The sequence below is a fragment of the Scatophagus argus genome, chromosome 15 (assembly GCF_020382885.2).
Source record: "Scatophagus argus isolate fScaArg1 chromosome 15, fScaArg1.pri, whole genome shotgun sequence".
NCBI classification, from domain to species: Eukaryota; Metazoa; Chordata; class Actinopteri; family Scatophagidae; genus Scatophagus; species Scatophagus argus.
The window spans coordinates 20,945,378-21,087,678 of NC_058507.1; the positions used below are offsets into that span (position 1 = coordinate 20,945,378).

The following is a 142,301-nucleotide window of genomic DNA, read 5'->3' on the forward strand; positions in this document are numbered from 1 at the left end:
CAATCACATTCAAGTGTAGCACGACTCCAGCCAAATCACGTGACTCTTTGTAAATCTGTGTATTTTTACCCACATAAAATCTGATGTAGTTTGATAATAAGTGTAACTCTTTCTTTTTTACCCCCATGATTTCATTTCTGGAGTGAAGCCCAGCCGCCTGATTGCTGCTTGCAGCTATCATTTCTTAAACTCCTGTGGTTCTTTGTGATTGCAAAACTTCCCTGCAGAATAGAATTAACGGCAGCTTTCTGTATAAACAACTCATCCTTACCAAAACTTGTATCATAAAAATGTACTTTGGTGTTTTCTTCTGCACTTTTTCTTGGCATGTGATACTGAATTAGTTCAGTACACTCATTATTTATAGTTATTGCTTTTTAAAAGTTTGGTTTTCCTTCTGCATCACGAGTATTGGGCCTTCTGGTGTGTTACTGCAGTATTCTCTTTGGAGCATGATTCATATCCTCACCTACGTTTTCTACAAGCCATTTGTGTGTGCATACTGTAAATGAACACAGTCTGTTTTGGACTCCTCCTGCACCAGTGATCAAAGAGGATGCTGACAGTATCTGACGTGCCAATAAAACTCATCTGACCTCCACGCTCCACCTGCAGCCTCCCACCGCTCCCACAGATCAATTTCTACAGCAAGTCAGACCTTTGAGACTCCCGATCCACATGATCAGGATCAGTCAAGTGAGGAGTTTCCTGGAAATGAACGGAGGCTTGTTTTCAGTCTTTTCTAAAATCATCTTTTTCATGTTAATAAGAATAAATCTCTGAAGGCCTTACATGCCTCCATCACACACAGCATCAAGTCATTAATTGGAGGCATTGCTCATTTTTTATGGGGATTTTAGAATTGAATTTTATTAATATGATCAAAAATTAAGTCAGTTAATCAATTATTACTATTCTTCAGTTTTATTTTTCTGTATTTTCCATTCATTAATATATATTCATCATAATGCCCTGGCCTTGAAGCAATGCGATTAACCCCAAATCCGTAAAACCCGTTGGAAATAATGAAACTAGAACCAACAGGGGGCTGAGGGTCAGAGTACATGACCAAAATCCACCATGCAGGGCACTGGGCTTTGAAGCCAATCTGACATAGTCACCAAACCAAATCATTACAACCTCCCTGATGCACACAGGCCCAAAAAAAACAAACAAAAACTTTTCCCCTTTGTGAAAGAGGTGGCTGTTAAACAGTGAATAAAATATTTGGTGCTTCACAAACCCTGTGAAATTATTCATTTCACTTCAGAATTTGATGCATTCATTCAAGTTAGCAAAAGGCTAAAGTGAAAGTCAGCTGCTCGGCCAATGGAAGAGGAGCATGAAGGCTCGAGGTCTCGCAGTCCGGAAACTATTTGGAAGATTTAGGCAGGTATATGTAATATATCTTGGGGGGACAATATTCCCAATATTCAGATATTATCAAAATGTCTCCCCAAACATACTGATCTACAAGATAGAAATAAAGAAAACTGCTATGCTATGAGAGCCAACCACACACCTTCATCCTGATAATCAGAAGCAAATAAGATAAGACTCTACTCTATTGATTCCGCAGTGGGGAAATTCACTTGTCGTGGCAGCTCACAAGAACAGAAGAAGAGTGCAAAAAGCAAGACGTGTGCAAAAACAGTTACAAAAAAATATAGAGGTAAAATTGCAATCCCATATTTTTCTTTGTCAAATAAAACATCAAATGTGGCTTAATAAGAATCACAATCAGAATACTTTATTGATCCCAGAGGGAAACTGGGATAATCAACACACCCTAATGACCCCCAGTGAGACAATGTGATATAAATTACATGTGATGTATGTGGTGTTATGTTGCATACCTAATTTAATCATATAGTTAACAATGGTAAGCAGTCACATTTTGGTTAGGTTAAGGCACAGAAAATGGTTGGGTGGATTTAGGATCCCATTAGGACAATTTTTTAGTATATTGTGCAACATGTTCAGTGTTTGTTTTTGAAATAATCCAAAACTTTTTTTTTGTAGTCCAATTGGTTAAGTTAGCAGTTCCAAATGTTGTCATGTAAGTTGTACATGCAAATTTACCTGACCTCATTTCAAAGTATCTGAATCATTACTTTTTCATACATTTAAATTAGAGAATCAAAAAGCAACATATCATCAGAGGAAATAAAAATACAGAAGAGGCTGGCCTGCTCTCATCCTGCTGCCTGTTTAATCAGGCGTCACTGCATCGTAATAAAGTAATTACTCAGTATTTAGATATGTCATATTTAATCAGCAGCATGAATTTTAGAGGTGCTGAAATGCAAATACAGCACTGTTTACCATGTCAGACTGCTGCTGTGAGCCACACTGAACTCATGAACCTGATTCAAGCAGGCAGCGTAACAGTGGACAAGTTGCTGATTGAATCCAGCAAGGTGTGTATCCACTGAAAATATGCTCGGAGGTCAAGAGGTCATACAGTCCCAGTGTCCTCATAACACTCAAGACACAAATGGAACAGTTTGGATTTTTCTTTCTTTCTTTCTTGACAATAGGAATGGCATCCTTTCATTTTATCTCTGACATGCAATAGTGCTAACCAGTTTCCATTACGGGCATAACTGAATAGATAAAATGAATCCATGATGCTACACTGATACCATGTGGCGGCTATAATTGCAATAGATGTGTGAAATAATTGGAACAGTAAACGGAAACTCCTGATGATGTGTGCACTGATTTTTTTCAACACATACAGTATTACTGTAATTTGAAGGGTGGGAGGTGATCTCTCAGGTGATGGCCTATAAAGTACATGTCCCTGTCAAATCCTTTGGAGAGAAACTGTGACTGGCTGATATGTTAATAGCTAGGGTGGAATCACCACTGCAGCACTTTCTACTTTCTAACTAACTCAAATGTTCCATATTACTCCATAGTTCCCCTTTATTATCTCTCTTAATACCTTCATTTTATATAATATTGTGGCAGTCAAATCATGTGGAAAAAATAGAGAGCTCCTGTAAATTATGGTCCACAACTACTAAAATGATGATGCTCAAACTCCTGGCCGTCACAGACAACACCCCCACCCCCCTTACGGGGAACTCTGCGTGCTGTGGGCAGCTCTTTGAGTGACAGGCTGCTCCACCCGCAAATCTTTAGCTCCTGATGCTGTCAGGCCCTTCAGTCAGCGGTAACAGCCTGAAACAACAGCTGGACTATCACGTAGTCACATTATTCAGCTGTTCAGCTTCTTGCTTCACTAATCTTCCTGCAGACACAATACACTTTCCCACCACTTGATTCCATCCCCTCAAGGGAAATTTTTGAATTTTAATTATTTATTGAAATTTCCTCATTTTGTCAGTTACACGTGATTAGAGTTTCTGCAGCGTTTAGTGCTTTGTATTACTCAGTTGTCTCACTGAAAACACTGCACATAGTATTTCAGTTTACAAATGAATTATGATGAATCTGTTTCTGTTTTATTATAAATTTCTTTTGGTTGCATGGGATCAATCAAGGTTGTCTTGCCTTGTAGTGGAACTGTTGTGAGAATTGACAAGTGTGAGTGTAATGCCTCTCTTTCTGACTCAACTCAACTATTGACCGTATTGTAGATGTTGCTGATGATCGACTGCCCTTCAGAACGAATTCTTCTGAATGATGAATCTGGGCAGAATATTAACCGTACTCAAAGACAGCTGTGGCTATCGGCATGGACTGCTGCTAAAAAGATGCTGATGGTTAAGTGGCAACCACTTCACACACTTTGTATCCATCAGTGGAATTACTCTTTAATAGAGATTTTATCTGTGGATCTCTGTGTCTGTCTTTGAATTGGACATCCACCCATCCATTCTATACCTCTTATGGTTGCAGGCGGGAGGGGGGGGTAGGTGGATGCCGTGATAGGCTGCTGGAGCATATCCCAGCATTGTTGCCTCACAGCAAGAGGGTTCCAGGTTCGCATGTTCTCCCCTGTGGGATAGGCTGCTGGAGCCAGGACTATGGGGGAAGCCGGAGTACCCGCAGTGCACAGGGAGAACATGCAAACTCCACATAGAAGGGCCCAGACCCGGACTGGAACCCGGAAGTGTCACTGGTGCAGCGACAGTGCGAATCACCACCCTGAATGTACATGTAGTGGATGTGTTGTATAGCAGAATTTCTAAAAAGATTATTGGGGAAGGTGCAATCACAATCACAACGACAAAATAATTTAAAAAGTAAAAAAGAAAAAAAAAAGATAATTTTATTATGATCTGTTTTATTTATTTATCTGTTAGTCAACACCATGGTATACATATATGTTATTGACAAACAGACTGTTTTTGTGGCACAATGTTTGGCTTAAGATTTCTATCACAATGCATTTCATGAGTACAGTTATTGGTTTCAAATGCTAGTAATGAGTGCCCCACTGTGGAAACACATGGAACTGCATCACAACATAGAAGACAAAGGTTGTTTCCAACACCAGGTGACCTCAGCAATGAAGTGATTTCTGTCAGAAAAGATATTTTCTCTTTCACCTTAAAATATGTATTTCACAAAAGATAAGCATGAAAGGAGGGATTCTTGGCAAACTTTTTTTTTATTTATTGTCATTAGAGTTAAAACAGTACATGTGCAAAAAACACTAACTAGAAGTAACAACTGTAACAGCTTGATAAACCGAAGGAGTGGCATTAGATCAAAGAAAACCATGGAGGGAATGTTGTGTCCAAACACTAAAAATGCAATCAAATCATGCTACTATAACACCTGAAAGGCTGCGAAGGAGATGACTATACAATTAATTAAGTTGTTGCATTAGAGAGGAACTTTGGTGGTTAGACAGTGGGAGAAAAGCTTGTCATCAAGCTGCACTTTGAACTTTGCCTGATACCAGTTAATTATTCACTCTACATGGACAGAAGTGTCGAAGTGGTACAAGAACCCGCTGCAGTGGGTCTCTGGACACCAGACAACAATCTCTCTCAAGGCATTCACTGGAAGAGGTCAAAAGTCATTATCCAGGAGTCAGTGGATGACCAGCTATATGTGACTGTAATTGGGTCACATGATGACAACTAAAGAAAAAAACTCACTTCACTGATGAAGGCCTTGAGAAACAGTTAAAACCTCTGAAAAAAGGCTAATAACTTTGGGGTTGAGGTTATTTTAACTGGCATTAATTAAAACTTCGACTTTAGTGTCCTGCAGTGCGCTGTGGGTGCGCACGGTGAAGGAGAAGGACTGACCAAGTCCACATTTCACATCTCTAAGACACATGAATGCTAAAAGCATACAAAAGCCAAAGCAAAGCAAAGTCAAAGGCCACTTTTGATCACATTCATTTGTGTTAAGTAAGTTCCATGATTGCTCAGTGGTGCAGTACTTGCTTCCTCTGGCCATGTGATGACACATTAAGGGAAAACATGAACATGTGCAGGGTATTCAAAATAAAATATTTAAAAAAAATCAACTGGAACTATCCTTTAAATGCCAAGTGCTAAACAAACAGTCTCAGAGAGATAATCTCCACTGCTGATGAGAGCAGCCACTTCATGATTACATCTATAATTCATCATACCTGATCATTTAGCACTTATTAATATCTGACCTATCCGACATTTTCCAAAGACAGTTTTAGTCAATGAATACATGCACAGGTGAGGACAATCACTCAGACATTCGGGTATAAAACAGTAGCAGAAGTAACAAGGCTATCCACTCAGATCCATGGCTCTCTGACCATCTTGACACTGTCAGCTCTCCTCCCGGGTGATCTTGGTTTCACTGGTCCTTCATGCTGAGCACTGGGTCCACCAGTTTATTATGAACATGCATTAAACCTGCAGCAAAAACCAAATAAAAGCATACAGTTAAGCAGAAAATTCCTGAAATGTCTACAGCACTACTCTTTGCAGTGTCGTGTCAGCTCTGATACGACACTAATAGATATGTCATAAAAATATAGCTTTGCAGCCATAAATGCTTTAACAAATTACCAACATTGCGACATGACACTGTTCTTCAGGGTATACCTTAATTGTTAAGTCTATACTTTGATGCTGTTAAAAGTGTATTGCAATACAATGAGAAGTAAAACTCATTTTTTGTGCACCCCATTTGTATCAACAAACAGATACCACTCCAGATTATTCTTCACTTAGGAGAATAAGGATGCTGCTGGTGTAGTTGGTACCTTTGAAGTATTTGACAGTTTTGACTCGTAGCTCGAGGGTGGCATCTTCATCACAAACAAAGATGGTGCGCGGGTGCTGCTGGAAGGCTGAAACAGTCCACATGTGGTTCACTCCCTCCTCTATGGCTTTATACAAAGCAAAGGCTTTGTGTGCTCCTGTGATCAGAATCATCACCTGAGCACAGGACAAAAGTGTTACACTGCACTACTTGCTGTGGATCCAAGAAAGTAGGAACAGAGTTGGGTGGCATATTTGAATCAAATATATGATCTCACTGAAACTGTCAGTTTTAAGATATGTTCAAATAGTAAATATATAGCACAGTATATCTTAACCTGGTTAAATAACATCATGTTTTTTCATTCTGACCTCCTTGGCGTCCATGACAGTTCCTACACCCACAGTCAGAGCCATGGTGGGAACCTTGGAGAGGTCATTGCCAAAAAAACGTGCATTGGCCACAATGGTGTCCTTAGCCAGGGTTTTCACTCTGGTCCTGGAAACAAGGCTAGAACCTGGCTCATTGAACGCTATGTGACCATCAGGGCCAATACCTACAGTGAGACAATGAGAAGGAACCAGACAGAAACTGAGGCAAAGCTATAGTGGATCTATATATAGATATAGATATATTAGGGCTGGGCTTTATTATCGATTTAACGCATTGATTGGTTGGCGCTGACAATTGTTTTGTCGCGCATTAATGCAGTTTTTTTTATTCTAATAACTATTTTTAAAAGTCTGTTGCTCACTAGCTAGCTAACTGTCACTCACTAAAAAAACTGTGTTGATGCACAATAGAGTGATCGTCGGCGTTCATTGATGCGTTAATGTGATGATAATGTGTTAACCTGCCCAGCCCTAACATATATACACACATACATATATGTAAGCACGGCCTGGGAGTTTGAGGGTTCTGCACAGTATCTTAGTTGTTCCTAGGACTGTGCTCTTCTGGACAGAGACCACCAATGTTATACTGTTTTACCTGGAATCTGCTTGCGCCACTCTGGTATAATCGATTGATCTGTCTGTAATCCTACAAAATCCCTGACTCGGTGCAAGTGTACCTGGAAGAACTGATGCTGATTTGAAGGCAAAGGGTGGTCACACCAAATATTGATTTGATTTTAGCTTTCTCTTCTGTTGATTCACGTAGCTTTTTGTTTAAAAGCATTCTTCGTTAACAGCATTCTTTTTTCACGCCTGCTTAAAACCTTTGCACAGTACTGTGCAAAGAAAATTTAAAAATCATGTGCCTGACCTCCTACAAATAACTCAATCCCTCCGGCCTCTGCGATCTTCTGCTCGTAAGCCTGACACTCCGCCTCCAAGTCGTCTGCGTTTCCTTCCAGGATGTGAGCATTGGCTGGTTCAATGTCGATGTGCTTGAAGAAGTTGTTCCACATGTAGGAGTGATAGCTCTCTGGATGTCCACGGGGTAGACCTGGAGAGAAAGAGATGCATTTGTTTTTATCTAAAAGCTGCCCAGAGTGAAGACAGGTGACTTGTTTTTTTGCACTCAAGAGACCATAACCTAATTTTTTGAACACATGTGACACAACATAAATCTAAATAAATAAAACCTTTATGGTTAGCAATGAAACAAAACTCAACAGAAGTACATGTAGCAGGCTGAAATAAGAGTAATGACTTTATATTATCGCTGAAGCGTGTAGTGCACAACATTAACGTTGAATGGAATAAGTCTAAAACGGAGAGAAAGGTTTTAGAAAAGGCTCCACGTTGTATTAGTGAGCCTATAACTCACCTACGTATTCATCCATATTGAATGTTTTCACATATTTGAATGAAATATCTCCATTTCTGTAATATTCAATTAACTTCTGGTAACAGCCATAAGGAGTACTCCCTGAAAGAAAAGAGACACGTTAATATACATCCCGCTTCATACAGGTCAATTTGCAGAAATGCTTTGACCACCAACGCTAGCAGCATATTATTGTTATTTGTGTGAAAGGTGCTCACCTGTAGGCAAACCCAGGGTAAAGTATCTTTCAGCGGACGGACTGAACTGGATGATTCTGTTGCGGATGTATTTTGCTGCCCACTCACTGGCCAGGTCATAGTCGTCCAGAATTACTAGCCTCATTGTATTGGCTTACTAGATAAATAAAGAGAATGTAATAATCATACAGCTAGCTTGAACAACTACCAGAACAGTACAGTGGTAGTATTAGAAAACACCAATCTCTATTCAAACACTTTCAACCGAATGATCATCAAAGTGGTTAAAGTCGGAGAGCGTAATTTCTTTTATTTAAAGTATCTGCCCAAATCTAGCTATGCCTCAATATGAGCTGGCTATTATCCATTATTGCGGTCCAGAACAGTCAACACCATACATAAAGCGGACGCTGAGAACTGTTTTGATTTCTTTAGATGAGTTTGGCCAGACGGCGGCTAAAGTTAGCAAACGAGGCAGCTAGAACACGAGCACATTCTTCCAAGTTCAGTCGAATTAATGTCTATTGTCGAAATGTCAGTTGCTGTCGCTGAGCTAATCTGAAACTTCTGAAATTAGCTGTTCACGTGAAATTCAAAGTAACATTACGTGTTTTTTTTTACCTGCTAAAACAGGCTTTTTGTCAGACGAGGAACCAGGTGTTCAGAAACGGCTGTTTTGTCACATGATGCGTCAACTACCGGTCACGTGACGTCAACGCGGAACAAGGAAGTGCTCGTGGGCCACAGTCGGGGAAAACTGTAACTTCACGAGGAATTTGCCTTGGTGTTTTTGGATGCTTCAGAGAAAATGGGAAAATAAAAAGAACAAGTACTGCAAAACTTAAGCAATATGAATATAAAATAGTGAAAATTCTAAGAAGGTACTTTCCATTAAGAAACTTTTTTGTATCTTTGTTGGGACAGTGATGATGTTAACGTAGCAGACATGACGCTGGGGTCGATGTAAGGACACAGTGAGGCATTTAACCGGCATGCCATATGTCCACTGATATGGATCTATGTGTCTGGAATAAAATTAAACTGAAAATCAATACACCTGTTTGCCAAGTTCACTGGTTGTGTTGTTGGTGCGTGGGTCTGCACTACGTTTGGCACACTGTTAATGCAAGGAGCATTTATAAACTCGATCTTAATTTATGGGTGATGAATTCTTCTGCTTTCATTTACATTCAAATCATTATTTACCCATAGTAACTAACTTTTAGAAGAAGAAAGCCACTACTGACTGATCTGATTCAGTCTGCAAGAGAACTACAACTTAAAGAATGGAGTAAAGTGTCAGACCTGTTCACACAGACTCAGTGCTGTGATGGCAGCCAAAGGTGTATCTACTAAATACTGACTTGACAGGGGTGAATATTTATGCAATCACTTAACATTAGATGTTTTTAATCAATTGACATTACTTTGTAGAAATGTTTTCACTTTGACATTAAAAGGTTTTTTGTAAATGCTTTTGTCAAAAAAAGCCAAACTGACCATAATTCCATTTATAAAAGCAATAGATGGGGAAAACATCCACTGGGGGGATGCAAAAAAATCTAGTTTAGACTCATCTAAATCTATCAGTCTAGAAAGCTCTGAATTAAAATCTTTCTCCAAAAGAGACAAAAACATACACATAACAAGCAAGATAGTTGTGTTTAAAATTTAATCTTGTAACATGCTCCTTAAGAGGGAAAATGTACAATACAATTTTCTATGAATTCCGTTGGCTTCTATCTGCGATGTGGAGTGAAGTGTTGGAGAGGTAGAAGAAAACTGTAAAACTGGTTTCACATTCTTCACCAAGGAAGAACATGGTGACGATGGTCCCGGGATGTCACTGAAGACAGGAGGCTGGACAAACCAGGTATGATGAGACTGTTAAAATGTCCACTTTATTGTTTCTTCTTGTAGTCCTCCAAGTGGGCCAGGACCCATCCAGATGGTCCCAGGATGGCCAGGGACAACATGCCAAGTCCAATGACAGTTTCCTGGACATGAGACAGAGAGGACATCACAGTTCTGTATTCATTTTTCATTTGAACCGTGCTGACAGTGGCACGATTTCATGCAGCCTTGTATGAAGGTTGTCTTCCATTTCTCGAGAGGAAAATGCTCCACTCTGTAACACCACTGTTCACTATTCTTTCACTGTGCAGATTAAGTCTCAGTATCAGCAAACATCCAATATTCAAAAGAACTATGACTGGAATCAGGGCCAAAAATGTGACCAGGATATCCATACAGGAAGGGTAACAATGACAGATGACACCATGGGTTTGTTTTAAATACTTACACAGTTCATATTACTCCTCTCTTCAACAATTCTCTACTTTAACCATAAAGTTCATGCCTTACTTTTGTTCTTTGAAAAGACTGTGGTGATACCATCTGTTAAAATGTTCAATATTATCAAGATCCAAAGCAAAGTGAGCAACTACTCCAGTTGAAACTAAGCTCCAAAGCTTAGTACGTCAGCATTTGAACTTACATTACTTTTTCAGACACTTTATCATCCAGCTGCCTACTTAATACCGTCTACATCCTAGCCCTCTCTGATTTACAGTATGGACTGAATGGAATGAATGTTTTGGGGCAACAGAATGTAAAAATAACATAAAATATACTGAAGCACATAGAGCTCGGTGTCTCTGTTAATGCATAGACGCAACACCAGAGGTTTCTACTTCCATGGTAAGAAAAATAAAATCAACATTCCCTATAAGGCAGCTTCACGACTGTATAGAAAACAAAGTGTTTCGTATTTATGTTTGAAGAAGGCCACGGGGAGACCAGCGTCAACCAGGGCCGGTACTGAGTACGTTAACACAATAAGGATTAACCGGGAACAGACTAACTCACTCCTGTGCAACTGTAAACGGAGCCATCATTTCATGGTTTCATGGACGCATACGTAAGTCACAGGGACAACAGATATCATGGCTAACGTTAACGTTCCGTGTGTTAGCTTTGGCCTAACTCCGTGAGAAGTGGCGCTGTTATTATGAACATACTATGCGGATACATAACCTACTCTACCGGATATCCAACGATTTTCATTCAAGTTATGTATGTTATTTGGACAAGTTTGCTTGTTTGACAAAACACACCCATTTAAAAACTGGCTGCTGGTTTTGACCTCATCAGCCAAGGACAGCAAATGGCTGCTAGCAGTGAGCATGAGCCCAAGGTGGTTTAGCGATAACAGCAGACTTACAACTGCGCCAATATTTTCCTTAGCCGGTCGAGAGTAGAGATTAGCCCTCTGGGTGACGATGGGTCCACGCAGGGCAGGAGCAGCACGGCTCACGATGGTCCTCAGCAGCGGCATGTTTATCTACAACAGTAGAGGTGTACCTTGTCGACTGGAGTTTCTTCGAATGCCGTGAAGAGGAAGTGGATCAATGCGAATGTCATTTCTCTTCTTCTCCTCACCGTAGACCATTCGTGAGTCGCACAGCGCCACCTACTGGATGTAGATGGACATGGCGGTTTGATGTTTTCTCCCTCAGGGATGATAAGGCATTTACATAGTGCATTTTGAAGTACTTCTGTTTCACTCATGTGTATCCATTTCACGCTACTTTTATACTCCAACTGACAGCTGTATTTACCGATCTACTGGTTAGACTACTATTTTTTGAGTTTTAAAGTTTTTTACATTAAAAAAACATGCTAATCATGTCAAACATCCATTCCACTTTTTTGTCACTTTTATTGACATTAATCAGTTGTTAACAGCCACCAAAGAGACATTTCCACTAAATTTCTTACATAGTTTATTTAAAAAAAATACTGACACTCAATAATACCCCCAAAGGTAAAATAATCCACTACTTCACATTTACTTATTTCCCATTAATGATCACAACCAACAACATTCATCTTGTTACTCTTTGTGGCCCAACAGACTGGAAACTACTGGATTTGCACAGAGGGTTGTTGTCAGGGAATGGATACAAAAAGCAAAATCAAAGTCACTGAACATCGCCTGGAGTTAAATTCAAAGCCTGCCTTCAAACAAAGCCTCATGGTTGGGTAAAAACACAGAGTAACCTTAAGACCCTTTTCATTACATTTATATTCATTTGTCTGATTTTCACACCTTGCACCTGGATCCTGGAGTCCAGGATCCCTCTAACACCTTGATTGTACCTACAGTACGTGCAGCCTGTAAAGTGGTCAGTCTTTAGCCTGACATTCAGACACGAACTCAAGTTTAGTTTTGCACCGTCAAATCTTATTGGCCAAAGCCCAGTCTACAGGCAACTCCATGTGAGCGCTAATCCTCTCTTGTGCAGCCTTGCAGCCTGTGTAACATGCAGACTGCCACCTGCTAATTGGGCACAAGGGACCAGTGGTATGTATTAATCCCCTTCACCACATCCCTCCATTCATCCCCCTCTTCTCCACAACAATACCCTACAGATTTTAGTTAGACAAAGTTATTTGCACTCTCTACATCTCTTACTCTGATTTTTATGATCTCAGTTTTTCCTTAGTGCTTAGCTAGTGAGGAGACTGTTTACTTCATTTAGGTGTAATATTTGTCTTTTTTTTGAATACCTAATAACATGGGGATTGATATTAGAGTCAATATTTCAGATGATGTTGAACCTTATGGAGGAAAAAGCGCCTTCACCCAACTGGAGCATAACATTGTGGCTGGATATCTTATTACTGCAGGTAAGGATTAGAAGACCACGTACTGGATTAAAAATACACGAACAGATTTCATTCTGACAATGTGGATGCTGTGCTGTTTCAGTGTGATTTATCTGCTTTATGTTCAACTTGTATCTAAATAATGTAGCTCTCAGAAGTCAAATGCAAATCAGAAGTGCTTGCATTCAGTCATTGTTTAAAACACTCAACACACATTAGAGTTCAGTTTAAAATCATCAGTAGTGAGCTGGGAGGAACACGGGAAACAGTTTTCATCAAAAAATAGCCCCCATATGCCATAGTACAGAAATGTTTTTAAATGAATTTACTGAAACCTTGATGCATTTCCCAGCCAAAATGTTCTACTGCCTGTCTTTCCCAGGCATGCCATCTTGTCAACCACTTCTCTCAAAAACTACAAAGATACATTCCTATTTAGTGTAAGTTATTAAAAGAGGACAAGATAAAACATGATAAAGTGCCCTCTTGGATGTCCTTCCAGTAGAGAAAACATGGTGAAGAGCTCTCTGGGGTGTCCTTTCAGTGGACAAAAACTCAATGTAGTACACTATTGGGTGAAAATTTGCGGGCCTCCACATGCCTCTAAATTGTTAAATAGTTAATAATCCTGTACTGTATACTTGAAGCATGAAACTGCCTGTTGCTATGAGTGGGTATCGTAGGAAAACAAATAAAATATACTGGCTGTTAACTTATGCAGATTCTGTGTCATTGTGCAACTTTGGGTTTTATTTATTGTGTCGAAAAAATATTGTGTTGATAACATAATCCAGAAGGCATTATGTATCTTTCAAAAGTATTTGGTGTTGCAAGTATGTAAATGTAATTTACTCTCAGACACACACACACACACAAAATGTTGGCCTAGCCCTATTGTTGCATTGTAAATCTGTACACAGTGTGTATGTCCAAGTCCTGTCTTATTGTAGCTGTTGAGCACAGAAGTTTTGAAAAAATTGCTTAATGTAAGTTCTGTATTCAGCAAAAATCCTGCTCATTTTCAACATGTATTCGTCAAAAATTGGTTTTTCGTCCAGGTCACATGTTCTCATAGCAACTAACAGTACATTATAGCTGAGATGTCCGTGTCCACCCCAGTAAACGTGGATCAATGGTTTATTATTTGAGTGCTCACAGTATTAAAAAACATTTAATAAATGTTTTTATTCTATTGAAACTCATTTAAAGCAAAGTAAAGCTCCCTCCAGTAATGGAGTTACTGACTCTGAGGATTTGCTGTTTACTCGGATGATCAGGTGGGCGATTAGATCATTAGGTGTTTTCAAAACAGAGTAAACCTGGTAGCATGACATATAGGTAGCATATAAAATAAATAGGTGGACTTACACTATTCAAGGACATTAATGGTTAAAGAAAACGAGTCCATTTTTATCCTTTGAAAAGCTGTTCTGATAGCATTACGTAACATATCCAGTGTCACGCTCGTGCATGTGGGGTAAGAGGTAAGGCCAAAACGTAGACGCTACAGACAGAGCTACAACAGTTCAATGAACTTATTCTCACAATACTAAAAGAGAAAAAGGCTTACAGGATGGTGAGGGAAGGGTCAAATCCAAACAAGGCAGTCCAGTAAGACAAAGTGGGTATAAACACACAAGATAGCAACACAAGATGACAACGAGTGACGATGGGAACACACACTCTAACCACACAAAAGAGGGGAGGATAATGAGAGACAGGTGAGACCAATCACAGCAGGGCCTGCAGTCAAACGTATGAAAACACAGACACAGTTAAAGTTATGCTGACAAAAGACTAAAGTATACTTTTAAAATAAAACAGGAAACAAACTACAAGCAAACCCATGACATCCAGTTGTTGGCTGATGAGATTGGTTGATATGAGATCAGGTTTAATGTTTAATTGCTGCTGCTTAGGATCTGATGACTAACAGCTAATGTCTTTAAAACTGTTCCTGAATCCATAATTGTGCAGTTCTCTTATGGCAACGTTTTGCGCTCTCAGTCAGTCTACAGGACTGGACCGAAACTTTTTTGCACCATGAGCAAAAACAATGAAGTCTTCTTCATATTTTGGATTTAACGGACATGTTTACTTGAGGCGTGTTGTCAGATTTTTCCTTTCGATTTCCATCAGTCTTGTACTGATGACAGCATTTTGAATTTCTTTTGAAAACAAATAGATGACTTTTATATCCTCAGAAAGGCAAAATTATTATGATTTGCAAACATTTTTCAAAAAAGTTAAACAGAATTTGGCGTGTTTTAGAGCTATCAGAAGAAGCGCGTAGAGTAAATGTGGGGTTAGATGCTGCAGGTTTCACTTCTACATCCGTATAATTACACCATTTCATGTCTTCTCTTTCCAGGTGTCGTCAGTTTAGCAAGCAACATTGTGGTGCTGCTGATGTTCGTGAAGTTTAAGGAGCTCCGCACTGCCACCAACTTCATCATAATCAACCTGGCAGTTACTGACATTGGAGTGGCTGGTATCGGTTACCCCCTGTCAGCTGCCTCAGATATCCACGGCAGCTGGAAATTTGGCTACGTTGGCTGTCAGGTGGGTGGAATGTAACCCGCCTTCGTATGTTACATTATGTCGCCGATTGAACGACCAACATATACATCAAAAACACATGTAAAGCGTAACAGTTGAGTAGATGTGTGTGTCATTTCTTTTCCCTTTTTGACATTAAAAACAAAAGTGTTCAAGGTCCTTTCCCATAAGGTCTCATCGCTCACTGCACAGTTCTTTAGTAATGGGGGTGTGAAGGTACAGAAAGAAGATGTGGTTCATGAAAGTTTCCTGGCAGACCTCACACTAGTGAAGCTTGTTTCTGCATTACATGCGTCGATCTCCATACAGTGTAATATATCCGCACCTGAGGGTTACCCCCACAGTTGTGACAGTTTGAATAAATGAACCTTAAATAACCGTCACAGTCCTGCTAGGTACTGTGTGCGGCCTGTTGCAGACTGTAGACCCCTACATGAACTGTTTCAGCAGCAAAGACTGTCATGGCGTTTTTAGTTATTTCATTTCTGACATTAAAATGAAAGAGAGATGGAGAGAGAATTGACTTTGGACTTTGAACCACAGTGATGTATCAGTCTGTAAACCTAAGATGTTAGCTTTAGCTCCTTCCTTTACTTATATCAAAATGTGGAAGTGTGGAAACTATTCACTGCGATTACTACTGTTTAGTCATCATCTATTTTAATTCTGTTACTACTCTGTACAGCTACTACCATTATTACTGTTACTAATACTACTATCATAATCACCTTAGTACCTCCTGTATACTTCATTATCATTATCTACAGTTCCAATATTTCTAGTATTATTACTGCTGCTATGCATCTCTGTTTGTGTGCTCCTTCTCTCACACCCCACCCCCCTCTCCTTCTCTCTCTCTCTCTCTTTCTCTCTCTCTCTCTCTCTCTCAACCCAACCGGTCAAGGCAGATGGCCGCCCATCTTGAGCCGGGGTCTGCTCTGAGGTTTCTGCCTTCTAAAAGGCAGTTTTTCCTCGCCACTATCGCCAAGTGCTTGCTCAAAGGGGGAATGTTGGACTCTCTGTATTACAATTTAATTAAAGAGTTTGGTCTAGACCTGCTCTAATTGGAAAGTGCCATGAGATAACTTTTGTTGTGAATTGGTGCTATATAAATAAACTGAACTGAGATTATTCATAAGACCCGGTCAGAAGCTACGCCAGGCTTGTTGTTCTCCACGTCGTTGTGTTTCTCTAAAACCTCTGAGAATGTTACACAAAGGAACCTGACTTATCCTGAGCAGGCCATGAGACTAAACCTGTGAGCTGGCTGACGCACGCCAACTTGCTACACTTGCTGAATCTCATGGCAGATTATGTGTTTTTCCCTCAGTCCTTGTTATTGTGCTGTGATACTGAGCCACGTGATGCTAATCTACAGTGAGAAGCGGAGTCAAATGTTTTAACTTTGGAGCAAAGGTTCATAGGATCTACTCTGTACATTTGTCAAAAAAATTAACACATGCCCCTTTGTGTGTTCTGATGGATGTGTTAACGTCATGCACTATATAGACAAAAGTATTCAGACACCTGACAGACACATTTCTTTATGGGGCTGTCTTACAGGAGTTGGGCTGGGTCCCTTACTTCCAGTGAAGGGAAATCTTGATGTTTCAGCATACCAAGACATTTTGCAAAATGCTATGCTTCCAACTTTGTGGCAACAGCTAGGGGAAGACCCTTTTCTATTACAGCCATGACATGCCAAGACATGGTTGGATGAGTCTGGTGTGGAAGAACTTGAAGGTGTCTGCATTCAGTCAGTCAATCTACTGCCCTCCACTGGATCAGGATGTAAAATGTCAGCTTTTTTTTTTTTTTTTTTAAATTCATTGAAAAGTGAACATAGACGTACAATAGATTAGTTACAAGCCTGTTTATTAGTCAGTTATCTAATACTGATTGAAAGCCGAGACTACAGTCAGGGCTCCTATCACAGAGCAACCTAACCTGTGTGCTGCAGTGCAACCTTTTCCGACTGATCTACACTTTGATTTGAGTTTTTATGCGGTCGTACAATATGTTTGTCATACTAGTTAAAATCAGAGATGAAAAATGTAGAATCAGTTACGTAAACATAATTAGCACCTATTTGGACAATTGATTCATTTTGACAGTTACTTTTCAAGCAGAAAGGGTAAATATCCACTGGTTCTGTCTTCTCCAATGTGAGGACTTCCTACTTTCCACAAATCATTTCTGTGTTTTTACTTGTGCTTTGGTAAAACAACATGCCACTTAATTTTCAGTTTTTGAGATTCAAACCGTTTTTCCTTTTTTTTTTTTTTTTTTTGACGATATGATTACTCGATTAACCAGTAATGAAAATAATCATTATTTACACCACTTATTAAAATTCCTGAAAAACAGCACCTTCAAACATGTACGTAGATCAAATCACTACAGCACTGTAACTGCAGTTAAGAATAATCTTGGGTGGGGAGGCCTGGTTTACTTCTCGTTTGCTGTCCTGGCCAAACAGTGGCATACAGACACAACTGATTTTTTATGGGTTGGGTGGAACAAATGTCCAACTTTTGTTGAGCAGAAGTGAATGGATTATTTTATGTGTGAAAATTTCCAACTAGTTTGAACCAAAAAAGCTCGAGGCAACATCAAAGCCTGTTGTCATTAAAAGGAGCATTATCTTGATCTGTCTGTTGGAAAAGTTTACATTTCTGTGTTGCTGTCTCCAGATCTATGCAGCTCTCAACATCTTCTTTGGCATGGCCAGTATCGGCCTGCTGACTGTGGTGGCCATCGACCGCTACCTCTCCATCTGCAGACCAGATATAGGTATCTACTTACGGCTGTTTTGCTCCCCAGGCAATGGCTTAATTTCCAATGTAGAATTAAATAGCCAATATACAGTCAGTTGTTATCAAGTGCAGCAGTTCTGCCATAAATCTTCATGATGATTATGATGTTTGGTTTATTTAGAGAGGCGTCTCTTCAGTTTTATGATCATTAAATTACCAGAATCTTTTGACTGTCCCATTAAAACTGTGAGGGAAGGTAACTGACCCAGTCACACCAAGCCTCATCTCTGCAGTATTTACACCTTGACATCAGTCAGAACAGCGTCCCATCCTAAGTGGCTGTGGATCGGGTTTGCATGCATAACTGTGTACGATCAAATGTAGGTATTTGAAAAAGCGGTGCAACTCCTGCTCCTTGAACCGCTAAGATGAGAATATTTTAACTTAATGCGAGCGTAAAAACACAACATGCTGCACAAGAGAGCAGCACCACACCCATGGGAAAGCTGACAACACATTACAGAACTGTTATGTCACTTCTAGCCCGCTGACCATGACAATTTGTTTTTCTATTTTTTTTTTTAAACTTTTATTAAATCCATCAAACACCATCTCTACTGTTGAGATTGCCATGAAAGATTCATAATGAATGGACATGTCTTCTCTCTCCAGGCCAGAAAATGACAATGCGATCATACAACCTTCTTATTCTGGCAGCATGGTTGAATGCTGTGTTCTGGTCTTCAATGCCTATAGTGGGCTGGGCTGGCTATGCCCCTGACCCCACTGGAGCCACATGCACCATCAACTGGAGACAGAATGATGCGTGAGTTATCAGAAGTCTGCAGATGGTATTACATATTTTACAGTAACTGTAACATTTCGTTTAAAAACTACCAAGACAATGCTACCATCACAACTTTTTACTAGAGCCAGACAAAATGCTAAAAGAAACACTGTGTCCACTGCACAGTCAATTCTTCAGACCTGTCAAAATGTACAGAATCACATTCACATTAGGTCATAAAGACAAATTTAAATGATTCTTAGCAAAAATAGTTTTTAATACTTTGTGAACAACATGTCAACAGGAGATTTTTGTCAACAGGGCTGAATTCCCCTTGCAAACATACAGCTGACTGTATGGACTAATTATGAATTAAAGTTGATGAATAGTAAATGGTAGTATTTTTAGTACAGTATAATTATTTAATTAAAAATTATAATTATCCCGACTATAATAATAAATATTAATAATAATGAACACATGTAGTGAATCAATATGTATAATGTGCAGGATTGTACAGCATACATTCATGAATGTATAAAGTATATTGTGTAGTTAATTGGTTGGGTTTGATTCTTTGTTTAAAGGCTAGCCAGACATATGATCAAACATAATTCATTTCATCGGTGTGTGAGCACAAACTATAACTAACTCTGCTTTTCCTCCTCAGCTCCTTCATCTCTTACACCATGGCCGTGATTGCTGTGAACTTTGTGGTGCCCCTGTCTGTCATGTTTTACTGCTACTACAATGTGTCAGTCACTGTGAGGAGATACAAAGCCAGCAACTGCTTGGACAGCATCAACATCGACTGGTCAGATCAGATGGATGTCACCAAGGTGAAAACTGAGCCACAATGAGACCCTTCCTTCCTCTGCTCTCCTGTCACTGAGTTAGTGTTCCGGTTACACTGGCATGCGGCTTTGGTGTGGGCTGCCAGTTTTAGGGTTAGATACAGTCATCTATCGTCTTCACTGGCCGTCAGTCAATCAATCACTGAGTTTTTACTGCATTTTGCTGCTTAACAATGTGTTATTTGTGAAAAGCATTCACTGTGTAACCACAGCAGGGATGTGAAATGCGATCAAGGTCTCACCGTATCTGAAATTCAATATTGATGCAACCGATGTCGGACTGTCGTGTTACAGTTGCATTTTTCTTTTGACCGCGCAGAACTCATCTGTATTCTGTTTTAATTAATACGGCCAACACAGAATGAAATAACTGATCGTATAATACATAAGTGAATGCCTGCTAATTTCAGACCACTAGGGGTCTACAGATTCCACACTATCAAGTACCTTTGCTGTGGGTTTACTTGAGCAGGGAAAGCATAACAGGGGAATGACTGAGTCCCTTTTCTACAAGGCTTTCAGCAGTGTTAGCATGCCATGTCATTTTCTTCACAAAGGTATTTCACCAGAAAGACGGTCTTGTCTTAAAACTGGGCGAAAAGATACAAATATTTTTGCAGCTGTTGGTACATAATTAGAGAAAACCAAGAAAAAGAACTGTTTTCTCTTCACTCAAAAGGCAGAAAACCTACAACAGCCAGATTGCAGGACATCATCAAAAGGCTCTGGCTGATGAGCATTGCTTAATTTATGAAACAGGAAGAAGTAAGGTGGCTGACACATATACAGTACACTAAAATATGTTTCTGAAAACATTTGAGGCAAGAAACAGCCAATGAACATCAGCACTGTTTTATTTTATAGTTTGATCTGAGATATCTCAGAGTCCATTTTCACAAGACAGGAAACAACATGGCGGTGCCTCCTGTTGACAAGTTTTCTTTGTTGGAGATTTCTAGAAACATTTTAGGTGAGAAATAGGAAGCGATTTAGCAGAATCTAGGTTCATATGTGATCAACACTGCCTTGTCTCACAGTTTGATTTGAGGTTGGTGCGAAGCCCCAAACAACACTGTAATGACACAAAACTGGTTGAAAACTGGCGATGTTTCCCTTTAATAGAAGCTACATCACATCTCTGTTGCTGTATTTGTGACTGGTAGATGTCCATAGTGATGATCGTCATGTTCCTCGTGGCCTGGTCTCCGTACTCCATGGTGTGTCTCTGGGCATCGTTTGGTGACCCGAAGACTATCCCCGCTCCCATGGCTATCATTGCGCCACTCTTTGCCAAGTCCTCCACCTTTTACAACCCCTGCATTTATGTCATCGCAAACAAAAAGTGGGTATTTTCTTTTCATTACAGATAACACATAATATATTAATAGTTAATGTGAGTCCGATATGTGCTAGTTTTTAATGTGCTGGTGAGATGTCGTTATGGAGGGTAGAGAGGGGCATGTGTGCAAACACTAAATAACATGTAAATTATCTTCTCCTGCAGGTTCAGAAGAGCCATCATAGGGATGATTCGATGTCAAACCAGGCAGCGAATCACCATCAATACCCAGGTTCCCATGACAACCTCCCAACAACCTCTGACCCAGTGAGGTGAAGTCGCATCGGTATCATGTATTACTATACCATGGCATTAAATCTATGTATAGAAGATTGCTTGGATGAAACGTGAATCATTATCAGTGTTTTTCTTTCTAACCTACCGCACTGTGGTGTTTACTGTGTAAATTCCACTGGCTAACTTGTGTTCCAGTTACTCCAAAATCAAACTGACAAAGGCAGTCTTTCTGTGTATGGATCGCTTTGGAAAAAGCCAAAAAAAAAAAAAAAAGAAAGAAAAGAAAAGAAAAAAAAAGAAAAGGAAAGTTCATCATTCTTTGTTCCTGCATGTTTTATGCTGATACAGCCAACTCTTCCATCTGATACAAATTTAGTGACAATGATGTAGCTTGTGTCACTATGACAAGTAAGCTTATTGGGCAGGTAAAACTTTAAAATGTAACCTTATTTTTCGGCATATTTTTAAACTCAGCCAAGTTGTTGGTGGATGAGTGTAGCTGAATCTATTTTGCAAAAGAGAAAGTTTTCTTCTGTTTTTCACCTTTGCACACTTTAATGCAGTGAAACAAGAAAACCTAAAAATAATTGAAGAATAGATTAATTCCATTCAATTTTCAATTCAATTTTATTTACATAGCTATCTATATAGATTACAATTGATAGATAAATAAAATATGACACAAATACAAATGACCAGATTGTGCAGACAGAAAGCCCCCTCTTGTTGTCTACCTTTGGAGATGCACTTGCGCTTCTCACCGTATTTACAGTGTAAATGTGTGCATGTAAATGTACTCACATAACTGAATGCGATCCTTTTCATACAGATAACATAAATGCGCATTCTCGATGTACAGTAGCAACGGAAACAATTGTTTTCTTCTATAGTGAAAGCTGGCTGGGTGTGTCACAGGGATACCATTAATGCTCCACCCTTCATGATAGCATAAGCAATAGCCATGAGGCATCTAGTGTTCTTGCAAGGGAGGTATAGCTCAGTAGATGTATGAACAGATGTCAAAACAGGACCTGCAAACTGCTTAGCTAAGGTTAAGGCAAATTTACATTAAATGATATCTTGTGAGTAACATTTACATTTTGATCTGAGGGTCAAAAGGAAAAGGAGTAGCTACACAGTGATCTAAATTAGCTAATTCTTTGAGGAGTAATCAGTGCTAAATGAATTGACTCAGTCAAAACTCAAAGTGGTGGTGGAAAGAGCATTGGGATCCTTTACTCACATAAAATGTTGTAATTCCACCATGTAGAAATACAATTTTTTTGAGTAAAAGTTTTATCAGCAAATTGACTTCTCCACATTACTGAATGACTGCTGTTAGCGTCTTAATATTATGTAATATTATTTGGTTATTGTTGTTGATGTATTAACATATAATGTACGAGCAGCATTTTAATATTTTGGAGTTTTAATTGCTTTGTTGGGTAGTTTAATCTACAACAATGAGTTATTTTTCCTAAACATATGCTTTGTATGCAACATCTTGGTCTACAGACAGTAGCTGTCAGACACTTAGAGTGACAGTCGGAAAATGTTTCCATATGAAATCTAATGAAGTTAAGTCACACATAGTGAAAGTACTCAAGTGAAGTCCTGATGTATTTAAGTGCTTTAGTAAATGTAATTAGCAGCATTCCAGCACTGGGTGAAAATGTTATTGATTCTGTCATGTTACTGAATTATTAATATTATGTTTTATATGCAAAATATTCATTTTCAAACTAACTACTAACTACAGTAGTGAAGTAAAATACCCCAAGCTGTACTTAATTACAGTACTTGAGTAGATGTTAGGTTCAACCACTGCTGACACGATGCTGAGATAAGTTAATGGTGTACGTTTTAGTAAAAATCTCTACGTTTCCAGCACCCTTACGCTTCTGTTATTGCTTACAGATGAAATTAAAAATATGTTGTGCTGTGTAAGCACCATGCATTTTTGTTTGTCTGAGGGCACTTAAGGACTCAAGGTGAGATGGAGGAGAATGCATCATCACACACTAGAACAGATGGGAAAACATGACAGACCTGACAAACCTGCTGTTTAAAGACTTTAATTCAATTAAATACAATACCAACATTTGTCACTTGTTGAAAACCAAATTATTCAGATGTCTTTTATAAGTTAACATTACATTAAAAAAAAAAAAACATATTGAAAAAAATGTTATAAAAATGCTTAACATACAATGAGGAGAGTCAGTACAAGATAAATGGACAGCTGATGCCTTCAGAGAGAGATAGATTAGTGACTGTTTTGTGGAAGCTACATTTAATAGACAGAAACTCTACTTATTCATAACCCATGCCTAATAGTCTTATTGTGCACATTATTAATATTGGACAGCAGTTTGTACATTATTCTTAAAGGCCCAAAGCAAACTCTTCTAAACGGATTTTAACTGGATGCAGATGTTTGACTACTACAATTTGGAGAATGAAACTTTCCCTTAGGAGATCATGTTATGAGCGCATTTTGTGACTGTGAAGTACTTCTAAGTAAGAACGTGGGTATTTCTTTTGATTTTCCTGTTTTCCAATGTTGATTCACATCACAGCCCCCTGCTTTGGCCCTTCAAAACAAAAAAAAAAGAACAGAAACTCAACTGGGCCACACCCTGTATGTGCTGAATGTGAAAACGCCATAGGGGTCTGGAGATCCTCTAGTTGTTTACAGGTACAGTGTGTCCGTATCCCTGCAGTGTTTTAGGCAACGTTGTTCTCCAGCCACCGACTGATCTCGTTTTCATTCCTCCTGATCCATTCAATGTTGTTCCTCACCGTCTCCAGCGCCTGCTGCCGGGGCATCTCCCCAGCACCAGCATCTGGTGTCTGACTGAAGAAATGCTCCATCTGCAAGACCAGCATGGAGAAATGTATTACAACATCTCATTATAGGGGATAGTGTCGTACTGGGAAAGAAATTCAGCCCAAATTCAGACTTATTCACTGGGATCAGCCAGGTGGGGAGGCTCACCTTACTGAATTGTTTTTTCTGTCCAATGTGGCTTGACTGTAAACTAATTACAGTGAAACAGCTGACAATTTTGATAGCATTTTGCGGCTGTTACGCAAACTTTTACTGGGACCCAAGAGGTATAGAAAACAGGTCATCATAGCCCCACTTTCTGTATTACTTTATGTTTTAAAGGTTCATTATTACAGGGTAACTCAGCTAACTTTATGTAAATGATTTACTTTAAAATACCCTCTGCTCCTGGCAGTTTTTGGAATGGACTGCAGCCAGTGTCACCTTTCAGGCCTACTGGGAATATTTATTACTCACAAAAATGATATTTTGGTTAAGAATGTATTTAAGAAAGAATAATGAACTCCGCATGGAACTGCAAAGACAAATTTACAGCTACCCACTCTTCAGTCTAGCAAAAGGAACATAGAAAACGTGCCTAAAATCAAAAGTGTAAAAATAAAAGAGCTAAAAAGAAGTTGGCTGACCTTCCACAGCTGGAGCTCTGTGTTGTAGGTCGTGGAGATCTGGGTCAGCAGGCGACCAAGGTTCCTGTCATTGATGGTGTACCTGTTAGGAAATAAAATTCATTATCATGAGCAGCAAAATACAACAAATGTTGTGCTGTGATGTTGTGATCGTTCCCTCATTCAGCGTTTGCCTGCCTTGTGAGTACATTGAAAGTTGGTTTGCTTCTATAGAACACTTCAGAGCTGAGATACTTTGGAGACCATCATCAAAAAGATGAAGTACACACGTACCACAAATCACAAATATGCATTCCCAAGGTCGAGAATGAATCTCTATGCAAACCTCTATTGTGTGTGAGGTATCAGTTTCATCTACAAGTGGCTATTAATGTTTCTATGCAGAGTACTGCTACAACAGATTTGTCTTATTTTTGTTATGTCAGACTACAATAGGTTAAATAATAATGTCCTTGGTATGGTTCGAGCTGACATAATGGTTGCATTTAATTTAGAAGCTTTGGCGTCGTTACATATGGTATGCTGTAAGTATTTCACAATAAAAGCTCTAAATGTTACAAAATAAAAGCTTCAAAAAGGTGGGGGTTCTGTGCACCGAAAGGTTAAAGGGCTTTAAATTTCAAACAGACAAAGAAAGTGTGAGTTTGAGTTTGTGTAAGCAGCGTATTACGGTAACTTAAATATGGCAAACAAAAGCAGATGTTCTACAATATGATCAACTATACAGTAATTACCAAATGCAGGGAGTTCAGCAGAAATAAAGGCCTGCCTCTTGTGCAAACCTGCTTCATATAAAAGCTTGGTATCTTCTGAAGTTGAGGTTAGTAAAGGACTACTCTTTGAGGAAATACGGTCATGCACCTTTAAAATGAAGTTTATTTTGGAGTGTACTTGCACACTTGATAAATGTCTCAGCCTGTTAGTGTCAGCTGTGGTTGTTGCCACCTCTGTTCGTCACGTTTAAATCCTGTTGCACTTACCTGCTGACAAGGTAGTCCCAGTTGAGTGTGGTCCAGTCCCAGGCCATGCTCTGCCCCAGTGGGTTGTAGGACACGTATCGCACCAGAGTGAACAGATCCTGACTCCTCACCACATTCTCATCTTTTGCAGCCTCCAGGAGACTGTTGGACAGATTTTTTAAAAATTATTATTATTATGTTATATCCAGTCATTTAGCTAACTAAAACAAACAGTGGTGCTTCTAAATAGAGGAGTGTCCTACCCCCTTCTATTGTAATGTTATGTTGTATGATAATGTGTTCCGAACTACAACTTCACTGCATATATGAGGTACAATTGTAACATACTGAAATATATAAAAATATGCTTTTGCAAAGTCAAGAATGAATGTCAAATACCAAAAATCATTTCTCTCTGTTATATTGAATTGTTTTTCTCATCTCAGTCTTGGTAAGACAGCACACAACTGTGTTTTTCAGATTCTCCATACATATCAGAGTCTGGAAGAGTTTGCTAAGCAGCAGGTTAGGAATGTCTGCAGAAAAAAGCAGGACTCTATCATCAGTCATGATTACTTTGTCAGAGTGTGACAGACATTATGCCATACAGTTTTAGGAAATAATACACCATAATATCATGGCTCCTCCATCACCTGACTGTCCGAGCGTATACTCACCTGTCCTTACTTTCCTCATCAGTCCTCCAGATGTTTAACCAACCCATTTTCAGCCACTTGTCACTTCCTAGATACTTTCTGTTTCAAAGTTTTTGTTACCTTCATGTTATCTGGAGCCATAACTAAGCAAAAGTTAGACATGACAAAAACTCGTCCTCTTAACTGTGCTGAGTTGCCTTGTTTACGAGCCCTCTGTCTGATCATTTTATACAATGGTTCTCACTTCTGAGATCTCCACAGATAGTTTTCTTTTAATTTACTGACTTATCATCCAGGATTTCTTGATGTGCATTATAGTACAAAATGCTGCTTTAAAATGAAGTCAACCCCAAAACAAAATGTCCATTCACTATTGGCTCACACACACACTGTTGCAGTACACCAGAAAGGAATACTCCATTTTCCAGACACAGGTCTAAACAAATATGTGTCTTATCAAGCGATGTGATGTCTTTTGTTGGTCAAGCATTCTGAAAAGCTGATATGTTTTAATTACTTGTAGAGGAGTGCCACGTTCTCCACAGATGCCAGTCCATACAGCAGCTTGTCCTTCTCTTGAGCCAAAGTTGTATCTTTGTACCTCTGGAACATTATGTCCCACTTCTCTTTGGTGCCAGAGTTCTTCATGCCGTATCGATAGACCAGCAGTCTCAGGTTCACAGCTACACTGCTGCAGGTAAATAAAAACAAATCAAGAAATCTTAATGTCAGGTTACTAGAGATAAAAATCATCGTTCTAAAACAGTTTAGTTAGGAGCTAAAAGAAAAAATTTGTTGCTATTTGAACTATCACTGGTAAATGTTAGATTTGGATGTCAGAATCAATTCTTCTGTGTAGTGAGCTGGTTACACATGTTTGATAAAAATACGTTATAATTATGCTTCAGGTCTATTATTCAGAGTACTGTAATGTCTGAGTGTAAGGACAACTGATCACAAATAATCCGGTGAATTGATCATACCTGAGACTGCCATCAATCCACTGGTCAAAAATTTGAGATGCTTGATTCAGAGCCTCCTGATTTCCCATCTGACAAGCGAGGCTGAGCGCAGTCTCCCTCAGTAACCTGACAAACACATCCAACAGTCAACATCAGCACTGACAAAATCCAGTTATTCATGTATGGTTAGCATGTAAGAAAGAGCACTTGTTTAACAGCAATATTATTGTCACTGTATTGTCAGATTAACTGACCATAAAAAGATCTCAGGTGTTTCTTTAAATATGAAACCCTAATAGAAATAAGTCTTGCAAGTACAATTATACACTGTTCCTGCTGTACCTCTCCGTCTGTGTCCCTACATCATTCCATCCAAGTTTCCTTGCTATTGAATCAACATGGCCACGAAACAGTTGCTAAAGAAAAGGAACAGAAACATGTTAACACCTGAGCTATACAGAACCTTACTGACCCACTTGGTCTCTTTCTAGGAACAAGACACGGTTTCTATTATCACACTGTATAATAATACACAATATGTATCACTGATTATATTTGCCATTATAGACTTCCTTCAGGTTGATTTACATTGAGTGCAAAAATGATATTTGTACAGATTTTCTCTGAGGTAGTTTATATCACAGATAAACATGCCGAGCTAAGGTGGAGTTTGCAATTTGATGGAAGGATTAGCAGGTCCCTCACCTGAAACTTTGGGTAGAGTGCAGCATTGCCTGAAAGCATGTCCCTAACATAGGCGATAGAAGAAGACACACGGCTCCAGACTATGTAGTCGGTCTCATTTGTCAGGTACATGGTGAGGTTGAAGGCATTACCATAATCTATGATATCAGCCCTGAACAGTGAAATAAAACATAAATACAATTTAATTGAACGACCGGTGACATTAATGTTCATGACATCAATGTTTTGGGAAGAAATCTTACCTTGCAAAAGCAAAAACGTCATCAATGTAGCTTGTTCGATCAGCTGCATCGAACTCCTGTTTAAGAAAGGCGACTGAGTCAAATATAAGATTAACATAAGAGTAAGACCGTCATTCACCATGCGTGCTTCCATACGTCTGTGACATAATGTTTGCTGATGTGAAGCTGGGCTTAGTGACTCTTGCTGGAGTCTTCCATTTAAAAATTTCATTCTTTCTTTTTTTATTGTTTTTATTGTATTATTTTTTCCCCCTAACTTCCAAGTACAACAGAATGCAGCACAATCAGTCCAGTAGTAAACATATACAGTATTCACTTCTGCTAATAGTGTTCCCGATTGTCTAGTAAAAATCTGCCTGGATTTTTAACCTTTGCTTCAAGCTGCTTGATTCGGCTTTCCTGAAACCCTGCCTGTTTCCCGTTTTGACGATTCTCCATGCGTCCCTTTTCTGGTTAGGTCTGGCTTCTCTGACTCATCTGTTGGTTTTGACCTGCCAGATACAAAACTTTGACAGCTCAGGTGCGGCCCTTCTAAGCTGACTATCACTCTCTTTAAGCCGACTTCAGATAATATTAAACAAGACAACAGATAAGTAAAGTGAATATTATTAACAGCAGTCAAATGCATGTACTAGAAAAGCTGCTAAAACAAAAGAGACTTTTACCGAATGATTCTGTTGAAGCTGTTGACTAATGTCGTCCCACATAGAGTTTTCATGGTTGACTCTGTAGAATCCAAGGTGATCGTTGTTAACCTTCAGCAGCCCATCCACAGAGAGTGAGTAGTTACTGATGACATACTCTGAAAATCAATGCACAATGTCCCTGTGTTTATTTAATGTGGGAATGAAGCAAGCAAAAATTGACATGTTTTTCATCAATCAGTATCCGCTGTGAACAAGAGACCATCTGAGTTTGCTAATTTTGAAAAGTCCACATTTTTTATTCATGCAAACAATTTTATTACTATTTTCTTTCCAATTAATCTGTTAGGGGTCATCTACCGTATTTTCTCCTCCTCATAGCAAGTAAACATTTGGCATTTGATATTGACTGGCTTGAAAGCATAGTGCTGATATATGTTTTTGATTATTTTAAATGTTTTGAAGATGATTACAGAACAATTAGAAAACTACCTATGCTGTTCTTGTCAAACATATCCAGCATATTCTTGTCACTTTTCACAGAGTGCCATTTGACTGGAATCGTCCACTTGTACCTGTAACAAATCCAGATTCATTGTAATTCACTTCCATACAAACACACACACACACACACGTGACTGAGCTTTTTTATGTTCTTGGTATCACAAACCCAAAAGGTGAAGGAGGCTGGCTGGCATCAGCTTTAGGATCCAGGAGGAAGCGCCTTTGGTTCAGCTTGGCACTTGTCTCTGACACAGACAGGTCCAGCACAGGATAACCCATCTGTTTGGTCCATGTATCCATTACCTCTGCAACTGGCAACCCACTCGCCTGGACACAGAGAGGATGGCTAGTGTTCAGAGAAATTCACAGACAATGTTTAAAATGACATTTCTGCATTTTGATGAATATATAGCCTAGCTTAGCATAAAGAGTGGACACTGAAGAAACTTCTCAGCAGTGTAAAAATATAACAACACCTCTGAAGTTCACCAGTTAACACACTTTGTCATTCTTAGCTTTATTCACTACACAAACTGAGATGTAAAAATGGCCATATCTGAAGCCCAGGCTATAGCTGGAGACACTGCAGAGAAGAACTGAATGCATGGATGATGTATGAATGTACTGTTCTGTTTTTCAAGAGATAATTCCAGCTCATAACTTCTCTTAAAACCATGAAGTGTCATTTTCATGTTTCTGGTTGTGTTAGGATTGAACCAGCAGAATACCACATGTTGATCACTGAACTTAAAATGTATTTTTAAACTTTGGACAGAGCCAGGTAAGCAGTTTTACCTCTGCTTCCAGTATTTATGCTACGCTTATCTAACCACATTCCAACTGCAGCTCCGTACTTAACTCACGTGACATAAAATATCCATCTTCCCACCTCTGAAAGCAAATAAGCCTAATTTCCAAAAAATTAAACTTTCAGAATTGCATGTCAACCTGTCCTTGTGCACAGACTGCAGATAAAACTGTTAAAGTTCAAACATACATCGGCAAGCGATGCCCAGAAGTTGGCTGTTTTGGCGTTCTTGAAGTAGTAGTCTTTCAAATATTTCTGGTAAAAGAAGAAAAGGAAAAGAAAAAACAGTCTTTCATGAACGAGTTGCAGGAACCTTTAAAATCCTAATTAATATTATTTTAAAGAGTTAGATCCATTGGTAAATATCACATCATGAAGCTGCAATGGTCTCTGACTTACACGACAGCCATCTCTGAACACGTCTTTACCCATCCAGTCCTCCAGCATCCGAAGAATGGATGCTCCCTGGATAAATTCAGATAAGTTTCAATACAAATAGTATATTGGTGCATGATAAATTGTATCTATCTTACCGATTTTTTTTTTTTTTTTTTTTTTGATTGTTAAAACTTTTACTAAGTGAGGTTTTCCAATAGTTGTACCTTGCTGTATGAGATGGTATCAAAAACAGATGTAATCTCTGCTGGAGTCGACACATTGACAATGATTGGGTGAGAAGAGAGGAGGGCATCATCCACCATGACTGGAAGCACATCACTGATGATCATGATGTCTCGCTGTACACCACAGTAGAACAAAACATCAATTTCCGGGCACTGAACTTCTCAAAATGACTAGTGTCAAAGGGACAAATAGTTTGGTTCATCTTTCTTGAGCCTTTAAATTAGAACTCACCATGCCCCAGTTTGGTTCAGCTTTTTCCACACCAACGTATTCAAAGAAACTGGCAAAGCCCTCATTAAGCCAGAGGTCATCCCACCAATCCATAGTCACAATGTTCCCAAACCACTGGAAAAACATAATGGATGTGAGTTCTGAGGATCCAAACAAAGGAAATTACATACAGACTACATTATACACAGTTGTAGGCCCCTTTCGATTCCCCTTTGTCATGACTGTTTGCAAAGAAAATCAGGCCTTTATTTGACTCAGGCATCCTGTGTATCAGAGACCCTCATTTTTTATTTCATTTCATTTCTCCTGTTTTCCCCTGTGTGAGGGGGAACACGTGTATGTAAAACATACGTGCAGTAAAAGCCTTAAAAGGCGCAATCTATTCATTTTTTGAAAGAAAAAAAAGCAAAAAACAAAAACAAAACTGATTCTTGGAGAAGGCTTTTTGAAACATACACAGGAAACACTGAGTATTGTTAATGGAAACTTCACCGTATTCAAACATCAGAGGCATGATTGGACTTAATAGTGAATGAAAACAGTGTTTGTGCTAGAAAAGAGAAAGTAAGGTATGACATTATTGATTTATATGTTCATTATGCGATATATTAGAGAACAGTTTGCATTGTGAGCGGGACCAGCCTTTAGATGCTGGTGCAGCTATTTTTTGTGATGCTGCCTTTATGTGAATATGAAATTTTGTTTAAACAATTACAGCGATAACAATATTACAAGATTTAGACACACCCCCCTTCAATAGGATTCTTTCAATTTATATTGCATTCTATCAAACATGTCATCTTTTTTTTTTTAATATACTGGTGTGAAGAGATGTATTCATTTTATTAGACTGATTTGAAAAAAATCACACTTTCACAAACCCAATAAGACAAACCATGAGCCAATGGGACCTTAGTGAGAACTGAAACTGTTTACTCATTATGGTAACCCACCATGGCATATGAGTATATTGATTGATTTCTGAAGTCAGACCTGGAAGGGGAGCTGGCTAGGGATTGTTTGCTAGCTTGACCAAAATAATTGCATGTCACCAGGATGGGACATCACCAACAGGGACAGGCACTGGGCGAGTGGTTTGATAGCAGGGCTGTAGGTAAGGAAGGGAACCTAGGTGTGTAAACTCCTGGCGTTGCAGACTGGTACAAGCGATGTGGAACATCATTTCTTTGGCAGGGAGTGAAAGGGAGTTGGCGTGGGAGGTGGATCGGCGCCAACTAGATAAAGACTGGCTCATGTCTACTCATAGCAAAGCTTCTGAAACCAAACACTCTGAGCAGGGCTAGACTCTCTCCTTCTTTGCTGCCCAGGGTGACCTCTACCATCCAGTCCTCATGCCATTGTCAACATTGCTGTGTTGCTCTATGTGACTGCAAATAGCTGAAGGGAAGGTCCTGGCTGTTGTGTGCTTATGCATCAAGCTATAGCTCAGAGTATCTTTTCTTCTTGGAGTCTCTAGGCAGGATCTTGAAAAGAATTTTGTTTCAAAGATCAAAGGTGTTTTAACTGGATGTTGAACTCTAACAAGGTTGTCCCACGTCTCAGATCTTGTTTATATTCACAGACAGGATATTAAGGCACAGGCACAGTTGGGGTAAGGAGAATGTCCAATTTGAGAACTTCAGAATTGTGTCTCTGCTTTTTGCAAACAAACAAATTTGTAAATGACATGGCTTCATCAGTCTGTAATCTTCAGCACACACTTGGGAGGTTTGCAGCTGTGCGTGAAGTTCCAAATCCAAGTCCATGCTCTCTCAGGACTGAGGGTGAGTTCCTGCCCCAAGCAAAGGAGTTTCGGTATCTTGTTTATGAATGGAGTGTTAGATGGATAGGTGGATTAGTGAAAAGAAGAAGAAAGAAAGAAGAAAGTGACATATTTTGTCTTTGGAGGGAACTCACTCCAACGAAATTTGTGCTCTGCATTTAACCCACCCAAGTGACGTGCACACACACACACAGCAAACCCGGGGCAGTGGGCGACCGCGTGCAGCGCCCGGGGAGCAGTGGGGGTTAGGTACCTTGCTCAAGGGTACCTCAGCCATGGACACCGGGACGGGGAATCGAACCAGCAATCCAACAGTTACTGTGCAAATCAGCAGTAATGCTGGTCTTGTTTCAGATAGTTGCGGTAAAGAAGGAGCAGAGCCAGAAGGTGTTCCAATCTTTACCCATGGTCTGGGTTACCCATGGACTGAAAGAATGACGCTGTGCATGTAAGTGGGGGAAATTAGTTTCCTCCATAAGGTGGCTTGCCTCAGTCTTATGGTAAGAGAAAAGTTGAGGACCATAGATATCCATAGTAAGGTCAGCATTGAGCTGCTGTGCTTTTGAATCAAAAGGATCCAACTGAGGCAATTTGGGCATCATGGCATCTCCCTTTGGAGGTTTTCTGGACAGGTCCGACTTAGATGAGATGCTGTGGTACACCCAGAACTTACCAGATGGATTATACATATTATCTAGCGTCGGGATCCCCCAGGAGGAACTGGAAGACATTGCTGGGGAATGGGATATCTGGAATGCCTTGCTTACTCTGCTGCCACTTTGACCCACCCCCAGATAAGCTGAGAAAAATGGATGAATGGATGATCCCTCGGTCTTGTAACTTTGAATAGTTCATAAAACTTAATTGACTGCCTCAAGGCCTCTTATCTACCATAATTAGATAGCTGACATTGTGGCAAGCAATGTTCCTGGACTGTGCATCATAAAATGCTTGAACAATAGCATAAAAATGATTTTATGAATGCATCATTTGATTACGTAAATGTATCTGATTACATTCATGAATCCGAACTTGGATGACATTTCATTTTCAGTAACAATGTGTGGACGAGGTTCAGTAGTTAATGAATACACAGTATAATTCAGTAATTTATGCACTCACATGCTAGGGCAGTCACTCACCTTAGTATGTCTGCATAGAGTATTTCACTCTCACTCAATAGTTCAAGGTTAGCTCAGTTCAGTACATGTAAAAAAATGGCCTCATAAAAGCTTTCCGCCTATTCCTACATCATCAAATTTGAAATGACCAACCACTGATCTATCATACCTGTAACTTTTCATGGTTCATAAAACTTGCCTCAAGGCCTCTTATCTCCCATTGTAGTAAAATAGCTGATATCTTGGAAAGAAACTTGTATCATAAAAAGCTTGAGAAAGTGCACATAAAGATGTTTAAACATTCTGAACCCTGAACTTTTGGAGGCATTTCATTTACAATAACAGTTCCTTCCATCTGTGTGGGGAATCAACATAAATAGCTTTGTTAAAACACTCTTAGCTGAGGACAATATTCAATTAAATTGCTCATTACAGTTAGCAGTCACTCGCCCTGGTGGTGTTCTTTCATCATTATTCTTTGCCAGTGATGAAAGCAGTGGAACACAGACTTCATGGACAGTCTCTGAGTACAGTTAACTGTACAGCAAGCCATAATATTTGCACAAAAAATTCTTCAGCTCTCAACATCACAAACACAGCCGAGAGTTTGGTGACTCAGACAAGCTGAGGAGGCAACTAGCAGATAGCCAGCAGCTAGCACTCAGAACAGTCACAACCTTAATTATGCATTATTACTTAATATTATTATACCCCCTCACAAAACCACTCACCCGCCCACACACACACACACACACATTTTCATTTATCAGCCCCAAAGCATCCAATTTCCAGATATATTCAACTCAAAAGTGAAAAAAAGACTTTAACTGTAACTGATAAGTAGATAGTGATACCTGGTGAACCAGCTCATGGGCGATGACACTGGCCACTCGCTGCTTATTGTAGGAGGACGACTCGTTCTCATCATACAACAGGTTGGTCTCCCGGTAGGTGATGAGTCCCCAGTTCTCCATGGCACCAGTACCAAAGTCAGGGATGGCTATCTGATCTGGATCAAAACCACATGGACTTTAGTTCATTCACCATTTAGCTTTTTTTTTTTTTTTTTTTTTTTTTTTACTTCCAACCTCTGCAAGTCTTAAATAAAATAAATAAACAGTGTTGTGCAAACCATATCAACATCAACATTGTAGCTGATTCTATTTCACAGTGTAATGAAATGAAATCTATTCACTTGTCATAGCAGTTCTGAGGTGGTGGTCTGACCACCTCTGACTGTTTTGACTGTAGCAGCTAGTGGCAACAGTGTGAAAGTCCTGTGGGTGTGGGTACTTTTCTTTTTGGTGGGACCAGTGATCAAGTAGAATCACAAAACAAAATAAGTTTACATTAGAACATGCTCCTAAGAGAACAAAACTGTTAGATGTGTCACTCTTATTTGGAAAACAGTGTGATGCCAAAAGTACATTTCTCGCTTAATCATCAAAATCAAAATTGAAATTGAAATTGAAAAACTTTGGTTGCCATGCAAGTTACTTTTCTGCTGTGGAGTGATAAGAGGTCGCTAGGATTATGTAAGAGTTTGTCTAAACATACCAAGTTTTGAGATGGAGTAGTCCATGTTGAAATATTCCTCAAAGTAGTCAAAGATGATCTTGGTTGTGTTGGCTGCATATTGTGCAGTTTCTAACTGACTTGGCTGGGCATAGATTCTCAACTGTATAGGCACAGGAAGACAAGACAGACAAGTGTGTCTATATTGGTATATGTCTGACAATATTAGTCTAATAGTATATGTTAATTCAAAGTTTGTCATCAACTTGATTTGCAAATGATGGCATTGATAGTGGCACATAATGGTAAACTTACAGGAACTCCTCGGGCGGAAATTCTTTCCACATAATCAAACCGGTGCACTGCAAAACATACCAAATAGGTACTCATTGGAACTGACTTCTTGAAGAAGGTCTTCACTTTATTGCCCTGCAGTTGCTGGGTGCTCTGGGGAGGCAGAAGAAAAGAATAATGGGTTAATGTCATTCAGACTATGGAACTGGGTGGATTCCCTGGCCCCAAAACAGAGGCACAAGATTGATTTCTCTGCTGTTAGTATTCAGAGTGTTCACTCCAAGCCTAGCTTCCTCTGTCTTTGTGTTTTATTTACCCCCTCAACCATGGAAAATTTCATTAAACAACCAATACAACAGCAATTGTGAACAGTTTCATTTGCAAAGTAGTAATGCAAGTAATACAACAAATTTATAGTAATTATCAGCAGTTAGGTTAGGGATTGGACAATCACCGCTGAGGGAAGAGGACGGACTACAATCTGATACTGGCTCACTGAGACTTAAATAAACAGAATCATAATTAATTATATGGTAGCTACCCTTCTGTGCTTTTCCTGCTGTGGCGAGTCAGAATGAGGATAAGCTTCCACTGGCCTGACAAGTACACGGTACCTTACCACCAGCTTTTTTGCAATGGGAAATAAGTTGTTAATTATATCAGTTGTGAGATTTGGCATAGTTAGAAGAATTTTCCATACCTTTCCTTATGTTTCAACTTTGGCAAAGTTAAGCTTGTCCCTACCTTGACTCTTTTTGAAAGGATTATCAAAATGTCCAATCTTTAGAGTAATTTTACATACTGAGTACTAAATGGACACTTTTTGATATTTTCTTGGCTTTGGAATGCTTTTTTTTTTTTTTACTTGAAACTAAGCTTTTAAATACATGGATGCTACAGGTATTTAAAATCTTAATTTCAAGTGTTGCTTGTGTTGACTTACCTCTAATGGCATGTTGGACAGAGCTCCATACAAAGCATCATGAGTGATGGAGATGTTGTAGGTGGCCTTCTTGTTGGGTTCATCAAAGCAGGGAAAGGACTTGCGAGCATCTGTTGGCTCATGATCAGTTGCAGCAATTTTTCTGATGATGAAATGGAGGAGATCATTGAATGAAGTGTTAAAATTGCTTCACATCTTTTGTCTATAGTTTTTAACTACAACAATTGATTGAAATGTACTCTACAACAAAGTAGAGTGGTTTCAGATGTAAAGGTTTTATCTTAGACTCTGAGCAGAGTATTACTCAAGTATTTTTTTTTTTAAATAGAATTTTGTAGTTTGACAAAACAATACCAGTTCTAGGCCCAGCCATAACTTTTAATGGAGCTTTCCACCATATTGCATAGTCTTTGGCAGTTGACGGAGTTTGGTTATGGAAATTGATCATTTAGGAGCTTATGATTTTATCCATAGCGCACCCATAGAATCTCCATGACGACTGAGCAAAGTCCATCTGCGGATGAACCATGTCACTGAGTTTATTCTCCAGCTAAGGGATGCACTTTGAGCTGGTATTGACATCTGACTGAGGGTAAATATCCTATGATAAAATAACATTAGTGCCACACGCTTATCAGTAATGGCATCATTTACTTCATCCTTACCTATACTATTATTTATACTATTATACCTATACTATAATTTTTATTTATTTATTAATAATTTAGTTTAGCCACACATGAGGATATTTTAAGTGTCTTTCCACTGAAAACATCCAACACTTCTGTTTAAACAATTAATGAATACTTGTTAAAATGTAACATAGTTGTAATCATGTATAAAAATTACACACATTAACAAATCTGTTTGTATACAACTTTTATTAAGTGTTTAAACTTATGTACAGTTTCCAAGTTGTTTTCAATTATTATTATTATTATTCGGTTATTCGGTTTCTATTGAATTAACCATTACATTAAATTAAATACATTAAAATGTATCAAAACGGCTTACTATTATGAACTTTATTAATTTTTTAAACAAGTGAGTCAAAAAAATTGTTACCAGCATTTCTGGTAGTTCTTTGTTAATTCCCCTTTCTTTTCTTTGTTTCATCGGCAAACCAGAGTGTTATTTTTATGTTATTTATGACAAAAATAAATCAAAGAACTTACTTGGTCTCCTCTTTCTCAGTGTAAATGACCCTGTAGAATCCCACCACAGAGCCATTGAGCCAGCCCTGGAAGTCCAAGCTGAGTACGTACACCTCTCCTGGACCAGTGACAGGTAGCTCCTCTGTGGCCTCCACTACTACATATTGGTGCAGTTTATATTCAAAACAACTCTTCACTGCTACCTCTTTCTGGCCCTCCGGGCCGTTCAGCATCTTCAGCCTGGGCAGGGCACTGACAAATGTCTCCCTAATGTGAAGCCACAGGTAGCGGGTAGGTTTGCTGACTTCCACATGGACATCCACAGTTCCAGTATAAGTGTCGTCATCCAGGTTCGGTTCCAGGTGCAGGTCATAGTGGACCGGTTTCACATAGCTGGGCAGACGGAAATTCTTCCAGTCCCCACTGGAGTCAGTGGAAGGTGTGCAGGGCCCCCTGTCAGAAGGAGGGGGTTGAGTAGGCTCTGCTGTGGGGGGAAGGGTGGGGTCGGTGGTGGTGGTGGTGGTGGTGGTGGTGGTGGTGTCTGACCTAGAGAGACCCACCCCAAGGCCCACTGCCACAGAGCAAACTACCACCACCACACAGATGATGACTACGTGCTTACTGCGGATGCAGTAACGCTTCTCTTGTTTCTCCAAATCCATGCTTTCAACCATTACCTCCTAACCTGAAAAGCTCCCTGAACTAAAATACGACTTTCTGCAGGCTTTGGCTCCTACAGTGTTGAGATTAGTTGTGTGAGCTAATCCAAAGCTTGCCTCTGTGGTGCTGAGGGGTGGAGAGAAGAAAGGAGAAGTGAGGACAGGAAATCAGACACAGAAGACAATCTCACACATTGAGTGAGAGATTTATTCTGTTGTCAGTACTGTTAAAACACCTCCTCCTGTTAAACATCTACAATCTGCCTGTAAATCAACAGCTAAAGTTCAACGTGTATATGTGTTGTGTTACAAAAATGCTGGTATATGCATATAAAAATAGAACATGAGTTCAATGTCCACAAATAACTTTAATGATAGGTGAGGAACCACTGTGTGTGTGTGTAGTGGTGGTGGTGGGGGTGTTGGGTGCATATTCCTGTAGTTGTGAGGACAAAAATGTGTTTACACCACACTGTGGCGGCCAGCCCTACTTTTGGGGAGAAAATGCAAGTCTCCAGAACATAAATCATTAAATATTCTGGTGAGAACTTATTTAAAGTTTAGGTTGAGGTCAGGGTTAGATTAAAGTAAGGCTCTGGATAAGGCCAGTGTTGTGTGTTGTTATGGTTAAGTGGTTGTTAAACCTTTAGAAAGTTAATGTAAGTCTGTGTAGTGTCCCCAAAAGTGATGGAAACACAACTGTGTGTGTGTGTGTGTGTGTGTGTGTTTAGTTTGAATCCCTATCAGAGTGATTCCAGTTTCAAGTGAGCTGGATACAGTGAAATCCATCCTGTTTACAGTGGACATACAGAGGGAATGATCTATTGCTTGGACATAACTGTGCCTGCTCTGGTATTTGCTCTTTCTGATTACATAATAGTGATTGCAACAGAGTAACTTGGGAGCAGAAAAGCAAACTGTTGTTTGTGATGTATTGGGCCCCAGTAGTAGGATTAACTATGTTGAAATGTTATCTTTTTCTTTTAGTTTCAGTAGTTGTGGGAAATGTAATACAGAACTATATTATTTTCAGCAGTTAAAAAAGTCATTAAAAACACATTACTGACAGTGTTATGGTTACATTACAAAGTAGTAATCAACATCAATTTCAACATCAGGGAAGACAAAATACTCACATTTCACTTGTTTATGTGGTTCACATTAAGAAAGATAAACCCTTAAAGTCCTTCTTCTTAGTTGAAAATATGGCAGTTCAGTTTGGCAATAGAAAAAAGTGCATAGGTAGTACACAGGTGGGAGTTGGATTCTTTTGTTTGGGAACCAGCCACCTTTCTTATCAAATTATTCTCGACAGGGACCAATTACAAATTAAAAATATACTACTTCTTTCTGAAGAAAACACTCGTTCTGGTACACTATTAATACCAGATGATCGAAATATGACTTAGATAGCAAAATAGCATTTTAAGATCAAGTTATCATTAAGTCCATTTTGGAAAAGAATAATTTTCTGAATGGTTATGGTCCCACTGTGTTACATGCTGAATCCATGTCAGAATGTAAGCTATAGGATTACATGTGTTACACTATGTCCTCACTGCACGCATTGGCAACAAAGCCAGTTTGATGTCCTATATCACAATATAAAATGTGTTTTCACTTTAAAGAGTACAAACATAGAAAGATAAGCTATTTTAGCAACCTCAAGAGTCACCAACATTTTCTTGAATAATTATGTTTACAGTCCGATCTCCAGTGCGCAGGTGAAAGGTACATGTTTATTACATGACATAAAAGAATTCAAATTGTAATTTTTCAGTGTGGACAGCAAGAATGTAAGGGACAGCCCTTATATTCTAAGCATATTCCTCTTGCTGGGTGGACCAAGACCACATGGCAAGTAACCACTTAATCCTGCTGTCATTCCCAGCGATGATACCTACATTGTGACTGTCTGTCTTACATTTTATGAAATCCTTTCACCCATTTATTCATCCATTTTGCACTTCTTGTTCCAGGCTTGGTCATGATGACAACAGGCTAATGAAGGCAGTTCAGCTGTCCTTCTATCCACCAATGCCTGCCAAACCCCTTCAGTGTTATCTAAATTGTCAAGAGTCAAGAGTCAAGAGGTTTTTATTGTCATTTCAGCTGTTTACAGTAGTAGACAGTGTTCCTCCGGGGACCAGCTGCTACATTATAAATTAAATACACCATAGTGCACAGGACTAGACATGGTGCACAAAAACTGTGCAGACTATACACACTGCACAGAAACTATACAAGATTGAACAAAGACTAGGATACAAACAAGTAGCAGTAACGACCAGGACATGATCCTGTTATGGAATGTTTCAAACAGTCGTAAAGTGCAGGTAGGGACAGTATTATACACAGTGTAAACGGTATAAAGTGCAGGTAGAACAGTTGCTGTAAACATCACGAGGTAAGGTGACAATGTCCATGCTTTGTCGTGTAGTGAACTCAGTCCAGCCTCTGAGAACTCAGGAGTCTTATGGCTTGGAGGAAGAAGCTATTGCACAGTGTGGTTGTAAGAGCCCGATTGCTTCGGTATCTTTTCCCAGGTGGAAGAAGAGTGAATAGTTTGTGTGATGGGTGTGCATGGTCGTCCGCAGTGCTGAGGGATTTGAGGATGCAGTGTGTGGTGCAGATGTCCTTGATGGGGGGGGGGGGACACCCCTATGAGCTTTTCAGCTGTTCTCACTACCTGCGGCAGGTCCTTGTGATCCATTGCGGTGCAGTTACCATACCAGGCAGTGATGCAGCTACACAGGATGCTCTCAAGGGTCCCCCAGTAGAATGTGGTGGGGATGGAGGGAGGAAGATGGGCTTTCCTCAGCTTCCTCAGGAAGTGGAGCCACTGCTGGGCTTTCTTAATAGTAGAGCCAGTATTGAGGGACCAGGTGAGGTCATCTGCCGAGTGAACACAGAGGAACTTGGTGCTCTTGATGACCTCCACAGTGGAGCCAACAATGCTCAGCTGAGAGTGATCCCCCTGTGCTCTTCTGAAGTCCACAACCAACTCTTTGGTCTTACTGACGCTCAGGGATAAGTTGTTGACTTTGCACCAGTCCCTTACATGTTGGACCTCCTCGCTGTTCTTGCTGATGAGACCCACCACTGTTGTGTCATCAGCAAACTTAAAGATGTGTTTCGTGCTGTGTATTGCCTCACAATCATGAGTCAGCAGTGTGAACAGCAGAGGGCTGAGCACACATCCTTGTGGAGCTCCTGGTGGTGGTGCTGGAGATGTTGCTGCCGATCCAGACTATCTGAGGTCTCTCCGTTAAAAAGTCCCAGATCCAGTTGCAGAAGGAGGTGTTCAAGCCAAGCAGGCTCAGCTTTTCAACCAGGTGCTTATGGATGATGGTGTTGAATTCTGAACTGAAGTCTATAAACAGCATTTGAACAAAAGTGTCTTTGTTGTCCAGATGAGTCAGAGCCAGGTGGAGTGGTAGTCCGTTGAGCGGTTTGCGATGGTATAGAGTCGAGAGTGGGTGGTATCTGGTCCTTGCTGTGTATCACTAGCCTCTTGAAGCACTTCATGATGGTGGGCGTGAGTGCGACGGGTCGGTAGTCATTGAGGTAGGACAATGGTGACTTCTTAGGCACGGAAATGATGGTGGTTTCCTTGAAGCATGTAGGAATGATGGCACAGCCCAGGGAGAAGTTGAAGATGTCTGTGAGAACATCCACTAGCTGGTCTGCGCATCCTCTGAGCACTCTCCCAGGAAAGTTGTCTGGCCCAGCAGCCTTCCGTTTATTAATTCTGTGTTCTCTTATCTGTGGGTTGTACCTGGATGGCCTCAACCTGAAACCATTTCAACGAATTCTTTTCATCCTACGGGAGCTTTATGTCTGAGTTCATCACCCTGTCTGTAAGGGTACCAAAGAGTACCAAAATCCTTGAATTCCTTCACACAGAAAATTAGCAATATAATGTTTAAAAGTCAAATGGGATGGTTACAGTGTTTTTTCATGGTGACCAAACTTGCATCACAGCATGGACAGTGTGTTTTTACTTTCTAATGTGTTGTACTGCAGTGAGTTTGTGTAAAAGAAAATGATATGTGAAACATTTTGTTTTTATTTAAATGCCTCCCAATATAGTTTTGAGATTAGTTTTTGCAGGGTTATATGTGTTTCACACTAATAGTTACTTGTTAGATGTTAGTGTTTGGAGGAGTTTGATTTTCATCTTGACATACTGAATACAATGTAAAGCCACATATGTGGGTCTTTGGATGCTGCCAGTGGTGTTGGTGATATGGAAGACGTTCATCCTTAGGAGCACTTAAATATCTCTAAATCACAGGCAGTTATAGACTCTTTTTAGCAGTGTTTGTCACGATTGGGTTAGCGTCGCTGACGCAGAAATTAGCTGAACCCCGATGCAGAGTCAAAAGGAGCGGGCAGGCGAGGTGGTCCAAAAACAATTGTCTTTAATTACACTTAGCAAAACACAAAAACACACTTACTGTGGCAAAATCATGGCATGGCATGGCATGGCATGGCATGGCATGGCATGGCATGGCATGGCATGGCATGGCATGGCAAAAAAGATCCTGACATGACGTGGGGGATAAACACAGACGCTCTGACAACAGTGACTGGGAAGACAAGGACTAAATAGACAAGACAACGAGACACAGGTGACACACATCAGGAGGGAGAAAGTAATCAGGAAAACTAAAAGCAAAGTTACATGAAAACAGGACACACAGGGGAAGTGACGCTTTTCAAAATAAAACAGGACATGACAAAAAACCTTTAACATAATACATGGAAGCACAAGACAACATGGAACATGACACATGGACAGAAATCAAAAGACAAAGCATAACCAAAAAACACCAGGCATGACAGTGTTCAAGCAAACCAAGCTTTCATTTCAACGATTAATGTTATTAAATAATGTTATTTACCTAATTTAAATGCACTCTTTTTATTTCAGCTCAGTCTTTATTAGGTTTTGCTGTCATTTGTGATATATTTCTCTCCTTGCCACTGTGGGCTTAGAGTAAGCCCTCCACACAGTGAGTGGGGCATAGAAACAGCTGAAGGTAAGTCACTTGAGTTAACAGCTTGTTATGTTATGTCTTCTGACTTTTTATATGGTTTTCTTTTTGGTTTTTTTGTTTGTTTGTTTGTTTTTTTAAAAAAAGCTTGGGAGGCGAGTGCAGAACCACATGAGAAAATGGACAGGTATAGTCAAGACCACATAGACCAAGACCACATGCCAAATCCACTATTGTTTCATCCACCTTCATGACAGTGGACCTCTCGCATTTCACATTACCAACAAGTGTACTGATTTACTGCCATCAAATGTGGAGACTCCCCCTTTTTTTTATTGCATTTTAACATAGTTCTTGCACCTTAGAAGACTGTCAGTACCTGCCTCCATTGTCTTCATCTCACCCTGCCTGCCTCCTGCCTATTCCCCAGAGTAACAAAAAAAAAAAAACAGAAAAATTCATTTCAACCCTTGTTTCTGTGTTTGTTTGTTGGGTCCAGAAAAATAAATAAAAAAAACAAATGTAACGGGATGGAGAGAAAGAGGACAAATTGACAAGTGGAAGCCAAGTGTCCTTGAAAGTGTGATCCTAGAATCACTCCTGCTTTTCCATTACATTTTTAGCCCCAGTAATTCTACAGTTAGATTTTAGCCTAAAAGTTTAAAGTTTTTATATTATTGTTTATTTATGTTATTGGTTCTGTCCACCACGTGACCATTGCAGCCACTGCAAGGTGATACCAGGGCTTTAAATATTCTTTTGTTTTGTTTCTACAGAAGCAAAATGGTCAAAGGAGTTCATGCAGACCAGTTTATGCAACCAGCCAGACCATTGTGTCCTTATTGTGTTTGCAAGCTTCATAAAGATAAGACTCGTAAATTTTATGGCTTCTAATCCTGGATCTGTACTAAGAATCTGCATGAGGTAAAATAAAAAAAAAGGGGGGACATAAAATCCAGTGAATTGGATATAATGTGTAACCTGACAGTGATGATCTGGGCAGCACACCAGCTGATGACAGGTTGAATGGAATGGGAACAAATGCAAATGGGAACTTTTGCATGGTGGAAGTTTGTCCGGGGACACATAAACATAAATGATGTCACTTTCTTTTAATTATAGTATTTGCATTTAATGAGGCAACAAGCCTCGACATAGGGAAGAATTTTTTATTTCTTTGATTTTACCACATTTGCTTGCATTGATAAAATGCTGCCAACAGAAGAAAAAGCCTTAAGGTGGGGACAGTGCCACAGTGAGTTAACATACACTATCCACTGATGCCACCTACTGGTTGTGTTACATTTAGATATAAACTAATATTTTAATATCTCATACACTTCTTCACAATCTGAATTTGGACAGAGGAAGAAATTGAACTGATATGCCAATCTGCATTTTTCCATATTACAAGTTATGATCAATTTGCTGGTCAGTTTTATATGGTCCAGTCAAACCATCAGTCCTTGTTCTAATTGTTTCACGCATCCACAAGCAGTCAAGCAGATGGACCACAGGATGGAATGTAATGGTTATTGGCTCTGTACAAGGCCCATCCTGTCATAAATTGTGTCAGAATTGGGCTCATCACCAGCTGGCATTTAAAATTTCTGATCTTCCTCTGTGACTCTAGCAGGGCTATTTCCTGACCCAGGAGTCTTGAAACAGGAAGGCTAGAAAAATTTTATTCAGTTTTCTGTGGGGGAACTGAAAATCTGATAACTGTAGAATAAATGTGGAAAAATCAAAACGAAAACAATAAATGTGTGTAAACATGTGGTGACCTTATCCTGTAGAATGGATCTGGCCCACAGGCTGGTAATTTGAGAGATCCGCTATAAACCCAAACTTCAGAAAATGATATCTCACTTCACAGAAGATACATTCAATATATGTTACATAAGTTACACATTTTATTATTGACAGACAAGTTCTGACAGGACAGCTCATGAACAAATTGTATTTTGCAGTGCAGAAAGGCCCATAAAAAGGCTGGAACACTATAACTAGAAGTTCACAAACAATGAGGTTTTATATGCAGTTCCATCCCCTTGTTGAAATAGACCAAGTAACTGACCCTGACCAACTTCAGTGTTTCTCATACAAGTGTTTCTGACAACAGAGATTTTTCAGGGGGCTCACGAGTAGACTTGATGGATGCTTGAGTCTTTCTCTTTGCATCTGGCAAGTTCAATTTGCTCCTTTTGTCTACAGGGAACATTTTGAACACCAGATCAGGGGTGGTCTGGGTCTTGCTGATGTAAGGTGGTGTGATGCTTATCTGATTCTCCTTCACTGAAGGAGTGTTGGCAGTAGTCATAGTCTGGTTTGATTTCCTGTATTTTGATGATGATTTGGGCGAAGTCTTTTGGGACTTCTTCTTTGGAAGACGGGATAATCTTGTTACTCCCACAACCTTCAGTTTAATTGGGGCTTCAGCTATTCCTGCCATATTCCGTGCCTGGCAGCGATATTCACCAGCATCTTTGTATGATAACCCGTTCAGGCTGATTATCGACCAGCGAACCCCCACCCGAGGAGATTCCTGCATAACTGAAACATAAAATGGTACACAGTTTAAGCTCTCTGCATGCTATACCCATGTTGTCCCTTGAAGTACTAGATCTGATAATCGATTTAATGTGATTTTGATTAGACATATCTGTGGAGGTTCTCAGTCATCCAGGTCATATTTACTCAAAAGAGTTAAAGCAAGGCATCTGGACTTGTGAAGATAGGCTTGAAGACGTGTCGCTGCTCATCCAAGCAGCTTCATCAGTTCTGATGAAGTTCATGAAGACATTCTTGAAAATTTTTCACAACAATAGGATGGCATCTGGGTCTGGACCTAGAGTGCTGTTCACCTTTAGGGGGAACTTAGAGTATTACATGGGCAGACTCAACTAAAACACCCAAGGTGATCACAATTTAAGGTCAAAACAAAAAAAAAAAATCAGTTTTATTTCATGCATTACTAACATTTAGCTCTCAAGAACTGACATCTGGCTGTTCTGCGTCCTTCCCAAATTGTATTGTGTATGTCAGACCCATATGAATATTTCATTCAGAGACACTTAGTTCAAAGGACCTAAAACTGTGTATCACATGGTTTTCTAATTAAATCTGTTGGTAAAACCTTGAGGGAGCTCTCATAGAATCTAAGCAGCAACAAGAATTCTTCTAGAGAAATATTTCCCTGTTTACACAATATGGTACACAAACAGAGATAGCTGTGATCACACATGAACCTCTCAGAACTAAGAAAATCAACAATCTGCAAGCTTTACTTCTGTTTTCTGGCAAAAAAAAAACTGCCAGCTGACCTGGTTTATGATACAGGATTGATTAGGTAATATTTTGATGGTCACTGTCTCCCAGTGGCTGCAGGATAAATGCGTAGAACTGAATCATGTGAGAACAATTTCAGTGTGCTTGTAATCAAAGAAAATAGCGTGATAGAATATGGAGTCACCTGAACATGGAGTCAAGTGTGTGACACTGTGACGAATGAGTGGAGTGACAGCAGAAAGCTAGCAAAGCTATCTGGGATTCACGTAAGGCTTGCACGGTTTCTTGTTTACTGCCAAGTCAGGCATTCAGGTATGTTCCATCCAGTTAGTAGTTAAAGCCATAAGGCTGAGTAATATAATTAAATCCCATAGACATGAAATAAAATATTTCACCTCTGCTGTGACAGGAGTATCAGATTTGTGTTTGGAAAAAACATAGTACCACTTACAACTCTCCAAATTCCTGGGTAGCTGGTCAGAGTTCTCCAGGATGTCTTTCTTGCAACAATCTGTACAGAAAACCAAATTAAATCATGACATGACTGATGCTCAGATGTTAGTAGTATCATTTCATCATAAGAGAGTAACCTTATATTGCTTACCAGCGTATGTTGAGGTTTTGATCCAGGTAAGGGTTGGGGTGGGATAGCCAGTGGCATCACAGCGGAGGATTACATTGCTGCCCAATGGAGAGATGACTCTGGTGGCTGCAGGCTGGACTGAAGGCCTCATACAGCGGGACAGCTCAACCTGGGTCAATAGGATCCCTGACTGACCTAGAGACCTGCTGCATATCAGCAGCTGGTCCATGAGAACTACAGGACTTCCCAGTGACATGGACAATGACATCACCATGGAGATCTGGCAGTCACACAACCAGGGGTTGTCATGCAAACCTGGATATCAAGGACAATATGACTTGTTTATATAATTTTGATGTCGATGTGTCATAAATAAGGTGGGGAAAAGGTGGAAAAAACAGCTCAGCTGGGCTGTTTGGTTATTTTTTAAATATTTGTGTAATTGTGATGTTGACTTTCTACAAGGGATATCTGTGTCTAAAAAAAACTTCATCATTTAATAATTTGTAAATGTCAGTTTATCAGTGAAATGTATTGACTATACTGCAGATTGTTGTCTCTGTTAGTGAGAAATAGGCTAACAGCTGTCTTTTATGAGTGGACCCAGTGTGAGTTGAATGTGCATTGGTAGATCTTCATATGTTCTTGACTCTTGTCTGAAATGACAGAAGACCATCTGCTGTGCCTGGTTTGACATAGGGTACATTGGTGTTTGCTCTCTCTTGTACTGTAAAACATTCTAAAATTATTAAATATTGTCCTAGATATTCAAGTTAATACAAAAAACATGAACATACGAGTATGATTTCATTACATGGATTGTGTTTCTCAATGCTTACAATTCTGACTTCCAGTAAGCATACATTAAGTATTAATGTGAATAGTTCATGTAAGGTAACTTCCACCACAATGTGCTTGCATGTGTGTTGTGAGATGTCTTATACAGCACCTTTTGAGGCAAATGAGACATTTTCTCCAGAGAATGGTAAAACACAACACAATCTGATGGCGTCCATTCATCAGTGCTTTTCAGAATGGCACTGAAATGGACTCCCCTTATCAAAGAGTTGTATTTAAGTGTTCTATTTGATAAAATATGTGATATAATGTCACAAATATTACAGTAAGTTTCAAGATTCAACAAACTGCTAAGCTTTCACTCTATAAGCAACTCTTAAACATGGGAGGTCACTTGGCCTTACTCCAGTAAAACCCAATGTGTCTGAAAGATACTTACACATTGGAAGCCTTTATGCCTTTGCTGATTTAAATTAAGCATAGTTGCTTTAGCCAAAATAGAATATAGTCTATTTTGCTCCACAACATACTGTACCCAAAATTCTCCTTTGAACTGGTCCTCCCTGTTGTCCTGGGAGAGGAAACCATAGGTCCAGCAGCTCAGCAGGTAATATAGTCAGCCTGAGAGGAGAGGAGAGAAGTTATTGCTAAGTTAAAAACATATCAGTTGAAGTGCTACTGATAGCTCTGTAGCTCGCTACATAAGTTAACTGGTTCTGCGGTATCTGGACACACCTGTTGCTAGACAGGTCAAGGTAGGTGATGTTGGGGAGAAACAGAGAAGCGTGGGCAGGGAGACTAGACAGACGATTGTTGTTAAGACTCAGAGTCTGGAGGCGGGGCATGTCCCTGAGCCCTTCCCAGGGAAAGGATGTCAGGAGGTTCCCATCTAGACGCAACTCTCGCAGGGCCTTCAGGTTAACAAAGCTGCTGGGGTGGATGGATATGATGGAATTGTAGGTGAGCCACAAAAAACGCAGCTCTGAGAGGTTGTAGAAGGCTGCACGAGGCACCCTGGAGAGCAAGGTCTTCTCGAGACGCAGTTTGACTGTGTCAGCTGGGACATTAATGGGAACGACTGAGATTCCAGGATCACTGCACTGCACCAACCTGCCATATTAAACACAAACTTGTAAGTGTTGAAATTTGAATGGTTAAACACAAACATTTATGTTCTGAAAGTAGTCATTTACTCAAACTGAACATGTTCTAGATTTATATACTGAAGATTCTGACACCATCCATCCATTTTCTTCCTCTTGTCTTGGCTCAGGCTGTGGTGCAAGCAGACTGAGCAGGGTATTCCAGATGTCTCTCTTCCTTGCAACATTTTCAGTCACTTATGGGGGATCCCAAGGCATTCCAGCTACCCTATGTTGGAAACTCACTTGTATCTCCCAGTTCTTTCAGTGACTCCCCAGCATTCATGATCACTGGTGAAGACTGGAAGGGACATACGATCAGTTGAGCTTTTTCCATCACTCCCATGCCCACTCCCACTCATTTGCTCAGACTCAGTGTCCCCAACCTCCCTTGGGATGTCAAGCACCAGACATTCCTATTTCACTCTCACTATGGGTTTGTCAGGTCTATCAAGCAGCCTCCCCTAATATCTGATGTAAGTCACCACCAGGTGGTGATCAGTTGATATCTCTGCTTCTCTCTTCACCTGAGTGCCCAAGACATATAGCCACAGTACTGATACAAGGCACCCAACCCCAAGGCCCGTGGTGGTTCCACATGGCAGTGGCTACATGTTGTTTTTTCGGGCCATGTCCAGCCAAGTTCCATTGAAGACTTTATCACCAGATGATCACTGGCAAACTCCACTCCCAGGCCAGCTCCAGGAGTGGGTTCCAGTTTCAATTTATAACTAATTCTATGAAGAAGCTTCTATGAAGAGTTTTCATTGTAAACAAACACAGACCTGCCCCCATTTGTACTTGCCCTCCTTACTGAAATGATGCTTGGTATATATATATATATATATATCTTCATTTATAAAATGTATTAATTTAATACAGTTAATCACTGAAAAACAAAGAAAAAAAACAATATTTCTATGTAAATGTGTCAACTACATAACAATTAGTTGATTTGTTGCATTAGCACTACTGCACTTGTTCTAGTAGATCTCCAATAATATGATTAATCTCAAAATATGACATTTAAAAGTTTAGGTTCACTTAAAGTTTAAGCTCGCTTGCACACAAAAACACAGAGATGAGAATGAAATCGGTCTCACTCAACCTGAGCTCTGCTAGTCCGCTGTTCCCACTGGTGCAGGCACACAAAGCTGGACAGGAGCGGACCACCAGCAGAGAGGACTGAAAGATCTGAACGAGGACCAGCAGATACATCCTTCATTACACAAACCATGTACTCACAGAAGCCCTTTGTATCTCCATGCTCCCAGTATTCTCCAGTCTGAGGTTGTGTCCACAGAGCAGAGTGAAACTGAATCCCAGATTAGCTGGGATTACACTTCTTGCAAGTGCCATGTAATCCCATGCCTTACTGTCAGAATAACAAATCACAACATCAGGGCCAGCTCAAGCCATTTTGGGCCTTGAGAACAATTATAGACTCCACCACCCCGCCCTGTGGAGAATTTCCTATCGAGCATTATAACAGTAGCCATCAGTGCATTTATTTAGTCTTACAATCTGAAAGCTGGTCTGAACTGAACTTCTTCTAACTAATTAGTGGAAATCTTAACTGACATTTCCTTCCAAGGAGGGCAGTCGTTATTCGTAATGTTTAAGTATTTTTGGTCAGATATAAATTCAGCATAATATGTCTCATAGCTCAATTATCAGGGAGTGACCAAACAATAGCTGCAGCCCTGCCCAGAGGCTGCAAAAAGTTAACTGTAAAGGATACATGGATTGTGTCTTTCAAATTCAGGAAAAGAAGGCTAAATTTCACCACATTTGGAGGATTCTTTGGAAAGGGACGCACCTTTTTGGCTCAGTATGACGTTGTTAACTTGCCAGAGTGGCCAGAGGAGGTAAATGAAGAGTGATGCTAGTCGCAGGGTGGGGTTTAGCAGCATGACCACCAACAGCCCAACACCTTACAGCCTTCACCACCACAAAGCAGACTCTTTCGACAAGTTCACATAAAAACACTGATGTTTTTTTAATTTGTCAGGCTTGTACAATTTAGGTTACCATGCTACCATGCTGAGGCACTTGGTGATGGAGCAGCAGCAACACCTTCTGGCCTGAATGAAATATCCTGTGCCTTCTCTTGCTGCTATGCCAGGTCTTCTGTTTGACTTGCACAGCCCCTGTGTGTTCTGTGCTAGAACCATAATCTGCGCCAGACTCAAGTTTCACCACAATGGTGATTCCATTCTTTCGCTTTGGAATTGGCCAGTGACCCACTCATGTGGCGATGTGATAGAGAGGCTTGAAGGTGTGAAGATCCTGTGGAACCTCACAGTGTGCAAAAAGCAGGTATGGCAGTCATTGGTCCCAGATACAAAACATGGCTACCCCTTAGGTGAAGTTAGCAGACATGTTTCACATGATGGGAATTAATGGCATCATGTTCTAAATTCCAAGAGAGTTTTGCAGCCATAACAGCTTCCACTCTTCTGAATAGATCTTCCACAAGATTTTAGAGTGTTTCTGGGATTGTTTACCCATTCATTCAGTAAAGCATTTGTGAGGTCAGTCACTGATGCTGGATGAAAAAGCCTTGCTCACCATCTCTGTTCCAGTTCATTTCAAAGGTGTTTAATGGGGTTGAGATCAGAGCTATGTCTGGGCCAGTCAAGTTCTTCCACACTAAACTTGTCCAACCATGTCTTTATGGAACAAATAGTGTCATGATGCTCAGTGTCATCAAAATCAATGAGCCTGTGGGGAACCAGAATGCTTCAAATATAGATGTGCCTGCGAAAATGCTACAGAATCTAAAATGAGGATGTTTCACACGCGTGTTCAACCCAGCAGCACAGAAGATTGATACAATCAGCAGTTTCAGGGTGGACACCCAAAATTAGTGTCACCAATTCTATATCTGATTAAATGTGAAATATGGTCGCAATCCGCCTTTCTGTTCCTGGTATTTTAAATTACACACAAAACATTATGATGTTACAGTGAAGTTGACCTCACACTGCAGTTTTCTAGAGTCAACAATCATCTGTTTTGTTTTGACGACACTGAGCACCTAATTATTTTCTATACACCGGTCCACCAGTCCAAATACAGGCAGACAGCAGGTTCTCTGAAAGTTACAGACACCACCTACTTTTAGTGGGTCACAAGTGATGATGATGTAAGGGATTATTTGTTGTATGAGCCTGTATGAGTGATTGTTTTTCAGGTAAATCATGGTAAATGATAGCATACATTTAGGAGGAACAGAAATAAGATTTTTTTTTTCTGCCAATCTGCAGCTGCACGCCAGCTCCACACTCCAGTCCAGTAGGTGGCAATAATGCACATATAAACTGGTTTGCCAACCGCCTTTACAACGAGAGGAAGAAGAACAATAACAAGAAGAAGAAGGCGGAGGACTTTCGTGGCTCAGTGATTGATCACGGCTGTTGGGCTCTCGTGAATGGGAACGTGCGGACACAGGAACAGTCTGTCGGTCACTTTACATATGTTTTGATTCCCGAAAGTTACTGTAAAATGTCGGCTTCAACACCGCCTGTGGGTGGCCATTATGTTTTTCGTCCACGTGAATTTGAAGAGTTGTCGTCGGAAAACCAGAGGCGATGGCATATTCCTCAGCCTGTCCACGGAGCAAGGCAGACCCCACTACAGCACCAGCAACACCGGGTAAAGCAAAAGTACATTATTACGAGGTCGCTGTAGCCTTTTATTAGCGCTCGGGCTAACCTTGACGCCCTTATTGGGCACACTCATGGACTGTAACTCACAGTGGTTTCACTGTGTCAGCTTGTCACTGTCTGTTTACTGCGACCTAAGTTGTAACAGTTTTCAGCTGACAGTTCACAACCCCCAGCAACACCAGCGCACGACCCAAACCTCACACAAATATCTGCTATTCGAATGTTACTTTCCAAAGTAAGCGATATATACTTAGTATATGAACGATTAACAAGGTCATATTTAAGTCGGGATATATGTGAGCCTTATAAATAGGTGCATGCATGGTTAGTAGTAAAAGTGAAGAGCTACCAGGTGTAATACCTATAGTATAATACAGTAGCATATACATGATGAGATGCTGTTCATCTCTTAAACCTCTCAAGCCATGCATTACTTTGTGTTTGTTTGTGCGTGGAGCTACATGTTGTGTGTCGGTGGACTTTTGGTGGCACCTTCTCTTCCTACGAGAGAACATTGGACATGGTTAGGCCTCATCAGTTTAACAGTGGGAAGGTAACCTATCCAATAACACTGTGTTACCATATTTCATCCTGGAAATCTGTAGCCTATCAATAAAGGCAAAACGCAATATGTCTTTTTGTACTTTTATTTGTGCTTTTTAAGTCGGCCTGAAGCATACAGAGATCAGTGTCTGTCTCTTATACACCAAAAAGAAGACGTAAGGGTGGTTGGGTTTGTCACCCAGCTGAGAACTGTCCCATGAGAACTGTCACATGGGACAGTTCTTTTTTGTAAGTGTGGCCTGCTGATACTTATTTTTACCATTTTTCTTTCTAAGATCTGTAATTGACAGCATATACAAACAAAACTCAAATTTTCTTCAATGCAAAATTGTTCTTCCATAATAAAAGAAATTATTAAACTCTTTAATAGTAAACTATTAAACTCCTCTCAAAATAAAGTCCTGTGGAATTGGAAGGAAATAACATCCATCCATCCATTTTCTATACCGCTTATCCGTCAGAGTCGCGGGGGAGCTGGAGCCTATCCCAGCTGACTACAGGCGAGAGGCGGGGTTCACCCTGGACTGGTCGCCAGTCAATCGCAGGGCCAACACACAAAGATGAACAACCACACACTCTCACACTCACACCTAGGGGCAATTTAGAGTAGCCAATTAACCTAATGTGCATGTTTTTGGTATTGTGGGAGGAAGCCGGAGTACCCGGAGAAAACCCACGCAGGCACAGGGAGAACATGCAAACTCCACATAGAAGGGCCCAGATCAGGATTCGAACCTGGAACCCTCTTGCTATGAGGCGACAGTGCTAACCACTGCACCACCGTGCTGCCGAAATCCAAATAATTAAATGAATTAACTGAAAATGAGCTAGTTACTTATATAGTCAGTTACTTAGATCATTTTACAGTATGTTCATAAATTCACCAGGGCTGAGGTCGTTGTGGAGAACTATGGAGAACAGCTGATCATTTACGGCCATGAATTCCATCATTTTCCTCATAATTGCTTTGGTCTTTTCACTGTTCATACCAAGGAAAGACAGGAGAGGCTGCTGGCTTGTGTCTGGCACTGAGCTCTGGCTAGCTTTAGCTTTAGCTTTAGCAGCTTTTCCTTTGCTAGCTTCTTCAAACTGGGCATGTTCAGCTGGGTGATGGTGTTTTAAGTGTCTCATTAGGTTTGTTGTTTTTGTGGCAGTCCCCCCACACGGTTTACATTGGCCGAATCAAAATGTGTGTAATCAAACGGTACAAAAAAACTCACATGCAAAAATGTATAATATTAATAAATCAAAGTTCTTTTTTAGGTAGGAAAGATTGTGAGAAACAGTAACTGTCTCTGAAAAGAGGCCTGTTCAAGGTTAGTGTGTGCCTTTTTAAGATGGTTTTCGGGAAATGATGGAGTATGAATGAAGCTAACAAATATGCCTGTTACATTGTGGAGAAAATAAATTACAAAAGAAAAAAAAAACAGTTGATGCTGTGACACAGGAAAAGTGATGGGAACAGAAATGTGTTGGGAGAAAGAAAAGAAACAATATCTGTAGGGTAACCTAAGTATGAGTGTCTCTTATATCAAATTAGATGCTGTCTGGAGGCCATTGCGGTTTTTTGCTCCAGCAATAAAACCTAATCTACGCTGAACTCTTACAAAAGTTCATCAAATCTTATTTGTTGAATTGCAGTGTAGAAGATATGTGGAAGAAGATCTAAACTGTCTGGCCCACCCTTCCATAACATGCATTCTTCTTCACTCACAGTCAAGAACTTCCACGCTGAAAACATGTTGTAAAAAAGTAAAAACATGGTTTGTTATTTGGGTCATACCTACAGTGCAGCCTACTTCCCGCACCCCACGCTGCCTTTTCCTCCAGTGTTACTTTCAGTAGTTCCTGTAAATGAGCTGTGGGTGTTTCAGATGAATTATGCATAGAAACTTACTGAGTTGGGTGTGGCTAATACGACATATGGAGCTGACCCATACATTGCAAAGATATCACACAGTGCGGTTCATTTAATAAAACAACTGATGCTCTCTGATGATCTCCCGTCTGTCCAACCCGTCTCCGAACCATCTTTCCTCATACTTTAAATCTGTCCTCAATGAAACATGTAATGCAGAGTAACTAGTCTGTCATAAGTCTGTGTGTGAGTTGTGTGTGTGCTTCATGCACTATTTATAGGTCCTGCTGCTGTTTCAGGAAGTCTCCATTCATATGCATAAAGCAGCGTGTCAAGGCTGTATTTAACCATTAGCTCGATGCGATCTTTTAATCTGGAAATCTCAGTACCTTCCACTGTGGAGGTCAAGATTTTGCCTCATCTGCAAATCAGATCTCCTTCAAGCAGATTAATAGGCCAGCATAATGACAACAAAAACAAGCGTTTAAAGCTACCCCCAACTTCGTCAACACATGGTAATAGACCTGTGCACTTTTCAATCAGTGGTGTACCTGATGCATCTATTGTTTTTTCAAATTTGCCACTAGTTTTAGATCTTTGCCCAAATTCCATGCCAAGTCAAGTAAAAATGTGACGTTTTTATCCAAGATCATCAGAGACAGCGTAGTTTTCAATGCTTCATGATATAATTTATAAGTAATTTATTTATAAGAGTATGAAAAGTTAAATGTGAACGTGTCTTTTATCAATTAAATGTAATTTTATTAATTAAATGTAAACATTTGTCTGAACCTCATACATATTCCTCATACTTTAAATCTGTCCCTAATGAAATGTGCTATGCGGAGTAACATGCATTACAGGGTGAAAAAAACTCTTTTTGAGCCAGATAGTTCAGCTCTTCTTCCATAGTGACACACACAAAGTCTGTCTGTCGGAGTTAGTGCTTTCAAATGTTGGTCGATCTGATTCTGGTGTTTGGATGTGGTCCATCCCTTTTCCTGACTTGGCTGCCAGTCAGTCTGACACTTGCTTTTTACATCTTTCTCGGGACAGTCCTTGGCACCACACATAAAGCAACCATCACTGCAGCCTCTGCTTCTGCTTCCTCTTCCGTCTCTGGTCCTGCCTCTGCCTTGTCCTCTGCCTTTGCCTTGAGCAGCTTGTCCTTCAAAGGCTTGTGTCTGTTCCATCTGCAGGCAAGTATTCGTCTTATCCTCTCTCCTCCTCTTCCTGTTGATCACTTTCTCAGCATATACTGCTTGTGTCAGCGTGCCCATATCAGAGCCAACACAGTCATGCTCTTGGACTTCTGGTTTCAGTCAGCAAGGAAGGAATCTCACAGATTGGTTCCCCAGCCTAGTAGTTTGCAAGGAACCGTGGCGGGTCCAGTAGTTGGTACGTTGGAGGCTGAGGATTTTGATCAAGTGGTCCAGATGGGTGTGGGAGGACTGGGTATGTTGTGGATGTTGATGATGATATCCCCCTGTGGCTCTTCTTTGTCCCTGCCTTACACTTTCTTTCCCTGTGGTTCGCTTCTTGAAGCCAATTGGAATAAGTTTTCCACATCCTGACTTCCTTTTTCCTTCTGCTACAACTTTTCTTTTAACATCTGTAATTGCCTTGTACTGAAATTTCCTTTCGATGGAAATCCACGTTCAGTAATCCACACCTACACCTTTGTGGTCCATAACATGAATTGGACTTTCTGGTAATATTTTCTATACACTTATTTCGACCTGGTCAGATTCCAAAGGTTAACTGGCATCTACCTGCACTAATAATAATGATAATACTGTGGACAAGGATAGAAGTGGTGTGTTTGGTGAGGGAGGGGCGGAAATAATTTATGTTGCGTAGATGGAAATATGCAGATGGGGTTATGTTATTGATGTGAGATTGAAATGATAATGAGCTATTGAGGATGACACCCAGCCTCTTAAATGTGGGGGGGACTGAGGAGCTGTCAGTTGTGAGGGAAAAAGTGTCAACTTTGGATAATTTACATTTAGTTCCAATGAGGAGAATTTCTGTTTTATCACTGTTTAATTAGAGGAAGTTTGAGGTGAACCAGCAGTAATTTCAGATAAGCAGTTGGCAAGGGATGATGGTGGGAGTGTGGAATTTAGTTTGCTGGAAAGGTACAGCTGGGTGTCGTCTGCAAAGTGGAAATGGAAGTTGAATTTGCAAAAGATATTGCCAAGGGGAAGGAGGTAGGTGATGAAGAGAAGTGACAGGGGAGGAACGGGATCTGAAGGAGTTGGACGAACTTAGTGCGGCCTGAGAAATATGAATGAAACCAGTCTAGGGGGGCGTGAGTGATGCCAATGGAAGATAACCCCTAGAGGAGAATGGTGTGAGAAACTGTATCAAAGGCTGCACTCAAATCAAAATCAAGAAGGATGAGGATGGTGAGCAAACTGGAATCAGCTGCTATGGGGACATCGTTTGTGATTTTCAGTAGAGCAGTTTCTGTACTATGGCGGGGGCGGAAACCGGACTGAAATTGTTCGTAGAGGCTGTTTTGAGTTAAATGGGAGTGGAGTTGGGTGGAGACTATTTTTTCAAGTATTTTGGAGATAAAAGGTAAGTTGGAGATGGGGCGGAGGTAATTGTAGTTGTTGGGATCTGAACCAGGTTTTTTCAGAATTGGAGTGACAGCTGCAGTTTTGAAGAGTGTGGGAACGATTCCAGTAGTGACTGAGGAGTGGATGATGGCAGATATGAGTGGGAGCAGAAAGGAGAGGCAGGACTTGACCAGAGCTGTGGGAAGGGGATTGAGCTGACAAGTGGAGGGCTTGGATTTCAGAAGCACGATGTGGGAAACTGGAGAATGGCCGACAGTGCGGGAGAAACTCAGAGGGGAAGAAAGACAGAGAATTTGAACTGAGGTGCTGTTGTGAAAACAGTGTCTATACTAGTGGGTTACAGGGGCCTTTCCTTGACTGCGTACAGTGGTCATCGTTCAGTTCAGCGCCAATCCAGTCAACAACACCAAGCTAGTTGTGGAAATCTGTAGAAAATCTGCTTCTCAATAAAGGCAAAACACAAGCTGCCTTTCTGTAGTTTTATTAAAGTGCTCTCAAGTGGGCCCAATGCATACAAAGATCACTGGTCTCCATAACAAAAGAGCAAAGATGCTTGCTCTGTCACAGAAAAGAGGATGCAAAGTGGGTGGTGGTGGTGGGGTCAGCTGCAGGTTTCCATCTAGATGCAGAGTTTAGCAGAATTAAATCAGCTAGTAACATCTATTGTCTGGTGTCTTCAACACATAGCAAGTATAGGACCGCAATAAAACAGTTTAAAATACATTTTTTCCATTACATTATACATTCCTTTCCAGACCTACAGCAGTGGAGCTTTAGCTACTATTTGGAGGTCATTATACCTTCAGAGTAATCCCAGTCTGGGCTGCGTGTTCAGTGAGGAAGTAAAGCATTATACAGTGAATAGGACTGTAGGCTGCCATGAGATCACTTCTAATTATATGATCCACAGAAGGGGATCACAGCTCAAAGGTAGGCATATAAATAATGACGAAACAACATGTCTGCCCAGAAGATAAAGTGACAAACCATACAAGCTGGTTAATAAAATGTACAGTTGGCTTTATAAGGCAATAAGTAATTATTAACAGTTCAGTATACTGTCCCTGACTGCTGGCTGGAAATTTGACTAAATCATCTAACTAAACATTACCACTTTCTATGTGTAGGCCTACTTATAAATTATCTTAACAAATCTTGCAGTAAGGGCTGGAGCAATTACTACAGTCTACACTCCACATACTTGGGGAACAACTTGGATAAGAGATGAAAATAATGAAAATAATCCTTAGTTGCAGCCTGTACTTACATCAAGAGCAGGCAACTCTCAGGCAGCAGACTCGCATGTCCCATTAAAATGTCTGCCAGCTTTTACAAGGAGGAGACAGAACATTAAAATTAGAATTTGAATTAGAAATTAGGAATTAAGGATGTGTGATAAAAAATGTATGTGTGGCGAAAAACATAAATCAGGTCTAAAAGGCCTAATAGGTTCACAACAACGCTAAAGGGAGTATGATTAATGAGGAACACAAGGGCAGGTCAAGGCAGATGGCTGCCCAACTAGAGGGTTCTGCTCCGAGGTTTCTGCCTTCTAAAAGGCAGTTTTTCCTTGCCATCATCGCCAAGTGCTTGCTCAAGGGGGAATGTTGGGCTCTCTGTATTACAATTTAATTGAAGAGTTTGGTCTAGACCTGCTCTAATTGGAAAGTGTCATGAGATAACTTTTGTTGTGAATTGGAGCTGTCACTAGGTGTTTATGTGTATGTGTAACCTGTCTCGAACTTTGTCTCCACAGTTTGATGGCAGCCGGAACCGACTTCGACCTCCCAGTGATCCCAGGACCAGATGGCCCCATGTGGATGACCCCACCACCAGAGAGCCTCAGCTGGACGACTGTGAGAGGATGGGGACTCTGTTTGGGATGCTCAACAAGTGTCTGCGGGGGTTGGGCTTCAGCCAGATGTACTTAGGGGACAAGATCGTGGAGCCAGTCGTGATTGTCTTCTTCTGGCTGCTGCTCTGGTTCCTAGGTTTCCAAGCTCTGGGACTGGTGGGAACTCTGTGCATCATCATCATTTTTATTCAGAAGTAATGAGAGCTGACAACCAGAGTGGAGTCAGCAGTTTTCTTTGGTTAATGCTTACACATGCAGGACTCGTGGATGTTTGGATTGGACTCTGCAGTGGGTCTGTGCTTTTAGGTGGTGGGGGAACTGTGGAGAGGGCTGTATGACTGCGTAGTGATGGTGGCTTAGCAGGTTTCTAGAAACAGTATGAAGCTTGTTCAGTCAGTGTAAATCCATTTTTCAGGAGTATGTGAAGCGGAGCCTCTGTAAGAGGGGTGCAGCTGTCCTGCTGCCTCTGGTTTTGTAATCATGACTTAATAGTATTAATCGGTGAAGAAGGAGACATTGTGATGAAATGGCTTCTTTCTTTTTTAGTCATGGGCAGAATTAAGGCCAGGATTCCCAGCACCCATGAAACATGACTGCACACATCTGCATCCAGTGTTCCACTTAGAAAAAGATCATAACATACAGAATATTAATGTGATGTGCAGGGGCAGCAGTAATAGGACTCCAATAAAAAAAAAAAAATCCTAAGAAAGCGTCTCAATGTTAGTACATGTTATGTGAAACAGTGCTGTCAGAAGTTTATTTTGTGATCAAAATTAGCAATGCACAATATATTGACAGCTGATAAATGAGACATGTAGAAAAATAATTGTTGTTATTGCTCCAACAATGGAATTTCAGCTGGTAATTGCATCCAGTGATTGAGAGACTTTATGCTATGTGTGAAGAGGGATGCCATCTGTAAAACCTGGCTCGCCTTTCTAAAATTACCTCCTCTGTTCTCTGTGTTGGTGCCTGTGCTTGGTTGATTGCCTAACGCCCACTATCAGATAACACAGGTAATTATCACATGTTTTTATCAGCCCAGGAATTGCACACCGATGCACCTCAAATACAGGCTGTGATGTCAGGAATGTCAAGTATGCAATCATAAATTGGGATAAAACTCCCATTTAATTTTGGGAAATAAAGAACGACACGGTTTTGACGAGTTCTAGCTTGTCAATACTGATAGAATATGATTATCATAATATCTCACTAGAAACTACTGTTTTTGTCTGTGTAACATTTCAGTTATGCATTTGTCTTAACCTGTCTGTCCTAACTGTCTTAAACTCCCTCCTAAACCATCATGTCATCATACTCAAAATCCTTTTAAGGTTTATCTTCTGAAAGCCTTCACAAACTCAGCTGTTGTTAGTTATTACATAAGGAATATGTTCACAGTCACAGAAATCCAAAGCCTAACACTGACAACTTAAGTATTGTACTTGTTGTGTTAGCTGCCTATTTTCATTGGTGTGAACGTGTAGTTTTCCTCAAGCTGTTAGTCCGTGTTGACCAAAGCCACCAACCTTTTTCAGTGTAACCAACTTGTAACCAAGTGTACAAGTTCCCTAAAGATAATTAATCACAACAAATGTACCTTAAGAAATATTTGCATATCTAACAGTATGGGAGTATCCAAAGATTAGGCTGTTGTTTGCTCTGACTTTGAGTTGTTCTTTTAGTCTCAGGCTGAACATATTTTACCTTTCTGTTATTATTACATTTTGCTGATGGGTTATTCAGGTGTGCAGGTGTCCAGGTTAACTGACCTCACACTGCTGTAGAGTAACAGAGCTGTAGTCGTACCACTGAATTTGAAGTTTACTACTGAGTATAAAAGGTTTCCAGTGGAAACGTCACCAGTGATGGAGATGCACAGTATGTTCACCAATGACTTACTGTAGCAATGCTTCATTTATCCTTGATTTTTAAGAAAGTAGAATCAGTTGTTCTGAACATAAATTATTGTTTATAAAGTGTTTGCACTGAAAGCTTTATGCATACCTACAAAAGAAATATTGGATCAAAATGTATTGGAATGTCTATGATTAAAAATGAGCATTCCTAAAAATGTTCTTTGGCTGTCATTGACTTTCACGGCAGTGTCTGCAGAAAATATGTGATGATGATGTGTGATGATGTCTGTGCTTTGTCATTTATAGTCCATGCACTGTTGCCAACATTTAAGACCATACTGCTGACTATGAGGTTGACAAAAGTCACAAATGCTTCACATTCCAAACCATTCTGTGTAATGTTTCAGATTTGTCGGTTTTCCCATTTTTTAGGTAACCAATGGTGTCTGTGCTTTTCCATTGTAAAATTAAATTTATTTATATATTTAGACATTTTTTTACTTGTACAGCACCAACGCCATCTATTGCCACTTTCTACATCGACCAGGTCTAAAATATACTTTAGTATACAGAGACTCAACATTCCCCCGTCATCAAGCACTTCATAACAGTAGAGAGGAAAAGCTGCCTTTTAGTAGGCAAAAACCTTGGAGCAGACCCCTTTGATAGACGGCAATAAAAATATAGAAATGTGATTAATTATAATAGTAGCAGTTGGCATCCAGCAGGACCACAGCAGGAGACGAGAAAGCATAAAGAGTTTTGGGGGCGTAGTAAATAAAATGCAGCAATGGGACATGAATGTACACAGAAGCTCAGTGTATTGTGGGAGCTAGCTGAGGCCAGCTCTAAGTTTTAAGTCTGCTTAAACTAATTAATTAAGTGCATACTAAATGTCTTTTCCAAAATAAAAACTCTACATTTTAGAGTGGCCTTTTATTGTGGCCAACCCAAAGCACACCTGTGCAATGATCAAGTCGTTTGATCAGCAGTCAGTTGGATGGATTAACTTTTGCAGTGCTCACTAACATGAATTTGAACACATGTGTGTGGAAAATGTGCAAGAAATTAGAAAAAGTCTTAAACTTAAGTATGAAAAATGGGAGCAAAAAAGTTGCATTTATGTTTTTGTTGAGTGTAGTACAATTCATCCTGAGGAATGTCTGAAACAAATTTCATAACAATCCATCAAAGCCCAAACAAAAAAACGCCAGTACCATTCTTACAACCATGTAGCTAGAAGGCCTAAAACCAGCTGCACAAGTTCACCCAGCCATCATCTTCCAAGCCCAATCATCAGTGGTGAAACATCACCATAATCACATGGCAATTTCAGATTGGATATTTAGTATAACTGTGCTGACAGTCTAATTATACATAGAACACCCTCGAATGTTAACAGGGGTGTCAAAAAAAATAAAATACAAATAATAAAGACATGAGACGCAGCACTTCTGACATATTTATCACATCACTTTAAAATACCTTTTAGTGTCTTGTGCAGACAGAGAGGTCAATGACCTACAGCACAGTAGTCTGATGTTGTTGTTTTCCCCTTTCCGTAACATATTCCAAGAGATCATGTGGCAAGTAAAAGTTCTTTATTTCTTCAGTTTATATCGACAGAATAATCAGAAGTATAAAGAAAATAAGGAAGAGGAGGAGGTGGGTGGGAAACTGTTTAGAAAGCGCGCTCAGAATGAAAATCTCACTGACTGACAGCATATTAAATGTCTTACAACAGACCGAACATGACAAACGACATTTAGAATGATCTCAGAAAACGTTAGGTCCGCGCTGTAGCGAATTATTTCACGACGGATTGGATTTAAACAAGCAAAAGCATCCATTAGTTTTGAGCGGCGGGTTTACAGACACGTTCATGCTTTCACTCAGCTGCTTCTGGAAACAGGCTCCGGGCGTGGTCGTTTGTGCTCTGTGTATTGTGTTGGACAGAGCTGGGCGAGGTTAACATGAGTCAGTGAATGTCTCCTGTTCACAGGGACATTAGCACGCTCTTTGCCTCAGGAAGCGCACAACACACGACGTTAAAGAGACTCATAAATACTTGATGCGTGAGCTCATGCCGACATGGTTCACCACACACAGTCAATAACACATAGGGAACATGTAGTGTTAAAGAGCGACACTGAACTTTACAAACAGCATAGTGACGCAGATGTTTGTTGCTTGGGCTTGTGTGCATGGAGCAAAGCCTACTGAACATGTAAACACTATTTACAATAATATTACATACATTATATACATTAGCAGCTTCAACTCAACAAGTGCACAGGCCATTTCAAGGACTACGGCTTGATTCAGGACAAAGGACAGAACAGCACGAGCGCCAACGTAACAGACTGGTCGTCTCAGCGTATTTCATCTTTAGATTCAACTGAGTCCTATAAACTACGCAGCAGTATTTTACAGATTTCCTCTCATCTATAACCCAAGTGTGTGTGACTCTCACTTATTTTATTTTAGCGGGGAAAGAATCTTTCATAAATGTCACCGAAACATCCACAAAGTTTTAACAGCTGCTACAGTTCTGAAAGCATTTTCCGGAATCCCCGATTCCTCCGAACCATCCGGATGAGAAATGGATTCTGTCTGCTGCAACATGAAAAGGTTGAGTCCATTTCCCATCCATTGCATCACTGGGTGTTAAAATAATAATAAAAAAAAAAAACTAGTGTGACACCGACACAGGCAAACAGACAGATGATGATAAAAGTATTCAAATTAGTGTTATGTACGAATCAAGCGAGATCAGCTCACTTCCAGCTCCGATCTTGATTTTGGTCAGGAAACAGAGCAACCCACCGTCAGGTTAAAACTTGTTTTATCATTTAGCAAACTGAATATTTTTCTCATGCAGTTTAGCAGGATTGTGAAATACTTTCAGGACTGGATTTTTCAAATGTTACCCGGGACTTCTCTTTCAGAAAAATGGACGGCCAGCTGTTTGACTCCACTGTGACGGTAACATATGAGCGGCACAGACCAGGCCTCTGTGAATCTCCCATGCCAAGAGAGTCGCGATTTGATCATGAAGTTGTTTCCCAAAGCAACAAAAATATTCCCAGACACACTGAACACTTTGTGATGTCATCACTATGGCCGTGTCTGAAACTGAACCCCCATTCAAACACAGCACATCATTCCCCAACACACTGCTGAAAATGTACCGCCGGCTCACTGCCGGAACATGATGAGGTTGTGACCACGACATGTTGGATTAGTGTGAAAATGAGCTCAGTGTCCACTGCCGCCCTCAGATAAGATACGGCTGGGCTCAGTGAACTTGGCTGTGGCGATGTAGAACAGCGCGGGCCCGGGAACCAAGGCCAGCAGAGGCAGGTCCTGTTCCAGCTTGTCCAGTCGGGAGATAGAGATGATGCCGTACGCGTGGAGCAGCCAGTGGCTGAACAGGACGACTAGACGCTTCTTCTTGGCGACCAAATTCTTAAAAGACTGTGGTGGTGGAGGGTGAGCAAACACACAGAGAAAACGGGTTAGAATTAGAGATACTGAGATCAGCTTTACTTAAACATATGGAAGAGTGATTGGAAAAAACAAAGTGAATGCTGTGTAAAAAACTGAACGCAATTATTTGCAAACAAACTGTTTCCTAACAACTGGATTTTGGAAAAACTAAACCCTTCCTTTGGAACTGACTGACTGAATATACGCTTAAATTATTAAAGCTCCTTTTGGCTGCTCTGTGGGTTGGACTTTTATTTAGTTCTGGGGGAGCACAGTTTTTCTGTATCTAAAAATCTAAGCCATCATGGAATGGAAAGGGAAAATGGTTTGAGATTTGTGAGCAAGAACGTAATGCAGTGAAATATTAGTTAATGGAATAAAAAGAGGTAAAATTTAAAAGGCCTTTTTTATGAATGAAAATCTGTATTTATTTATTTATTTGTTTTATTGTGCATAAATGAACGTGTTAAATATTATTAAACACTGAAATGGTCTATAATTACACCCACAGAACACCCTGGACCTCACATAGCTCACTTCAACATTAAGTTCAAGAGTTTCTTTATGACTTTTAACAGAAGAACTTCACTCACTTAACGTAAAATACTGCCAGAAATTGAAGGGCATTAGAAAAATACAGGGGGTAGCATATCACCGCTACGTGCTGCTCACTGTATTGTTTGCTGTATTTACTTATGGCTGTGACTGACTATCCACTGTTAGCTCAGTTAGCTGTGGCGCTAGTGGCCTTATTGCTGACTGTATTGGACTGTGTGTTTTAACAAGACAAGGTCTTCTTAGTTCGACAAAAGGCTGAAACTTGAATTCAGAGGGTGTACGGTTGTAAGTTTCTGCTTCGTAAGAACATCTCCTTTCTTGACAGTCTGCGAGTTTGTTTTGTTTACTTATCAGACTAAACGCTAAGAGAGCGTGTGAACCTTAGCTCATATACATCTCCCAGCTGAAGCTATGGGTGGGCTAACTTCAACAGACATTTCTGAAGAACTCGTTACCACGTTATACGAATCCCACTTTTCAATGTAAAAATGACTTATGTTTTGTTAACCTGCCACACACACACACACACACATGCTGCACTGTGTGTTGTTACCTGTATCTCAGAAGCAGACATGTAAACAGCCAGCGTGACCAGAGACAGGACCAGTATGATGTATGGAAACGCATAGTCTGAAACAGAGTGACTGAGACTCAGAGCTGCACAGGTCAATCTACATCATTCAAAATTGATATTTACACTGTAATTTGTTCATAAAAACAGCAAAACTCCCGATGGAATGAGGACACAACTCTGGTATTAGTTGGATGTGAAGTGAGCAGCAGAGGCTCATTACTCACAGAGCAGCCCTCCTCCTACAGCCTGCAGCACAGTGAGGATGGGGAAGAAGTACAGAGCAGCATAGATGCTCTTGAAGCGATCAGATTTGCCCAGGCCGCATGCTATCTTCTTCACCAACAGAGGCCGCAGCAGCATCATCAGCACCAAGCAGAACGCATAGTAGATTAACACGATGGTGTAGCTGAAAAAGGAAGAAGGACAAAAGAATTCAGCGAAAGGTAAGGAGCGATAACACACACACACAGCAAATCACAATAAACTGGAGAGTTCCCCCACCCCATGTTGTCATTCCTTACAGTGGGTAGACGGCCTCTTGGGTGCAGTGTAATGTGTTCACGTAGTCTGGACTGGGGTTGTACAGCATGGTGTACCAGTCTGACAGCATCTGGACTCGACAGGAATGGAGACTGAGCAGCCCCACCGGTTCTGTGACCAGCAAAGTGACCACTGCTGACACACTGCACTCCAACATGGCTGTGATGTGCTGCAGCAGAGCACTGGAACTGAACACACAACACCAGATCAAACAACAGAAACTCAAGAGCCGCTTTTACTCATCCTGGATGCCCCATTCTAATTCATAATTAACTTAAACTTAAACATCTTTGTGTTGTAAGTGCAGAAGATCACTGTATGGTGGCACAGGGTGAAAATAGTGTTTTAACACTTTATGAGTGGCTGTGTGTTTCTCCCGTAAATTTCTGTGTCTCTTTAATTTCTTTGATTTTATTTATGCTACATTTAACAAGAAAAAAAATGGTGAAAATAGACAGGGAGAAATACCCTTCATTCTAGGGGAGAAGAAAGGATGTGCAGTGTTGGCTGCTAAGTGTGCAGATAGACATTAACATCACCACCATCTCCTTTCATTATATCTTTGTGTGTGTACATATATGTATTCTGCATATAGACATAAATGTCCAGTGCCATTTTGGAAACTCGGTTCTATGGACACAGAATAAGATATGTTATTTTCTTTCATTTTTGTATGTTTATTATCTAATGTAATGATTATTTACAATTAACGTGGTAATGGTTATTTTTTGTATTTAATAATGTTAAGAGAGAGAGAGAGAGGGACTGTGTGTGTGTGTGGACCCACCTCTTCTTTCCGGAGTACCACTCGATGAAGAACCAGTGCAGCACCAGTGGCAGCATGGCCATGAAGCCCAGATAGAGCCAGTCATAGAGCTCAGGGGACTCCGTGCAGCGTTCACACACCTTCTGGAGGTTGGTCCGCTCTCCACGAGGACAGACCTGGCAGGACAGACAAAAATGGCCGTGACAAAAAAACAGCCTGCAAAAACACACTCTCAAGCCTAACAGCAATGCTTAATTCTTTTTCCTAATTTTTTTTTTTTCCTTAAACTAAAACCAACATGTCTATCCATTACAATTGAATTTCACTCCAAGAATAATCATTAAAAATTCTTAAGTTCTTCAACTTGTATTCTGAGGTGTCATTTTTGGCCATAGTGGTGCTAGTGGAACACACACTATGTAATTTTGGTGACCCATGGGGTATCCTCATCCCATCCCCGCTTTGAGAAAGGACAAACTTAGACAAACATAGTGATGGAGCATTAAGGCTGGGTATCATCTTAAATATTGTGTTGGCTATACAATACCAGACCTTCACAAAACTCCATTTTTTCCCATTTAACAAAGTAAGTAAAACGTCACAGTTCTTTAACAATGTCTTTAACAATAAAGCCACTACTGTAAACCACAACTTGGCCTAAACACAGAAACTATTTTAAAACTTAGGATTCAGATCATGATATATATGGTCAAAGATAAATACCAAGAATCTGACCAAGTCTTTTTGGAAACGTGGTTCTAGTTCAGTTTCACTTCCACTTCCACCATTCAGATACATAAATAGAATCAAACTTGAATGGCTGTCTGAGCCTCTTTACACACTCAATAGCTACTTAAACTGGTACACATAATGCATAAGCACTGTCAGAAATGTGATTATGTGTTTAATGTTGAAGTCATTGTGGGCAATGGTGTACTAGAAGAAGAAGAATCAGCTTTATTGACAGTATATATATTTTTACATACACACACTGAATTCATCTTCTGCTTTTGATCCTTAGTTGAACACACACATGCAACACCCGGCAAATTACATGCAGTGAAACACACACAGGAGCAGTGGGCAGCATCAAGCGCCTGGGGAGCATATTGGGGGGTTAAGTGCCTTGCTCAAGGGCACATCAGCCAGCTAATGGAGGGGGGAGAGCATTTTCACATTAATCACTCAACCACACTCAAATTTTCCCTGTCTGTCCGGTGAGGGAATCGAACCGGTGACCCTCCGATCACAAGCCGCTTCTCCAACCGGCACTACATTAAAAGGTGTTTCTAATATTTTGTCTTTCCCATTTTCATACGTGAGAGGGGGTGTGGGGTGTCTCCCTAACGGCACAGATGACAGCATGCGCCCCTCAGTCTCACACCGACCCAGCAGCAGTTAGACACAAATGCTATTTAACGTTAATACTCACACCACAATCTCCCTCCACTGATCCGTTGACCATCACCCTGCCACAGTACAGGCCTGGACACGTTGAACTCATGGCCACCGCTGCAAGGACATGCAAACACCGTATACAGCAGTCAATACTGGTCATTTTTTAATTTAATTTAATTTTTATTTTCTTTATCAATCCCAAGCTGGGAAATTACTTCTCTGCATTTAACCCATCACTGATTAAAACGCACACACATGCAACATGCAGTGAAACACACAGGAGCAGTGGGCTGCAACTATCAGGCGCCCGGGGAGCAAATTGGGGGTTAAGTGCCTTGCTCAAGAGCACATCAGCCGGCTAATGAAGGGGGGGAGCCTTATTAATCACTCCACCACACCCAAATTCTTCCTGCACGATCGACTTCTGATAGGTAACTTTAAGGTTTTAAGCTTAAGCACTCTAGGTAAATAGTAACGTAAGAGGCATTTAGGTGCTAAATACCGTAATATGTAGCTAGCTACAATGTGATGTGCGGTATTTTTCAAGCTTATCTCCATCTTTCCCAATCAAGCAAATACGCCGAATATCTAACGAATTTGGATTTCCAGTTGCCTCCTTAATAGCTTCCTGTGAAGAAGAACAGCGTCGTAGCTCGACACCAAGTTTAAGACAAGCCAGAAGAAAACAGGCGCACAATATCACTCTAAATACAGGTTATTTAAACTGCCATAAATACTTATATAGCTGTCAACAGGCAACACACTGGGATGTTGTCAGCTAATTTTACTTCACAGCTAAGCTAAAACCACAATATTATGCGCGATGCGGCGGCAAAGCTGTCTTAACAAACTGACCATCACCAGAAGAAAAGTGAGAATGTAACGCCACTTACCCATTTTGGGCCAAACACCGATTAAAAACAAGCTTTTCTCGCCTCAGTGTTTCCCTATTTTCATTTGGTAGCAACGCCGGATACGGATGAAAATGAAGTAGCACAAACCGGAAGTTTATGTACCGTTTTTTTCTTTGGTACCTTTATTAAACATTGTCAAGGCGTAAACACGTTTTATCGTTGCTTAACACGCAGGAAACAACAAAATACATTTGCATTTGTGTATATAAAATTTATGTAGAGTTAAAATATAGTTAGACAAAAATTCAACAACTTTGCTGTTGCATAATAACAAATAAACAACATGATATTCACGAACAGGCATTATATAACTAACCACGTGTTCATTCTGAAAAACCTATGCCGTGTTAAAATTATGTTCTTGAGTTCAATATAATTGAATTGAATTTAATTTAATTTATTCAAACAACAATAACGTCATAACACCCAGCAACAGGAATACTGGTGGGGTTGGCCATTCTTTTCTCTGAGAGAAAAAGGAGGAAGCTAACTAATGCTCAGCCACTAGGGGGACCCGGAGAGCCCAGCAATAATCATGTTCATCCTAACATAAATGATAATCAAACCATGCAACTTCAATATGTCAAAACGGCATCCCCACGTGTCCTGAGAAAATTTATTGATCTAGACTTATTACTAACTAATATCTAATTTTCTTTCTATGCCAAGAACTGCATCAATGCACGTCGGGATGCCAAAAAGCAAAGGATCTTGTGTTTTTATCTTGCCAAATGAACAATTGGCTGGTGCATTTAATAATGTCACACGTAGTGAGTGGATTCACATCAACATCATATTGACATTGAAAAGGAAATGTACCAATTAGGTCTTTTTAAAAGAAAATACTTCAGTACATTCATTCAAAAGTTAAACTCAATTTTAATTTTCACAGCGACCAAGTGTGTCACAAACGTTTCATTGTCATCAGAAACAAGTTGTTTAAAAAAAAGGTTGAAAATGAGGACTTAATATTGTGCTTAGGGGTAACCAGTGGATATTTCACTTCAGGATTTTGTTGTTTTTTGTTGTTGTTGGGGTTTTTTGTTTGTTTGTTTGTTTTTGTTTTTCTGGAAGCCCCACATTAAACATGAATGTCCTCGTGCCCTGTCTAAATAAAGGCACATTATCTAGATGATGGCTTAGTTATTTACTCAGAATGGGCAAGTTTACATTGCTTATTCATAGCTGCCAATAACTGCACAACCAGTCAGATTGTGATAAGCTTTGTACTCCATAGGACAGCAGTGGTCAGGGCAAACCAGCACTGAGGTGATGCTTCTGGACAAGAATCACCAAACTGCTCAAATCCTGTTTGTATACCCAATGACTTGAGGATTGAAATATTACATTATAATTATAATATTCCGCAAACACCTTATAATGTCGGTTTACAGGGTCAGAGATGCAAAAATCTATCACCAGTTACCATGGAAACTGTTTAAAACGTCACACGAAGCTGTGAGCACGTTCGTATGGAAGGCGTGGTTTCAGAGAGGGGGGAGAGTGGGGGAGTGTTGGCAGGTAGAGAGACACTGAGAAAGACAAAGAAAGAGGGATGCGAGTGGAGGAGCTTGTTCTCAATCTCTTTCACATCTGGAATTTTTGGAGCAGCTCCCGTTTGCCTATAGAGCTCTTATAAACGGGGGGACAGAGGAAGGCAGGAGCAAGGCTAGGTTTGTTTCTGCTGACACAAATCAACAGGGTGGACCGCTGTCTTTCCGACGATCTTCGATTTTCTGTTGCAGCGGCGATAAACACAGCTGAGGAACAAAACAACAAAAAAAAGAAAGAAAGAAAAGAAAACGGACTGACTTTCTTCTCCTCTCCTTACGAAGGATTTCAAAGGCCCCCCAAAAAATCAGAATAACACAAACGACATGGTTCTGTGACTGTTTTGTGTCTACACCGCCCGCCGTGTGCTCTCAAAAGCATCGACAGGATACGAGCGTTTTGGATGGCCGATAGGGAGCCATAGCTTGTGTGTTTTGACGTGAACATATTGTAACAAAATGATCAAAGTTTGACGTAACACGAGGAAGACGGGAAAACAAATAAATCATGATTTACAACCGAATAAGGGACGTGTTTGCTAATTTAGGGAACGTGTCTAAATTGAAGTTAGCGAACGTGTTGTAGCCAAATATTTATGGAATGTAAACAAATAACAAACAGCTTCCGGGTACATTATTTAACTGCTCTTATATAGCCAATAAAAGGTATGCTCTTGTTTTAATCTGTCGATTGAATTGTGTATTCAGACTAAAGTAGGCTATAAACAGAATAAAAAGGTGTGTAATTTCAAAATATTGCAGCTATAGTATTACTGTGGTGGTGGTACCTTTACATATCATAGAAAATATAGCAATAAATACATTTTCATATAGTTTAACAAGCAAAATGAATTAACGAGCCACATATTTTAACAGAATTATGAAGTGTGCATGGAAATGACTGAGCAAATATGTTTTAACCAGGCGGATCCTATGAAGAAGACCTCGGAGCTTTGAACAATCAAATGAAATCCTATCAAAGGATAAATTGTGGATAATCAATTCCTGTACTCATGCACTTTTTATGGCGGGCTCCTGTGGATCAATCATGGCGTCAGTCAGTGACCTCTTCATCCCGAGAGCTGGCCGTCAATATAAGAAGGTCACTGTGGAGTTTAACGCCGGGGAGGCATTCAAACTGCATAGCCAATAGCTCTTGCAACAGTGAAGCGTAATTGTCAGTTTATAAGATGAATCACAGGGAAACGGGCTGCTTTCAACAATGGTGGAAAACGTTGGCATAGTCAGACGTTATGTTAAATCTTTTTATGTAAAACATGAAATAAAGATAGGACTGCACTATGACAGCTTGGTCAATTCAGCCGAATAAGTCAGTGTTAGCCTATCAATGCAAATTTGACTTCCTCTTGTCTTTTCAATTCTTCTGTTGATGGATCTGGAGATCAGAAAACTACAAATGGATGAGTTATGAGCAGCTTTACTTGAATCCAGGAAACCAACGCAGACCGACTCTGATCTGAATGGATGTGTGTGAGACGAGGGATGAATTGTGCCGTGCTCTATTCGTGCTTCATACATGGATTCGCCTGTTAGCACGGCCCTGCAGGGCAGCAGTGGCAGCAACTACACAGCTGACACCTCAGGTCCAAGCTTCAGTGACCAGCTGGGCACTGCCTCACCTGTTGTGCCAAGGTAAGTCACTCTGTCCGTCCGACTGTTCGTCTTTCCTTTCTGTTTTGAAATGAAATCGCTCTGCACGTTTTCATGTGAGGGTCTCCAGAACGTAGCAGCAAGTCGAATTACTAGTTAAGATATTCGTTCAGGGCGGCATGGTGGTGCAGTGGTTAGCACTGGCACCTCATAGCAAGAGGGTTCCAGGTTCGAATCCCAGTCTGGGCCCTTCTGTGCCTGCATGGGCTTCCTCTCACAATTCCAAAAACACGCACAGGTTAATTGTGTGAGTGTGTGGTTGTTTGATTGACAGGGTGAACCCTGCCTCTTGCCCGTAGTCAGCTGATAGTGACCCTGACAGATAAGGGGTATAGAAAATGATGGATGGATATTCATTCAGTCTAGCAGAAGGAACTGCAACAATGGTGCACCTGCACCATCCATACACCCTGTCCTGGGGCTACAGGGATCTGTATCTGACAAATGTTCAGCAGGCAAAACATTCAAAGTAGCTAGTTTCAGCAGAGATACAATTAGTAAGCAGAACTGATATCATATCTTACAATGCAGAGTATGAATTAAAACAGTTTCCTCAGGCCTTTAAATTAAAAAATGAATGTTGATAATATCTGCCATGTTGTAGCCGTCTGACTGTTAAATCCCTCAGGATTTAATGGTGATATTAGGTGCCAGGCCAACAGTGTGAAAACCTAAATTAATCCCAACTGGAATAGGACAATATAAAACCAGATTCAGCATTTCAAATGCTGTCATGTTTTGGCCCTGTGATGAGTGAAGGGTCTGGTTGTAACGTAAAGCATGGAGTAGCACAGGTTTTATTCTCAACATTACTAGAGTCAATTCATCTTCTTAAATGTTAAGATTTGCTGCTCTTCCTTGTCTTTTATGATACTATTTGTACTATTCATTGGATAAAAGAAGCAATTTAAAGGCATCATTGGGTTTCTTTTGGGAAACTTTGACTTGTGAGGAACAGCATAAGTAGATCTGATCTGATCTTCTGTATCTTCTGTATTGTTTTGGTGTGACAATCAAAACTTGTGTTGAATCCCACGAGTATTAATAAAGTTGTACTAACTAATGCCACACTAAGTATTAAAAATTAACACCCAGCTCTAATGAAAATGTAATTTGTTTATTTTATTTTTGCTGATGCATGAAATGCTGTTTGTGTATAATGATTAGTATTATTCTTTTTTTTTTTTTTTAACTTTAGGGTTGTTTCCATAGTGACCAGCCTGGTGACCACCACCACAGAGGCCACAGTGAGAACCACAGGAAACCTATCAGCATTCAGAGACCAAAGAGGGAATGAGCTCAGTCAGATCCATCAGACCTCAACTCTGTCAGTGCTGAGTTCTGCTGAGAGTAACTCTGTCCTGCATGGCATCACAGTGGCAGCTCAGGCTCTGGTCCTCCTCTCCATCTTCCTCCTGTCCAGCCTCGGTAACTCGGCAGTCGTCATTGTCATCATCAAACACAGACAGCTGCGAACAGTGACCAACGCTTTCATCATGTCGCTGTCGTTGTCTGACTTCCTCACAGCTGTTCTGTGCCTCCCATTTTCCTTCGTCATGCTCTTCAGTAAGGACGGTATATGGATGTTTGGGGATCGCTTCTGTGTAGCCAATGGCTTTTTCAACACCTGTTTCGGTATCATCTCCACCCTGACTATGACGTTGATCTCCTTTGACAGATACTACGCCATAGTCAGACAGCCACAGGCTAAAATAGGACGTCAGAAAGCAACTCAGTTATTGATAGCTGTGTGGTTAACTGCAGTCGTTTTCTCTCTGCCTTGGTATCTGTTAGTTCGAACACCTACAGAAATCCATAAGAAAGGCTTCTACCATTGTATGTATGTGTTCCACTCTGGGACCTCACGCATGGGGACAGCTTACAGCATCTGCCTTATTGTTGTGTGTTACTTACTGCCCTTCTCTCTCATGTGTTTTTGTCATTATAACATTTGTAAGACAGTTCGGCTCTCTGAAATCCGAGTCAGACCTGTGACAACATACGCATACTTATTGCGATTTTACAGTGAAATGCGAACAGCCACCACAGTTCTGATTATGATTGTTTTCATCATTTTTTGCTGGGGGCCGTATTGTTTAATGGGGTTGGTCACAGCAATGGGGGACTACACTTTCAACCCTGCAATGGACACGGTGGCCATCTGGCTAGCATGGGCTAATGGAGCCATCAACCCTCTGATCTATGCCCTGAGGAACCCCAATATATCCATGTTACTGGGGCGGAGCAGAGAGGAGGGCTATCGGACCAGAAATATTGCTGCGTACCTCTCCAGCCAAACCCAGAACCGTGAGATTCGGCTGAACCAAGCAGAGAGAATAAGGGACCGCTATGTGAGTCGTGTAGGGATGAATAATAACAGCCGAGTCTCAAGTTCAAGTCCTGGAAAAGGAGGAGGAGGAGGAGAGGTGGCCATGTGGGCCTGTAAAAACCCTGCTGTGTTCTTCTGCAGGGATGCTCAGCCTGACACTGCAACACTACCCAACTCTGTCAGCGCTCCAAAGATGAAGACAGCTGACACCAGCCTGTGACGTTCTGGAACAATTCTGAACCATCTAATGATTGTTTTCGTCTTGTCTGCTGTTGTGGATCTAGAGATTGCTTACACCAGTTTGTCACTTTTTTGGAAATACCTAGTAGTATCTATGTGTTTTCAAATCTCAGCCTCTAATGTTTATGATTTAAACCACCACTTTCTCAGAATTTGCTCATGGAATCAAAAGATTCATTTGATGTTTCTGACTATTAAATGAGACCTTGAAGTTCTCAAAGAGCCATTGTACCGCCTGAATGAGCTCTGGATCAAACACGAAGGGGAATGCAAAACCATTCTTTAGGAAACCATGACAAGTTTGACTAGTGCTACAAAGGTCTTCATATCAGATATCATTTGATATTAAATGCATCATGTGGATATGGGAACTGATTTTGGACATAGCATTGCCCAAATATATCATTATTGTATGTATCCTTCTCAGACTGTCCTCACCAGAAAAATGATGTAATCGGTTGTATGTTTAAAGACATAAAACAACATAAAGTTACACTTCCATCTTGCTGTCATGTGAATGATGAAAAGATTGTTCTTCTTCAGAAGCAAAGGCATAACTAAATGGAACTTCTGACAGCCTTGTCACTCCAGAAAGCGCATCATTGTCTCACACTACTGTACCTGGCAAGGTAATGACTAAGAGAGAACATGCTAGCACCACCCAGCGACAATATAGCCTAGCTGGGTTGTGAAGTAATTAATTCAAGCAACATATCACCATAAATCAAATGCAAACCACTTTCCTTTTGTGATGCAGTTTACTTCTACAGGGTTATAACAAAGTGCATGGCGAAACGCAGCTATGTGATGATAGGTACCTGTGTTTTGGACAGTTCCCACAAAGGTCACCACTGCCATTTGTTCTCAATCAGCGGAGCTATTATGTGAGACAATTAATGACAAATGAATTGCACAAATGTCTCGCGCCTTGTGACCATATCCACTGACCGAGGCAAGTTCAATCAAATAGATTGTTTTTGCTTCAGTATTGTGTTGTTTTAAATGCTGTTGTGACCAGGCCAGTAAGCAGGTGATTGTGGTGTGACCATTCTATCAAGCATGGCCACAGTCTTCTTTCACTATCCTTAACCAACCCTTCAGTTGACTGATTTTAACCATTTACAATCTCCATTGTAGCTGTTTAATATATCAGTTCACTCATAATGAAGCAACAGTGCCACTAAAACCAAAGTGATGTTACAGTGCTTCATGTCATGGTCTTCAGTTTGGTCTTAAAGATAAGCTCAGCTATCTTCTGGTTCAGATTGTTTTGTTATGTTCAGCAGGTCTATATAATATATCTGTTAGTTAAGTTTATTCGCTCATGGGTCATTTATGTAGCAGAGCCGCACCATCGTATTCCTGTCACTATTTTGTGTATTTTGCAGTCATTCAGTAAGTTTTAACCAAGAAAAAAACTGCACACGCCATTGAGTCAAGCTGACAAGCTGACATGGGGCTCCATTGGTAAAAGCTACCAATTTGGTCAGTGACAATGATCCTGTCGCAAAGATGAGTTTTTTCACATTATTAACTTGGTTTAGTTTCAATAAAATCAGCATGAACATCAACGCAGTACTTGAAAGGAGAAGAGACTGCCATTTTCTTAATATACTTCATTCCAGATGCAGCTTTGGAGTTGTACTTGCCTGGGAATGACCATTTTTCACATGGCACCTTTTACTAAATAACAATGAGTGATTAACACTGATGATGGCTGTTTTCAGTTTACTATAACATGTCCATAAGCCACCACCATGTAGCACATCAGAATGAAATGAAATATTTCTTTGACTTTAATGGTTTTGCCTATTAAGCCATGAAACGTTGAGTGTGATCTAATTTTTTAATTACTGAAAAGGCTGTAACTTCCTCATTTGAAAAGACTTTCTTTTTTCTTTTTCTTTTTTTTAACTAACTATAGAGACATGGTTCAACTGGTACATTTTCTGCGAATTAAGATAATGTTTCGTCTAGAGAGTCTTTTAGTCATCTCAGCAACACGCAAAATGTAAATGTGTCAGACAAGCGCAAACATTTAGCACACACATTTATAATAAGAAATTATGTTGATGGAGCAATCTTTCAAGCAGGTATTTAAGAAATCAGTAGCTGCCTATAAAACAAAACTAACAGAAAGAAGTGCTTCCAAATTTTGACTTTATTTTGATATTTGATATACAGTCGCTCTTTCCAGGAAAATAGGGAATGATATGAAAATAAAAGACCCATAATATAAAAGGTTACAAAAACAAAAATAAAAATTGTTAAGGATATTTTATGTCATTTGTTTTACACATCCTTGCCACTTGTTTTCAAATGGAATTAGTGGGTTTCATGTCTGTGATGTGGGCTTAAAATTCAAAATAAGAACAACTATTTCAAGTCGATTTAATAAGTGATATTCAGTTTTTAATGATAAAGACGAAAGGATCAATGCTTTTTTTTTAATGCAGCAGCACTTTGTTTCGCAGGATACCTTTCCTGTCCTGTGTCGTGAATCAGTTCACATCCTGTACTGAACTCTAAAGGTCATCTCTCTTTGAAGATTGTTATCATGCAGGTCTATTTAAAGACAAACACAACCTGGACAGGAGAGCAGGGAGAAAAAGGGGAAGGACAGCACCCTGTTTTAATAGTTTTTAACACAACAGGCCTTGAAAATGAAGGCAACATTTGGGTTGATGTGGCTGTTACATCCTCCCATATCAGAGTTCAGATGATTTTATCATTTTGACATTTGACCCCTTGAAAAGTACCAGAAAATTCAAAGTGAAGCATATTCTACTTCCTGTCTCCACAGCTTATATTCCTTTCTACCTTCACAACACTTTCCCTGAAAGTAAATCTCCTTGATCCTTGTTGCTATAGAGCATTTCTGCCGGTGAACATTTTGGATATAAAATAGGTGACTTCAAACTGACCTGCAGTGGCACAGGATGTCTCAAAGTATGTAAATAAGAAAGTAAGTATTGTCAGCAAAATTTTACTTTAAAAAGTATCAAATGTAAAAATATACATAAAGCAGAAAAATGATCTGTTGAACTGTGTTATCTTTTTGTATTGTTGTTTTAAATATTTAAATAGTTTTACTGGAGATTCACCTGCGGTTTAATCTATAACAATATATATAATAATGCATCACATTTTACAAGCTAATTGGTTGTCAGACATATGTAGTGGTTGGTTTTGTTTTGAAAAGTGACAGATCTTCAAAGACTGATCGCTCATTCCAAAAACACAGGTCATCGTGATCCACCGTGCAGCTACCACATGAACGCCTATAGGCTAAGGTCAGCAACAGCAGGAACAACGTGGGTCTACAGTGTGCTCACACATGGTCCACAAAGATCAGAATGCCCACTGCTCAGACGCCTGATGTGGTTGTTCAGCCGTTTGAACAGCTGTTCCTCTGACTGATGCCATGTTCAGGTCAAAGACCATTCTGGACTAGGTTAGGAAGAGAATGTGTTTTTGGTGAAGGTTAGGAAAGCATTGTTTTGTTTTGGGTTTTTTTTTCCAGTTAAATGTTTCAGAAAACCCATGAAATACATTGTCATTGAATATTTTACTGATCCATATCAACATTCTTACACCTTACCACATACGTTAGTGTGTTAGTGTGTAATGTTTCCTCATTACAATAAGAGAAAACTTAATTGGTCACCATTACGTTTCCCTTGCAAACATAATGCTGTTGCAAATCAATTCGACACAAATGTAATTTCCCGTACACGATACAGTATAATTACTGTATACAGATGTACAGCAGTCATACCAAAATATAAGGATGAAAACTTACACTATGCAAATGCTGGTTCAGAGTACTGATACCTTTTTTTATTTCAGTTTAAGCAATGGATGTACCAATGAGAGTCTAATGTAGACATTACTATTTGTGCATTACACACATACATTTCTAAACATATGTCAAAAAAAAAAAAAAAAAGACAACATAACAGCACATCCTTGTTTTGTTCCATGACTCCTGTTTAGTCAAGTTATATAAGCTTGTAGCTGTGCATTGGAATTTCTGCATTGTGAGCGTCAATAGAAACTGTGGCCTTTAGGGGGAGCTAGCAACAAGGTGTAGGGTCTGTTTGATAGTGATGCTTATTCTTCTACTAAATGTTTGGATCCCAGACACCTTATGCTGCAGCTGTAGTTGAATCTTATTTGGTTAGAACTTCTATTTGGTCGTAGAAGTAGAATTGGAATTCTCTTCTTATAATTGTGTTCCAGCTCACTAGCCCTGGACAGTATGGTGTCTGCATGGGTGTGCATGGTTTGAAAGAAACTGTTGATGTGACAGGTGCAGAGATAAAGGGTTTATTCTAGCTAAGCTGACATCACCCATCAGTCTGTTGTTTAGTGATGGAGACCAAAGAACAACACCCTTCACTGCACTACAGCAGTATAATGTCGGCTGGAATGTTACCTGGCTTCATAACGCGCACACACAGACAGATACACACACACACACACACACACAGAAAGGGAGTGGGAATGAATCCTCGGGATATTCATACCGTGTTGACGATGTTTGATGATGATGAAGCAGTAAGACACATGCATATGTAACCAGTTATATAACCCCGATTCTTATAGAGTTGGGAAACTGTGTAAAATGTAAATGAAAAATGAACTGTGTTTACAGTTTTTTATTTGAAGTGTTCCCAGCAGGTGCAGGGATATCCTGTAGACAATCATGTGTTTATTCTTTATGTTTTACACAGCAGCAAAACATTTTGGCATGGGGGATTTACATCTTAGGGTATTTACTCTGCACCCACACTGTGCCATCCTCTGCTGCTACCTCTGCCTTCATTATACATACACTATAAGGACAAAAGTATTGGGATGGGGCTGGTTTTCAGGGATTGGGCTTGGGAAATCTTAATGCTACCAAGACATTTTGGACAATGCTGTGCTTCCAACTTTGTGGCAACAGTTTGGGGAAGGATTTTTTCTATTCCAGCATGACTGTGCCCCAGTGCACAAAGCAAAGGTCCATAAAGACATGATTGGATGAGTTTGGTGTGGAAGAACTTGACTGGCCCCCTCCAACTCTCAACTCTCAACCTCAACCCCATCCAACACCTTTGGGATTAACTTGAACAGAGATTGTGAGCCAGGCCTTTTGGTCCAACATCAGTGCCTGACCTGAAATTCCCACAGAAACACTCCAGAATCTTGTCTGTTTATGTATTTAGAATGTGATGTCATTAAAGTCCCCGTTGGTGTAATGCGAGGATGGCCCAATACTTTTGTCTTTATGGTGTGGCTGTCCATTTCTATGTTGTGCTTGGACATACATACTCTGCAACATGTGTATTTGTTTGTGTGAGTGCTGTAGTGTGTGTGTTTTGTTTTTTTGTTTGTTTTTTTCAATATTATTTTCATGTTAATACAATAAGCTTCAGAGAGAGGTCTTCCAACAGACCTCATTTCTCAGGAAAACCAGGATTTGGAATCAGGATGGTGAGAGATGTGAGAAGCAGAGTAAAGAAAGAATGAGTAGAGCAAAGCAACAGCAACATTTGGATTTGGACATTTGGACACTTCAGCGGTTCAGCTTCACCTTCCTCTCACTGTGTCCCAGTGTTTCTCTGCTGTCTGCCCCTCCCCGCTGTGTCTTGTCTGTCTCTCTTGTGTTGTCTGTCTGGTTGCATGGTGTTTCGTCTCCTGCTGCCAATAACCTGCGCACCTGCATCACATCCACTAATCAAACTCCAGCAGCGTGTACCTCTGCTCTTCACTCCAGCTTTTACTAGATTGTTAATTCTACCTGTGCCTCAGGTTCATCCTCCCTCTGTGAGCTCTATCGCCCGGCGTTTGTCAGTCTGCCTTCCCTTCCACGACTCGGTCCAATCTGGTTCCAGTGTTGTCCCCCATCGGCTCTAACGCTCTATTCAAGGATTCAAGGATTCAAGGAATTTTATTGTCATTTCACACATGTAGAAACATGAGGTGGAACGAAATTAGTTTCCCCGGTCCTGGTATAAGCCCAAAAACCTAACAAAATACCTAAATATATGGTATATATATGCTATAAATATAAAACAACACTATATAAATATAAAAAAACCAATCAGAAGAAAAGATATATAAACAGTGAACAGGGAGCAACAATATTTACAGAAGTACTGCGATATTGTGCAAATGGCGGAGTAGTGCAATGACAGTAGTGCAAATGAGATGAGTAGTGCAGAGTTCTGTGCAAATGGCTGCATTGTGCAATGTTCCATGGGTGGTTGTCGGGAAAGGGGTGTGTGTGTGTGTGTGTGTGTGTGTGTGGGTGGGTGGGTGGGGTGTAAGGTATGGGGTAGCAGCAGGGGCTACAGAGGACCTCCAGAGTCCAGCAGTCTCACAGCTTCTGGGAAGAAGCTGTTCCTCAGTCTGGTGGTCCTGCTCTTGATGCTCCGCAGCCTCCTGCCTGAGGGGAGAGGGGCAAACAGTTTGTGTGAGGGGTGGGTGGGGTCCTTCATGATGCAGGAGGCCCTTTTCCTGCACCTGGAGGTGTAAATCTTCAATTAATTTGTTGCAATCTGTCAGAGTCTTGCATTTTGTTCCAGTGTAAGTTCAGTCTCTCACAGCATGGTCATGTGACAGTGGGCTGCCTAAGTAACAATGAAGGCAGTAAAAGTGAGTAAAACCGGTTGTGAAGGGCTGTACAATGTAAACGTGACATACTTTATAATCTGCTGTTCCAAATCTTAAAAAAAAAACTCCTAATCAGACATGATGAGATGCTGCACAGATATTTCTGTCACATCCCTCCCTCTCTCTCTCACTCTCAGCACACACACACACTCACACACCCACACACACAGCAGTGGGTGAGGTCTGGGCATGACTGTCTCCACCAGGAATGCAGTAGTGTGTGTTTTGAAGTCTGCATACTGTACACTCTCACTCAGACTGATCTGTTTCTCTGTGCGTTCTGCCTAGAACTGACTCATGAGTAGCAGGAAGAAGAAGAAGAAGAAGACAGAGGCAGAGTGACAAGAAGCAGTCAGGTGTGGATAGAAGCAAATGGAAGAGAATTTTGATTTTCTGGAACACCTGCAAGCTTCTGACAAACTTTAAGGCAATCCGTTTTGTAACCATCTCTTAGTGACTTCTCTTGTGGATTTTGTATTTCTCCAGTTTCGAGGCGAGCAAACCTCTTGTGGATTATGACTGCAGACTCAGTCTGAACATTTTGAATTCCATTTCAGTTTCTAGACTGATATAGGTGTCTGAGTTTTATCTCTATTTTTATTGCAATACTACGTTAATACGTTTTTTTTTTTTAGCTTAGGCAGTTAAATCTGTGTCTTTGGAGCTGAAGCTTCATTTCAGCGTCACTTTTTCTGTCTTTTTCTTTGGATTACATCACATTTCAAATTCAGAGAAGTCTGCAGTTATAACCAGCTGTTATAATGTTGAACACTGGAGTCTGTGCTATGCTGACAGCAGAGTGAGCGATGTTTACCTGACACCTGACTGCTGGAGCTGGACATGGCAACCCATTGCATCACATACAGGTGGATCACAACGGTAAGAAACCTATGACAAAGCAGCACTTTATTTCAGGCTTTACCAGGCCTGTAGCTTGTCTTGAATTTCCCTCGGGATCAATAAAGTATCTATCTATCTATCTATCTATCTATCTATCTATCTATCTATCTATCTATCTATCTATTTAGCAACAGTTTCAGAAGCAGACTTACTAAAGGCTTAAGAGTTTCTTAAGATATCTTGCAGTCTTAGGTAAGAATTACCAGAGCGGATGGCAACGCAGGGAGTGGAAAGAAATGCGATCAGGTGCCTTAATAGAAACCTTCTGATCAGATGTTGATTTTTCTTGTGCAGAAGAAGAAAATCTCTCACTACAGTGTCCTATGACAGTACCACCTGTTAAATAATAATTACAGATTGAAATGAGTGTGGTGCAGTTGTTTCATGGAGTTGGGTGGAGCTATTTTTAGCACCACTTGCTCTGGAAGTAGAAGTCTCCATTCATGTTCTCCATTAAGAATGTTAGACAATTTTATGGCTCGGAACTCGAAAATATTCCAGGTAAATCATCTGTTCAACAACAGTTGTTCTTCTGGTTCTGTGATAACATGTCAACTATACAATAATAATAATAATAATAATAACATTTGAAGTTAACAACTTGAAATTAACTGCAGCTTCCAAGATGTATTTCACCAAGAAACATCCAGTCACCGCCCTTCAAATTTTTAAAAATTTACATAAGGTCCTTTAAATGGGAATGTGTTGAGAAAACTGAAAACACAACCCTTTAAAATTTGTTTTAACTTAAGTGGTGTATAAATTAATCCATTTACAACAAATATATCGTTTTAGTAAAACTGAAAAAAAAAAACTGCTGTGTCCAGCCATTTTAGAAAGATGAAAATAGATCTATGAGTTTCAAAGTAGGGAGCAACAGGCTTGAAGCTGAGAGCCACAAACAGGGTCGGGAGGTCCAGCACATTTTTTTCTTTGGACTAGTTAACACTGACAAAAGTCCACAGATCTGATATGGGTTGCTCCTCACATTTTTTAGTGGGTTGAGGTCTTCCGTCATGGTGTCTAATGTGCAAAGACGAAGCAAACACTTCAGTCAGTCAGACTGTTGAGTTCTTCATTGTGATTACATTCTGTGAAACCATTTAAAAATGGTTCAGCAGGAGCCAGGATACACCCACACCCACTTCTGTTTTTCTGCCTGATGAGGACATGTGGATATCAGTCTCATGAACAACACACATTCATGTTGGGAAAAAAAAAAAAAAACAACCTCTAGCAAACATTTACTGACTGAATTGTCCTTGAATGAGGCAGTGTTGTTTTGCTGCTGACACTGACCTTTGACTTCTACACAGAGGAGGGGAGGGGAAACACACTTTCTCTGCAGGGATCAATAAAGTATTGATTAAACCCTGCAAACTCTGAGCTGACCATGGTTCATCTGAGCATCAGGACGAAGTATAACCCTGCCATCAATCTATACACAACATGAACAAACACACCCACAGTGCTGATCATTATTAGAGTCCTGCAGCAACCCTTGACATGCATACATTATTATTATGATGTTATGGTCCATTGGGGATCAACCTTACTGACTGTGGGGACTCCTAACCTTTTCTCTACTGAATTTTTGAATTTGACCAAGTACATTCACTCATGTACTAAAGTTCAGTGTAATTTTAATGCCCTGAACCGGGGTTTTTCTACTTCCTGTTCAATTAATTTCAGAGAAAATATTGTCATTTTAGTCATCTAATAAAGTTGTTTTACATATAAAACTGGATGACATTTTTTAGCGCTATGTGGAACCCTACACCAAAACCTCTAGGTAACGTTTGTTATTTAAAACCAGCACTTTGTGGTGACATCTGGCACTGCCTCAGAAGGTTCAGTTAAAAGCAAAATGAAAAAAAAAAAAAAAAAGCAAAAAGACACTCGTTCTTTTCAAAAACGCATCTCTGAGTTTAACAGAAAGAAAACACATAAATTACCCCACTTTATTAGCATTTATATCTAATATTTATATCTATATTTCTGAGGCAAGCTGCCAGCTAACCAAAGTAGTTGTAGCTGAGTATTCATCTGCATGTGCTGATTTGTTAACATGCGTAAGGTTGTCGGCTTAATTGGCTAGATTTGCTAGCAACAGGCCGGTTGCCACGGTAAAATTTTAGCACTGTGTATTTCTGCAAAGTACTTTTGTACATTTGTTATACATTTCTGCAATACTTATCATATTTAGATTACATCTATATGTGCTGACGTTCTCATCTGGAGATGGAAGGGTCGGGGCATTTTGTCTGAGCTTTTGGCGACTAAGTAGATACGTCAGGAAAGTTTCCGGTCATGTTTGGGTCGACAAAACCACGTCCTTTAAGACAAAACGGAAACTTTTCCTAACCTTAACGGCCTAAACCTATCCAGGCCTTAAGCATAGTGTGGTTGCTCAACTTAAAACTGAAAAGTAAAGAAATGTCAGACGTACAGTTTGATATTTTAAATAATGCCTGCTTTGCTAAAACACAAAGTGCCAACATTTATCCTGAGAATGGCTCTTAAGCAACGTTTTCACTCAAATAAACAATAAAAACTTTGTTCTTGGAAAGTTTTACTTGACTCATGCTGCATTTGCATTAAAAATCTGCGAGCTGAACCTGGTGAGGCATCACTTATCACTGGGATAAATCAGTACTCCCTTCCTGCTGTGGGTGTGTCTCTGCCTACCTGTCAAGTCGGTGCGCTTTACAAAACCTTCCTGTTGCTCCTGAACCTCCTGTCGGCCCAGTTAAAGCCAACCTGTTCGCGACTGCTAGCATTGTTGGTTCGATACTGCTAACAACTTTTACTTACTGACAGGGGAGCTGATTATTAATCAGCATTTTCTCTATAAACCAGACTGACATCAGGGTCAAAAGTAGAAACCTCATGATAACAGGTCCATTATCTCATTACCTTCTGATAGCAAAGCTCATTTTCTCATCATAACAAAATAAATGACTTTTGGTCTTGAGACATGTGGCATTCCATGCAATCACACCCCTTTATTGTTTTTTTATTGCCTCACTCAACAGCTAATGGGAGGAATATGGGTTCAATATCTTGCTCGCTCTACTTCCTGAGTCACAGTCAGTCCTATGCTGAGTATCATGCATCAGAAAAAAGTAGAAGCTAATCATCCAGTTAATCGAAAAGTTAAATAAGAAGAGAGAAATTGTGACAATCGTGACTGTGAAAGCAAATGTTTTAGTAAGCTGTTTCTAGTCGCAGTTTAACAGATGCATGAGAGATATTTTATATATATTGGCTTATAATCATAACAGTCTGAGTGCTACAAAAATGTATTCATAACATACTACAGAACATATCATGAAGCTCTGAAATGTGTATCCCCTCTCCTTTCCTGCCGAGAAAAGCTGTATAGAAAAGGGATTTGTTGCAGCTCTCGTGTTGGAGGACATGAGTGTGCACCTGCTATTCACTGCTACACTGAAACTGGTCCTGTGGTGCGACATAGCAAAGTGTTTAGGTCATAAATCAAATCCTTAGAGAAATGATCAAACACAGGACTGTGATGGAAGTGTACTGAGCCACACCTCGTGAACTGGGTGAACGACAACAGCTGTGTGCAGCTGTGGTTAGTTAATCACACCCAAATCAATGTGTGAGAGTGTGTGTCTGCTTGTGTCGTTTTGTGCCTGTGTTTAGTTGTGTTGCTGTCGATGGATATGAGACTGTTTGTCAGAGACATGTTTGTGTGCAAGCCAATACATATTTGTGTTGATTTTATGTGTTGATATTTAAGAGCGAGTGATAAGTATTTAACAGGTGTGTATGTGTTTGTGTGTGTGTGTGTGTGTGTGTGCCTGTATGCACGTACGTGATGATGCTGTGATGTTAATATATATAATAATAACACTATTATAACATGTCAACTAAAAATCTGAACTTTGATTAAGATTATCGGCAAAATGTAGATTAAATGTAAATTACGTAATCAATTTAAGTACTCATATTTACATGAACTGTATACTGTACAAACTCCATTGTAAAATAAAGAGTTTGGTCCAGACCTGCTGTGGTTGGAAAGCATCATGAGACAACTTTTGTTGTGATTTGGTGGTACTGACTTAAATTTAATTCAGAGTCTTCGTTGACCAACTGTTTAAGTATATTATCTTCATCATCAGTTTATAAGTTATATATCTATATCTGTCAAAAAATGCCTTTTTGGAAACAAATAAGTATTCATTCTTATTGTTCTTGTTATCATTATTATTATTATTATTATCGATTGTATCCGGATGTCTCTGTAGCTGTTTCACCATTGTCCTCAAATTAATGTTTTACATTTTTTTTATCAGGTTATCAACACTTCATTCAAAAACTATGCGAGTTTAGATGTCAGTTTGTCAGATCTCTGACAATAGGAATTGCTGCAAAATGCATCAAGATCGGACCCAGGGAGTACATGACCACACATTTAACTTCTGCTTTTCCTTTTCCTGCTTAGTGAACACTTCTGGTGAGGTCCCTGCTGTAACTATGGCTTCCCGGATGAAGGAGCCCCAGGGCCGTGGCCTGTCCACTCTGTTTTCCTGTTGCTTCAAAGAAAGTGACCAACCAGAGATCACCTACTGCCCTGACAACAATAGCACTGTAGCTGCGATGGAGCCCACCCTGCCCATGCCCCCCAGTCAAGAGCTGGACTCTATGTTCACTGAGTTGGTGGTGAGTACAAGACCTGCCATTTGAACACTGCATAATCATTCAAAAGCTTTCTTCATCTTCCTCATTCTTCTTTCTTCCTTTCTTTCTTCTGTCCCAGGATGAATTGGACCTTACGGAGGAGCACAGAGCCGCCATGTTTGCTTTGTCAGCAGAGAAAAAATGGCAGATCTACTGTAGTAAGAAAATGGTAAATATACATACATATTTATATATATATATATAATTTCATCTAATGGCAGTGTATGTGTTTTGATCAAACAAAACACATCATACAAAGTGTTGTCAAAATACAGCTTAAGTGTTACCTGTCCTAAATGGCCGCACTGAGAAGCCTGATCTCTGACAGAGGTGAGAGGAGGGGTAATGATAGACACTTTCACATGAAAAGTGGCAGAGATAGTTAGTTTAAAAAATGCAAAAGAGAGGTTGATAGTTGAGACTTTGCTTTCTTTTTTAATTCCACCAGTAATTAGAAAGAAACTGACACCGCAGATCCAACATGTATTCTGTTTGAAGCATACTGAGGATGTTCTGAATAGCCAAAAGAGAGTGTCCTGGCTAGTACATAAGGCTGCTTTAGGTTTAGTTGTAAATAATCAAACCATCCAACACATTCTTTCACCCTCAAGTCTTTCATCTCCTCCAGCTGGACGCTTAGACTGCTGTTACAAGCCTGTCATTGGCTGCTTATTTCAGGAGGCATCTCCTCCCTTCCTCTATCTGCATGTTACCATTTTCAAAATCCCTGTCGCTACAGGAAACAGCTACAACCTCAGAGCTAGCAACTGATAATGGGCGTAGTCGGACCTTTCTGTAGCACTGACGCCACTCTGTGGAGATCTGACTCTCTGTGTGCCTCGGAATTGTGAAAAGAAACCATCATGGTTGAATGGTGAAGCCAAGTTTCAAGATTTTTGAACAGTTAATCAAATATTAAGGTGCTGAAACATTTTGCATTATTGACAGCTGTCTCGGCTAGTATTGCCTGTGTTTACTGTTTACTGTTTACTGGTTTTTCCTCAGCTCCAACAAGGCCTTCTACCTCCCAGCTTTAGTAACTTCAGAACGACTGATTGACAACAATCAGAAAACTTCATTCTAAACATTAAAATTATCCCTTCAGAAACCTATAGCTGATGTCACAATTCCCCCTGCCGTTCATTTTCAGTCTATGATTTTTAGTGTATGATTACAATGCATGGTTATATCTACATAAGTTCTACATAAATTTCTCTCCCCTCTCTCTCTCCTCCCTCTCTCTCTCTCTCTCTCTCTCTCTCTCTCTCTCTCTCTCTCAACCCAACCGGTCAAGGCAGATGGCCGCCCATCTTGAGCCGGGGTCCGCTCCGAGGTTTCTGCCTTCTAAAAGGCAGTTTTTCCTCGCCACTGTCGCCAAGTGCTTGCTCAAGGGGGAATGTTGGGCTCTCTGTATTACAATTTAATTAAAGAGTTTGGTCTAGACCTGCTCTAATTGGAAAGTGTCATGAGATAACTTTTGTTGTGAATTGGTGCTATATAAATAAACTGAATTGAATTTCATACTTAACAACATATAAATCATAATACATTAATTTCTTGGAGAAGCTACAGGTTCTCAGATTTTCAATTGTGTGTGTGTGTCTTACTTAAGACACAGAGATGTTTGCTGTCAAGTAAGTATAAGTTTGAGCCTGACCTGCCTGTCTGTATGTGTGTGTGTATTTCAGGAGGCAGAAGAGAATAAAGGAGCAACCAGCTGGCCAGAGTATTATATTGACCAGATCAGGTCCATGGCTGCTGTGAGTCTTTTGTCATCCCGCTGTTTCTGGTTGATTTACAGTCGCAGGCCAATTTCACCAATTTCCCTTGTAAAAATAATTTTAATGATTTTTAAAGCCTCTTTAAGTCAATGGGGTTTTTTTTATTTTGTCTTGGAGTAATATCGAGAAGGACAGTACAGTGCAAATGATTGCCAACCAAGCTAATTTCATCAGAATAATTTCATGTTTGATTGTGTTTCCATGACAGATATTGTCATGCATATACTGACATACTGATGTAGTTTTCTTGTGTGACTTAGTGTCTGCTGATATTACTGACTGTGCCAAGGAACTGTGAAAAGTTTTGAGGTCCAGTTTTGTTTAACATCCTTTTTTTCCAGAGAAAGACTCTGCTGGCACTGGAGGGTGAGGAAGAGCAGGAAAGATTTAAGATCATCGACAGTCTAAAGACAGCACTGAGGACACAGCCAATGAGGTACAATGCACGTGTTAGTCTGTAAATGTAACGGTTTCTCAAAGGTGGGTGACCTAAAAATTAACCCCAGCTTGCATTTCTGACTCATCTCCTCCAGGTTTGTGACACGATTCATTGAGTTAGACGGCCTGTCTTGCATTCTGAATTTCCTCAAGTCAATGGACTACGAGACCACGGAGTCTCAGGTCCACACCTCACTGATTGGCTGCATCAAAGCTCTGATGAACAACTCTCAAGGCAGAGCTCATGTCCTTGGTCACTGTGAGAGTATTAACATCATCGCAGAAAGTCTTGTCACTGAAAACATCAAAACCAAGGTAAGCAGGTGCATCACAAATGGCACATAGCATACTTTGTCATGTTCTGTTAACATTTCCCACTAGAAAGCAAAATGACTACAAAAAGAGGCAAAATAACTACATAGAGACTTAGCAAGTCCACAAAAAAGATGCCTAAAGGCCACAAAGAGAAATAAACAACCACAAAAAGAAGAAAAAGTGCCAGAAATAGGTGAAAACCTACCCCAGAGAGCCAAAAAAAGAGCACAGAGAGATGCAAAACAAGTACAAAACAAAAAAACAACCATCAAGAGACACAAAATAACTACAAAGAGATTGCACGGCTCCAGTGTGGAGCCCACATTTCATGTATGCATCACGCATGGTTCAAACAAAACTGAAACCCATCGGAAAAACATGAGTCGATAGTGATACTGGTGATCAAGGACTCTACAGAGGACCCATAATGTGTCCATCAAGCAAAAAGTCTATGTGAAGGAAATACAGGTTTCAGACTGTGTATATCCAAAATAAAAAAAGATGGAACTTGAGAAGAAAGCTTCACAATTATATTCTAAAATGTACTATATAATGCACATTTTTACAAATATGTACAAAGTTGTGATTATGCGTAAGAAATGAGTGAAAACAAAACTAAATCGCCTTTCCCTCACATGAATGTTTGCTGAATGTAGACCATAAGGGTTGAAACAAAGCTTCACACATAGCTTGACTCTAGTTTGTGTTGGGATCTATGAAACTACACTATATGGACAGAAGTACTGGGGCATATCTCTTTCTTATTGAATTCAGGTGTGTTTCAGAGGTTGTGCTGGTTACTTTACTTCCAATGAAGGGGATTTTAATGCTTCAGCATACCAAGACATTTTGCACAATGCTATGCTTCCAACTTTGTGGCAACACTTTGGGGAAGGCTCTTTTCTATTCCAGCATGACTGAGTCCCAATGCACAAAGCAAAGCTCCATAAAGACATTGGATGAGTTTGGTAAACAAATTGTTGCCACCATTTGAGAATTATATGAGATATAATCTTATAATATAAGATCTTATAATGTAAGACTAAAGTAGAGAGAGAAAACTGATGGTGATGAGGATGTTATACTCAAGTGTCAGCTCAAACCATTGCTTAAATGTTCAGTTTTCATGATTTTGTTTCTGGTCAGGTTTTTAAAAAAGGTTCAACTTTAGGGTAGTTTTTGAACCACATCCCAGTAAATAATCATGAAATCCATTCTCCTTCTCATTTTTAATGGACCCGTGTTTGTTCTTCCTTTAGATTGCCGTGTTAGAGATCCTTGGTGCAGTATGTTTGGTGCCAGGGGGCCATAAGAAAGTACTGGAAGCCATGCTGCACTACCAGAAATTTGCTTCGGAGAGAACACGCTTCCAGGTCTGCCTTTGATTTGTCCGTTTGTGTGTGCGTCATTTCATTTTCTGCAAATGACAATGCAAGTGTGTACGGACAGAACACATAATACAAGTGCTAATATAGGTTGTTGCAGGACCTGCAACTGATTGGAGCTCAGCTGTAAAAAAAAATAATTACTGCAATTTACAGTTATTTACAATAAGAGATGCCAGGACATTGTTCACTTCCAGATCACAGATCTCTGCATTGCCTTCCATCTGCAACCTGTTTAATCACAATGCTAATGTTTTATAACCTGGCCCACCTGAGCCATGAATTATTGGCACTGCTTGTGGATATAACTCTGATCTGACTTTAGTGTGCATATATTTCCAAAAGTATTAAATAATCATTTTTGAGCCACTAGATTAATGTGACTATTTCTGCAGAGACCCCAGATGTGGCTTCTTCTTCTTCTTCTAATTTCTATGTATCAGCTTTTGGGTAGTGGGCTTGTAGATCCCAACCAATAATAATGTTCAGGGTGTCAGGATGGACTACAGGCTAAAAACATCATGACCAAGTTACATTGGTGTCTTTGTCACTTTGTCACAGTGTCATGGCTGTATGAAAAGCTGCAGGTCTGTGTGTGTGTGTGTGTGTGTGTTTCTGAAACTTGTGCTTGGTCTGATATTTATTCGAACATAACAGCTCTAAATAAATAAGCAGAAAATATCTTTTATTTCTCTGATTGTTGTCGTTCACGTTGTTCCCTCTCTTCATTAACCTTCCAGCTTGCTAAAACTTTCCACCAAGTTTCATGAAATGTGGCCAACAAAACAGACCAAAAACAACAAAATGGGTGAAAACATGGTCTCTTTCGCAGACATAACGAATGTGTTGGACAGATTGAATAACATACTGAAATCCTGGAAGCCTCAGTGGAACTAAACATGCAGGCCCTGTTAGTCTTTTGGAGACTCAGTGTGTCATCAGAATCATTAGGAGCCATCCTCAAGGGGGCATTAATATTTCGATCAGATTGTGACAGAAAGTGTGTCCGCAATCAGCTGCATGACAAACTAGCTGACCACCTACTTTCTCTGTTGAGATGACTCATGTATGAACTGACGTAGCAAATGTGTATTCAATTTGCACAAAGATTTCAGCAATTTTGAGGTCAAGCTGAACCTGAAGAAGATCTATTTTATAATGCTATAACTTGTATTCTTTGTATTGTGTGTCCAGACCCTGCTGACGGACTTGGATAGATCCACAGGTCGCTACAGAGATGAAGTCAATCTGAAAACTGCCATTATGTCCTTCATCAATGCTGTGCTCAGCAAGGGAGCAGGGGAGGTGGATACACTTGCTCTTTGTATTTATATTTTGTATTTATTTGTATTAAAAGATGAATATGATGATTTTATTAATTGCGTTGTGTTTTGATTGTGTGTTTGCAGACCAGTCTGGAGTTCCGCATCCATTTGCGCTATGAGTTTCTTATGCTGGGCATTCAGCCAGTCATCGACAAACTACACTCACATGACAATGCCACCCTGGACAGGTAAATGGTGCACCAAAGGGTCCTAGCATTTCGTGATATCAATCATGTGTCATGGAACCGACAAATAATCAACAGGTCATGGGAAAATATTTGTAGTTTGACACGCTTTGTTTTAATTCGCTTTCTGAGTACAGCTGGAACATGTGTTGTTGTTTCCAGACATCTGGACTTCTTTGAGATGTTAAGGAACGAAGACGAGCTTCTGATGTCCAAACGCTTTGATGCTGTAAGTCATAAAACGCACTTGTACCAGTGCGTCATTAGCATTGAATTTCTTTTTTTATGTCAACTGAAGTATCAAAATGACACTCAGATATGTAATGCATCATAAACCTGAAGATAAATGTTTTGTGATGCATTGCTTCAGGTCCATATAGAAACTAAAAGTGCCAACCAGATGTTTGAGCTGATCAAGAAGAAACTGAGCCACACCGAAGCTTACCCTCACTTCCTGTCTGCGCTGCAGCACTGTCTCATGATGCCATGTAGGACTGACTGTCTCTCTGTGTGCTTGTTGACTGTGACGTTTTTTTAAATTGCCATAAAAAGATCCACGGCGGTAGCAGCTTTTCCTTCTGCTGACTCTTCTCTGTGTGTCTGTAGATAAGCAGAACAGTGCCAGGCTTCAGTACTGGGTGTTGTTGGACCGGACCATTCAGCAGCTGGTTCTGCAGACAGACAAAGGTGAAAACCCTGATGTTGCACCACTGGAGGACTTCAATGTTAAAAATATTGTCCGGATGTAAGTTTTGCAGGGTTCCTAACTTTGGGGCATGAGCATTACTGCCTGATTTTCTACAGTTTTTTAATAATGGCAAGAGATGAGATTCAAACAGAACCCATGGAATAGTGTGCTGTCAGATGAAGCTGATGGTTATGTTTCACATTCAGCCAAGACTTTTCAAGGTTCTCCAGAGTATGAATGGCAATCTTTATAGTAATACTAATGCTAATACTAGTAGTACAAATAGTACCTTGTAAAACCTCTTATAGAACCGAGTAATAATAATACCTTTGGAGGTTGATATAGTAAAGTCAAATAAATTACATAGAGTAAAATTTTTAGAAACAAACAATCTTTGATTTGTAATTTTGTCATTTGTTTTTTGCATGTGTTATTGTACTCAACGTTTGCACTTCATTGCGCTTTTTTGCAAAGGGGAAGTAAGAGGAGATTGGAAACCCTAGCTGCTAAAACAACATTATGGTGTGTGTGTGTGTGTGTGTGTATGTGTATGTGTGTGTCTGTGTGTGCGTTTCTACAGGCTAATCAAGGAAGATGAGGTCAAACAATGGAAAGAACAAGCTGATAAAATGAGAAAGGGTAAACACACAACACACATATGCATGCATGTATATGCATGCAGAGGGGATGTGAACTTTACATGCAGTTTTATTAAAGGGGAAAAAATGGAGAACTTGACTGGATGTTATGATCCCATAATCACTGCAGATGTGCAGAGGAATAATACAAAACATTTCTTTTGCTGACTTCATCATCTGGGAATAAATGTTTTCATAATGTATTTAACAAAACAAATTAGATCAGTAAGTAGGTATATCAGGGTCTAGATAAAGTATATTAAACAACTCAAATCACGTAATAAGTTTTTTTTGTTATCTTTGCTCCTTCAGTCATCATCCACCCTAACAGCTTTTCCATCAACAACCACAATCTGACCAACTCCACTCTCAGATAAACACCCTCCTGTAAGTCATTCTAGCTTTCTCACCTTCTCTTCTCTCCAGAACATCAGAACTTACAGCAGCGTCTTGAAAAGAAAGAGAGGGAGTGCGAGGTCAAGAACAAGGAGAAAGAAGACATGATGGCCATGTTGAACAAGATGAAAGACAAACTGGAACGGGAATGTAACGAACACAAGCAAGCCAAACTGCAAGTGGCAGAACTGTCTGCTCGGCTGCAGCAGCTCAGCACTGTATGTTTACCGACGCAGCATCCATGAATCTGTGATATACAAATGTCATTGACTTTTGAGATAAAATGTACAATCTACAAACTGGAGTTTCTCAGAGTAACAAGATGTCAGCCTCATCAGTCTGTTTTGGAGGAATCCAGCTTTGGTTGACTCTGTTCTCTCACTAGAATTCCAGTGTTCCAGGAGGACCTCCTGTGATGCCTGCTGCTTTAGTTCCTTCGGTTCCTGTCCCATCCATCCCTCCACCACCACCTCCTCCTCCAGGAGGCCCACCAGCTTTTGGTATGGCTCCATTTGCTCCACCTCCCCCTCCTCCAGGAGCTCCACTAGGAGCTGCCCAGAAGAAGAATATTCCTCGGCCATCTAACCCACTGAAGTCATTCAACTGGAGCAAACTTCCTGAGGTACACTTACTACTGCTAGATGCATTTGGACTAATGTTACTGCTACTGTCAGTGCTGCTCTAATTATGCTACTATATATACATTTACTACTGCAGCGCTGCTACTACTATTATAGTTGTCACTTCTGCAGTATTTCAATCCTGTCGTTCACAACAGAATTCTTAGCCAACCAGGTTACAGAAAATGTGTTGAGGGAAGAACATACTGTCACTGAGCAAATGGCAAACTGAAATGAGCGCTGAAGAAAAGATCGGTTTGGCCTAGAAAGTCCTGACTGGATTTGTAATGCAAGTTCAATTTAAAGTTTTATTTTGTTTTTGTAGATGTGGTAGATGTGTGCTACTCACTGTGTACTGTAAAGTGATCAAAAAGGCTGCTGTTCAGATTGTTATTCTTCCTAATAATCCTTATGATATAAATGACAAACTCCTCCCAAATGGCAGTTGTTCTTTAGCAGGTCAATACTTTAAGTTTCAGTTTTAAGTTTGATGTTAAGTGTTGAAGTTCCTGCATCGTTAACCCTTATTCAAAAACTTCAAGGTAAAATTATATCTTCACTTTTAAACTTTCCTTCAAATTCTAATACATTAGCTCAGTGTAAATGGTCACCTATAAAGTTCTTTTATCGTGTTTTAAAGCAATCCAACTGAGAACCTTGTCTGACCAACCTGCCTGAAAGTTATTAGTTATTATTGTTAATTATAAGTCACCTTCAAGATTTTCCTGAGAATCAAATATTTATAATGACTAGGTATACAAGACATGTTTAGTCATACTTACAGAATCACAGTAAGTAAATACTGAAAGGCATCACAGCAAAAACACACAAAAGCGGAGGACCCAGATGCAGACCGTGACGGCAGAGCTTATAAAGTTCAGTGATTGGTAGAGACAGGCAAGGGACAGTCCAAAAAAGACAAGGTCCACAAAACAGAGATTCCAAAACACATATGGAACAAGTCTGGAATGTTAGACACACAAAGTACTGAGACAAATTGGAAAAGAATGAGGCGAGCACATACAGACAAAATAGACTGGGGAGGGAAAGCTAAAAAGAAACAGGTAAACAGAAACAGGTAAGCAAATAAGCTAAAATAATAAACCAAACTAAACCCAAAACCATGACAAACATTTTGAGGCACTGCTGTAGACTACCATAAAGAATAAGTCAGGTGTATATGTTCCTTCTTATGAACAAATCCCATGTGCTGACTAAATGAATGCATCCTCCAAATAAAATCTGATCCTCACATGTCATCTTCTGGCATAAACAGTGAAAAAAAAAAAAATATCACTTGGATCTTGAAATAAGAAATTGTTGACGAACTGCATTATTGTTTGTTTCAGAACAAGATAGAAGGAACCATATGGGGAGAGATTGATGATCTCAAGGTGTTTAAAATTCTGGATTTAGAAGAATTCCAGAAGACCTTCTCAGCTTACCAGAAGCCACAAGTAACATATTACGCACTGAGACACATTCCTGTCACACCTTCAGCGACACTCTAAAGTCTCTATTTTGCCTTTTACTTCACGATTGTTTATTGTTTGTGTCTTTAATATATCAGTCCATCCATTTGTAGATTTGTTTCATTGTGTCACATATTATTGACGCTGACAGTGATCAGTCAAATGGACGAATGAAGCTGTCAGAGACGTCCAAGAGATGTATGAACTGTATGACACGAGAGGAGAGTAAACATATTAACGACAAAACCTTATTTCATTAATAAAATACCTTATTTTTCATGAGGTTGTTGTGCTGGAGCAGTCACCTTGAGATAATGATATGGTCATTCCCATTGTTAGCATTACACTTTGTTATATTGTGCAGTATTTTGTGGAATTCTAACACTTTTGCACATATGGTGTAAATGTAGTTATCAGTTAATGTGTGTTGTTTTTGGTATTAACAGAAGAATGCTGAGGATGATCATACCTTTGGCAAGAAAGTCAAGGAGCTGTCAGTAATCGATGGTCGCCGAGCACAGAACTGTAACATCCTGCTCTCACGGTCAGTGAGTGCAACAAAATAATCACAATGACAATTATGTCTTTATTACATGTGATTATTACTTATGACTTTATTGATCCCTGGGGGAAACTGGGCATCATTATCATACTGAGCATCATTATCATATCAGTTTGATATCAAATCAAATCATGTATCACGAATACTAAATATACAACTGCAGCCTCACTGCAACTCATCCTCTCTGTCCCACTGTAACCCGCCCACTTAGCCTCTCTGTCCCACTGTAATCAGTCCACTCAGCCTCTGTCCCACTGTAACCAGCCCACTCAGCCTCTGTCCCACTGTAACCCGCCCACTTAGCCTCTGTCCCACTGTAACCAGCCCACTCAGCCTCTGTCCCACTGTAACCAGTCCACTCACTTTCTGTCCCACTGTAACCAGTCAACCGACCCTCTCTGACCCACTGTAACCAGTCCACTCAGCCTCTGACCCACTGTAACCAGCCCACTCAGCCTCTGTCCCACTGTAACCAGCCCACTCAGCCTCTGTCCCACTGTAACCAGCCCACTGACCCTCTCTGTCCCACTGTAACCAGTCCACTCACTTTCTGTCCCACTGTAACCAGTCCACTCATCCTCTCTGTTCCTCTGGAACCAGTCCACTCACTTTCTGTCCCACTGTAATCTACTATAGGTGGACGTCCACTCTGGAGCTCTGCTCCCCTGCAGCTGCAGACACACCTGTGGCTTTTTTTCTGCTGATTTATCATATTTTTTTTATTCGATTTTCATACAGTTGATCAAACTGTTTGGTGTAACTTTTGGCTGTACTAATGGATGTGACTTGAAATGTAGCAAAGTACAATATTTGTGATAAAAATCACAGATTTCTAAGAATTTTCACCTGCATCTGCTAGAGTAAGAACTCAATCCACACGGGCACAATTAACAGTGCAAACAATGAGCTGACACACCAACGCAGCCATCCTAACAAATTATTAACATCACCAAAAGAAAACTGATTGTGTACTGCATTGCATTAGGAATGCTGTTTTAATTCAAAAACTCACTGTGTGATATGGAAATATGTAATCCAAATCTCTGTGTTACAGATTGAAGATGAGCAATGAGGAGATCTGCCATGCCGTTCTGACCATGGATGAACAGGAGGACTTACCTAAAGACATGCTGGAACAGGTGCCAAGTCATAGACATACAGCTTTCATACTAATGTGGTGATTCTATATTAATAACGTCACCATAACAATGAGGGCACCAGGATTTCTTAATCACTTTTAGGCCTTTTAAATCGGACACACTTTTCATGGTTTATGTGTATGTGTCCATGTGTGAAGCTTCTGAAGTTTGTTCCTGAGAAGAGTGACATCGAGCTGCTAGAAGAACACAAGCATGAGCTGGATCGTATGGCCAGAGCAGATCGTTTCCTGTATGATATGAGCAGGTAAAACAAATTAAAAACAAACAGCGCTGAACACACAGCCTGACTATATCATTCAACATGGCAGTGTATCATACGGTGTATGAGGTTCCCTGATCAGTCCTAACTCCTCCTGGGAGCACTGCACTTGGACAGTATCTTGGCCTTCATTCCATTCAGAGATCTAAGAGCTATCATTTTCCATTCAAGCCTCACTTCTACTTTTGAATGATCGATATTGGCACAAAAACAAATTCCTTGAGAGTAGCAGTCTCAGGTACGTCTTCATTTCCAGCGCTGCTGTCGTCAAAGCCCTTCAGCATCGAAGAAAGTGCTGCTCTGCAATATACCTGACACTCAGTTGCTGCATCATCATCTTTTTTCACCATTGTGTCTGTATTCTGTAGTCTATATGTCTGTTCATAAAGAGTGACAACAGCGCCATCAAGAGGCAAAAGATAGATCAGTAGGCATAAATAGAAGAAAATGACATCGTCATACTTTTTACATCAAAACATTGATTAAAGCAAATAGTTTGTGGAATAGAGGAGTTGTATGCATAATGGCACCAAATGAATGAATCAGACAGGGTGTCATGTCCCTAAAAATGTTGCTGAAACAAAAGGTACATGTTTGATCCCTGTTGATTTTTGTTAGTTTATCAAAAGAGGACTTCCTCAATTATGTTGTCTTTTTTCTGTTGTCACCCAGCATCAACCACTATCAACAGAGACTCCAGTCTCTCTACTTCAAGAAGAAGTTTGCCGAAAGAGTGGCTGATGTCAAACCTAAAATCAAAGGTACTCTTTTCTATCCCAAAAGGTCATTAGTTCACATTGAAATGGTTGAGGAAGGCTACATCTGAAGCAAAGGCACATGCCGCCAATAAGGATGAATGCATTTCTCTCGTAAAGTTCTGTTTTGTATGAATACATTATAGGATATCGGATATTATAGTACTGATTTGAGTGAATGTATTGTATGTGTGGTTTCAGCACTGAGTCTTGCATCCAGGGAGGTGATAAAGAGCGGGGCACTGCGTCAGCTCCTGGAAGTGGTTCTGGCCTTTGGGAACTACATGAACAAAGGACAACGAGGAAATGCCTATGGCTTTAAAGTGTCCAGCCTCAACAAGATAGCAGACACCAAGTCAAGCATCGACAAGTATGGTTCATAACAAGGCTTCCTACCTGGTCTTTTAGACAGAAGACATTTTGACAGTGACAGTATGTATAGCACAGACGTAAAGAATACGGTCCTGGTATTATGCATGCTGTCTCACTGTCACGCCGCCATGGCTTACTGACTGTTATCATGTTATTACATCATACATATTACATCATGTTAGTAGGACTGTATGACGGCAAGAATCACCATACATGAGTTATGATTCACTTTAGTGTGTTACTGTAAGCAAGGGGACATATCTTTTTCATGGGCTGGTGTTCTTTGTGTTGTGGTGGACACACTCAAATGGCTTAGCATATTTTATTGCTATCTAGCTTAAACGCAAAACGAAACTTTTTTTGCATGTAAACTATAAATTAAAAATTGACTGTCGAATGTTTTTGAATATATATGTTGATAGGTTATCAATATTTTCTTACAACCCAGTTATAAGTAGCACCCATGCTTTTCCTACTATGACAGTCAGAATGCCTGATGTGGGAAAAGCCCAATTACTTAGTTCAGCTATTTCTTCTAAACAGCACAGAGAACTGATGCATGTGGTGTGTGTTTGTAGAAACGTCACTCTGCTCCACTACATAATCACTGTACTGGAAAAGAAGTTCCCCAAGTTGGTGACCTTCAGTGAAGAGTTGCAAAATGTTCCAGAAGCTGCTAAAGTCAAGTAAGGATGAACAGACACACACTCTTTGTGGCAGCAACAGCTGACGTAACACATGCAGAATGATGTCTGATGAAATCACATGGTTTACTCTTTTTATGAAATTGACAGCAGGTTTTCATTTCATTGCACCGTTGTACAGCCAGCGTGGGATGTTAATCAAACCTGGCAACCTCACTGGCAACAACAGTTGAAGAATCTGTGCACAATCACTGTACAGACTCTTCACCAAGAAACTGTTCCCGTTTAGACTATCTTAAAAAAAAATAACATAAATAATAATAATCATGTTTAATGCAGATGGTAATGACGGGATGTCTTATGTCTCTCTTTCACTCCCTCTCTAGTATGATGGAGTTGGAGAAGGACATAGGCAATCTGAGATCTGGCCTAAAGAGTGTTGATGCGGTGAGTGAACTCAGTAAAGTGCTCGGAAATCTGTATGGCACCCAACAACCTGTAAAAGCTATTGTAAAGAAAAGTAAAAAATACATGTCTGGAGAAGTGTCACATCTTTGAAATCGATATGTCTGTCTCTGTCTCTGTCTCTGCCTCCAGGAGCTGCAGTACCAGCAGACTCAGTCCTCTCAGGGTGCTAAAGATAAGTTTGTCTCTGTGGTCAGTCAGTTCATCACTGTGGCCTCCTTCACCTTCTCTGATGTAGAGGAGTCACTCACTGAGGCCAAAGAAGTGGTGAGTGGGCGAAAGACTTTGTCCCATTTTCAGCTTACGCCTTCAATGGCTTGGCTAGCAGTCTCCCACTGCTTCTAATCTTTATGCTAAGCTAGGCTAACCATGTCTTGTACTTAACACACAGACATGAGGTTTATATCTAGCTTGCATCTCACTTTAAATAAATAGAAAATGATGGTATTTATAAAATTGTTGATGTTAAGGTGTGCCACTGGGTTGCCTTAACAGTTGCCCTCACATTATATTACAGTGTCAATTTCCCTCCTGTCTATTATGAGGGTACTGTTGTTTAACCTTATGTATAACAAATACTGTAATTTAACTGTGCCATTTTTTATGCAAGGTTCAAAATAGTACATGAAGGTAATTTGTAGTCTAACCAAGAGTGAATCAAACGACCAACTTCACCTTATTATGTCTCTTGATGAAGTTTGCAAAGGCACTGAAACACTTTGGGGAAGACATGTCTAAACTGCAACCGGATGTCTTCTTTGGGATCTTCGACACTTTCCTCACTGCTTTTTCTGAGGCCAAGCAGGACAACGAGAACATGGCCAGACGCAAGGAGGAAGAGGAGAAACGGGCACTCATAGAGGCACAGGTTTGAACACATCAGATCATCATCATCATGAAAGTGCAGTAAAGATATTATTCTCCTGTCATGATGTTTCTCTCTCCTTCTGCAGCTGAAGAGAGAGAGGGAGCAGAAGGCTAAGGAAAGGAAAGCAAACGGAGAAGAGGAGGGCGGTGAATTTGACGACTTGGTGTCTGCTCTGCGCTCTGGAGAGGTGTTTGATAAGGACATGTCTAAAATGAACCGCAGAAAACAGCGGAGACACGACTTTGACAGCAGCCGGGAGAGACCAGTGACAAAGCTAAACCAGTAAGAGGATTCCTCGTGGACTGATTGTTAAAGCCCTGCTGCAACACATGAATATCTCAGGAGCACTGTGGTCGGCGCAGTCATTTTCACCACAAACCACTTTCTAATGGTTGTATAGAGTACATCTAGATACATACAGTATGTACTTGTACAGTATATAGAAACAGGGCAACTATTTCTGTATGTTAGCCCTTTATTGCGTTACCACGCACTATCGGAGGCCTCTGCTGAGAAGACTATTGCTCGCTAATAATTTTTCAAGGCATTTGTCATGAGATCACTACTGTCTTGCTATCTGGAGAAAATAAAAACTGCTTTCATACTGTAAGGACTCAAAGGAACAGTTCACCATTTTTGGAAGTCAACAATAGCTTGGTGTGAAAACTGGAAGAAGGAGGAAGCAGCTAGCCTGCCTCTGTCCACTGAAACTCACTCTGTGAAACGAATGGATGGACATTCTCCAGCAAGAACCGGATTTCCCTATTACACAGACTACTTCCAAAATCATTAGTCTTCCATTTCCCAGCAAGCACATGAACCTGGGAACCCCCTCAATCCGTGTTTCACTCTACTCCCACCTCATTACAGATAAAGGACATTCAGGGTCCGTGACGACTGTGTCTATGATGACAAGACTCCAGGAAGCTGCAAACAGTTACAGTCCTCTGCTATTTCTTTGAGACTGACAAGGAAAAGTTTCAGCACAAATTAATTAATCGTGCGTACATTTTTGGCTGGAGGGGTTTAGCGGAGTAATACAAGGGAGCAGAAAGAGAGAGAGCGAGAGAGAGACAGAAAACAGGATCTTCTGCATTGTGTATGTTCTAATCTCGCTCTCTGACATAAAGTCAATGAGTGTATTTGAGGGAAAAAAATGCAACTGACAAGGCAAAGAGACCACAACGTTCTTCTGCAGGATATAAATTCAACTTGCACTTGCACTGCACACTGTTAAATTGCTCTACGTGTGTGTGTGTGTGTGTGTGTGTGTGTGTGTGTGTGTAACCAGGGGTGGGTCTACATGACACCCTGTCTAATTTAAATTTGCTTGTACTTTTGCACAATATAACATAATATATAACAGACTATGAGTGGTAGTGATTGCTAACGTGGGATAGGTTTGCCGTGGATGGAGTGTTGTTGTTGTTGATTGTTTGCAGTATGTTTAGATTGTCTTGAAGTTTTTCAGACAGTTCAACCTAATGTGTTGTGTCAATGGTAGCGACAACAGCAGACACCGGGGCTGTCTAAAACTACAAATACGTTCTCTCACAATGTAATTTTTGAAACTTAATGTATATAAATGTAGAGAGCTGAGGCAGAATACTGTTCCTCTTTGTGCATTTACAGTAAGTGAGGAAGAATTTCCCAAAAGTCCACTCTGCTTGACAGATTTTCAGTGTTTTTATGTTCTATTAATGGGATGTTCTTGTTAAAGAGAGCGGGAAAGAGAAAAGTAAGCTTTCAGAGAGAATATGTCAAATTATAGAGTTATAATATCCCTCTTAAATTTGTAAGTTTGCACACCTTTGATTTGATCAGTTGCATTAGAACTGCACAGTTCTGAAAGGAAAAAAATCCCTAAAACATTCACTGATCCAAGTAAAATTTATTCCAAGTTTCAATTATAGCGACTGTCAACATTTATACCACATTTGCATTTGTAAAGTTGATGTATTAATTTTCATTTTCAACTCTTAAAGTGATCAAAACACGTTTTGTTTTTGGGGTAGATTGCATCCCCAGTCAGTAGATTAGTATAATTGTACTTCTCTGACCAAAAATCAGTATTACCAGTTGATACGGGTATAGACTGTGTACTGTAGTCAAGTGTAATGTGGGTGAAATGATGAAATCATGGTGTATTATTTCTAATGCTTGTTAATCAGCCTCTCCTGCCTTTATCACCTGCTGTAGCTTGTCCACGTCTCCACTGATGGTTTTGATCGCTTTTGGTGAAAAATCAGAGGAATGAGTGTGTTCACTCAATGTCTGCGTCTTCTTTGATTGAAATAGATAATTCACATGTTTCATGATCTGGAACCATTTACATAATATTGCCATTTTTATGATTTGAGAACATCCCCAAATAAGCACAAACGTGTCCACACCTTTACGTTTTATAGCGTGAAACAGTTTCTCAGCTGCATGGGACATCTGGACTCATTGAACGACACTTCCGTCTGTTCAAATTGCATTGCAAAGTACATTAACTGATTTATTGTTTCTTTGTGTTTTGATTTTTTTTTTTTTTTAAATTGAAGAAGAGGACTTGAAGGGGTTGAAGTGAAGTTGTAATGAAGTAATTCTGTCAAACTGTTATATTGTAGATAATGTTTGTGTTCTGTCACACTTCCACACAATATAGTTAACATACATACACACACAAAAGGAACAGAGAGAGAGAGAGAGAGAGTAAACATTGGATTGATAAGTGATCATTAGTCAATTCGTCATGTTGTGTATAATCCATATAGAGCTGGCTTCATTCTCTTGAAATTTTGCACAAAATGTACCAGACCCTCGTTGTTTCAAGTCCCCCAAAATATTTGCATTTCCTTGAGAAGATCTGTTGTATGTAGCTTTGTACTTCTACTGCACTATGTCTTAGAGAGAGATATACAGCCTTAGTTACTTTTCAGATTCCAAATTTCCATACCCCTCGTGCCTAATGGAAATCATGTATGTCCAGATGTGCTGCTTTTGAATGTTTGTGATAAATTCATGAATGAAGTGTTCTTTTATGTGTTGAGTAATCCAATCCAAATAGGCCTACACTGGTTAAAATAAACGAGGAACATTTCGCTGCACACTGAGTAGTACTTTTAAAATAGATTAAATACATTTTGCTGATAATTTAGTTTACCTTCATATCAGTAAGGTTCTGAATACAGGACTTTTACTTACAATGGAGTATTTTTGGAGTGTATAATTCGTAGTTTTCCTTGATGTACAACATGATAACTCCGGCTCATACAATAATAATGAAGGTTAACGGTAATATTCAGTTAAGTTCAAGGTTTATGCTGTTCTTCAGGGTGTGAGGTTAGAACATAGTGCTGTCTAAATTAGCTATTAGCTACAGAAATATTATTTGTCGCCCCTTGTGGAGGTTCTTGTGAACACAGAGACAAAACAAAGCTGCATTCAAGACCGCGCCTCAGCCGGAGCGCTTGTGTTAAAAAGCCATCTACCTCATTCTGAAAACTACGAATTTATACCGCAGGTCGTAGGCTGAAGACGAGACGTACTCATTAGTCTTAAACTACTCAAATTAAGGTTGATTTGAGAATAACGTCGTTTTTTTTCCTCTCCATCTGTGCTGCTGTGGGGCGTTCACAAGCGTTCAGCCCACAGACGGTTCATGACGGGCAACAACGCTGCGCGAGCTGCTGCTACTGGTGCTGCTACTTCCTGAATTCACAGCAACAGATGAAAACGGCTGTTTGTCGTAGGAGCCAGCAGACACAGCAGCGTAAAGTCTGTCCGTCAAACCACAAGATAAGCTTTTTAAGATAAGGTTATAAGCGTCCGTTGGCTTGCGTCGAGGAGTGTCGCCGCTCTGCAGCGATGGTGGAGACTCCAGCTGGCTGTCTGTTTGAAGCCATCCAGTATGAGGACATCCAAGTTGAAGCGGTAAACTTACTGTCCAACAATAACTTAAGAGAGGGCATTAACATTAGCGCTGCTTTGCTGAGGAAAAAATGTCTCGATAACGTTAGTGAGTGTTTAAGAGGAGGTAACAGTCTTCTCTGAGCAAAGCTGGGGTCAAAGATAGACACGGGCGACATATCCAGACTGCTGTTATAACGCTGAAGGCATATTGAATACAGTGAAGGTTTATGACACTCAAGTCTGAACAAACCAGGAAACTGCAAAGTTAAAAACCCGAAGGCATTCTCACAATCAGAACGCCCAAGTTTTAAAAAGGGCACACTAGTCACGGGAATGGCCACTGGCACAACTCAAAGTAGGCTAGCTAGTTCTAAAAGTGCAGAGGTTGGAAAAATAAAAAAGCTAACAAAATGAGGGCATATAAAACCCCTCTGCTGATACTGGGGGACTTTGTTTCCTGTTAGAGCATCACAGTGTTAGTATATTTGACTCAAGTAAAAGTACTGGAACAAAAGATAATAACACTGAAATGTTCCATTCTCACAGCTTGTAATCACAATCAGAAAAACTTTTATTGCCAGGTAGGTTCCATTGTTCCATTGTTTTGGCATCTGGTGCAGCAGACATACACAGGAAAAGAGAATAAAATAACGATAAATAGTGAGATGCAAAAAGTGTATACATAGTATACATATACATACATCTGTATATACAACGGTGGAGGTAAACATTTGCAGATGGCCGTACATTTTTATTAAGTGCAGAGTGATGACGTGCAAGGATGTGGCTTTTTATTCTGTGAAGGAGGCAGCTTGAACATTTAGTAACAGTAAATGTATTTTACTACTTCCACCCCTGAGTATTATTTTGTCATGTTGTTGTTCTTTTTTTTTTCAGGCTGTGGGCAGAGGGACATTTGGAGTTGTCTTCAAGGCCATATGGAAAGGAAAGGATGTAGCCATCAAGACCATTGAGAGTGAGAATGAGAGAAACGCTTTCCTTGTCGAGGTACTGTGCACGCCTTCCTGGACCTCCACGCTGCACGAAACCCGCAGTCGGTCTCGCACTCGAGACGTGTTGTGTCTCTCCTCGGAGAAGCCCACAGTTACAGCATTAAGCCGGCGCTTTTACTGGAGAGCTATCTTAGCATCTTGACAAGTGCTGTAATTATCTGGAGGATTTATGTGCTGTGCGGTGTTTTGCGCCGCTCTGATTTTGTGGCTCACGCTTATTTAATTTTTGTTAAATGTAACTTTCTAAGTGTCAGAGAGCTATATCTTTTAAGCTTTCCATTTCACATCTACATCTTTTGATGTATTCAGCTATTGTGAGCAATTTTAGAAATCAATGAGCTGCCTGATTGATAGCAATAATGGACATTATTTCTGCACCAGTGTGATGGAGTGCCTTGATTTGTGTCAGTATATAACTTTCCCGCCTGGTCGTTTAGTCAGTCCTGACGTTATCAGCTTATCATTTCTCAATAGATTTTTTTTTTGTTTGTTTATGTGAAGTTTGTTATTTGGATACACATCAGAACACAGTTATTGCAGACATAATATTCAAATATCAGTGTAATTGTGAAAACCATTGAATAACACCCGTCAGTAGGCTACATACACACATATGGTGCTCCTATGTATTACAGACAGATAAAGAGATTAATGTATATGAATATTCATGCTTGTGTGTACGTTTTGTTTGTGCACAGCTCCGTCAGCTCTCCCGGGTGAATCACCCCAACATCGTTAAGCTGTATGGCTCTTGTGACAATCCAGTAAGTATGCAGCAGCCAACACCGTAGTGCTACCAGCTTGTGTACTGACACCGTATCTTTTCTTTATGACGTGCGCGTAGTGCATACTGCTCCATCACACACAGCCGTCATCTCATTGGTTACGCTTTGAAAGATTCAGAACCGAGATCAAAGTTGAAATAGTTTGAGCTTTCAGCGCTGTGCTTGGTGACATTTTCAAGCAGTGCGCCAGGTCCGAGGGTTAGTTGGGCACCGCCGCTCTCACCATAGGAAAACAATGAGACAGCAAGAGTGTGTGTACCACTGATCACCTGTGGGCATCTTTAGAAGTCAGAGAGCAAAGTAAGGGCTGATGCCTTGTACACACTTACTGGAACTTCCACTCGTTTTCTCTGAACCATATGTGGTGGATGTCGAAATAAGTAGTTTTATCTGTCAGTGGACTGTTTGGGTGGCATATGTCTATGTGGCAAAATTACAGCAGTGCCATTGTTTGGCATAGGGAATGGTATCTGCCCATGGAGTGCAAGTGTCACAATGTTTTTAGGTGTTTTAGTAGCAGCAGAACAGCACCTACAAGATGCATCAGTCTAGAGAGAAAGATAACAAATTAGCAAAATAAAACCTTCAGACTTGTTCATTTTGAAATGAACAAAAAGCCCAGCACACACAGTGGACATCTGGTAGAGATTCCATGGTCTATATAAGAAGTGTGATGACATCGCTTTTTGGCGCATGAACCCCCTCCCTGGGAACACTGTCTTGAGGATAAACAAAGCTTTACAGTGAGGGACAGACAATATTCACTGAGCACACTGACCACATAGTCAGCCCTGCGACTGACTGACGACCAGTCCAGGCCTCTCGCCCGTAGTCAGCTGGGATAGGCTCCAGCCTCCCCGCGACCCTGACGGATAAGTGGTATAGAAAATGGATGGATGGACATTGACCACATACACATTGCAGCCAGGTTAGGTTTCTCAGCATCAGACGAGATACTTTTGTGAGAAAAACAATGTCTACACATTTACACAATTGGTCCAGAAAGCACTGACAGGATGATTTTTACACTACAAAGGTTTTTACTCACAACTTGCTATCAACAAAGTTTTATGGGTCCTTATCAGACCTATTTGTTTGTATTATGTACTTCTAATATGTAACCTTCAAAATTAAAGTCTGAACTAATTTCACATAGGATCTTACAAGGTTGGACATGTTCATGACGTGACGTGTTCATCATTTATGGTTATATGGGAAATATGGATGTCTGTATGGGTGTATAAGAGCAGAATGTTGATGACTGTGTGCAAAACAATGTGTCATCAGCAAACATTTTTAGAGTTTAAAAAATTCATCGTTTGAGTCCATCGTCTTGCTTTTAGTTATCTCATCAGGTAGTTGCAGGTTGCTGAACAGTAAATGTTTGGTTTAGCTGAAGTTATAGTTGACCCATTTCCTACTGCCATGCTAAGAAAATGACTTATGTTCTCAGGTCTGTCTGGTCATGGAGTATGCAGAATGTGGCTCTTTATATAACCGTAAGTCATATCATGTCTGTAAAAAAAATCTAATTAAAATTCCAGTTGATTAGCCTTAACTGAGTGTCATGATCAACAACGTGGTTCTGTTTCTCTTTTTGCTTGTCAAAGTGTTGCACAGTGCAGACCCACAGCCCCACTACACAGCATCCCATGCAATGAGCTGGTGTCTGCAGTGTGCCCAGGGAGTTGCTTATCTGCACTCTATGAAGCCAAAGGCCTTAATTCACCGGGATCTCAAACCACCAAAGTAAGACTCTGTGATCAAACAGGTGCAAGTTACAGTTCAGATTCTGATTGTGCACCCTTGAAGGCCAATAAGCTGATAGCCATGTATGGGGCCATCACTTATGAGGAGGAATTCTGAGTAATTGAGGATTAGTTCGTTAGTCACCTTGTGTTCTTCCAAGATATAAAATGCTCATAGTATTTGCCTGCAATCCCATGTGTTCATCATATCCTTGTATGTCATGGGGGAAAACCTGTGGAGATTGATAATTAGAGGCATATGCACAATATAAAAACAATAAAAATAAAACTGTAGATTTATACTCAGTTGGTAGATTCAAGTAAAATGATCATCTCTCTGCTGCTGTGCCTCCATGGTGTTCAAAGATCAGATCAAAGTATGAATGAAAATGAAATTATTTAATGTGACATACTTCAATAACATTCTTAATAAAATATTTTATTTATTTTTTAGATATGTAGGTGGCGTAGCCCTACATGTCTCTCCACCACTGTCCCTCAGTCCAAGCTCAAATATGTGCTACACTACAGGACTACAGGATCGATTGTTGTTTTTGTTTTTCTTTAATTTTATACAGGCATCCATGGTGTCTGGAGGATAAATCCCGCTGACTTTGATTTCCTGACATTTCCTCTGGTTGTTGTGAAGTTGACATTTTTGATTTCGATTAGACAACTGTGAGACGGATTGCCATGAAATTTACTACATTCGTGGTGGCCTGGCAAAATGCAAATTAGTATTTCGAAACTTTTAGTTCATTTCCAGTGGGTGCATACCACAATGGCAGACAGAATTGCGAAATATCAGCTTGTAGGTTACAGATGCTAGGTAGCTACAACTTACTACTAACCTCAGTACAAAGACCAGCCTGTTGCTTTATGCGTATTGGTGTTGTTACAATGTCAATTCAACGATACAGCTACCAGCAGGCTAGCTTTCTCTTTGTTAACTATGGATGCATTTGACTGAAAGTGACCAGTTAGTACAGTCACTCATCAAAGCAAAACAAAACCCGCAGTGCGGTAGTGTCCCCGCCTTTTGAAAGTCGGAACAGATTTTGGTGAGCTAATGTATGAAATAAATGAAAGTTTTCTTACAGTTAGCCTACTTCATACAACAGTACCAATGTTGCCAATGCTTGAACTCCACTCCGTCACAAAACTGCATATCAAACCATAAACTGCACATATAATCAATGTATCAAACCTACCCCAGGGCAGCACGGTGGTGCAGTGGTTAGCACTGTCGCCTCATAGCAAGAGGGTTCCAGGTTCAAATCCCGGTCTGGGCCCTTCTATGTGGAGTTTGCATGTTCTCCCTGTGCCTGCGTGGGTTTTCTCCGGGTACTTCGGCTTCCTCCCACAATACCAAAAACATGCACATTAGGTTAACTTGCTACTCTACACTGCCCCTAGGTGTGAGTGTGAGAGTGTGTGGTTGTTTGTCTTTGTGTGTTGGCCCTGCGATTGACTGGCGACCAGTCCAGGGTGAACCCCGCCTCTCGCCCGTAGTCAGCTGGGATAGGCTCCAGCTCCCCCGCGACCCTGACGGATAAGCGGTATAGAAAATGGATGGATGGAAACCTGCCCCATATTAGAATAAACATGTATAACCAGGGTGAACCCCATCTGTCGGAGCAAATGAAACCTAAGACTGCAGACTTGTCTGGTTCCCAGTCTACGTTCATGGTCCCCAGAGGAAGACTTGTAATAATTTTCTTGATCCTCTGACTTTTCATTTAGTGCCATCATGAGGTCAGAATTTCTTTTCGTCCAATTCTTTGGTTTATGGCCAAATATCTATAAAGGTATTTTACTGTAATTTCTCACCACTTTATTCACAGACATGTTTGCTAAAGTATGACAGAACATCTACAGTGCATAATGTTCCTTTTCATTCTGTCCACTGTACTGTTTTAGTCTGCTCCTCGTGGCTCATGGTACTGTGCTGAAGATATGCGACTTTGGAACAGCTTGTGATATTCAGACCTATATGACCAACAATAAAGGCAGTGCAGCCTGGATGGCACCAGAGGTGTTTGAAGGTGAGCTGCAAACACTAGTTTGACTGCTGTTCCAACTGGGGACTGGTTAAATAGACATAGAAGAGTTTAACTTCGAAAGATGGAAGTGCTGTTTTGCATTACAGTTAGGATTTGCTATTAAAGTAACTAGTTGATATTTCAAACTTTAAACACGCGTTCCATTCTGACACTTTTATTAGTAAAATTAAAGACAATAGATCCGAATAATGCAATGCAAGCTGCACTGTCATCAATAAACCTACCAACTAAAACTATGGACAGAAAAAAACAACATAATGTAAACAAAACCAATGTGATTTTGGTGGTAATCATGCAAATAAAAAGGCTATCTGCAAAAAAAATGAAATACATTTTGTTCATTTTACAGGTCAGACTGTATATAATAAATATAACTTTGGTGTGTATTGCTCAGGTAGTAACTACAGTGAAAAGTGTGACGTGTTCAGCTGGGGCATCATCCTGTGGGAGGTCATCACACGCAAGAAGCCCTTTGATGAGATTGGTGGCTCAGCGTTTTGTATTATGTGGGCTGTTCACAGAGGTGAGCGAAATCCTGCACGCTACAACTACCATTATACCAGTTGCTCTAACGATGCTTTTTTTTTGTAGTTTTGTTGTTTTTGTTCCGTATGATGATAACACTGAACCAGATGACTGTATTGTGAAATGGTAATGTGGATCCTGCCTACATTAATCTCTGCTAGCTTAAACACACACTCAAACCTCAGACTGAACTGTTGGCACTGTGGGCGATGTAAGCTCCAGATGTTGACAAGGAAGGAGAATGTGTGGACTGCAAAAGATCATATCCGTGTTTCCGCTGTGTTGATTTAGATTTTTTTTCCTCAGTAGGATAAGGTGCACTAGCAAGGTCCAACGTGTCTAGGCATGCTTTATTGTGTATTCTCGGCAAAGCTTGACACATTTAGACATTCCAAGCCCCTGACTGACTGACTGTTTACTGTAACACAGGTACACGGCCTCCTCTGATCAAAGACCTTCCAGATCCCATAGAGACTCTGATGACCCGCTGCTGGGACAAAGAGCCTAGCCAGAGACCATCCATGGAGGAGGTCAGGAACACCATGAGCCGTCTTATGAAGGTACATACTGTAATGCCCCATAAACCACAAATTGTCTTTTTTACATTTGGCATACAGAATGTTCAGATACACTGTGTAACATATCAGTTAGTTTAGTGGGTGTGTTTCTGAACTGTGGACAAAAAAAAAAAATCTGAGCTCATGTTGACAAGTTCATCTTGAATGACCCTGATACATTCAATCAGGTTTGAACTGTTGCATAAGGTCACCTCAGAGTGAAAGAGATCTGACTAATGTCCGGTTTAAGAACTGACTTTGAAGCACAATTGCTGACATATCAAGCACTGATCACATCAATTCACACTGAAGAAAACAGATATATGGCATCTGTAGCCACTGGGCTGCAGGTATTAAACATGTAACTCCAAGAGTAAAATATTTTACAGCAAAAACAAACAAAACCACTGCCATGGCAAAAGAGAACCAGGCCAGCGGAAATATGATGAAATTCACGTGTACTGCAAACAGATTGACGTTCACAGTCAATCAATAAAGTGGAACCTTCAGGAACACTGTTCCAGTCCTAGAGATTGGAGAAGCGGCTTGTGATAGGAAGGTTGCTGGTTCAATTCCCCCACCGGACGGGCAGGAAAAATTTGAGTGTGGTGGAGTGATAATGTCCCCACCCCCATTAACCGGCTGATGTGCCCTTGAGCAAGGCACTTAACCCCTAATATATGCCCCCCCAGGCGCGTGATGCTGCCCACTGCTCCTGTGTGTTTCACTGCATGTTGCATGTGTGTGTGTTTCAATCAGTGACGGGTTAAATGCAGAGAAGTAATTTCCCAGCTTGGTATTAATAAAGTAAATTAAATTAGATAGATTGTAACACTGGTTCAGCCTGAGGTGAAGGTAAAGTTGTTGTTGCACTAAAGCAATAAAGATAATAACATACAGTAGATGTTTAGAGTATGACAGCAACTGTAAAATGTTCTAAATAAATATAAGAGAATGTGTAAAATGTGACGGGTTCTCCTTCACATGTGGTCACATAAAATGTAGAACCTAAGCTTAAAGTACTGCATGTGTAACCTGACTAAAGCTTTGAGAATTCATTATCTACCTTCAAAAGTATCATTCATCTTAAGCGTGGGTTAGTTATCAATTGACTATGATCAAGCTTGCTACATTAATAACTCATAACTCAAAGGGTGTACTCTTGGTTCGTTTGGAGCAGTTGTTTTGACAGCAGGAACATCTTGCCCCCCCCTAAAGATCAGTACTGTATACTCCCCTTGGAATAAATATTTTTCCTTTGGCCCAGACCAAAAGGACCCAACTACAGGTGTGAAAACATCTTTAAGCTTGTAAGGTTACGTGCTAGCAGACTTTAATATTGATTAAATGTAATCACACTGGTTAACCACTGTAATGTAAATGTAAGCACTACTTACACTGCCTAAAACCCAACTCAACTGTGCATTCCATTGACCTTAATAACGTGTAAATATATGTAATATATTCTTTAACCATATCTTGTTGAAGTTTGGCATTCTCACCTGGGCTCTTTGTGACATGTTTGCGTTTTCTGATAAATTCAACCAGCCGACAAAGCACATTTAGAAATTCAGCTTCCTTCAACGTTTGTGCTGCAGCAGCTTTATATACTGACCACGCGCAGACACACAGACTTTAGAGGCCAATCAGCTGTTCATACATTTTTCCTACTAAGAGACCTTATGAGTCAGCTCAAATGGTAACAGACTCTCAAAAATTGCCGGTTGGTGTGTTTGGATCTTCCAGTACTTCCCAGGCTCTGATGAACCGCTCAAGCTCCCTCACCAGTCTTCAACCACAAGCACAGGTAACTGAGAGCTTTGCACTTTGTACTAATGCATGACTGTTTAGAGAAGAGTAGTCAACAACTGGCTGTCTCTATGTGTTGAATTCAGTGTGTCTTTGCGTGTCGATCTTTGCACTGTGCAGGCTCGTATATGGACTACACCATCAACAGTAACCGGAGTGACGACAACACGGAGCACAGAAACTCTTTTGGCAGGGAAGAAACCCTGAAAAGCTTTGAAGCCAAATTTCCACTACAGTTCAAACCCTCAAAGGTTAATGTAAAAATCTTCTAAAACACAAAGAGGATGAAACTGTCAGAACTGTGTTCTGTTAAACACAGTTTTATCATTTCAGCCTCTGTTCTTCCCTCTCAGACAGCCACACTGCGCACTGGTCTGTCCAGAGTGTCCAGTATAGACAGTCAACCCGGACGCTCTCAGAGCCCCACCCACTGCACCAGTCCTGTAACCACCACCGGCCAGTCAGAACTGAGGATGACGTTTGGTCCCACAGGTAGGGAGGAATATCTGATACTGAAGTTACAGTCACACAAAAATCTATTAGCATGGTAACAATGGTAACAATGAAAAAAGAGAGCCAGAGTGGAGATCAGATCCAGTGTACTCTGATCTGTGGATGACCACATGCACAGTCAAAGCTTTGAGTCATGTTACAGTGTCCACATTGCACCACTAAGGGGCATCACAGGGCAGCATACCAGTGTTTGTGACTGTGCAGAGGGGTGTGCTTTCTGCTACAGGAGTGACTACAACGACAATCACAAAAGTTTATGTGTGTGTCTTTAGCTACCAATGGTTTAGACAGCTCCATTCCCTTGGCCTACATGAAACTGGATCACCAGTTACAGGTAAGTTGATAAATACATACATGCAGACACACATACATGTACAGTATGTTATAGTACTGACACATGCAGTACAATACATAAATGATTTAGTTTGATCTGAACAGAGTTAGCGTACTGGTGTAGGTTCTGGGAGGTTGGTATTCAAACTCTGGGTTTGCCTTGATATTCTCATCAGATTTTCATAATGTAGTGTCATCCAGTTCTTGAAGTTGACTCAGATGAGATTTTTGGATACCAGTGTAGACCCCGTTCTTGAGCAATGTGTTACTGAGGTGTCTATGTGCTTCCAGCCTCTGACTCCGTGTCCCAACTCCAAAGAGTCCATGGCAGTGTTTGAGCAGCACATTCGGATGGTTCATGAGTACCTCAAAATCCAATCAGAGATCGCTCACCTTGCTCTGAGGAAGTAAGTCAAGTCACATGTTGTATGTTATTTTTCCCCAGAACTCTTTAGGAATTTTGTACACTATATGGGCAAAAGTATCCAGACACACCACTGTATGGGACTTCCTTTCAGGTGTTGGGCTAAGCCCCTTAATATTAAGGGTGAAGGGAAATCTTAAAGCTTCAGCATACCAAGACATTTTGGACAATGCTAATGCTTCCTGCTTTGTGGCAACAGTTTGGGGAAGGCCCTTTTCTATTCCAGCATGACTGAGCCGCCAGTGCACAAAGCAAAGGTCCATAAAAACATGGTTGGAGTTTGGTGTGGAAGAACTTAACTGGCCCACACAGAGCCCTGACCTCAACTTCATCAAGCACCTTTGGGGTTTAACTGGAACAGAGATATCGAGCCAGGCCTTTTCATCCAACATCAGTGTGTGACCTCAAAAATGTTCTACTGCATGAATGGGTAAAAAAAAACAAAAAAAGGGGGGGGGATCACAGACTCAGGAGGAAATGTGGCATGCAGCTGGACAATTATAACACACTCAACCACACAGTTTCATTTCAACTCTACCAATAAAAAACAGAGGGTTTGAACCTGTGACGTCAGTACTACTGTATAAGCGTCCGCACAGACGTGGTAGAGCCATTCACTCTAGTTCTCTTGTGCCATCTCTCACTATCAATTTATTTACTTTAAAATCCCAAACAGTCTTTTTGAAGACTGTCCCCATCTCAGCCCTAGCCAGTTATTTGTTTTAACTGCTAGACTGCTGTTAGCTGAACAGAACAGCTGCTTCTGCACGCAGAAGTTCGCTGGCTCCCCAGGGGGCGGGTGTTACAGCGGTTGTATGAGCTACGAGGGGAAGTGACGCTATTTTTGACAGAAATCAAATCAGATCTGATCAGATCAAAATTGATATGCAGGAACAGCTTATTGAGCTAAAGAGTGACAGTAGACTGAAGGAACTCTTTACCTCCTGTCCTCTTTTGTCATTCTGGGTAGCACTGATGCAGGAATACCCTCAACTCAACTCCCTTTCGTGTCTACATATTTGTGTGAGTCAGGATTCTCAAAAATGACTGCACTCAAAACTAAATACCGCAATCGTGCACAAATTGAGGATGAGTTGAGGTTATGTTTATCAAACATTGCACCAAGAATTGAGGATCTTCGCAAGGCAAAGCAGGCTCAGGTCTCACATTAACATCATGTACCTGTAAGCTTCTGTAAAAAATGCAGATGACATGCCTACTATTAGGCCTAATAAGAATAATAATAATAATGCTAATAATAACAATAAAAAAGCATAAATTCATATCAGAGGTCTGGTGGTGGCACCGGGAGGAGGGGGGACCCCAGTTGCACTGAACCAGGTTGGGGGAGACAGCTTGCAAAAGGTTGAGAACCCCTGATATAGTGTGTATGAATGAATCAGAAGCTTCACTACTGTTTTCTGTATTCATCTGCTGATTCTAAACTGTCAAGAATGCTTTCTATCAGTGATCTGTGTAAATAATATTTCTTTATGGAAGATCATTTGGTAACTATGGTAACTATTTGCATAGTGGAAGGAGGTCCAGTTCAAGCCAGGACCAATACATTTAATCATCAGTTTTCTCTTGGTGGGCTGTTTGAGTCCAGAGAAGGTGAATCAGCTCGTCACGTTCAGAGAATTGCTGCCTAATGGGCTGTCAGTCACAAGAAGTTAATTTCCCCTTGTGGGCAAATGTTTCACTGATGTTGTCCTGTCTGTCGCTTCATATGACTTCATGTTTCCTTCCTTTTGGTTCATCTTTAATAAGTCATTGTGAAGGGGAACGGGTCAGAGCTAAATATACAACAATGCAGCACCAGACAAACTGAACAGAATGACGGCTGTGAAAGAGGCCTGAGAATTTACGAATGCACTGACAACATTTAAACATCCGGGTGATAGAATAGTCTGATTTCTACTCAGAAATGTGACCCTTAGCTTTAATCAGCAAGAATGAAAGCTTCTGCAATACATGAGACATTGTCAAGGATGTTTACTAGCCACTGGCTCCACTGTCATCCTACTTCTGAATTTAAAGGAACAGTTCAAAGTTTTGAGACATAGGCATGTCAATAGGCAATCTCATGTCTGTTTAAGTACAGAACTGTGGTAAGAGTAATGTTGTTAGCCTAGCTTGGCGTAAAGACTGGACAGTAACTAGCTTGCCTCTCTATCAAGTTTAAACATACAGCTACCAATACTTCTGAAGCCCCCTGTTTAATATATATCTATATATGAGGAATCAAGAATCAAGAGTTTTTATTGTCATTATGCAAGCGTAATGAAATTTTGTGGAGATTCTCTTTGTAAAAGCACAGTTATAAATAGCAGCAGAAAATTAAAAATGCACACTTAAGAAAAATATAAGAATAAATTACAAAATACAAGTAAGGTAAATAAAGTGCACTTAGTGCCAGTCTATGGTATGCTGTGTGTGTGTGTGTATATACATATATGTATGGATAGATAGATACTTTATTGATCCCAAGGGAAATTCAAGCTGATATATATATATTGTGTATGGCTCAACCAAAGTTTTTATTCAAAGCTGATATTGATTATTATCAGCCTTGCCTGATATTGATAACCAGAACTGATATACATTTGTGGTAAAAATGAATATCTTACTATCAAACTCGAGAATAACCAGTGATGGAATGGAATGTAAGTAAGTGCAATTTACTGAAGCACCGTACTTTTTGAGATGCTTTATTTGACTATTTCCATTTCCAGTGGAATTATTTCTTGGTGAACAACAATGTATCTGTCCTTCCTGTAAATTTTTGTAGGGTCTTTTGCTGTAGCACAGCCTCTGTACGGGTTTGATGGTACAAAACCTTCCACCGTCACTGTGACTACAAGACTCTTGACTTCACATGTCACCGACATGAAGAAAGCAAAATAAGACACATTTCCCAAAGTTTTGAGCTCTTCATTTGAAATGTGTTATGGTAACACATTCTACATTAAAGTTCCTCATGCCTCCATTCAGACATGAGGCCACATTTATGGAATGAGCTGCACGTTGGTGTGATAACTGGCACCTGGTGAGAGAGAAGACAGTTTTCTGTTCCTTTTCAGGGGCTCCGTCACTGATGGATTTTAAAGAATGTTGAGCCTTTGAAGCCTTAAGCCTTAACTGATACATTTTTATGTGAATACAGCTGCTTGTTTTACAATATCCAGCAGTGCACTGACTGACAGGATGTAAATTTGTGACTCTATCTTATCTTCTTTTGCCCCGATCACACTGCAAAGGAAAAATGTATATAAATATATATAATGTGATGTAGAGATGTTATAGGTCTGACTCGATAAGATGGCCATTGTGAAAAGCCATAAGTGTGTGAAAGTGACCTGGGTGCTCAGTAAGACGGGAGACAGACATATTAAATTTCCTTCATATGAACATAAAGATGTCCATGTCTGAAGGTGGCTATAAAGATCCATGCCTGTGTTCTGTTCAGACAGGAGCTGGTGTCTGAGTTGGAGCAGGAACAGAAGGAGCAGCAGACTTCATCTAGGCTCATCCAGGAGCACAGCAAGCTGCTGGAAGACCACAGCAACCTGTTGACTCACTGCCAGAGCCTGAGGAGCACACTGAGCATGATTCGGAGTCCGAACCAGCACCACAGCTAGGACAGGAGACCTCTGAAGGATCACAGGGACCAATCATTGAGTAGGGAAGCCCGTTATCCTGAGACAATGTTTCAAGATAACATTAGATTTCAGTTGTTAGTTTGGCATTGGAGGCTTTAAACGCCAACTGAAGTTTAAGTACTCACTTGCATAATGACATATAAACTCTACTTATAAGGCAGCTGTTAAAAACTGACTATGGAGATATTTGTGGGGATTAAAAAAAAAACTTCAAGGCACAGCAACATGTAGTCCCGTGACCTCAAAACTCTACATGTACGGAGAGCTGAGATCACAGATGGAGCTACCTGCTAACAGAGTTGGCCCACAGTGTGCTTTAAACTGCAGTGTGCTCAATATTTCCAGTTTAGACTGTTGGAACTTTTAATACTTTGCAGTGCACTCGTCAGTTAAATAACAGCACCGACATTTTCACTCAGTAGCAAACATTTACTCCCACTAATGTAGAGGGTACTGTCACTAGGGGAAAATAAGTCCAACACCCCTGGGTTTAACCGTGTAATTGATGTAAAGGTTCATTTCAGTCTTTCACAGTTGTATAGTATGTAAGGTATTGTGGGACCAAAGAAATGAACTTGGACTGGTACTCTGAGGTGGACTTTGCATTGAGGAAAAACATGAAGCTACAGGTGTCTTTTCCTCGTGGGGTTAGAAGATGATTTGCCTTTCCACCAGTGAAAACTCTTTGTACTGATTCCCCCCCGCTTTTGTTTAGAATTACTGAAAACTATTGTGACACAAAGACTATTGTGATTTGTAAATTCTGCCTTTTATATATTCAATTTATCTTATTTCATTGTGTTGTAGATGAAAGGCACTTACTTTATCATTTTAAACCATTTTACTGTGAATTTAAGACCAAAGGAATTCTGCCTTGCAGCAAAAAAATGGAAATAACTGAAGAGTGTTCAACTTTTTGATTTGTATTTTTATTGCTTTTTTTTTTTTTTTTTACACAGTTATATTTCACAGAATTATATTAACTTTTTATCTGCACTGCACTAGTTTGGGTCTAAGAAATCTTCCACATGTGTTGTAGGCTCTCTTTAGTTTCTGTGACAGAAGGTTATTTAGGAATGGGATGGATTTTTTGATGAAATACATGTGTTCAGGTGTTGCCTTACACTTTATTCTTTCATCTCAGTTAACTTCATGAATAGTAAGAATTCCTGAAACATTACTCCTGTGATTTTAAAATGTACAGACTGAAATTATAGGCTTTTAAAAAGTAAAAAAAAAAAGTGTTCCGTATTCTGTCAGTTGTTTTAAGTTGGACGTTGTGTTATGGCTGGCAGAGCCATAGAGCCATTCCCATGTGTGGATCAATGGTGGTAAAACAGAACAGAAGTTCTAGTTGGAATCAAGCGATGACTCAGCAACATTTGAACTCGATTGTGACAACAGACGGGGGGTTGTTTGATCTCTGTCAATCAGGTCTTATAAAATCTCACACTTACAGTCTCTATGAAGCATGTTAGCTGAGTTTTCAGTGTTAGGCTCTTACAAAAAAAAACTTTAAACTATTAATTAGTGTATTATACTTGAGTAGATGCATCAACAATTCTTGGAAAAAAAATAAACAAACAAAAAAATTATTATTCCAAGTGTTGAATGAGCCTTTGTGAAACCAGCAGGTACCATGACTTCCTACCATAAAGCTTTAGCACCTCCTGCTATGAGCCTCTCCTGGCTCATAGCAGAAGGTGCTAAATCCAGTGCTTCTGGACCAGATCAGTGGTCTGAGCTCACTCCGTAGCTTTGGTCTGTAGGATATGGCTAAACCTCCTAGTCATGCAACTGCCGAGCTCACTGTGATTCTTCACATTCCTCCGCCCTTTGGGCACAGCCAGTTAAAGTTCTTGTCTGTCTAAATATTAAAATTAAAGGGCACTTCTGCAGAAAGTGAGCTTTCACCATAAACACAGAACTAACCCAAGATGTTTGATGCTAGTATTTTGTTATTTTAGCTTCAGGAAGGACAGTGACAGTTGAGGCTTTGGTTCAGAACAACATATCCAAACAACAAGCAAAATAACCATGGAATTTCTGATGAATATACTTTCTCAGAATAAATCCTGTTCTTTTTTTTAATTCTTTGATTTCTTTTCAAGCAGCTTTATTAGGTCAGATTCCTTTAGACAAACAATGTTACTGACACCATGCGCAAATTCTGGTGTAGATTCATTGTGCTAATCAGTTGAATCTTATAGGAACATTGTTAAGTTTAGCCCAGAAAACCAAAGGAGGACTAGAGGAGTAGAACACACACACCAGGACAGGACACAGGAGAACAGAAAAAAATATTTTAATGAACACAGATCTCAAATGCAAACAAAAACCAAGATATCCAAGGATTTCAAAAAGATTTCCAAAAAGTAAACAAATCAAAACAAGAGATTATATTCAGTCTAAGAATTGAAGCTAATAATGTTTTCAGTAAGTCAGTTTCACCAACTGATTGTAGAAGGCGTCCAGAGTCCAAAAATCCAAGGGGTCCGATGGTGTTGGTGTGTCAGGTGTGGCAAAGCGTGGTCAGAATGAAGATGGTGAGAGAGCAAGATGGCGTCTTCCAAGTGAAAGTGAGTCCATGTAAGTTTGAGCTTTGACAGGTAACAATGAGGAGCTGAGTGCGGTGACTGGAGTAAGAGCAGGACGTGAACCAAGTCACAAAAGCCCAAGAACAAGAACCACAGCATGAGCACATAAGTTGGCCTGAGAGTATAACTGAACATAACAGAACAATCTAGCCAAGATGGAGTGGAATAACCAGTCTCTTTATACTGCAGGTTGGAGGAAGAGTTGACTTGGAGGGGGTGGGTTAGCAGTAGGTGTGCAGAAGAAGCAGAATCAGGTAACCACGCCCACCTCTAGACAAGGACAAGACAGACCAGACACACAAATGCAGAAACAGACCAAAATGAGAGGAAAGGGGCAGAGAGGAAGACAAAACCGAAGGCAAAACTCACAGACACCCTGACACACATCCATTGAACTTTTGATAACCTCCTCCTGGGGGGGGGGTCAGACATGTGTACTTTACTTTGAAAAAACACATGATTGTGATAGTGATGAAAACCATATCTCAATCTTAAATTCCTCACAGACTTGCATACATTCTTCACATTTCAAAATTTTTTTGTGGTTACAGAGATGTAAGTACAATGTAAATATGAAACAAAACATGAAACAAAATGTATATTTTTAGTTTTAGTTTAGGATTTAGAGCTAAATAGATAGAACTTTATATAATATTCAGATTTCTGTTTTCATTGCTGTATAATCACCTTCAGGGAGTCCGCCACATTGCACCAGCATATTTCTACAGTAGCCAGGAAGGGACAAACACTGTCTCTACAAAGGGCTTTTCACCTTACCTGATGGCCTGATGGCTTACACACTTGGAAATAGAGTGTGATTAGGGGTGTTCAGTTGGTTGCACTCTCCAAGCTCACTACTGGGTTACTGAACACAACACAGCAACAACCAGCTTCTACGCTGCAGCATTGGTCTGCAAGTCCTTTGAAGGAAAATTAACACAATTAACAATACAGCAATTGTAGAACGTAATACCATACAGCACCATTCGTAGTGCTTATACATTTAATTTGTTAAAAAATGTGAGAAAGAAATACATTTTTACATACACATGGTGAGTTACTGTATGTCACCAAAACTTCCAGTAAAATTTCAAAAATATGAAGAAAACATGCAGCAGTTAGTAACAGATGGTTTTAGATATTCATTACAATCACTTGCGAAATTAGCATCCGTTTATTCACATAATTATGTATTATTATCTTTCTAATTTCATGCTCGGTTAAATTTATATCTTGTTGCAGACCATTTAGGAAGATAGAACTGGTTGAGGATACGTTGGAAGTGTTGCCTTGATTTGTGAGTAAATTGGGAAACAAATGAGGTGAAACAATTTGTCCCAAAAGCACTTATCATCATCATCAGCAGCAGCCACAGCACAGCAGGTTATTGATGTTAACAGTCATTTCCACCGGAGGTGTGTGTCTGGTTTAAGTGAAGGACTGGATTCACTTGAATGCAAGGCTGCAGTTTCCATAGTGATGCAGTGGTTTTTATAGATCCCAGTACTCCCTTCAACAACAGTTTGACAAGCTCTGTGGTAATTTGGTTTTATACACACGCACGCATACACACACACACACAAAGCTCCTGGATGAACCCACAAACCTCTGTCATGATGGTGCAAACAAACATCAGCACCTTCATCTGCCTTTTGCAAAAGGAAGAGAAAACACAAGGGCGTGCCTGCCAAATCCTGCCACTTAGACCTTTTTATTGAGGTAGCCAAGTCTTCAGCACTATGCTAATGCTAATGTGGGTTATGAATAAAACATGAGTTTGTTTTTTGTAAAGTGGTCGGAGCTCAGTTCCAAGGTACGGTGGGAAGAGGTTTCCAAAACTCTTTGACCATCTGGCAAGCCCTTCTGACGGAGTATCTTGGACCCTGAGGTTGGCTGCAGCATTGACATACATACACCCACAGTGACTGAAATATGATAATAATACTTCAGATAAGTAATCAAGAGCATCCATCCATCCATTTTCTATACCGCTTATCCGTCAGGGTTGCAGGGGAGCTGGAGCCTATCCCAGCTGACTACGGGCGAGAGGCGGGGTTCACCCTGGACTGGTCGCCAGTCAATCACAGGGCCAACACACAAAGACAGACAAGCATACACGCACACACTCACACCTAGGGGCAATTTAAAGTAGCCAGTTAACCTAATGTGCATGTTTTTTGGGATTCTCCTGTTCCCGGAGAGAACCCACACAGGCACAGGGAGAACATGCAACCTCCACACAGAAGGGCCCAGACCGGGATTTGAACCTGGAACCACTGCACCACCCAAAATAGCACGATCATAGAATTTATTCAAGACTACCTTTTATTTTCTAATTTTTGTGGGAAATGAATATAGTTGCTAATATGCAGTTTTGCACTTCTCTTTTGTTTACTTGACTTTTCTTCTGTTTGAGTGTTTTAAACTACAGGAAATGACTGAGCCCTTTTTGTTTTATTTGTTTCCAAAAGTCTGTTCCACGCTGAGTGCTTTCTGAAAACTCAAGCCCATATGACAACTGAACTTTGACATGATGGAAAGGTGAATGTGAATTTGACAATTCAGGCTCCTTGTTCTAAAATCTGAGCTCATCATCAGCCACATACTGATGTACTGTAATAGCTACAGTATCATAGCAGTCCCAAGTAAATAAATGCTTCGGGATGCTGCTGCCAGTTAGCTTGTCTTTTCTTCATCATTCCAACCTCATCAGGCTATCCATGGATCCATCCATGAGAACATCACACACACACCCCACTGAGCTGATCTTAGCTGCCAGAGGAGCCGTACAAATCAGTTCTGGCTATTTATAACATCTTGACATTGAGAATGTGGGCTGATCTGAATCCAGCTGCACAGAATGAGGCCCAAGAGGTGCCTGTCTGTGGCAAACTGATAAAATGTAAGAGCTCTGCCAGCTCCCACAGGATTACACTCCGCATTGCAAACCGTATCGTACCTACTGTCCTGTTGAGAATCGCCTCAGCGCCCTGCAAATGTGCTCTCAGATACGTGCCATCTGATTTCCATTCAAACAGGAATCATTTGAATTAAGTGTGGGCGCTTGTGTCAATGTTGCAGATTAATTCACAGAATATTATTGATTGGGAATAATAATAAAAATCCTTCAGGAATTCAGTAACATCATGGGTCCACTTTAGCAGCGCTTTTAGCTGGTTTTTGATGGTTTTTAGGAGTTCTTGTGGACATGGCAAGACATACTTGAGCGATTTCACAGATTTTGAGGCATGGGGCCACCTTGACCGGGTTCTAAAGTTCTAGTTCGTAAATTCTGGCTCAGAGGTCTTTCACTGCTTCAATTAAACAAAAAGCTTTGCTTAGCTGTAAAGACAAGTTTAATGTCAAGAAAATGGTTAGTCACTGGCCAGAAGATTAATCAGCTACTTTGATCATCGCTTATAGTTTAGTCAAATCCTCTCTATCAAAAAAAAATGCCAAACGTTCTCTGGCTTTTCTTTGTCAAATGTAAACCTTTTTGCACTCATTTGGACAAAACAAGCGTTCCCAATATGTCAACTTCCGGCCATTTTAAACAATTTTCTGACGTTTTGCAGACAAAAATTGTGACGTATCTCAAAACGCATATCTGTTTGAAACATAAGATGTGTAGCCCGGTAGCAGACCACAGGCTTCAGTCTGTACGGTCGTAGTGAGAGCGATTCACTAAGCATCTCCGCCACATCTTCAAGGCGAGGCGGGGGACTCCGTCATCGTAAGAGCAGGGGGGCTTGGTCGTTGTTGTGAATGAGGGCCAGCATGACGTCAGAAAGCCAATGTCAACAATGCAGCTCCTAGAGGAGAAAAGGCGTTTCATCCTGACACACACACACACACACACAGGAGACTCGTCCACCACACATCGACTGATGTCTACGGTGCATTAAAAGCAGCGGTTGTGGCTGAAGGAGGGCTGCGGAGATTAAACACGATGCGGACTCTCTCTTATTTTTGAGGAACTGAACGAAGACGAGCAGGAAAAACGGGTAAGTCTGTCCCCGCGTTTCCAGGATAATAAGCAACCATTGGGCTTTACTACGCTTGAATAAACCAGACTACGGGAGCCCCTTGTCAGCCTTGGATTTGCTTCCACTAATCTGTCTGCCCGCACTGGCTTTTCTCACTTGTTTGTGCTGTAGACATACGGGTGTTGCGTTCACTGGAGTTCGTTTAACCACGTTGTCTGTGGTGTGCTTGTTTTTCCTGCAGTATGTGCATACCCGGTGTGGTTTTGACACGGTGGAGGTGTTCACGCAGATTAGCTGGGATGCTGTGGTCGGCGTCACGTTAGCTAGGTGTTATACCTAAATGTATTTACTTAAAAAATGTTGGGGGTTTTTTTTCTTAGCCACGATTTTACGTCAGTAATGCACACTAGTAACAAAGTGATTTGTGTATGTTATGGACAGTTTCGCCAAGCTGTTTGTTTTGCCAACGCTAACTTTTCCAAAAAACACGGCAAAAAAGACAAACCGCTTCACGCCATTTCAAAGAATGAATTGTGATAGTAGCCGATTGAAAGTAACCTATGGTTATGGTGCCTTGTAGCCTATCATGGCACGACCATCCGCGTTTGTGGAGTCATAATGAGAGACCACACGAGTCCGTTAATTCGACTGTCCATTAATTCCCTTCCACATAATTGGGGATCAGGGACTAAACGCGGGTCTGATGTTTTGCACCGGAGACAAACGCTGCCACAATCAGGGCTGGCGTTGCTGTCATGCTGGGGAAGGAAGGGGGCTGCAGAGGGACAAAGGACCCAGCCTCCCTCCCCCTTATTCCCGCCCTCAGCCGCTCAACAGTCGCTTTAGTAAACACCCACCTCGGAATAAAGCAAGAATTCTTGTATGAATTATAGCTTGATGCATCTTATCATATAGTTCGCCGCTATATTTAGCTCCGACTAAATGATGTGCGTATCATTAGCTGTGCTCTTAGCCTTCACCTTAATGACAATTCACGACCCTAAAGGTCTGAAATACGAATCATCGAGGTCTTATTGTCAGTACAGCTTAATACATGTAGTGCCAAGAAATTCTGTTACGTTCAACTAACACGCAAACCCTCAATGTGTACCCTCAGTTAAGGTAATATATTATGTGTGGAGTTCATGACTGTTTGTATTCCTTGTCGGTGTGAACCACCCTTGTTGAGAACAGATTAGCTCTTTGTTATCCTTCTTACAAAGCCACTCTTTCCCCTCTTCCATCTTCTATCTCTCCCACTGGGAAAACAGCAACATCAGTATTTGGAGCAGTCTGTTTTAATGGGTGCCTGTCTATCCCATGGTTTACATGTAGTTCAGCTGACTGGAGCAGATGAGAGGTGACTGAGGAAAATGAAATATTTACCACCACCACCACTTCTGCTGCAGACAAGTGATCTTGAGCAAAGACTACAGAAATATTTCTTCTGGTTTTCTGTAAATATTACCAACTTTGTCCAAAGCTGTATTCATAACTTAAAGGTATCATTCGCTGGAAATACAGACAAATTAAAGGGGCACCACTGATTTTACACATTGTGTTGAGTTTATTTGTCATGGGCGATCCTGTCCATCCCCTGAAGACAGTTATATAATGTCTGCTGTGGAGCTTTGTCACGTCTGAAAAAAATAACCCCAGTGATGTCATCATGGTTATCTCAGCATGGGCTTGTAAACTACAGAATCATCACAGAGAACCTGTGTTATAAACTAGGAACACGGTCTTTAACAAACAGACATTAACCTTACTAGAGTTTATGTTACAATGTTTTGCACCCATGCTAGGGCCTTAAAGCCTCAAAGTATTGGCCTTTGCTGCAAATCCAAAAAAAAACTTTAAATGCCCCCACTGTAGGGAAATGCTATATTAAACTGCAGAAATGCCCCTTTAAGTTCCGCTTAAGCAGCAAACCAGTGTAAACATGGATGCAAAATAATACACAGTAGTAAATGTACCTCCCTGTCATTCTTGATACTGCCACTAGATGCCACCAAAGTAAGAATAAACATAAAAGACAGCACATAGTGGTTATAAATGGATAATTATAAATAATTATTCATAATTATGAAATAAGCTATTTGTGTGTGCTTAGTTTGGGCTGAAGGTGGTTTTAGAGGTAAAATGAGTTCAACTTCTGTAAGCAGGAATGTGCATGGCAATCAGCTTATTTCATGTTTGTTAGCCATTAGCTAAGGATTAGATTAGAGAGTCAACTGAATCGTTGTGAATCACACTGATGACTGTGAACATATCTTTGCTTATACATTTTGGTATTCCTATTGTTCAAGTGGAATTAGCAATCAGATGGTTTAAGGTGATAGCCTATAGCGTCATTAAGAATCTTTCTGTGAGGACCATGACTTCTTCACAACTGGCCAGCTGCTTTATAGATCAAAGTCCAGGCACACCTTTTTATGGGGCTGTTTTTGAGGGGTTGGACTCAGCCCCTTAGTTCCATTGAAGGGAAATCTCAGCATACCAAGACATTTTGGTCAATGCTATGCTTCCAACTTTGTGGCAACAATTTGGGAAAGACCCTTTTCTATTCCAGCATGACTGTGCCCCAGTGCACAAAGCAAAGGTCCATAAAGACATGGTTGGATGAGTTTGGTGTAGAAGAACCTGATTATTCTATGTAGAACCCTGATCTTAACCCCATCCAACAAAACATCTGTGGCTGATCTCACTATTGCTGTACAGTATGAATGGGCAAAATTCCCACAAATCAGTCATTAATTAACTCCCTGTTGGTATAATGATGAGGCGTCCCAATACATTTGTCTGTATAGTGTTGAATAGATGGACAGACTGTGGTGCAAAAAGGTTTCGTAAGAAAAGATTCTACTCAAATGAAACAAGTAAAAAGTGAATACTTTTCCACCATTTGTTGGTGTGACGTTCGCAATTAAAAGTAGTTTTAGGTGGATTTAAGGAAGGTGACCAGTATGTTTTTACACTCAGAAAATGGCATGAAGATACAAATAATGAGGTGATGTGTTTTGGGTGGAGCACTTAGGGTCATTTATGTTACTTTGTATGTGTGTATGCAGTTTGTCTTTGGCCTAGTATTGCTGAATTAAAGGACGGTCAGTGGGTTGCATTCTGTGAGCGGCGCAAAATGTTTTCTGTGGCCTTTAATCTTCTCCTCTTAGCTTTAAGTTGTTTATGAAATGAATCAGGTGGTCTGCTGGTGAACTGAAACATTAAAGTATTAAAACATAAACACTGAAGTCATAAACACTTGAAGCTTGTGCTGAGTCGCTGTATATTTTATCTGAACTTTACCCCCCAAACATCGTACTTTTTATGAAATTAGCCTTCGTCTTACACATTTCCTCAAAGGATTTTAAACACATATGAACAACTCAGGAGATGCACCCGTGATGTGAAAGATATTGTATTTGCAGGTAACTCACAGGTATATGGTACATGTAATCTCCTGGCGGGTTTAATTCCAGCTCTGTTTAACTGACAGGGTTAAACTTTATCCGCACTGCTACGAGGATCTGCTGAGCGATGTACATTTCACCAGGGTCCTACCAATGTACAAATGTCTGCGCAACATCTATGAATGCACAGATTACACATGTCAACAAGCGCTTCAACCGCACATGTGGCATATATACACACAGATTTTACTAATCTACGTGTTTATCTGCTGTCCACCCTGCTGTCCATATCCATTTTGGAGTATATCGAGGACTGAAGGTGAGAGCGGTTCTGTCAATAACAGGTCTGTGCAGATTGTTCAGAACTTGATATCATTCCCACACTTCACATCTGGTCTCTGAAAACACATCACATCCATCACTGAGAACACAGCTGTGGGTCAGCCGTGAATATCGAAGGAGGAATGTGAGGAACATGAAGAGGAGAATGTGGGGCAGGCCTGAAGCGCTGTCCATTTTCACACCTCTGCGCTTCTGGTCAGTCACTGTTTAAAGCAGGCATTACAAAACATGGCAGTCCCCTCACCCCTCGACATTCTACGAATGGTTTTTAAATCTGAAAGTCTGAAAGTGTTTGTAGCCACCTTTACAGTAAGTAAACGCTGGTAACCATAACTACAGTACAGAGCGTGTGCAAAAACAGATGAAGATGAACAGACAAAGGAGAGTGAAAATGACATTTCACTTGTTGGCTGGGTTCATCTTCAGTCTAACAAAGAAACTTTGCTGCGAGTCCTCACCTTTTGCTCTCCTAATCTTTCCCATCAAACATCTTAAAAATTAAAGGTTATTTTTGATAGTACTGTTGTAAAGCAACCTGTGCTCCTTGTACCCTCGGTGTGTTTTCGTCCACACTCTGTCACTGGAGGACAGACTCACGGAGGTGTGAGTGCGTGTGTGCGTGTGTGTCTATGCCGTTCTGTGTGTTGGTGTTTGCGGTGTACCTATATGTCCCCTATATGCTCATTTAATTATGTGCATCTGTGCTCAGTCAGAACTAGTTAGAGGTGTTTCAGAATGTTCATCACTTTGCTCATGCGGCTCCCATCCTTTGTGTGATACACACACACACACACACACACACACACATGCAGATGAGAGAACACAAAGAAGTGATGTCAAGTGAGCACAGGACAGTGCTGATTTTAGTGAAATGTCTCTCAGGAGACCGTGCTGCACATTCTGCTGTCCCACAAGCTTCTCTTGGCTGACACAGTAAAACTGCACACTATGAGCCTGGCACGATGATTTGGTCTAACTCACTGCCCAATTTTTAGGTATTATACATAAATGAGACTTGAAGTACATTCCCTATTCATTCAAGCATTTCGAAGAATGAAGCAAGGCGGAGCCCTCCTCCTTCTGTCAGGAAAATCTCTTGGGTAGTGTGTTAAAGCCAACCCTCCCAAATTTAACACACAGCCATCTAGCCATCCAGGTTCCTTCACATTGTTGAGAATAGAATTTTTTATTATTATTATTCAGTATCAACACTGTCCTGCCAGTGATAATGTAATTCAGAAAAAGTACGGTAACACAAAGAGGAATACCTCCAATTTAAAAATAGAAATCAAAATAGAAAATTCTGGAAAAATCTGTCAGGAAAAGAGCATTTTTTCCCCAGTAAAAAGCACACATTTCCCACATCTCGACTTTGCTGCTTTGCCGGCATCAAAAGCTGCCTGCTCACCACAGCGGGCTGGGCAGCTGCTGGCGGTGACTAAGTGACATCATGTGGATCGTCTCTGCCTGGGGCGGGAATCCCTTTGGTCACACCACGAGACAGTGCTACGGGGACTCTGACCCAGGAAGTGTGTTTCCTTACCCTATCAGCTTCCTCAGACACCGCCTGCATGTGGTAGATGGCATCAGGAAGGACGGGCCCAAAGAGTACATTTGGGCTGATGGGGCCAACAAGCAAAACCTTCCTAATTCGCTCAGGAAGATGAAACCTGTGGATCCACACATTGCATCATCATCCACACCATAATACGGGCCTGTGCCACAGCTGCAGCTGTTGAGAGGGTCAGGACTGCTGCCTTCCCTATTTCTGTCACTACCTCAGAGTCCTGCACTGAGCAGCAGAGGAGGTGAGCAACAAGACGTTGCTGCTGGTTGCCACTGACTGTGTTGCGTACTGATGGGTGCAGTCAATAAAGTGAGCCATGACCCAGTCATGAGAGGAAGGCAGTGTGGGCTGTCATCGGCTGATGAGAAATACTGTTGGGCAGCGAAATATCACACATATTTATTTTTACATTTTTTAATACCACTGGAGTTCAGTGGCGGAACAGAAGGGAAAAACATGCTCCGTATCCTCATCGAACATGGTGAGAGGTTGTAAATGTCACAAGCACCTTTTGTTACCTGGCTCAGACAGCTTTAGAGAGGAAGGGCCGAAGCGTGGGAAAACGCGGCCATATTGGGTGACATCAGGTCTCCTGCTCCGGACGATAAATGTCTCCTAACATGGTGCTGGGAGCAGGTGCAGGTGGCTCCGCCAGCATGGGACAACATTTTTCTCAGTGGCCATACTCCTAAGGATGTCTGGAAGGACATAGAAGAGGGTGCCACTGGCTGGCAGGTAAGCGATGAGTGGAGGAGGAGCCAGTGCTGACAGGGCCTCCTTCTCACCGTCACACTGCAAGTCTTCCATTGTGAATAGGGGAGAACCAGGAAGGGAGCCATCAATGGAGGGAGTCGAGTCAGAGGATTCTTGCCCTGCACTGCGACCCCCCCCCTCCCCACCAGGGGTCCAAAAAAGTAAGCTAACAGAGATACTTACCATAGCGCCACAAAGGCGTCTTCTCGCTGCTACTTTTCTGACGTGGGAAGGCATGCACAACAAGGGCACAAAGGCCTGTGGATTGGGGGCCAACCCGTATAGGGCCAAGGCATGTCATGCAGCTAGCATGGAGGTCAAAGCATGATGTAGCCCACTTGGCACATGAAACAGAGATGGACCCCTCTGGCAGAACTGGAGAGCAGATGACATGTTCACTGTTAAAGTTAACGGAACGCATACACTCGAGAAAGAGAGGGAGCAGATCCCGGGTCACACAGGGGTTATGTACTGTGACTGTGGACCTGAGGGAGGCCCAGTGCACGACATAAGGATGTGAAAGAAAATCTTTGATTGTGCATGCGTGTGAGGGATGAACCCAATGGCAACAGCTCTTAGAGGGTGAAGTGTATACGAAATAGAATTGAAAAATCCGGTCTGAAAAATGTCTAACTGTATGAAAGCTAATAAGAAAATGGCTGATTCTCACTTGAGAATTAGGCATGTTTACTCAGTAAACAGTTTTCTAATGAATGTATGGTCTCACTTGTTAGTTTCAAGTCTTTGTCGGTACACAATGTAAGGTTGTCAGGATACCAGAAATTTAAACTTTGATGCAATGCTAGCATAAAAAGTTAGATAGCTGTTTCGAACAACATGCACACAGTGCTGGTCCAGAAAAAGTTACTGAACACAAGCCAGCACATTTGTAAAAATGTAAAAATCTGTGCAGCCTTGGGTTGAAAATCTGATTGGAGTACTAGCTTTGGTACTACTGATACTACTGTGTTGTTTTAAACACAAGGTATTGAGAATGTATCAATCAGGATTGGAAATGAACTCCTTTTGTCCACCTGCCACTGTGGCTGATGGATTCCAAAAGCGTCAGGGCGTGGCTGCCCTTTCATTGACAAGATCCTACCACAGCGTGCCCTTATGTTCTCTGTAAGATCTATTCAGGACACAGACGTAGCAGTGTGCGTCCTCCTCAGCTCCGTGCTTTCGTCCAAAAAAGATGGTGAGGCTGGAGGCTTTAAAATCCACAAACCAAGGGATGACATTTCCCCTGTCCACTATGTACTATTCATCCTATTGTATGAATACAGCATGAAAAATAAAATGATGGATTGCAGCTAATGTTATATTAACATCATATTGCAGCCACCAGTACTCACTAGACATAATTTCCATGACAGCATGTAGGGTTTGGTTTTCAAAACTACAACAATCACAGTTCAGTGTGATGAAGAGAGCTTACTTCCTGTGATTTTTTTTTTTGCTCTTCCCTGCTGCTGTCTCTTCAAGACATCATTTGAAGACTGTAAAACTGATTAATAATTCACACTCACAGTACTGCTGTGTGAGTACAAGTTTGCAGGTTAGAGGAACTGATGAAGGGCAGCCTTTGTGTATGTGTGTTTGTGAAAGTGATGAGTACAGACTGTCCCAGGAGGCGTAGCATTGCCAGAGGGCAGGTAAAGGAAACTAGACCCATTTTATCTTATGGATCTCTCTCTCTCTCCGTCTGTCTGTCTCTTTTCCTTCCTTTCTTATTGTTTATACTTCCCTTTTTCTCTGTCCTCCTAATAATTTCTTTTGCTCTTTTTTTTATGGATGTGTTATAAGATCTAGATACTGGAAGCAAAGATTGCACCTGCTCAGTCTAATGAGAACTGCTCACCTGATGCATACGGCCAGAACGTTTTCTAGCATCCTGGTTTACATCCTGGTTATGTGACCCATTGCATATATGCAGTAGTGTTTCTCCCACTGGCCCCATGTTTTACAAATACAAAACCTTAATAGATCAAATATTCATAATAAAAAGAGTCATAATTGACCTTGTCTGCAGTTTAAGGTGTCCTTTCAACAGTTTTACGGATTCTTTTATAATGGTGGTCTAAGAGGAAAATGTTTTTTGCTGCAATACCACAAGTGGCCACAGGGCAAGATTGGAACCAAGGCTGAGCAGCAACACCATGTCCAGGTCTTAATATACAGGCTCTTTACACTCTGTCAGCATGTCTGTTTTTATGACCTTTGTCTCAGCAGTGTCTTTCTGGACAGGGTATGTGTGGTTGGAGTGAAGTGCAGGTTTCTGTCTGGTCTGCCGTCACTTGTCTTATGTGTTATTTTTTTATCACTTGAGAATGGCCGTGATCATTGTCTGAGTTAATGGTTAGGCTGTGAAGTACTAACTTAACAGTTATGATTCAGTTATTAAATTAATGTTTTACACACCACTCACACAGTGTGGTTTGAAACTTTCTCTGTATAGCAGTATAAATATTACACAGCATAGTAGACAATGTTGTACTAAGGAGATTTATTTAGTTATTTTTTTTTGTGCTTTATCACTCCCCTAAATAAAGATGTCAAGAAGTTCATTGGTAAATAAATGTGTGGATACATTGTTTCTGAATGTCCTGTGTACCTGACACTGTCCAATGATTTGTAAATTTAGGCTTACATAAGCATGCTAGCATGTTCACAATGACAATGCTAACATGCTAATGTTTAGTAGGTATTATATAGACCACGTTCTGTACCTAAGTTCGTTTAGCATGCTAACAATCAGTGCTAAAGGTATAGCTGACGCAGATGGAAATGTAATTTTGCAGTCATTTTTCTCTGATGATAATATAAAGTACTGGACTAATTTCTATTTTGTAACAAATGTCTACAGACCTGAGTTATTTCCTTTTTTCGTCTGGATAATTTCCAGAGGTGAAATTATCTATCGATTCACGAGAAAAAAGCAATGATTAGAGGAAGTTTGAATACTTAAACATCATTTGAGTAGCAGAAATATGTTTTTCAGCCTTCTTAATCTGCTCATCATCATCACACTGAATTAGAACACTGTTTCTACATTAATGATCAGGTGAACTTGCATGTGAATTCCTGTCAGGAATTTCTAATTAGTGCCATGAGCAACCTCCATAATCAAATGCTATTATTGTGTACTCTTCTTCAATGAATGTGGTGGCTGTAGAACCACCAAACATATTTTAATTGTCTCAGTCAGTGGCAGAATTAACACTACTGTTGTCACTACCAATTTTTGCCTTTCACGCAAATAATTTTTACATTTGGCCTCAACTAGATCTCGGTTTACACTTATCAGTCAGTCAACCAATGTGCAGCAACATGCTCCAGAACATTACTTTTGGTTTAAAATGGACTTGACCTACATGTTGAAAAGAATACACAGCTGCCTTTTTTGTACTATTGCGCATTCAATATTTCATGGATCCATCTGTTCACACCTTGCAACAATGAAAAGTGTCACCAGCAGCAAATTCGTCATGGCAGAATACCATCTTCTAATCCCAGAGCGAGAGATGGCTTTCTTGACATAAAAGCGCTTCGTCGAACGCCAAGCTGCTGCTGCATATTTGTGTCTTGGAACAGATTTGAACTGCCATTGTTTGGACTTCTGAGAGACACACTGAGAATTCCTGATGAGGAGACAATCTGTCCACAAGAACATGTTGTATCCTCACACAGTGTAGGATCTTACTGTAATGAGGTGATGGTATGTTGGATTTGAACAATATGCCAGTTTTTAACCAAGAGCAATTTTGAAAATAACAAAACTCAGACGTGCCTTTTCACCACTCTGAGCTACCGCTGCCTAGGGCATTGTTGGCATTTCTGCTTTATCTGGTTCATAACCTTGTCAGAGATCTGGCAACCCATCTGGCATGGCTGCTGGTGATTGGTGCAGACGGGGGGCAGATGGTGAGATGATGGTCAGCTGTTTTGGGCACTGCTTAAATCCACATATTCCATGTAGGGGTTGCTAAGCTAAAGCTAAATCTGTTGTTTAGCTACCAGAGCGTCTTATCACAGTGTCTGAGGGACACAGCTAATGGAGAATAAGAATAAAATAAGTTAAGGAATGTGCTGGGGAAGGCAGGCACCCTGCTGAGAGAACAACAATCATAAACATGTGAGAGATATGTGCTTTTATTTTCACAGTTGTCAGACTGCAGTAATTAAAGGAGGTTTCTGTGGCATGTTAGGGTACAGAACTGCTAACTATGAGCAATAATGGAGACTGTATTAGGGCGACTGTAGAACTGAAACAGATTCGTTGTTTTTTTTTTTTTGCTTACTCAAAATTCTTGTCATTAGAGGTCATGTATTGTATGTTTTGGGTTTGGATGTCAATTGGACAAAGGAAAAAATGCTGGGGCTCTGGTATAATGTGATGGACATTTTCATTACTTTTCTAATTGATTAAAAAAATCAACTGATCAGTAAATAATAAAAATAATTATTAGTTGCATCCCTATGTCATAGCTCTGGGAATAATTTGACAACATCTTTAGAGCGATCCGTATGTTCTGTTCTTCTTTCATAAACACCCAATGCATTCTCATTCCAGTTTGTCACATAACGCCACTTTGTCAGCACTTCTCGCATCTCATCTGCGGACAAGGTACCTTTTGGCGTCTCTGACCGACATGCAAAGCCTTCCTGCCACAAGGGCCTTTCCAACATCATGCCTCGTTAACAAAATCTGTTGACAGTCTGTCCACGGCATCCATGCTGCCACCCACAAAGCCATGTTACTTGCACAAAAGCAGGAAGATCAAGCAAGAGCTTTTTAGTGTCGAGGCATTGCAGAGACAAAAGCAGAAAAACAAAATCCAGACATCAAATTTACAACTCAAAATTGCCTTCTGATCAGCAGTTATAAAAATCACTGAACCCGTATGGTTCACAAAGTGGTATTAGTACAAAATGTGTACTCACACTGTCTGATGGCAAACTGCACAATGATTGGTTAGGCGGCTGGAGCTGTTTGTGGGCTGATGTAACAGTGCCAATGAAGCTGTAAAGGCCGCTTGATGTTGTGGAGGTTCCACCTGTCGAGACAGATTATCATGCTCTCACATTCATCTCCATGTCTCGTGGCTCTTCCTTTGATGTGATGCAATTAGGGTTTGTGTCCTATGAAGGATTACAGCAGTTGAGGTGATAAACAAACACTCTGTCATGCTTTGCAATCATGAGGCTAGCTTTAAAGTATTGTTCAGACCCAGCATAGTGCAACAGCATAATAATGTAAAGGGCTGCGTTAATGTGGGGGTGTTGTTACAGGATACGATTGAGGAGGTTTGATGTTTTTTTCTTTTTTTAAAATGAGTTAATGAAATATATAATCTTTATTTAATAAGGTAATGTAACTGAGATCAAGATCTTCTTTGCATCTGAGACACAAGAAAGAAAATTCAATTTAGCCAGACACAGAATCACATACAGCATCAGAATTACACTCATACACACACATCATTAAATCAGTAAATAGATTCAGCTGAATAGTAGTTTAAAATCTGAGTCGGGTGACCCATTTGCGTGATAAATTCAAGTAATATGTAGTATTACAAGAAAATCAGTGAAGGTGAGGTCACTGGGGAAGACTGCTCAAGTTTTTCAGGTGCACGCTGATGCCTTCCGCCCATTACGTGGTGTATGTATCGGTCAGAAGAGCAGCTGCTATCCAGGCCAAGACTTCTGCACTGGTCATTGTGTTCAGTCCAGTTAGCAACTTGAAATGTGAGAATGGAGTTGAGAGATGGAGAATTTTTGCATCTTAAGGTATTTGCATATGTAATGCAATAGTACTTATTTAAGCAATATAGCTAGGTTTTTTTTAAAAAAAATAAATAAAAATAAAGCTAGTACCCTCCACATGGACTCTTTACATGCATGCCAAAGGCAGCTCGAATGTGATCAGTCAATACTACTTGGACTACAAATGTAAGACAGAAAATTTCCAATGCCAAAATCTTTTTGTTGCCTACAGATCCTACATTCATATGCAGATGTCTGTCTGGAGAGAAGTTATCAAGACTAACGCTGCATTCAATTTATACTCGTAAGTTGTAACTCTGGACTCAGAGTGACATCACATCCATTAACAGCACAAGACGGCTCATTCCTAACATTATTCAGCCATTGTTGTACAACACATTACGTAGTATTTCACACCTAACAAGACCATAGCCATATGTCTATAGGCAGCAGTAAGTGTATATGGCTTATTAAATTGGTCACAAAAAGGACAAAAGTCCAAAAAACATGCAAAACCACAGCTTTTACAGTCGATGCTCTGGGCAGCCATCTTGGTTTGTGAATTCGGTGCCCTCTGAGGTCGACTGAGTCGATGAGTCGGAATTCCGACTTCGGGTTGCATTTGAGTTGACATTTCCAGTCGGAAAAATAACTCAGAAAATGACTTAAGAGTGCAAATCAAATACTGCACAACATACATAGTTAAAAGCATTATATGCAGAATATTTTGGTCAAGCGAAAGAGAGCAGCCATTAGCGCTAAAAGAACAGTGACTCAGCAGTGTTGAGCAGTAACGCTCAAATAGTGTAGAGATATCCTGATTACCGAAACAGCCAAATTAGTTTTGGAGCGGTGAGACAGATAGCACAGCATACTGGATGAAAAACACCTGAACGTAACATTTTTGCCTGCCTGTTTGACAGGAGTAAACTACTTTTGTGGTGTTACTGTAGCTTTAGCTAACCATTTAATGTCAAGTAACTGGTAGCTTGACTTACTACACTTTTGAAGTAGCTTGCCCCACACTATGAACAGGAGAACTATTCATTCATTCATTTTCTGTACCACTTAGGGGTCACGAGGGGCTGGCTAACTACGGGCGAGAGGTGGGGTTCACCTGGACTGGTCGCCAGCCAATCGCAGGTCCGACCTACAAAGACAGACAACCACACACTCTCACACTCACACCTAGGGGCAATGTAGAGTAGCCTTAACCTGCATGTTTTTGGGAGGAAGCCGGAGTACCCGGAGAAAACCCACCCAGGCACAGGGAGAACATGCAAACTCCACATAGAAGGGCCCAGACCGGGATTCGAACCTGGAACCCTCTTGCTATGAGGCGACAGTGCTAACCACTGCCCCGCCGTGCCGCCCACAGGAGAAATTAAATGTCATTTTTTGAGTGCTTCCCCGCAGCTGTGTTCTGAAACACAAACACACTCAAACCTCTACACGAGCCTCTGGATTTTGTGTGAACACACTTGAAGTGTGGGCTTCATCCTGTCTCTCTGCTCCTGTCTGCCTTTGTGCCGACAGACAGACAGACAGACAGACTGACCTGCAGCTCCCACAGACTGAGACAGCTGGAAGCCAAATACCTTTAATCGTTTAAAGTCTTCATTATATGAATATGGACACTGCAGTTTGACTAGTTGGAGCAGGCGTACAACCACGAGGTGGTAATTTAATTCTGAGATCTCATCAAGCTGTTTTAAATGACAGAGTTGAACTTGTTAAAGTAATTCTTCCTCATTTCATTTAATATTTTACACTGCAGGAGGAAGTTCATCTCTGTCTCAGCCTCACCTGTTCCATCTGTTTTTCTTTTTCTTCTGCTGTTTTCTCTCACTCTACACTGGTGGGGATGGTTTGCATATATTTTGTGTGTCTTATAGTGTCATTCCATACTGTCCCTGTGCTCCTCGTCGTGTTTCCCAATGTGTTCTCTTTGGACGCTGCTCTGGTCTCAGGCTAATTTCCAAAGTGTCCAGACTAATTCCAGGTTTTGGTTACAAGAACATGAAAATTGTTGTAGCATCTGGGACAGCTCATGCTGAACTGAAGACACATCTCTGAAGTACTTAAACTGGTAGAGGAGCTGTCTTGGCAGATTCTGTGCTGGCCTTTAGTCTAGCTTTAGTTTGTTTCAGTGTAAAAAGAACCTGCTTGAAGCCATTTGATTTGATAATGTGAATTTAAAGAACATCAATAATGACAACATTACCAACACATCATCATTTTCTCAGTAGCAGTTTGGAGGTTAAAGAAAAGTTTTAAAGTTTCATGATTGATGTGCATACGGCTGTTGGTTCCGTATTTTGTTTTAATACTGTGGGGGCTTCAACATGTTAGCCCTGTTGCTAATTATCTGCCACAGAAGTGTTAATTGCACTAAGTACCATGTTATGTAGTTATTCCTGTTTGACAGGGTCTTTGGGGCTTCTGCTAATTAACTTCATCATGTCCAATTAACACTTACCATCTGCACAGACACCAATATAACCGTCTGGGTGTCTCGCCACAGAAAGGTGGTTGGCGACAATAATAAGCTTTAAAAAGCTTTGTAGGCTTTGGTTGGTCTATAAGTGGGAGAAAATAAACAAGAGGTCAGATAGAAGCTGGGATAAATTACGTTTTACAAATTAGTTTTTCATGCTGTAACGACTACTGTCCATCGAGTTTCTCCACCAGGTTAGTTCTTTTAAGAGTTGCATGGAAGCTGAGGCCAGAATTGAGAAATTACAACAAATCAACCATCATATATTCATTGTTTCAGATACAGTATAAATACAGTTCTCAATATGAACTTCAAGTACAGACCTACTACCACTACTACTGCAAGTCACACCTTATAGTAGAGCTGTTGTATTGAATTGCTGCTTTGCCACCTGTGCTGGCAGTTTTCCCAGTATGGAATCTCTAATTCCCTGTACTGAGAGTGAGAGTTTCCATACAGGTGTACACAGTTTGGTTTTATGAATCCTAGTCTCTGTGCTGTGCTAAAAGCACTGTACACATTTCCTCTGCTTCTGAAAGCATAGCCAAAGAATCTGGCCCATTGGAAATGGATGCTCATGGTCTCTCTGATTGTTTTGGAGTTTAGCAGAAAGTATTAACAAAGTGAATACAGAGACAGCTGTTAAGTGTTTAAGAATAAAGCTTGTCTTTAATTTGGTATTTGGATGAAAAGGCTTGTTCCTAATTGCTGAAAGATGGCAGGCTGTCTCATATTTAAACCTTGTAGTAAACACTCAGGGGTTATGCTTGTGTTGTTTTTTTTTTTGTTTTTTTTTTTGATCCTATCTCTTCATCTCTGTTTGATTTGGCTGTCTTCCCAGAGTAGTGAATATGAATTTCTCCAGCATTCCCATCCTGAGCGTGACTCACACGGCAAAAACCTAGCTTCACTTTCCCTGAAACCTGACAAGCCTGATCCAATTTACGCTTCCTCAGCAGCCTGAGGCAACATCACGTCAGCCCGGCCTCTCGGCTGAAAAGAAACACAGATGACCATGGAGGAGCTCCCTGGGGAGGGGAAGTCCTCCGCCGCTCCACCCGTAACCGTCAGACAGGTGAAATCAAACCCACTGGACCAAGTCTGACTCCTTAATGGTTTTTGGGTTACTGAGGGCTGTAGCGTCACCACAGTGTTCAGTGTGACAACAGGAGAAGATAACATGCCCACACAACACAGGGCAGACAACATGGGAAACTAGAATCCGGGACAGCCTTGAGTCTATGAATGACATCAACATCTGAGTCACTGAAGCGTCCTTTGCTGTGTTGTATAATTCCAAAAGCATAAGCTGCTCTCGGTTTTCCTACAATGCAAAACATTTGAAACACTGAAGGAATTCACTGTATTCCATAAAGGTGATGTTAAATCATGTCAGTTCTCCTTTATGGAAAGTTTGTGGGCGTCAGGCGGCCCACATGTGTACTTTCATTTTCACGCCTACACTGTGTTGCCTTGATGATGGATAATCCTCTGCTCAACATCCTGCCTCCATGACTCATTTGGCAACTGTTAGCTTTTGCACCCTCTCAAAAAATGATTCCTTTATTGCACAGTTTG

At 40.5% G+C, this 142,301-nt stretch overlaps 10 protein-coding genes across 12 annotated transcripts; 5 read left to right on the plus strand and 5 right to left on the minus strand.

Annotated features, from left to right (window-relative positions):
• Positions 1-4,566: 4,566 nt before the first annotated feature.
• LOC124072092 (glucosamine-6-phosphate isomerase 2) lies at positions 4,567-8,919 on the minus strand. Its single transcript, XM_046413257.1, has 7 exons — positions 8,772-8,919; positions 8,172-8,307; positions 7,954-8,055; positions 7,447-7,629; positions 6,552-6,736; positions 6,182-6,356; positions 4,567-5,828 (listed from the first exon to the last, which is right to left on the minus strand). Exons 2-7 carry the CDS (start codon positions 8,293-8,295, stop codon positions 5,770-5,772), a joined length of 828 nt encoding a protein of 275 aa, XP_046269213.1. The 5' UTR covers positions 8,296-8,307; positions 8,772-8,919; the 3' UTR covers positions 4,567-5,769.
• Positions 8,920-9,805: 886 nt separating this feature from the next.
• On the minus strand, positions 9,806-11,565 carry LOC124072093 (cytochrome c oxidase subunit 8A, mitochondrial). Its single transcript, XM_046413258.1, has 2 exons — positions 11,374-11,565; positions 9,806-10,147 (listed from the first exon to the last, which is right to left on the minus strand). The coding sequence occupies exons 1-2, from the start codon at positions 11,485-11,487 to the stop codon at positions 10,052-10,054; spliced, it is 210 nt and encodes a 69-aa protein (XP_046269214.1). The 5' UTR covers positions 11,488-11,565; the 3' UTR covers positions 9,806-10,051.
• Positions 11,566-12,321: 756 nt separating this feature from the next.
• Positions 12,322-21,591, plus strand: rrh (retinal pigment epithelium-derived rhodopsin homolog). Its single transcript, XM_046413259.1, has 7 exons — positions 12,322-12,842; positions 15,193-15,383; positions 18,074-18,173; positions 18,809-18,962; positions 19,594-19,762; positions 20,941-21,119; positions 21,282-21,591. Exons 1-7 carry the CDS (start codon positions 12,731-12,733, stop codon positions 21,385-21,387), a joined length of 1,011 nt encoding a protein of 336 aa, XP_046269215.1. The 5' UTR covers positions 12,322-12,730; the 3' UTR covers positions 21,388-21,591.
• A 1,803-nt stretch (positions 21,592-23,394) lies between these two features.
• LOC124072295 (glutamyl aminopeptidase) lies at positions 23,395-38,827 on the minus strand. Of its 2 annotated transcripts, none has more exons than XM_046413596.1 (20): positions 37,997-38,827; positions 36,822-36,963; positions 35,900-36,031; positions 35,627-35,747; positions 34,924-35,078; positions 31,166-31,279; positions 30,913-31,047; positions 30,710-30,775; positions 30,500-30,565; positions 29,669-29,829; positions 29,491-29,573; positions 29,020-29,156; positions 28,355-28,410; positions 28,113-28,263; positions 27,750-27,823; positions 27,429-27,533; positions 26,963-27,133; positions 25,811-25,951; positions 24,831-24,912; positions 23,395-24,227 (listed from the first exon to the last, which is right to left on the minus strand). In XM_046413596.1, the coding sequence occupies exons 1-20, from the start codon at positions 38,647-38,649 to the stop codon at positions 24,081-24,083; spliced, it is 2,892 nt and encodes a 963-aa protein (XP_046269552.1). In that variant the 5' UTR covers positions 38,650-38,827; the 3' UTR covers positions 23,395-24,080. The 2 variants fall into 2 exon arrangements, with proteins under 2 accessions (XP_046269552.1, XP_046269551.1); XM_046413595.1 differs by having other exon boundaries at positions 26,963-27,136.
• Positions 38,828-45,570: 6,743 nt separating this feature from the next.
• On the minus strand, positions 45,571-50,663 carry lrit3b (leucine-rich repeat, immunoglobulin-like and transmembrane domains 3b). The gene is made up of 6 exons (XM_046413463.1): positions 50,554-50,663; positions 49,039-49,413; positions 48,839-48,924; positions 47,527-47,820; positions 47,240-47,433; positions 45,571-46,227 (listed from the first exon to the last, which is right to left on the minus strand). Exons 1-6 carry the CDS (start codon positions 50,661-50,663, stop codon positions 45,733-45,735), a joined length of 1,554 nt encoding a protein of 517 aa, XP_046269419.1. The 3' UTR covers positions 45,571-45,732.
• A 2,117-nt stretch (positions 50,664-52,780) lies between these two features.
• fam241a (family with sequence similarity 241 member A) lies at positions 52,781-62,061 on the plus strand. 2 transcript variants are annotated; one of them, XM_046412899.1, is made up of 3 exons: positions 52,781-53,102; positions 56,595-56,737; positions 59,883-62,061. In XM_046412899.1, the coding sequence occupies exons 1-3, from the start codon at positions 53,039-53,041 to the stop codon at positions 60,177-60,179; spliced, it is 504 nt and encodes a 167-aa protein (XP_046268855.1). In that variant the 5' UTR covers positions 52,781-53,038; the 3' UTR covers positions 60,180-62,061. The 2 variants fall into 2 exon arrangements, with proteins under 2 accessions (XP_046268855.1, XP_046268856.1); XM_046412900.1 differs by lacking the exon at positions 56,595-56,737 and having other exon boundaries at positions 52,794-53,102; positions 59,883-60,707.
• Positions 62,062-63,425: 1,364 nt separating this feature from the next.
• LOC124071877 (jnk1/mapk8 associated membrane protein) lies at positions 63,426-70,213 on the minus strand. Its single transcript, XM_046412898.1, has 7 exons — positions 70,065-70,213; positions 69,206-69,285; positions 67,795-67,949; positions 66,989-67,195; positions 66,692-66,873; positions 66,447-66,523; positions 63,426-65,323 (listed from the first exon to the last, which is right to left on the minus strand). The coding sequence occupies exons 1-7, from the start codon at positions 70,066-70,068 to the stop codon at positions 65,105-65,107; spliced, it is 924 nt and encodes a 307-aa protein (XP_046268854.1). The 5' UTR covers positions 70,069-70,213; the 3' UTR covers positions 63,426-65,104.
• A 1,348-nt stretch (positions 70,214-71,561) lies between these two features.
• LOC124072415 (G-protein coupled receptor 135) lies at positions 71,562-76,957 on the plus strand. Its single transcript, XM_046413830.1, has 2 exons — positions 71,562-73,288; positions 74,505-76,957. Exons 1-2 carry the CDS (start codon positions 73,173-73,175, stop codon positions 75,853-75,855), a joined length of 1,467 nt encoding a protein of 488 aa, XP_046269786.1. The 5' UTR covers positions 71,562-73,172; the 3' UTR covers positions 75,856-76,957.
• Positions 76,958-82,826: 5,869 nt separating this feature from the next.
• On the plus strand, positions 82,827-105,568 carry daam1a (dishevelled associated activator of morphogenesis 1a). Its single transcript, XM_046412428.1, has 26 exons — positions 82,827-83,417; positions 87,913-88,130; positions 88,228-88,317; positions 89,837-89,908; positions 90,271-90,365; positions 90,463-90,682; positions 91,942-92,055; positions 93,262-93,372; positions 93,477-93,580; positions 93,740-93,806; positions 93,948-94,065; positions 94,184-94,322; positions 94,846-94,904; positions 95,330-95,517; positions 95,685-95,921; positions 97,269-97,376; positions 97,838-97,935; positions 99,008-99,092; positions 99,251-99,357; positions 100,045-100,133; positions 100,329-100,497; positions 101,078-101,185; positions 101,530-101,590; positions 101,741-101,875; positions 102,306-102,476; positions 102,562-105,568. The coding sequence occupies exons 2-26, from the start codon at positions 87,945-87,947 to the stop codon at positions 102,760-102,762; spliced, it is 3,132 nt and encodes a 1,043-aa protein (XP_046268384.1). The 5' UTR covers positions 82,827-83,417; positions 87,913-87,944; the 3' UTR covers positions 102,763-105,568.
• Positions 105,569-106,006: 438 nt separating this feature from the next.
• Positions 106,007-121,403, plus strand: LOC124071678 (mitogen-activated protein kinase kinase kinase 7-like). The gene is made up of 14 exons (XM_046412429.1): positions 106,007-106,394; positions 107,271-107,381; positions 108,085-108,150; positions 109,625-109,670; positions 109,782-109,920; positions 111,840-111,964; positions 112,377-112,505; positions 112,937-113,067; positions 114,811-114,871; positions 114,994-115,124; positions 115,227-115,365; positions 115,659-115,720; positions 116,011-116,126; positions 119,613-121,403. The coding sequence occupies exons 1-14, from the start codon at positions 106,329-106,331 to the stop codon at positions 119,782-119,784; spliced, it is 1,494 nt and encodes a 497-aa protein (XP_046268385.1). The 5' UTR covers positions 106,007-106,328; the 3' UTR covers positions 119,785-121,403.
• The last annotated feature ends 20,898 nt before the right edge of the window (positions 121,404-142,301 follow it).

Bases quoted from the DNA above. Each gene is read 5' to 3' on its own strand.
- LOC124072295 (XM_046413595.1), bottom strand. From the start codon at position 38,649: ATGGTTGAAAGCATGGATTTGGAGAAACAAGAGAAGCGTTACTGCATC. The intron at 31,048-31,165 runs GTGAGTTCTAAT...TGTGGTGTACAG, and splicing joins CTGAACCAAACTGGGGCATG to CGAGACATCATGATCATCAG. The intron at 28,264-28,354 runs GTAAGATTTCTT...TTCACTGTTCAG, and splicing joins GACGTTTTTGCTTTTGCAAG to GGCTGATATCATAGATTATG.
- LOC124071877 (XM_046412898.1), bottom strand. The intron at 67,950-69,205 runs GTGAGTATTAAC...CTGTCCTGCCAG, and splicing joins CAGTGGAGGGAGATTGTGGT to GTCTGTCCTCGTGGAGAGCG. The intron at 66,524-66,691 runs GTGAGTAATGAG...ACTCTGTTTCAG, and splicing joins TGTAGGAGGAGGGCTGCTCT to ACTATGCGTTTCCATACATC.
- lrit3b (XM_046413463.1), bottom strand. From the start codon at position 50,663: ATGTATCTGCTGGTCCTCGTTCAGATCTTTCAGTCCTCTCTGCTGGTG. The intron at 49,414-50,553 runs GTTGAGTGAGAC...TTAATATGGCAG, and splicing joins AGCGGACTAGCAGAGCTCAG to GTTGGTGCAGTGCAGTGATC. The intron at 47,434-47,526 runs GTAAGCAATATA...TTTTCTGTACAG, and splicing joins CAAAACCTCAACATACGCTG to ATTGTTGCAAGAAAGACATC.
- LOC124072092 (XM_046413257.1), bottom strand. From the start codon at position 8,295: ATGAGGCTAGTAATTCTGGACGACTATGACCTGGCCAGTGAGTGGGCA. The intron at 8,056-8,171 runs GTGAGCACCTTT...CTTTTCTTTCAG, and splicing joins TACCCTGGGTTTGCCTACAG to GGAGTACTCCTTATGGCTGT. The intron at 6,357-6,551 runs GTCAGAATGAAA...TCCTGTGCTCAG, and splicing joins CTGTCATGGACGCCAAGGAG to GTGATGATTCTGATCACAGG.
- LOC124072093 (XM_046413258.1), bottom strand. From the start codon at position 11,487: ATGCCGCTGCTGAGGACCATCGTGAGCCGTGCTGCTCCTGCCCTGCGT. The intron at 10,148-11,373 runs GTAAGTCTGCTG...TCTCATGTCCAG, and splicing joins AGGAAAATATTGGCGCAGTT to GAAACTGTCATTGGACTTGG.
- fam241a (XM_046412899.1), top strand. From the start codon at position 53,039: ATGGCATATTCCTCAGCCTGTCCACGGAGCAAGGCAGACCCCACTACA. The intron at 53,103-56,594 runs GTAAAGCAAAAG...TTCTCGGGACAG, and splicing joins TACAGCACCAGCAACACCGG to TCCTTGGCACCACACATAAA. The intron at 56,738-59,882 runs GCAAGTATTCGT...TTGTCTCCACAG, and splicing joins TGTGTCTGTTCCATCTGCAG to TTTGATGGCAGCCGGAACCG.
- LOC124072415 (XM_046413830.1), top strand. From the start codon at position 73,173: ATGGATTCGCCTGTTAGCACGGCCCTGCAGGGCAGCAGTGGCAGCAAC. The intron at 73,289-74,504 runs GTAAGTCACTCT...TTTTAACTTTAG, and splicing joins GCCTCACCTGTTGTGCCAAG to GGTTGTTTCCATAGTGACCA.
- LOC124071678 (XM_046412429.1), top strand. From the start codon at position 106,329: ATGGTGGAGACTCCAGCTGGCTGTCTGTTTGAAGCCATCCAGTATGAG. The intron at 107,382-108,084 runs GTACTGTGCACG...GTTTGTGCACAG, and splicing joins GAAACGCTTTCCTTGTCGAG to CTCCGTCAGCTCTCCCGGGT. The intron at 116,127-119,612 runs GTAAGTCAAGTC...TGTTCTGTTCAG, and splicing joins GCTCACCTTGCTCTGAGGAA to ACAGGAGCTGGTGTCTGAGT.
- daam1a (XM_046412428.1), top strand. From the start codon at position 87,945: ATGGCTTCCCGGATGAAGGAGCCCCAGGGCCGTGGCCTGTCCACTCTG. The intron at 88,131-88,227 runs GTGAGTACAAGA...CTTCTGTCCCAG, and splicing joins CTATGTTCACTGAGTTGGTG to GATGAATTGGACCTTACGGA. The intron at 99,358-100,044 runs GTAAAACAAATT...GTTGTCACCCAG, and splicing joins TTCCTGTATGATATGAGCAG to CATCAACCACTATCAACAGA.
- rrh (XM_046413259.1), top strand. From the start codon at position 12,731: ATGGGGATTGATATTAGAGTCAATATTTCAGATGATGTTGAACCTTAT. The intron at 18,963-19,593 runs GTGAGTTATCAG...TTTCCTCCTCAG, and splicing joins AACTGGAGACAGAATGATGC to CTCCTTCATCTCTTACACCA. The intron at 19,763-20,940 runs GTGAAAACTGAG...TGTGACTGGTAG, and splicing joins ATCAGATGGATGTCACCAAG to ATGTCCATAGTGATGATCGT.